Source organism: Oculina patagonica, chromosome 6 (assembly GCF_052425735.1).
Source record: "Oculina patagonica isolate OP01 chromosome 6, crgOcupat, whole genome shotgun sequence".
NCBI lineage: Eukaryota > Metazoa > Cnidaria > Anthozoa > Scleractinia > Oculinidae > Oculina > Oculina patagonica.
The window spans coordinates 19,198,263-19,328,112 of record NC_135763.1 but is presented as its reverse complement, the minus strand read 5'-3'; the positions used below and the strand labels follow the sequence as shown (position 1 = coordinate 19,328,112).

At 36.4% G+C, this 129,850-nt stretch overlaps 7 protein-coding genes, 4 long non-coding RNA genes and 1 pseudogene across 16 annotated transcripts in view; 6 read left to right on the top strand and 6 right to left on the bottom strand.

The window, feature by feature from the left end:
* LOC144657522 (riboflavin-binding protein pseudogene) overlaps positions 1–174 on the top strand; it is a 1,618-nt pseudogene extending 1,444 nt beyond the window's left edge.
* Positions 175–1,970: 1,796 nt separating this feature from the next.
* LOC144657521 (riboflavin-binding protein-like) lies at positions 1,971–3,013 on the bottom strand. Its single transcript, XM_078517882.1, has one exon. The coding sequence runs from the start codon at positions 2,997–2,999 to the stop codon at positions 2,274–2,276; it is 726 nt and encodes a 241-aa protein (XP_078374008.1). The 5' UTR covers positions 3,000–3,013; the 3' UTR covers positions 1,971–2,273.
* A 5,321-nt stretch (positions 3,014–8,334) lies between these two features.
* On the bottom strand, positions 8,335–36,703 carry LOC144657469 (uncharacterized). 2 transcript variants are annotated; one of them, XM_078517806.1, is made up of 3 exons: positions 36,621–36,694; positions 15,377–15,452; positions 8,335–13,023 (listed from the first exon to the last, which is right to left on the bottom strand). In XM_078517806.1, the coding sequence occupies exon 3, from the start codon at positions 12,947–12,949 to the stop codon at positions 9,158–9,160; it is 3,792 nt and encodes a 1,263-aa protein (XP_078373932.1). In that variant the 5' UTR covers positions 12,950–13,023; positions 15,377–15,452; positions 36,621–36,694; the 3' UTR covers positions 8,335–9,157. The 2 variants fall into 2 exon arrangements, with proteins under 2 accessions (XP_078373932.1, XP_078373930.1); XM_078517804.1 differs by lacking the exon at positions 15,377–15,452 and having other exon boundaries at positions 36,621–36,703.
* On the bottom strand, positions 19,531–19,977 carry LOC144657914 (paired box protein Pax-8-like). Its single transcript, XM_078518255.1, has one exon. The coding sequence runs from the start codon at positions 19,975–19,977 to the stop codon at positions 19,531–19,533; it is 447 nt and encodes a 148-aa protein (XP_078374381.1).
* Positions 27,648–29,977, top strand: LOC144657563 (uncharacterized). The gene is made up of 3 exons (XR_013571577.1): positions 27,648–27,736; positions 28,178–28,261; positions 28,554–29,977. It is a non-coding gene; the product is annotated as an uncharacterized LOC144657563 (long non-coding RNA).
* A 3,301-nt stretch (positions 36,704–40,004) lies between the features above and the next one.
* Positions 40,005–41,975, bottom strand: LOC144657543 (uncharacterized). The gene is made up of 2 exons (XM_078517905.1): positions 41,586–41,975; positions 40,005–40,138 (listed from the first exon to the last, which is right to left on the bottom strand). The coding sequence occupies exons 1-2, from the start codon at positions 41,812–41,814 to the stop codon at positions 40,005–40,007; spliced, it is 363 nt and encodes a 120-aa protein (XP_078374031.1). The 5' UTR covers positions 41,815–41,975.
* Positions 41,976–47,011: 5,036 nt separating this feature from the next.
* On the bottom strand, positions 47,012–48,098 carry LOC144657551 (uncharacterized). 3 transcript variants are annotated; one of them, XR_013571555.1, is made up of 3 exons: positions 47,973–48,098; positions 47,736–47,896; positions 47,012–47,346 (listed from the first exon to the last, which is right to left on the bottom strand). It is a non-coding gene; the product is annotated as an uncharacterized LOC144657551 (long non-coding RNA). The 3 variants fall into 3 exon arrangements; XR_013571554.1 differs by having other exon boundaries at positions 47,981–48,047; XR_013571556.1 differs by having other exon boundaries at positions 47,736–47,880; positions 47,973–48,043.
* Positions 48,099–49,874: 1,776 nt separating this feature from the next.
* On the top strand, positions 49,875–52,823 carry LOC144657550 (uncharacterized). Its single transcript, XR_013571553.1, has 3 exons — positions 49,875–49,930; positions 51,951–52,103; positions 52,500–52,823. It is a non-coding gene; the product is annotated as an uncharacterized LOC144657550 (long non-coding RNA).
* A 2,319-nt stretch (positions 52,824–55,142) lies between these two features.
* LOC144657478 (uncharacterized) lies at positions 55,143–64,201 on the bottom strand. Its single transcript, XM_078517820.1, has 2 exons — positions 64,122–64,201; positions 55,143–58,087 (listed from the first exon to the last, which is right to left on the bottom strand). Exon 2 carries the CDS (start codon positions 58,068–58,070, stop codon positions 56,406–56,408), a length of 1,665 nt encoding a protein of 554 aa, XP_078373946.1. The 5' UTR covers positions 58,071–58,087; positions 64,122–64,201; the 3' UTR covers positions 55,143–56,405.
* Positions 64,202–78,994: 14,793 nt separating this feature from the next.
* Positions 78,995–108,066, top strand: LOC144657558 (uncharacterized). Of its 2 annotated transcripts, XR_013571572.1 has the most exons (6): positions 78,995–79,052; positions 103,788–103,900; positions 105,006–105,095; positions 105,277–105,372; positions 106,935–106,978; positions 107,975–108,066. It is a non-coding gene; the product is annotated as an uncharacterized LOC144657558 (long non-coding RNA). The 2 variants fall into 2 exon arrangements; XR_013571571.1 differs by lacking the exon at positions 78,995–79,052 and having other exon boundaries at positions 103,636–103,900.
* A 3,275-nt stretch (positions 108,067–111,341) lies between these two features.
* Positions 111,342–118,326, top strand: LOC144657507 (uncharacterized). 2 transcript variants are annotated; one of them, XM_078517862.1, is made up of 2 exons: positions 111,342–111,416; positions 117,213–118,326. In XM_078517862.1, the coding sequence occupies exon 2, from the start codon at positions 117,239–117,241 to the stop codon at positions 118,253–118,255; it is 1,017 nt and encodes a 338-aa protein (XP_078373988.1). In that variant the 5' UTR covers positions 111,342–111,416; positions 117,213–117,238; the 3' UTR covers positions 118,256–118,326. The 2 variants fall into 2 exon arrangements, with proteins under 2 accessions (XP_078373988.1, XP_078373987.1); XM_078517861.1 differs by having other exon boundaries at positions 111,363–111,590.
* A 7,716-nt stretch (positions 118,327–126,042) lies between these two features.
* The window catches only part of LOC144657494 (uncharacterized), a 5,858-nt gene continuing 2,050 nt past the window's right edge, over positions 126,043–129,850 (top strand). Inside the window, exon 1 of the mRNA XM_078517837.1 lies at positions 126,043–126,140. The gene's annotated coding sequence lies outside the window, so the exon portion shown is untranslated. The remainder of the gene's footprint in view (positions 126,141–129,850) is intronic.

The following is a 129,850-nucleotide window of genomic DNA, read 5'->3' as shown; positions in this document are numbered from 1 at the left end:
CAGGTATGTTTTTGGGTCTAAATTTTCAGGCTTGTGTATTTTTTTGTGGGTTTGCAATATGAAAGCTCCTTCGGACCCCCCCCCCCGTCATGTATACTTCGAGTACCCCCCCACCCCGGTATTTAGGAGTATTGGAGCTTTACTTCATACCAACCAGTCTGTCAGCGCTTTGTTTTCCCCGTGAGTATCTTTTTAGAGATAAGAAATATATGCATTTATTACAGCAGTTTTCCTGTTTTGGTTTTCATCGCAGATTATCGTGATTATATAACTGTTTTGTTTTGAAAATTAAACGAATAAATTGCACGATCGGCTGTCCTGAGTAGCTACCTACTGAGTGTTGCCAACGCATCTATTTTACATCACCAACGGCCAAATGGGCTTTTAAGCATTTTGATGTAACTGCACTGATAAGATTCGTTTAACCCTTAATATGCTGAAATTATTCCTAAAACGCGTTTTTTATAACCGTTAATCGATTTTCTTGGCGCTACGGTCCAAAAGTTCTCTAAATTCGCTAAAAATGCACTTTCTGACAATGCAGGAAGATTTTGATGAAATTTCCATGGAAAAATTTACAATATTTTACTTTGGCGCATGCGCATAAGCCAATTTTTTTTTTTTTTTTTTTTTTTTTTTTTGGCTGAACCTTTCCGATTTTTTTCCTTGCTCCTTTCCTTTTCGTTTTTCTCTGCTTTCTTATTCTCTCTATCTTTTACTCTGTGCACTTCTTCTACTGGCCTGAAAAGTTTTGATCTGAATCAATGGAAAACCCTGGAAAGGAGATCATGATCAAGTACGGGTATTTTGGCCTGTTTTAGCACCAATTTTACACCAAAAACTGATCGTGTTTTTTTCGATTAACTCTGTCGGAATGCAGTCAATATTGAAGATGGATAGTCCTGTGGAAAGATCTATCCTAGCTCTATAAGATGCAAATCACAAAAATCTGCTGACGTGTAAATTGGTGACGTCATAAGTGGCAGAATGGCCATTCCTCCAAATCCCGGAATAATCCGCGCTTAGCATGTTAAGGGTTAATTCCCCCTTTGGGCCGAGATCAAATTGCAACTTCCTAGCTAGGCCATGGCCGCACGCGAGGGGGACGGGGGGGAGTTGCGGTATCGTGGGTGAGAATGGACACGAAATGTTGGAATCGACTCGCAATTTGGAAAGAGATCTAGACGAACTGGGAAAATTAAAAGGAACGAAGAGATTTTTTCGATTTCCGCTCTTCCTGGACTGTATCGGGACAGCCGTAGTTGCCCGATTGTAGCCGATAGAGTAGGGGAGGATTCCGCGGTACAGGGATGGACAATTATTAATATAGTTTTTTTGTTTAAATATCTCCGTTATTGCGTCCTTCTTTGTTTTATTTCACAACACCTTTTAGATTTAGCCAATGTCTGCAATAAGTCAATAAAACTGTTTTTGCAAAACCTTTCACAGCGTAACCTACAATTGCTAGCCAAAACGTTGCTTTTGTTTACATAAACGAATCTTATCAGTGCAGTTACATCAAAATGCTTAAAAGTCCATTTGGCCGTTGGTGATGTAAAATAGATGCGTTGGCAACACTCAGTAGGTAGCTACTCAGGACAGCCGATCGTGCAATTTATTCGTTTAATTTTCAAACTACAAAAAAGTTGTATAATCACGATAATCTGCGATGAAAACCAAAACAGGAAAACTGCTGTAATAAATACATATATTTCTTATCTCTAAAAAGATACTCACGGGGAAAACAAAGTGAATATTTTTCTGATCCACTGATCGCAACGAAATCCCGAAACAAAAAGTTCGCTCGGAGATAACACCCATAAAAATACGCGTATTTTTTACACATCTCAAAAAATACATGACAGATCCCTTGACCCAAAAAAAAACCGAGCGTGTAAATTTTCAACCCCCCAAAAAATACGTCGGAGCCCCCCGTCATGTATACTTCGAGTACCCCCCCCTGGGCTAATTACTTCATTTTGGGGGTGCATACTTTATTATTACACTTTATTTAACGCTACATCCGGAACTACATCTGATTAAAATAACGGGAAAAAGCATTCCTTTCCTCTTTGCTGAAAAAATGTTTGGAAACAAAGTACAAAAAATATTCAATACCCCCTGCAATTCTCCAGTACACTCTGAAGCAACTTTTTCTTGAAATCACCCCCACCTCTTGAACAACCTAAACTTAGTCCGCAAATGTCGATCACAAGTTCATTTCAATGCATAGGAAAAGATAAAAGCGACATAAGTCTCAAATCTGGAGTCCTTTAACACAGAAGAACTGACAACACTGCAACAAAATAAACGAGGAACAGATCAACAGTCAAGGCAGACAACCCGTTCTTGGGTTTGGTTCCTTTTTCTCCGAACAGTTTTTCCACCAGCTTGTCATTTGGGTTGGATTTGGCATCTGTTAAATTCAACTGCAAGCAATCGGTTTCCTTGTAGACAAAGGTCGTTCCCCATATACTCTCGCAAAGATCTTTGCCACTGGTGTAATAATCGCTGAAATTCCCACATGGCTGTTTGCACGTGTTAATACCACTGGTCCAGTTGAACCCGGTCGCCCAGTTCTTAGCACAAGTCAGGTCCTCTTTGCAAGCTTCGAACCAACCATCACAGAAACTCGCACAAATCGGGGCTTTCAACATTGCCGATTGATACTGGGGATTCTTCCAGAAGATCGCGTTGTGTGAACAGCGGTAGAAACACTCTACGTCGACCATGAACGCCTGACATTTGCGACTCAATGTTTTGTTGCACGGAGTCCACGAGAAATTGCCGATTTTTCTGATCGGGTAGCTAGCCAGCTGTTTGGTGAAATCACTTGTGCAACAGGAATCGCTTTTGTACGCTTGACACGCGGACATGGACTCCTCAGCGGACGGTGCTTCCTTGTGCTTTTCACCAGGCAGGCATTTGTCTTGTCGTTCAAGGCACTCGGTGCTCACAACCAAGGCCGAAGTAAAAATTAACACTGCTGCAATCTTCATGATCTCTCAGAGATTTAAACCTCCCTCTTACCAGCTGGATTTTACAGATAGATATTGTAGATATTGATTTCGCAACAAGACTATTGTCACGCTGTGACCATGGGACGTTTGCCAAAAAAACGTCACATGGGAAAGGAAAAAATCAATCAAGCAATCTTATAACACAGGTACCCCAAGCTCTATGGGAGATATAGACTGTGTGACCTTTGTTCAGCGTTGTGTGAGTGTTGTTAATTGAGCGTCACGGCGGCCGTTGGGTAACAGCGAAATTATAAGGATTTGTATGGGAAATAACGATTCCTGCTTTAATTTAAAAATGCGAACTAGTTTTCAATAAAAAAAAACCCTACCTAAAGTCCTCTGTCTGTTTTTCTTTCTCCTATATATATAGAGAGGAAGGCAATGGAACTATAACTCACTGGAATCCTGCTAAATCGCTCCAAAAACCACATTATTGGGTAGTTTTTTTTTTATTGAAAACTAGTTCGCATTTTTAAATTAAAGCAGGAATCGTTATTTCCCATACAAATCCTTATAATTTCGCTGTTACGCAACGGCCGCCGTGACGCTCAAATAACAACACTCACACAACGCTGAACAAAGGTCACACAGTCTATATCTCCCATAGAGCTTGGGGTACCTGTGCTTATAATTTACGAAATACGCATGGACAGCGGAGCATTTTTCCAACTGGGGGGGCTGACTAGTGACTTACAGTGGGGGGCTTAAGAGACTCTTCTCTTGTTAATTCTTTACTTTTCTGTAAAAGTGGGGGGGGGGGGCTAAAGCCCCCCAGCCTCCCCCCCGGCTCCGCCGTCCCTGATACGAGGAGATAAAAAGCAGTGAGCATGTACAGATGTAAGTCACTTTCTATCAAAACAGTGCCTTCAGACTCTGTCACTCTTGCTCGGGCTCTTGCTGAACCCTTAAACAACATTGCTCTCTTTTTTTCCTAACATCCGATAGATCCCAGTTACGCAGTGATACCACACGTAGAAACAAAACAGAGCTGACTGTTTGAACAACATTTGTGATATTTTTCTTCCGAATTGTGACATACTACGCTATAATAATAAATAAAATTCCTTATCAAGAATAACCGGAACAGAAAAGCTCAGGGCAGGATATCTCCCTGCAATGTTGATAAATAGCATTCAAAACTATATTCACGGTATACCGTGATCTACACCCTTTATATAAATGTCCAAAACTTTGCAGCCGGTGACGCCAACTCGCCTGTGGCTCATGGCTCCACCTAAGGTTTGAACATTTTATGAATTTGGTCGATTTGAAGCCTACTCTTTTGGTTCTCGAATCCCAATCACCAACATTTACGCTCACCGAAAGCGAAAAATAACAACCTTGTTGTTATGTACGACAGAAAACATAAACATAAGCGCCGAAGCACAGGCTCAAGGGTGTCTGCACATGAATACGATAAGGGTAAGCGAACGGAAAATCGAACGGCGAAGCCACGTGCTGCGAATAGCGTGGGTGCAAGAAGGAGAACTGTTTTTCCGGTGTCTGCGACACTCGCTACACGTCACGTTACACGCTTTACTCGCTACTCGCTACACGCGGCTCGAGGCCTAGCCGCACCTATATACACCTAATTGAAGAAATGTTGACCGTGTACTGAAAAAGCATAAACCATGAACGATAAGATCGAATGGCATTCTGGGTAGACAGCCTTGGTAAGCTTAGTAATATTTATCTTATTGATGATCAAGATATTTTCTTCTTTTGCGGCCTTAAGAGCATAATAAATGCAACCTGTCATATCATAAGGTTTATTTTGTCTCAGATGAGGATTATTTTTCCCCGGCTTCCAAGTAAACATTTGGGGCGCATCGTTCATTGCTTATGCTATTCACAGGGCAACGTTTCGTCAATCAGGTATATTGCCTGCTTGCTATTTGTGCGTTCGACTCCACGAATATTTAGAGTAAAAGAGAGACTCGGTGTCTATCCGAATATTGGCACAACTACTGACAGACCCACTGGCAGACATACTTGTGTCCTGCGGCTTTTGATTTTCTAGTCTGTTTAATTGTCTGACTCCTCTCAGCTTTCGTATGCACGACATAAAAAGTAATACAGTATTTGGGTTCGACGTAGGAGAACGCAGGCCTAATCAGAAGTCTATACCTCTAGACCAAGTAAATTTAAAATTTTTAGGTAGTGCACTATCATTGCCCCTCCCCTCCTTGACTTTGGCGAGGGCCATGCAACCACATTGCAATTGTGTAGATGTCATGCACTTCAGCTGCTGTTGTTTTCATATTGTTTGTTTTCAGCTTTTGGACATTCGTACGCGCAAACGCAACCTGTTTAGTGTGTCATTGTAAGAAAACTAAGACTACTATACCCTCAAGCGCAAGGGTAACTTTGGGACTAAGGTCACCCTCCTGCTTGTAATCAGAGCCTAAGAGTTACCCTAAACGAAAATAAAGTTAATTAAGCTTTTGTCACGATTAATAGGAAAAATAATAAAAAATGCGTACCGTTTACTACTAAAGGCGCTACTGACTGAGCCTTCCCAGGATGTTTTTTTTATTGAACAACGATACACGCACAAGTTAAACAGATGTTTCGGACGGTCCTCTTTTACAATTGTATTTTTCTTGAATTGAAGCAATAATTATTAGAAACGTTAATTGCAAAAATGCAAAAATGGCACCGAGCTCAAGGAGTAATCTGCATAAAAAATGTGAATACCCCACGTTGTTAGTAACAGAAACACTTTCTAGTTGGGACAGCAGACTGATTGGTTTCTATTCCTTGGTTGGTTACAAGTGATTTTTACGGGGAAGCTCATTGTTTGTCGTGAGAATTCAATTGAAATTCGCAAGACAGGAAATATACTAAAAAACTCAACAGCGCTCGTCATAATTACGTCAGCTGTCACAAACTGTGGTAAACTGTTACTCTATGGTTGGCCGACTGATCTTTGTTTTTTCTGACATAGTAGAAAAGCGGTACTTTTCAGAACGAGGTCTCCTGCGTTTGGCCAAACTGTTTACGGTATTTATGTGCAGAAACTTATCACTTTTCTCCAAATTGGGAGTATTTCCTTGCCGAAAACAAACTTCAGAATAGTGCCCTTGTGCGTTCACTCTGCCAGTAGTAATAAGGATATTTTCTTTTGCACGGAAGAACAGCTACATTTAGTTTAACGTATATTTGGATTTAAAGTTACAAGCATCTGCTATTCGACATTACGTTTACAATTGTTTACACTTATTTCCACACATCCCGTTATGTCAGGTAGAAGTCAATATGTCTAACAATGGTTGGAATGGATCATTTGTAACGTAAGTACTCTACGTTGGGCCGTATTTTAGTAACCTTTTTAAAGATAATTGCGTGCAAAAGTTGTTCTGGGTGTAAGGTGGATATGCCGTATCAAAGGACCATTTTGTAAAGCTATATGATGCCTGCAATTCAATATAACACTACTGTCATCAGAAAACTGAGACAAGAATCTCAAATAGCAGTTTTAAGTATTGAGACTTGTCGCTTTTAGTCTATAACAGGCATATGGTACAATCATTTTAATCTTTGTTCTTCTCCATATGTTGTCGTACTTCTCACTATCCTTTGTTAGAATGAGTTAAGGCAATTAAATTTTAAATAAATCAAATTGGCTCTTAAGTTGAGCGAGATAAATTGTTTTCTCAGCCCAAGAGCTATAAAACGTATCACATGATCTAATTATGTGTAAAAGATGTTCTGGGTGTAAGGAGGATATGCCGTATTAAAGAAGGACCGGTTTGTAAAGCTTTATATTATAGCTACAATTCAATATAACACGGATATAAGCCGGATAACTGAGGCAAGAATCTCTATAGGCACTTTTCAGTATTGAGGTTTGTCACTTTCAGTTCTGCTACAACAGGTGTTTGGCATAATCATTTTAATCTCTTCTTAGTATTCATATCTTGTCGTACTTCACGTCCCAGTATCCTTCGTTAGAGTTATTTTAGTTAAGATGATCAAGTCGAATAGCTTGTAAAATTTAAGTTGAGCAAGAAAAATTGTTTGGCTTCAAATATACCATTTTTTTTAAAGTTTATTAGCCTAAGTGTTACAAAATGTATCAAATGATTTCAAGTTGAAACACTGGGTTTACAAATGACGTCACAGGAGATTGTCGTGAAAATGGTGTTATAAGTTTGGTCCGTTGAAGAGATGTGACATTTGTCAACGGACCAGACATATATTATCATAGACTAACAACAACTTTTCACCTGACTCTGAAGATGGCTTCTGCTCAAGTTGTCGAAATTAATTATAACGTCAATTGAATTGTCGAATTCGTGTTACATCCCCTCTAAAGTGGTCTGTATTCCGAGAAATTGTGACAAACGAAAAAGGTTCCATGGAAGAAGAAAAATCACTGCTTTGTTAAAAGTTAAATTTCTTGTGCGAAATGAATGAGCTCCGCTTTTAGGTTTGCCTAAATCTTTATGTTATTTATTGATGGAGGAAACCCCAGTTCAGCTGCGGATTTGTCGTTTTGTCGTTAATTTTCCATGGAAACTATGATTTGGACAGGCAAGTTATTAATTTTGCTGCTTTTTAATTTAAATTCTTCTCTTTACAGGAATAATTGTCACAGAAGCGTGGATCAGCCTTTCGTGTTGTAAACAGAGTATACTTGCTCACCATGATACTGCTTCTATTGCTGATAATGTCAATGAGGAATCATGCTGCCTGCACCACAGAACAATGTCTCACAAAACCCAATTTTACTTGTTTGATTTATTCCCAACCCTAAGAATCAGGACCGCTGGAAATGGGTAGTTCAATCGTTTATAATTTCGGGTTAATAACCCGCTGGGTGTTACTAAGGGCGTTTTTCGATTGACTCAGGCACGGGGGAGCCGGGGGGGGGGGGGCTGGCGGGCTTTAGCCCCCCCCCACTTTTACAAAAAAAATAAAGAATTAATAAGAGAAGAGTCCCTTAACCAACCCCCCCCCCCCCGCACCCCACCCCCCTTTAAATCACTATTTAGCCCTCCCAGTTGGAAAAATGCTCCGCCGTCCATGTGACTGTATCCGGAATATAAATAACAATTAAAATGTAGTTCCGAAAATCATTGATTTCGGCATGTTTGCCTCTGCCAAAACGTGCTAACAACTAAATAACACGTGATGTGTTTTGTGTTCTAGTGACTTTAAAACATTCTCATACGACGCAGTGGAGACAAAACGCTTCGAATATTTTTCCGACGTTCATATCAGGATCGTGTGTTGATTTGATCATGCAAATGAAAATTCTGCCATGTTCAATTTTAAAATGCCTTCACCTTTGTCTAAAATCTAATGCATGCAAGTTGCAGTCTGATAACATTAAATTTATATGAAAGCTTCTGTTAAAGTTCTGTTTGGCTGTTTAGTTATTGAGTTTATACAACAGTGTTTTACGGTTATTTTACAATTTAATAGGTGCATCAACATTTTCGGTAACTGATTAATTTTATTACAGCTTATGTGTTCATTTGTTCTGGTGTTACTTTTTCTTTTAACTGCGCTGTACCATATGCGTGCAATCAACGATGAACGTTTGCTCACGCAAACATAATTTTTTAAGGAAACAAATGCAACTTTGTGTAGAGTCACCCAAGAAGATTATAGAAATAAAACTATATGAAATGAAAGGGTAGCTACACCGTCCTTACATAAAAAAAGTTATAAAACACGAAAATGTATCTACACCGCCCTTACAGGAAGAAACTCTATAGAATGAGAAAGGGTATTATCTGTGTGTTTTTTTGGTTGGCCAGGGATCACTTTTTGGTTGTGGATTTACGACACTCAATTGGATACCGTTCTAGTTCGCCAATATCTCCTGTTCGGATAAAACACTTTTACGCTGTAAGCATATAGAAACGGTGCACGTGATGAGTAAAGTATAAGGACAGAAACAATTGTTCGTTTATAAAAGAGGTTTACATATTAAGAAAACCTCAAGATACAGGGGGATTTCATCCCACAAAAAATGAGAACAACAGTGGGAAAATTGCGCGAAAACTATTAAAACAAAACATTATAGTTCACACGGTGGGAATTTTAACGTTTTATGTCCCTGAGACTTGCCCCCTTTGATGAGAACCCACACTCATGAGGATGAAGATTCCTTGCCTTAAAACGTCCTATGTTATCTGTTCTGCCTTAATATTGCTTAAAAGGTCACGGATGCTGAAGCAAATATCTTCCTCGTCATATTCACAAGGCATTTCTGGAGTGTCTGTTTGTTTACATGTACCGACATGTTCAGATAACTCCTTGCATTCATAATTGTTCTCCTCACTGTGCCCAATTTCGTGTTGCTTTAGTGCCCTTGATCGACTAAAGCACTTGCCACACTGACGACACGCAAACGGTTTCTGTCCTATGTGTATCTCTTTGTGTTCCTTTAGATGCCCTGACTGAGTAAACGACTTGCCACATTGGGTGCATTCAAAAGGCCGTTCCCCTGTGTGAGTCCTTTTGTGTTGTTTTAGACTCCCTAACTGGGTAAATGCCTTGTCACACTGGTCGCATTGATAAAGATTCTCTCCCGTGTGTATCCGTTTATGACGCTTAAGAGTCATGGCGTGTTTGAAAGACTTGCCACACTGGTCACATTCATAGGCCTTGTTATTAGTATGTACTGTTCCATGTTCCTTAAGTTTTGCTGCCGAACGAAAACACTTGCCACAATGGGTACATTCAAAAGGCCGTACCCCAGTGTGTATCATTTCATGTTGCCTCAAATGTGCTGCCTGACTAAATGACTTTTGACACTGGTTACATCCAAAAGGCTTTTCACCAGCATTTTTTTCGGTAGGTTGCTGTACATTTTTTATGTGATCAGAGGTCGTCTTGCACTGATTGCCTTCAAACTGCGCCTCTTCCTTGTGTTGTCGTTCATGCAACCGAAGATTCTGTTCCTGGTTGAAACCCTTCTCACACTGGCTGCATTTAAATGGCTTCTCTTTTGAATGTGTCTCTTCATGTTGCTTTAGATTCTTTGCCTGACGGAAACACTTAACACACTGGTTACACTCGAACGGTTTTTCTCCCGTGTGTGTTAGTTTATGTCGCTTTAGATGCCCTGCCTGAGTAAACGACTTGCCACACTGGGAGCATTCAAAAGGCTTCTCTCCTGTGTGTATTCTTGTATGTTTCTTAAGACGTCTCGGTGTACTAAAACACTTATCACACTGGTTGCACGCAAACTGTTTCTCTCCTATGTGTAACTCTTTGTGTTCCTTTAGATGACCTGCCTGCATAAACGACTTGCCACACTGACTGCATTCAAAAGGCCTTTCTCCTGTGTGCGTTCTTTGGTGATGTTTTAGACTCCCTAACTGGGTAAAAGTTTTGTCACACTGGTCGCATTGATAAAGATTCTCTCCCGTGTGTATCCGTTTATGACACTTAAGAGTCGTGGCGTGTTTAAACAATTTCCCACACTGGTCGCATTCAATCGGCTTGTTGTTAGTATGCACTTTCCCATGTTCCCTTAGTTTCCCAACCGAGCGAAAACCCTTGCCACACTGGGCACATTTAAAAGGCCTTTCCCCGGTGTGTATCATTTCATGTTCCTTTAAATGTGCTGCTTGACTAAACAACTTTTGACATTGGTTACATTCGAAAGGTTTTTCACCAGCATGTTTCGCTGTAGGTTGCTGTACATTTTCTATTTGATCGGATGTCTGGCACTGGTTGTCTTCTACGTGAGTCTTTTCCTTGTGATCCCTTTCATGCAATTGAAGATTCTGTTCGTGTTTAAAACACTTGCCACACTGGCTGCATTTAAAAGGCTTCTCTTTTGAATGGGTCATTTCATGCTTCTTTAGATTGTTTGCCCGACGGAAACACTTGCCACATTGGTTACACTCGAAAGGTTTTTCTCCTGTGTGTATCTCTTTGTGTTCCTTTAGATGCCCCGCCTGCGTAAACGACTTGCCACATTGGGTACATTCAAAAGGCCTTTCGCCTGTGTGAGTTCTTTTGTGATGTTTTAGACCTCCCGACTGGGTAAATGCCTTGTCACACTGGTTGCACTGATATAGATTCGCTCCCGTGTGTATCCGTTTATGACACTTGAGAGTCATGGCGTGTTTAAAAAACTTGCCACACTGGTCGCATTCAATGGGCTCGTTCTTAGTATGTACTCTTCCATGTTCCTTTAGCTTTCCTGCCGAACGAAAACACTTACCACACTGGTTACATTCAAAAGGCTTATCTGCGGAGTGAATCATTTCATGTTCTTTTAAATGTGCTGCCTGACTAAATGACTTTTGACACTGATTACATTCAAAACACTTTTCACCAGCGTGTTTCTCTGCAGGTTGCTGTACATTTTCCATGTGATCAGACGACGTTTCGCGCTCATTTCTTTCTAATTGCGTCTTTTCTTTATGTTGTCTTTCATGCAACTGAAGATGTTGTTCATGATTGAAACACGTACCACACTGGCTACATTCAAAAGAAGTCTCTTTTGAATGAGTCATTTCATGTTGCTTTAAAGTGTTTGCCCGAAGAAAACACTTGCCACACTGGTTACACTTGAAAGGTTTTTCTCCTGTGTGCATCTCTTTGTGTTCCTTTAGATGCCCCGCCTGCGTAAACGACTTGCCACATTGGGTACATTCAAAAGGCCTTTCTCCTCTGTGAGTTCGTTTGTGTTGCTTTAGACCTCCCGACTGGGTAAATACCTTGTCACACTGGTCGCATTGATATAGGTTCTCCCCCGTATGTATTCGTTTATGTGACTTCAAAGTCTTGGCGTGCTTAAAAAATTTGCCACACTGGTCGCATTCAATGGGCTTGTTCACAGCATGTACTCTGCCATGTTCCTTTAGATTTCCTGCCGAACGAAAACATTTGCCACACTGGGCACATTCGAAAGGCCTTTCCCCAGTGTGTATAATTTTATGCTTCTTTAAAAGTGCTGCTTGACTAAATGACTTTTGGCACTGGTTACATTCAAAAGGCGTTTCACCAGCGTGTTTCTCCGTAGGTTGCTGTACATTATCTATCTGATCAGACGACTTCTCGTACTTATTGCTTTCTAAATGAGCTTTTTCCTTGTGTTGCCTTTCATGTAACACAAGGTCCTGTTCATGTTTGTAACTCTTGCCGCATTGGCTGCATTTGTAAGGCTTGTCCTTTGAATGTGTCTTTTCATCTCTTGTGTGTATTGCTCTGTGCTCCTTTAGATGTCCTGCCTGGGTAAACGACTTTCCACACTGGGTACATTCAAAAGGCCTCTCGCCTGTATGAGTTCTTTTGTGTTGCTTTAGACCTCCTGACTGGGTAAACGCCTTGTCACACTGGTCGCACTGATATAGATTCTCTCCGGTGTGTACTCTATTATGAAGTCTCAGAGTCGCTGCATGTTTGAACCACTTGCCGCACTGGTTGCATTGATACGGCTTAACACTTGCGGATTGCTTTAGGTACGCTACTTCAGGAATCGTTTCTTCACACTGACTGCATAGATAGAGTTGCTCTCCCGTGCCTTCTCGTTTGTGCAAACTTAGCGATAAAGCATTTTCAAAGCTTTTACCACATTGGTTGCATTCAATAGGGATAGAAGTCTCCCCAGAGTGTATTTTTTTGTGCTGCTTTAGAGTCTTTACCCAACGAAAACACTTGCCACAGTGCTGACACTTAAACGGTTTCTCTCCTGTGTGTACTCTTTTGTGCTCCTTTAGATGTCCCGCCTGACTAAATGACTTGTTACACTGGTTGCATTTGAAAGGCCTTTCTCCTGTGTGTGTTCTTTTATGTTGCTCTAGACTGCCTGCCTGCGTAAACAACTTGTCACACTCGTTACACTGGTATAGCTTCTCTCCTGTATGTAATCTTTGATGTATCTTTAGGCTTTTTGCATTCTTAAAACTCTTGTCACACTGTTCGCATTTGAAGTTTTTGCATTCTTGTTGCATCATTTTCTATTTTTTCAAATATGTTGCCTCACTAAGCCAGATTTTACGGTCCTCGCTTTAATTTCGAAACCAGATTCCTACGGAAATAATAAAACAACTTGTTAGTTTGGTTGCATAAAATGCTCCTCTGAACTGTCTAAGTGTTCGCCTTTCTGGCTACTCTATTGACTGAATCTCTAAAGGTCGGTTTACACGTTGCGATTTGTTGGCCAGGCGGACCCGATTTGTTTCAAGCAAATTTACACGCTGCGATTCGTCAGCCGGCTTTTCTTTGCTTTGGTAAAAGCAAAAAATGGAAATGAAAAAATGGGAATGAATATTTTTCTGCACCTGCAATCATGGTTATTTGCTAGAATTTTTTTTAGAAAAATCTGGAAAACTGCATATGTACCCCGGGTATCCAATCCAACAAAATCGAACATCTATTTTGCTGTGAGTTCGATTTTCGAACCAATCGGACCAATCAAACATAATCGAACATAATCGAACTCAATCCGAATCGGGTTCGATTTTGTTCGGAATCTTGCTCTTGATAAGGGACTGGTCAATAAGTACCAGGGGGGGGGGGGGGGGGGGGTGGGCCGGAGCAATTGGAAAAGTGATGGTTCGAAAATTTGTGACCCACCCCTTCCTCCTGGCTCAAAACTGATTGACCCACCCCTGGTAGGGGGTTAAAAATTACATGACCCACCCCCTTTGCTAAGGAACCAATCTTTTCTTTATTATCCGTTAGGGGTTGGAGGTTTTTGATTTGGCATAAGTTTTTAAAGTGCAATTCCCTACATATAACACCCTGATTTTCCCTGATGGACACTGCTGTTCCATGTACGTCTTTACCCTTTTCTTAACACAGCAAAGAAGAATGAATTTATCACTTCTTATACTAGTCTGTTGTAAGTTTTCCACATATTTCTGTATAAAGTCCATGGGAAAATTTAGACACAAACATGCGAAACCTGAAACAGTATGTTATATTATTTCATAAACAACTATTGAAGAGTTCATATTTTTACACAGAAACTGATAACAGAAACTACAACCACTGTCCATCATTCATATTTGCAAAGTGTTTGAGTTTACTAGTATTAAAAGGCTTAAAGCCCAGCGTGAATCTATGCAGGTTGAAGAGAGACAGGCAAACCTGATGTTATGATCACAAACCATCTAGGGGGGTCAGGGGGCATGCTCCCCCGGGAAATTTTTATATTTGAGCCTTCTGAAACCGCTAAAAATTTATTAAAAAATGCTCACACAGAAAACTTTATCAATTTTATATACTGATGAATACAGCTGTTCTTGGAACTATAACAGTTTAAAGTTAGTGTATAAATAAGATGACCCACCCCCTATGTGTAGATCAAAATTTCATAACCCACCCCTTTTCGAGGGCTCAAAAACTGATGACCCACCCCCTTTCTGCTCCGGCCCACCCCCCTGTACTTTTTGACCAGTCCCTAAGTAAATCACGCAGGACTAATCAAAATCAACTTTTATTGAATGGAATAAATATAAAAACGTCCAAATATCGAACTGAATGTCAATGTTTGGTAAAATATATTTGGTAGAAGAGAACAAAACGATGGTAAAATAACTGAAATGCACTATTGTTCACATTTCTATATTAGAAGGAAGGATATGGTTTCTGCCCTGCTTTTCACCATTTATACACTCAAACAGAACCATTTCATTCACTGCAACACAGGCAGTTGTGTTCAATATGTGAAGAACACACATTTGGCAAAATTTTTCCCAACCACATGGCAGACTGGTGTGCCCGTGGCTATTGTGCAGACAATCGTCCTATTCCGGGGTATGGCGAATCGGCAAAAAATGATTAGGGGAACGGTGCACCGTACAATATGTACGCAGTATAAACAAACAGGAGTTCGGTAATCGAACATTTGATTGAGTTCGATTGTTGGTTGTTCGGTAATCGAATGTTCGATTGAGTTCGATTGACCAAATTTTATTGAGAGTTTGATTATGTTAGATTACCGAACCCAATCGAACGATTGGTGTTCGATTGAGTTCGATTACCGAACATTCGATTGGATACCCCGGGTATGTAATAAGCTGAAAAGCTGGGAAAAAAATGATTTCACGATAAATTAAGATTTCTGGTAAAAGATGGCAAATTCTGGCCTAATTGGCATGTTTCAATAACATTCTAGAATTTTCTAGAATTTTCCAGGAAATAAAACTGGTTAATTCTTGAAATTTCAATTTTTTTCCAGGATATTTCTAGAAAAATTCTAGGAAATTCCTACAATTTTCCAGATTTGTTTTGCAAGGGATCGGCCCAATTTCTAAAATCATATTCTGTGACCCTGCAACAGATTTTTAAGAAATCGGGCAGATGTTAATAGCACACTCATTGTCTTATCAAATCTGGGCCAAATTGGGCCAACAAATCGTAACGAGTAAACCGACCTTAATGCTTTGCTTGTTTGAATATCTTGTAAAATACCACTTTGTACACTGCCAGGAGGAAAATGGAGGTACATCCCTGGAATTTAAAACAAACATTAACATACATACTGTACAGCTGATTTTAGACTTTTTAAAAGTCATTCGCTTCTCGTTTCCGCTCTCGCGCTTCGTGCTCGCTTTCGCGCTCCACGCTCTGGGTGCTCTCTTAGCGCTCTCTGCGCTCGACTTGTAGGCAAGTCTAAGCTGATTTCAGACTCACTTTATTTGGTTAGCTAGAATTGAGCGAGGATGCAGCCAGTTATCAGCCATTCAAAAAGCTATATTAATATGACTGTAACACGTCCAAACAGTTACTCTTCATCTCGTTTGTCTCTTGTAACGAACATGCGTGACGCCCAATTGCACGATGCAAAACGCTGAGAGAGCGTGAGCCCATTTCCTGCTGTCCCTTTTTAATCCCACTCACAATTTCTACGCTCGTTCCATAACGTTTTCAGGAGCAGTATTTTGCCCAACTTATTCGGGAAAAAGAGGGACTGTTTTGCAGTCAACCTGGATATCAGGGAATCATACTGTTATTCACAGATTATATTGCCCAAGATCATCCAAAGCCTTTTGAAAGTTACCGAACATGACCCAAGGTTCTCGTTGCACTGATAGTTATTGCAAACCACCAAAAGGCTACTAAAGATTAGCAAGTAACACCCGAGGTATTTTAAGGATTATTTTGCTACACTTCAACCCAAGGTTTTCAGGATTTTCAAAGACAACCCGAAGACTTCTGAATGTTACCAAATTTCATCCAAAATATTGTCAACATTCTACGCAATCTGGGACTATCCACTTAATACCCCAATATGGGTTGACTCCTGTAATGTACCGAAACGGCTGGGAAATTGGTGCATACCAGCATTCGCTGTGACATAACTGATAACTGATCTGAATTGCTCTTCTTTAATTTTTGTGTTTTGCTGCAGCCGCAATGGCTGCAAGCAAAACACATTGAGAGCTGAAGTTTGTGCCGTAAGGTGGTAAGTGCCGTAAGGTGTAAGTGCCGTAACAGAGGAGAAATCTGAACTACCGATGTCAATCAAATCCATGAACAAACAAAATCGAAACCAATGAACCGTAGCGCTGATCGCATTCGAAGTTACGGGCCAAAGTATTCGAACGCAAACCACGTTGGACATGTTGGAAAACAGAAAACCGATTTAAAAGTATATCGCATTGGGAAAGAAAACAAACTGTGGCGCGACCACTCCAGTTTTATGAGAAAATTATTCTGCAGTTTTCATCATTTACGAAAAGAGCGAAGACTTGGAACCTCGCCGAAGGTCATAAATATTTTCTCCAAAGGACCGGTTAGTGCACAGTTTGTAAACTTTCGCTTTGAAAATAAACTTACCCTCACCTTGTCTACACTGTCTACAGCATACTAGTACTGTATTAACTCTGAACTTCATATTTTAAAATAAAATGTATGAACGTGTAACTTGTCACGCAAAGACAGCTGGAAAGGAATATACCATGCTGGTAGGCTGCACCGCTAATTGTAGCTGTATTCGAGCTATATAAAAGACAGCTAGAAACGAATTAATACTAGTAACATCACAATGGGAAAGAAACTTATTCAGTGGTTCACACCGTCGAAAACAAAGAAATATTAAAGGAAGTTCTCATTCACCAGATTCACTGCATCAGATGCAACATTCGTCAGTTCGTGTTTAACTGTCATGGTCAGAAAAAATCAAAGAAATTTTGGCCACAGCCAAAAACTCATACTTTGTCAGTTTGAGGGCCTAGGTATGTAACTGAAAGATATGAAGTTAGTTTTTCGAAATATTCAAATTTACGGCAGAAAACCACGAATAACGGTAATCGTACCGGAAGCTCAAATTTCACTTCTCGACAATCCGAAATTTCACGCTTTACAGCTTCTCACTACCCAGACGTTTCAACCGCTGTAAACCTTTCCTTACCTTAGTTGCATAGATTGACTCTTTCTTTATTGAAATATAGTTAGTATTTTTATCTCTGATTATTTCTGAGCCAGCTGAGCCTCGATTAAGTAGACACATTTTTCTCATTTAGGAAAAAGGCTAAAATAATCCAAATTCAGTGAGGAAAAAAGCTGACCGGTAGTGCTTCAAATCTTCTGATATTTTAGCCAAAGAGAGTCCAGTCGTTGAATTTTAGGTTTATGGTTTCAAAAGTGTAGGATCTAGTAGCAGTTTTTAACAAAGGTCGATCAAAGGTCGACAAAATTACAATTCCGCGGCTTTGAAAAGAACAACTGAAACACGTGACACGAAACACGCAATAGAGTAATTTGTATATTTTTTGGGCAAAGACAACACGGTAAAATTAGCTTTGAAGTTTTATACGTTTGAGACTTAAGAAAAATAGTATTTATCCTAAAGATTGCCTACAATAGAAGAAATACCAAAAATAACAGCACTTGAACTCTCCCTGATGTTCGTCACGCACGAGCGACTTGGAGCGGCGAATGACAAAAATATTTTCCATTGATTCAAAGTAAGTCATATTCTGAAATAAGAAAAATCTATTTTCTTTAAACTTTGCCCACCAATCTGTCTTAACTAAAAAACGAAACAGCTTTCATATTTGCAAATATCGCAAGAAATATTTTTTTAAGAATTACATTCAATTGGACCACGACCGGCGGCCTATTTTTAGCAATGGCGACAACTAAAAATAGGAAAAAACGTCGAGTCACCGCTTCGAAAATTTATGCTCCAATTTTAGGAATTGTCTTACAGTGCGGACACTCAAACCGTGAACACCAAGGCCTTTTTTCCCGCTTTTTTGCCATCATCCAATCACGAAGTGACTTCATAACGAGGCTGGTACATTTATTGAGAGTGAAACATACCGATCATGGCTGACAAGAGTGAAATTTATATGTGGCTCAAATCATTATCTCCAAGCATGAAATTAGAAAGACTTTCGCTCCAGTTCGAAAACAGAGGGTTCCGCTCACGAAGGTCACTGGCTTTAATACATGAAATTTGAGGATTTGGACTCGTTCTTTCCGTCTCCTGATAAGCTGTTACTTGCGGAAAGATGCGTATTAGAGGCCGAACTCAACAACATCAAAAAGAAAAGCCCTTGTAATGATGTCAACTCTTGTAAGCTAAAGGAAAAACACCCAGAATTGATTATCGATATTCGCACCGTACAGCGTGAACTAAAGGAAGTTGAATAATAGTATACAAAAGCAAAGAGCGACTACGACGTATTTAGCGCTTCCCGCCAACGAACTAAATCAAGGTTCTTTGCTATTTATGCGACCACGTCGATCTAAAGAAACAGAACCCAGCGAAATATTTAGATCGTTCTGCCTTGGATAGAGACTTGATGATTCTTCAGCAACGGGTTCAGCGAGCGCTGCGAAATAAACTTCTATTAGAGGAAAGTTATGACTGGAGATTGCCAAGTGTTATCGAAGAGTATAAACATGGAATTGTTGACTCTCTCCGAGTGCAGTGAGCGGAAAAAAGGAATGCATGCAAATGGTAAAATTGTACTTTACTCATGTTATGCTGCACTAAACTGCGTTTGATCTGTTCCCTGTTGTGTTTTTATTTTTGCGTGTTTTCATTTCGGCTTCAAATAATGTGCCGGTACACTGTAATTAGTTCAGACATTAGTTCATGCATTTCTGGTTGTGATTGTGCTGTACAAAAATAAAGTTTGACTTTTAGACTACTAGAACGTGACAATAAGGTTGAATCAGAACAGAATATATTTAATAAAGTTTAGTTTTTAACATACATTCTGTGTCTTATTGCGCTTGAAGGAAACTTACATTTGTCTAGCAACAAGAGCGAGTTTATTTGTTTCCACGGATAAGATAAAAATAGCAACAGAATCAGACATATCCGTGTTTTCTAAAGTATGCTATTTGCTGGACTTATTTTGAATCAGAACAATTTCTATTCTATTCAATAAAGTTTTGTTCTATCTTGTCTAATCTGCGCCTGCATTTGAAGAAAATCTACGTTGTGTAGCCATGTTAGCGGCAAGCGTGAGTTGTAAGATGTGTAAGATAAAAATCTGAGTTGTCAGTCACGTAGCCGCATTTTCTAAAGTATGTGATTGAATTTGCTGGACTTACTTTGGACACAGCTTCGCTAATCTAACAACAACCGCTGTTGAATCTCACTTGTATACACGCTAGGTTTACATAATTTCTCTGATACCACATATTCGACAACATCTGTTGACATTTTATTTCGAACCGGTGTTTTTCGCGGCCCAGCCAGAGATGAGTTGCTCTCTTCGTAAGATTGAACAACTTTATTTACACATCCGACGCTAACTCGCATATTTTGTGAAATTTGTCTTTGCGAAAACCCTTGATGATGTAGATCAAGCATTCTTTCCCGATAAACTTCAGGCAGAGCTTTACCATTGTCGTAGCGGTAGATCCCTTGCTGTCGATGAACACCGAGTTTGCATTCACCTTTGCCGAACAGGAATAAAAAAGACTCCGACGGTGGCGATAAAATCTTGAAAGATAACTTGATTCTAGCGAAAAATATGTACTTTCCAGCGTAGTTAGCAGGCGCGTAGGCCATTTCACATTCGAAATATTGCCAAGTCGCTGACACAAAGAAACTCACATTATATTTTCCCGCAACCGCTGTGATTGGACGGCGCTTAAAAAATGTTATTCCTTTTGTTTATAAGAAGAGCTCTCATTGGCTAACCGTCAAAAAAGGCCCAAAAAAATGTCCAAGTGTTCATGGTTCGAGTGTCTGCACTGTAACTCTCCTGGAATAAATTGGACCTTTATCTGTATAAAGCACGCAATTTTGGTTCGTTAAAAAGAAACAAACAATACGGAATATTTTTGATTTGAAGTGTACTTGGCCATCTGACGCCAACGGCTCAAAAAAATTGCACATTTTCAACGGGTCATTGCGCAAAAGTCCAACTACTTCCGCATTACATTTGTTTCCATACCAACTAAGAAGAAGTCAAAGAGTATGGAAATGGAAAAATATGTTGTGGTTTAAGCGAGCTTTTAGTGCAACCAGGCGGCAACTTGGCTTATGTTGCGAACATGTTTTGTTTACATTGCAACAGCGGGCAGTTGCTCACGCGAAACCAATTTAGCATAAACAACACAATATTTCGTAAACATTGTAACCTTACAAAACTTTATATCCGCTCACATAATAAAACATCATTTAAAACTCGAAAACCTTAGCAGCTAGCGAGTCAGCAAAAAAAATACTGTCGCCTACCTGCAAGCCGGTGAGACAACAAAATTCATTGTCAGGTCCGCCATGGCCATGTTATTGGATTCCACATTTCTTTCTGGTTTTCGTCAACCATAGTATCCGCAAAAAGATTCAAACGGTAAACATAACACACATAACATAACATTGAACATACCACATGATTGTGATAACTGAAACAAATGAAAGAAAGTTGCGGGCAACACATCCCAAGAAATCAATCGATCACAACAGATCGGCTTGAACAGTTGATTGAAAGTTGCGTCACGCAATCTAACCTGAATCCAACTGCCTTATGGGCGAACTGAATAATTATTGTCCAAGAATCGGACTGTCCAAAATATCGGCTCTAAATATTTTTAACAGATGTATATGTCCTCGTGTGCACCATTTTGGTATGTTTATTAGAAACGAAGCTTACGTATTAAGCTGAAAACGTATTTAGCTGAAAGAAAACCCAAACAGTCCTATTCGCGGACGGGTTTTTTCATTTCCCGGTTGGGCGGGTTCGTTAAGGGGGGGGTGGGGGGGGGGGGGTGTAATAGAGCTCAATTTGACCTCATCATCTATTCCTTCTTACGGAGAAAGAAGTAGGGTGGAAATTATCAGAAGGATAGAAAAACCCTGCACATTTTCTGGCCACACTAAAAATATAGCCAACGAAAAAGTGAACAAGACATTTTTGCCTAGAAAAATTTTCCACTCAGCCATTAAAGGAAATCTATAAGCTTATACTACCGTAATGTGAGATACGTTTACAAACCTGATCTTGTCGGCCATGTGCACATTTAGCACATCTCTGCTTCTAATGGCTTTTTTATCACCACGGTGAGTGGGATATTAGAAAGGCCCGTGCTGTTTTGAATATTTCCTATGAAAAACTAGAATGGCGATGCTTGGGACTTATATAATTTCGCCTTTCTTTGATGAAGACAATCCAAATACACCTGCTCTTGCAAAAACTAGTTCGTGCTCTAACAGAAATGCCACGAAATTAAATGGTTTGCTATAAGATCATTGCAGTCTCCAAGACGAACGAGCTCGGTTATCCCCCTCGATTGCCGCAACTTCCTCTATACTTTGAAGTGTGAAACAAAAAGCGCATCTCCTCCATTTGTTTTGTAAGTTGATAATGCTTCGCGAGAACAACAACGAAGTATGAATGACAAGTGCGTGGCGGCGTGGTTTGTAAAGACTTATTTGTGTTCCACTTTTTATTTCTTTCTTACTTACCTTTATCGTTTACTAGAACAATTTATTATTTTGAAAAAGCGGGTTTTTTTGTATTTGAAAAGCGAGCCTAAAATTTCAAATTTGGAAGCATCCAGATGTAGATGTACAGGAAGTGGTCGAAAACAAGAAATCAAACAAATACGTCGGTCAAAAATATTTACAGCCCATATTTTGGACAGTCCGATTCTTGGACAATAATTATTCAGTTCGCCCATAAGGCAGTTGGATTCAGGTTAGATTGCGTGACGCAACTTTCAATCAACTGTTCAAGCCGATCTGTTGTGATCGCTTGATTTCTTGGGATGTGTTGCCCGCAACTTTCTTTCATTTGTTTCAGTTATCACAATCATGTGGTATGTTCAATGTTATGTTATGTGTGTTATGTTTACCGTTTGAAACTTTCTGCGGATACTATGGTTGACGAAAACCAGAAAGAAATGTGGAATCCAATAACATGGCCATGGCGGACCTGACAATGAATTTTGTTGTCTCACCGGCTTGCAGGTAGGCGACAGTATTTTTTTTTTTTGCTGACTCGCTAGCTGCTAAGGTTTTCGAGTTTTAAATGATGTTTTATTGTGTGAGCTGATATAAAGTTTTGTAAAGTTACAATGTTTACGAAATATTGTGTTGTTTATGCTAAATTCTTTTCGCTTGAGCAACTGCCCGCTGTTGCAATGTAAACAAAACATGTTCGCAACATAAGCCAAGTTGCCGCCTGGTTGCACTAAAAGCTCGCTTAAACCACAACATATTTTTCCATTTCCATACTCTTTGACTTCTTCTTAGTTGGTATGGAAACAAATGTAATGCGGAAGTAGTTGGACTTTTGCGCAGTGATCCGTTGAAAATGTGCCATTTTTTCGAACCGTTCGCGTCAATGGCCAAGTAGACTTCAAATCAAAAATATTTCGTATTAATAGTTTCTTTTAAACGAATCAAAATTGTGTGCTTTATACAGATAAAGGTCCCCAATTTATTCCAGGAGAGTTAAGACAATTTCTAAAGTTAGCGCATAAATTTTTGAAGCGGTGACTCGATTTTCACTTGTCGCCATTGCTAAAAATAGGCCGGTTGTGGTCTAAATGAATAAAATATTAAAACATATATCTTACGATACTTGCAAATATGAAAGCTGTTTCGTTTTTTAGTTAAGACAGATTTGTGGGCAAAGTTTAAAGAAAATAGATTTTTCTTTTTTCAGAATATAGCTTACTTTGAATCAATGGAAAATATTTTTGTCATTCGCCGCTCCAAGTCGCTCGTGCGTGACGAACATCAGGGAGAGTTCAAGTGCTGTTATTTTTGGTATTTCTTCTATTGTAGGCAATCTTTAGGATAAATACTATTTTTCTTAAGTCTCAAACGTATAAAACTTCAAAGCTAATTTTACCGTGTTGTCTTTGCCCAAAAAATATACAAATTACTCTATTGCGTGTTTCGTGTCACGTGTTTCAGTTGTTCTTTTCAAAGCCGCGGAATTGTAATTTTGTCGACCTTTGACCGACCTTTGTTAAAAACTGCTACTAGATCCTACACTTTTGAAACCATAAACCTAAAAGTCAACGACTGGACTCTCTTTGGCTAAAATATCAGAAGATTTGAAGCACTACCGGTCAGCTTTTTTCCTCACTGAATTTGGATTATTTTAGCCTTTTTCCTAAATGAGAAAAATGTGTCTACTTAATCGAGGCTCAGCTGGCTCAGAAATAATCAGAGATAAAAATACTAACTATATTTCAATAAAGGAAGAGTCAATCTATGCAACTAAGGTAAGGAATGGTTTACAGCGGTTGAAACGTCTGGGTAGTAAGAAGCTGAAAAGCGTGAAATTTCGGATTGTCGAGAAGTGAAATTTGAGCTTCCGGTACGATTACCGTTATTCGTGGTTTTCTGCCGTAAATTTGAATATTTCGAAAAACTAACTTCATATCTTTCAGTTACATACCTAGGCCCTCAAACTGACAAAGTATGAGTTTTTGGCTGTGGCCAAAATTTCTTTGATTTCTTTGATTTTTTCTGACCATGACACTTAAATGCGTGGCGACCAGTTTGTTTACTAGTTATTAAAAAATAATACGGTCTTCATTTAATAAACAGTTCATCCTTAAATTTCAGCTTTTCTACGACTGACAGGTAGGTACTATAGTATAAGCCCCGCTAAAATAGCTGGAAAGGGAAAGTTTTTTGAAAAATGAATTTTTGACTGACGCGCTGGCGCCACATGTTTATTTTGTGAAGATTAATTAAACGCCGTGAAAAATAGAATTTGATGTCCAGCGAGCCACTGCATCTTCGGCTACGCAGTCCTCAGTGAATCCTCCAACTTCACAAATTTCTAAAACTTTAAGAAAACGAACTTTCGCAGAATCAAAAATTGGTCCTTATCGATCTTCCGATCTTGTTGTGAAGACACTGAAATTCGACGAGTGTTCATGCGTGAAGGGATGACTGACGAATGATAATAATTATTTGTAAACTTTCGCTTTCAAAATGAACTTTGCGTTACGTTCAACGCCGTCTTTCTGTTGTTGTACGCCGGTGCGCGTGCGATTATTTATAATTTCTGAATTTTGATCAGTAAAATTATCAGGATTGAATTAACACAAAGTGACTACAATATAGTGCAATTATTAACCTGCACACAAGTGACAGACAATAAAAGACGTTGGATTTCAATCTCGACTCACTTGTCTTTCATCAACATGTTCCCTAAGACTTTGCTCTAGCAGCAAAACACATGGACCCATTGGGGCCCTATTTTTTTGTTAAAGATATCAGGTCTTGGCAATGTGATGTTTTTCTCCCAGTCCATTCATGCTACTGAAACCGAGATTGGTTTCGACCTGATGGGCCAATAGGTTCAAGCGTAGACTTAACCATCAGGATTTTCACAACTGATTCTTTTTTTTATAGTAACAGTAAAACCACTTTGGCGCGTTGTCTGGTCCAAAATGTAAATATAGTTTTTAAGACAGCCCTGGAAAGATTTATCATGAGTTCAAATATGTGGCAGGTTTGACAGGCAATTTTGATGAAATAAAGAGAGTTTAAAAAAAACTATATAGTACATTTGGAAATGAATGGATGATCGAAAGCAAATAAATAATTGAATACATAAAGAAATGAATGAATAAATAAATAAATAAATAAATAAATAAATAACAAATCACTTAATTTAAAATTTTGTCAAGGTACTAATTGCTAATTGGGACACTATATGTGTCAGACATCATCAAAAAATTTTACCACAGGCTAACATCTGTACTACAGCAGGACCATTGTTGTAAAGGTCAGTTTTGAAACAAATTTGCAGTATTCATTAAGGTGGACTGGTATAATTATGCTTTGATCCAGTGAAATTTATTCAAAAAAATTAAAGATTCAGCTTTTTTGTGCCTAATTAATAAAAATTAGAAGTACATGAAAATTAAAAGTGTGTTATTTTGGTTACATTTCTTGATGGACAAGTTCTCGAACTTCTTTTTTTTTCTTATGCTTTACATGACTAAAAAAAATGAATAAAGGGTTAAAATGATTTTCTTGTTATAATCTACCTTTCAATCTCAGACAAGAAGCTTGAACAGGCTACAAACCGTGCACTTACATGAAATGTATAACTCCCTTATTGCCAAAAAAAAAAAAACACAAAAGTCTGACTCCTTTTTTGCCAAAAAAAAAACACGCAAGCAGACATCAAAGGCATTTGGAAAGTAGTCAAGTGAGTCATACAAACACTTGTGGTTTGCACGATTCACAACTTGGCTATGGCCTTTAAAGTCCTGGAGTAGTGGGAATAACCTTGTACCCCAAAATGTCTTTTAAAACCCAATGACTGGCAAACATACATATAGGCCAGGGGTTCCGACTCACAAAGGCCTCTTTGAGATGGAAACTCCACAATGAAATTCTGATTTCTTGAACCTCCAAGGAAAACCACAAATTGGTAAGAGAAATTGGGAGAGGGTTAAATTGCAGTGTTCATCTAAATGAAAGCAAACGACTTCTTGGAGGTAATTGGAAGGTTTGAGAAAACTGGATTTTATTGTACTTCCTTTCTCAGGGTTGTGAACTAACTTCAGGATTAAACCTCTCCTCACTGATTCACATAAAATTGGTTCTTTGCTAGGTAGGAAAGTTACTTCAATTTAACCAGGGGGAAATACTGGTATTTATCCACTTCTCCTCCTCTTAGTCTTTCACCATACTGACCCTTCCCCTCACACTCCCCTTCCTCCCCTCCCCCCTGTAGAGGACTCCCCTATTAAAATGAGAAGGGTGCTCGTTGTACCTTTTAGCGGGTAACATTTGTGGTTTGGTACCCCTAAAGGTACTAAAACCTAAAATGACTGCCATTAGGGTTGTTGTGGTACCTTTTAGGGGCTTTTAAAGCTATCAATCTAAAAATTAACCCTGGTGAAAATCTTTTGAAGATCCTCAAGGATCTTCAAAGATCTTTAAAGATCTGCAAAGGTCCTGTAAAGATCCTCTCACACAAGGATCTTTTAAGGATCTTTAAGGATCCCAAAGGATTTTATGAGGATCTTGTGAAAATCTTATAAGGTTCCTGACAATAATCCATTCAAAGATCTTTGCAAGGATCCTCTAGGATCCTCAAAGATTTCAATAGGATCTTAAAAGGATCCTTTGAAGGATCCTTTGAAGGATCTTTCTTAAGGATCCTCAAAGATTTAATGAGGATCTTACAAGGTTTTTATTAAGATCTTTCCAAGGATCTTACAAAGTTCTTGGTCAGGATCCTTTATATAATCCTCAAGGATCTTAGAAGGATCTTAATAAGTTCTTGAAAGGATCCTTTAAACTGATCTTCATCAAGATCTTTAAAGATCCTCAAGGATTTAATGAGGACCTTTAAAGGAACTTAAGAGGATCCTATTAAGGATCCTTCAAAGATCCTTCTAAGTATCCTCAAGGATTTGACAAGGACCTTTCAAGGTTCTTAGAAGGATCCTTTTAATGATCTTTGTCAGGATCTTTAAAGATCCTCAAGGATTTAATAAGGACCTTTAAGTCACTTAAGAGGATTCTATAACAGATCCTTCAGATCCTACAAGGACCTTCCAAGGTTTTAAGAAGGATTCTTTTAATGATCCTTCGAAGATCTTTTTCACGATCCTCAAGAATCCTCAAGAAGGAGGACCTTTTACAAGAATCATAAGAGAATCCCATCAAGGATCTCACTTGGTTATCGGTCAAACAACAAAATGTTATCTGATTATCTTGTAGTTTGAGTTTGATCTTTATAGAAACAAACCAACAGTATGTGAGAAGCTCGGATCTGCATCTATTATTGACTCTTGCTTATTCAGTTTTTCTTATAAAAGCAATACACTTTCCAAAGCAGTCATGTTACCTCTTGCAATGCTGAAGGCTGAATGAAGCGGCGATTACAGTTTCATTCCACGTATCTGACTTTATTTTATATTTAATTTAAGTTTACTTTCTTACACAGACTGAGATAGACGTGACTTCTCAAGTTCCAGCTTGAATAATTCACCTCATCTTTCTCGCAATATAAAGTCAATAATTTCCCGATTGTGTGAGAGTAAAATTGCTTGGAATCACCATGCACTTCTTTAAATGATTTCTTAATAATTTCCAGTCTATTTCAGACCGCTAAATGGAGTTAAAATCCAAGTTTGTTTCGTGAAAATCGAACAAAGACTGAGACACGAGCCGCCATCTTGGATTACTGGGCCCTGGGAACGAGTGGATATGTCCCATGATGCAACGCTTTTTGAAAGGCGCCTGAATCTAAGAACAGTTTACAGCGAAATGCCTCAGGATTATGATGCCCAAAAAGCAACAAAATCCGGATCTTTTGCCTCTAAGAAAGAATGTAAGTAGACAGAGAATCTTAAGGCTTCTGGAAGTAATAGCTTAGACAAAGCGTTTCGGTTTTGTTTAAAGAATCTGCTCGGTGATCAGATCAGTAACTTAACTGTTCATACCAGTTCATACACTGTTCTTTCGCTCTTTAACAGTATTAACTATTATTTATACTAATAGTGATACACCTCTCGAGATAGAAAATCATTTTTCTGTTTATATACATAAATGAATAACTTGATATCTGTTAAACAACATACATACAAAACAACATACATGTATGTATGTATGTATGTATGTATGCAGCTTAGCAATCTTCGATTCTAGAATAATTGGCGATGCAGAAGAGACAAATACATCTAGTACGCGCGATTGTTGTCAGTATTATTTAAATATGAAATAAGCTTCAGCTTCTAAAGGTTTATAATTGTTGTTTTGTGCTTTCTTGTAGGTTTTGAAGCGAAAGGGCTAGAAAAAGACATTCACTAACAAAGCAATATGTTTAAAAAACTAAGTGAAAGCCATTCACAAACATGTGATTGTTAATGCATGCGGCAGGAATTGTAGTTTAAAACTCTCAACTGTTAGTTGTCTATAAACAGTCAATATGTGGTACAAGAAAGAATTCCTGATAAATATCTCAATCTGAATGAGAGAAAACAAATTTCCTGATTACTGAATCTTTCAATTTTTGTTGTTGTTGTTGTTGTTGTTTCTCCATATTTGTACATTTCTCATTGTATGATTTAAAATATTATTGTTTAGTATTGGTAATTTGTTTGCAGTGGTATATTTTAATAACTTCATTCTTTAGTTTTAAATTTAAGCAGTGTTTTATGACACGTTTCTGTAATAGTATTTCAATAACTAATTATCCCTGGACAGTGGAGACATTTTCTCATCCTACCCAGACTACAGTACCACTTATGAATCCATTTAACATATCATCCCACGTGTAAACTTTTCCTCTTCACTTGTCTTGCAACATCATTGAAAAGAATTGCTGCAGACCACCTGTGTTACAATTCGCGGTGACATATTGCGCAAACATCAAGGCTGTGCTCCAAGAAAAATTACAAGGAGCCCAAAGGTTCCAAATTATAAGATCCAGGGTGCCCAGTTTATATATAAAGCCAATATTTGAAAGAAATAAGATTATCTGGTCACCTAAAGACAAAAGTTAGTCGCCTGAGGCACCTGGGTGCCCCAAAAGCACAGCCCTGAACATAAATAGAGATCAACTTTGTGTGACTTGTTTCTGCAACTTGCAACACAGTTTGTAATATGTAATAATCAACAATGTTAATCTTAAAGGACCGTAGTCAGTCATGCCTTTGTTTTTGTTTACATACCAGAGTTACGGTATTATATTGTACACGTACAGTGTTTTAACAAAAGAGATCACTCACACTGTAAAACTGTTAAAGGTAGTTAAACAGACTTCCAGTAACACAATTTACAGCAATGTAATAAGATTTCCCTGCACCATATAGTTTTCTTAATTTCGATAGCATAGAAAATGGCAGAGGCTGACTAGGGTCCTTTAAGGCTGCAATTTGTATATTTGTTGTTGTTGCTGAAAGGACATAAGTCCAAAATCACCACTTTGGTCGTACAAGATAAAAAATTAAGTTCAATATGGCATTATGTTGAAGCTTTTTTGAATTGAAAATTGTCCCAGCATAAAGTAAATTAATTTTGATTGTATGTTGCTTCTCTTAAATTTTAAGAGAAGCAACATACAATCAAAATTGTGTTAGTGCATAAAATTAATTCATTTTCAGAATGAAATTTAAAGTCACTAATGATTTGAAAAAGTAGGGCAGACAAGGTCCAGCTACAGTTGGGATTTTGCCTGACATGGACCAAATTTAGACAGCCATTGTCTGATGATTGACTGTTATTTGCAGTCTCCAGTGTTTAAAATGTTCTGTGACAAACTGGAAGAAAACATTGCCTATATTACATGTACTTTAATGAAAGCTTAAAAAATGGCTTATTGCAAAAGCAAGAAATGACAAAAGGTACCTTTGTCAGGCTGCAAATATAAAGATATTAACATTTTGCAGAACTTTACTGTATTTTGCATTAATTTTAAATCAATGAGATGCTTAATGTAAGACCAGTAACATTTCTTAAAAAATGAGAACAATTTATCTGAGAAATTAAATGCATTTGGAATTATATAAACAGAGGTTAGTAATGTTTATTGTTTTTGATAATCATTTAAATACTAGTATTGTTTTGCAGTATGTGATTGCAGGGATTTAATCAGCTTGCCCCGCTGTCAGATCCTTTCTAAGTCCCTGCAGGGACCCAGTAGGATCCTACCAATCAAGATCCTTCATGTTCCTGCTAAGATCCTTCAGGTTCTTGTAAAGATCCTTCACATTCCTGTTAAGATCTTCCAGGTTCCTGCAAAATTCCTTAAGGATCTTTTAAAATCTTGCAGGATCATGCAAAGATCCTCAAAGTCCCTGCAAAAAATCCTTAAGGATCTTTTAAAATTCTTGCCTGACCATGCAAAGATCCTCAAAGTCCCTGCAAAAATCCTTAAGGATCTTTGAAAATTCTTGCAATACCCTGCAAAGATCCTCAAAGTCCCTGCAAAAATCTTTAAGGATCTTTTAAAATTTTTGCAGAACCCTGCAAGGTCCCTGCAAAGATCCTCAAGGATCCTTCAAGATCCTTAAGGATCCTTTAAGATCCTTAAGGATCTTGAAGGATCCTTGAGGATCTTTAAAGATCCTGAAGGATCTTTGCAGGGACCCTGCAGGGTCCTGCAAGAATTTTAAAAGATCCTTTAAGATCTTTGAGGATATGGATGAAGATCCTTGCAGATCCTTGTCAAGATCCACAAAGATCTTTGCGCAGATCTTTAAAGATCCTCGAGGATCTTAAAAAGATTTTCACCAGGGAATGATACAGTAATGCTTTTTTACACAAATAACTTGACAACAGCCATTTAGTCATCAAATTGCAAGTGTCAGTGAAAGGGACTGTGTCACGAATTTCAGCCAAACTTAGGCATAGGAAATGACCATCAAATTCGTTTAAATAAATTATATAAAATAACCTCAGTCTTAAAACAGTAAAGGAATATTAAAAGAAAAGCAAAAGAAGGTACAGATAGCCAGAAGTGACAAAGATTGAAATGGATTGCGACATGTGTATTTAAAAAAATGTATGATCCAGCAGAACAGTTTTCAAAGTTAAACTTGTCTGCTTGTAACTTTACATTATTATGCCCAGGAGACAAATTTGGCTGCAAAGAAGCTATGGTTTTGTCATTCAGAATCATAGAATAAATTTCTTTGCAAACATTCAGTTTCATAGCGAATATTTGACAAAATTTAATAAAATAAAATTACATGTAACTTAGCCATGACACAGTCCCTTTAGCATGTTATTTTAGAATTGGTACCTCTTAAGGTCGATTTACACGGTACGATTTTGTCGCATGCGACTTGCCTGCGACATGCTTACGACAGGATTACGACACGAATTGTTTCGTGTAAATCACACCTACAACTCCTAAGTCATGTCGAAGGCCTGTCGTAAGCATGTCGCATGCGACAAAATCGTACCGTGTAAATCGGCCTTTAGGGATGAAAATTAATTTGGGCCACACCCACAAGATGGGATTCATTCAGGTATTTACAGCAAGCAGCCTACTAACATGAAGTAACACTAACAGTGCCAAATTAAAGAACAAAGTTATCAGTTTCGAAACTGTTGTGCTGCATCAGTGGGAAATCCCAACAATGGCATCCTGTTTTTCAAACCCTTAATTTCTCAAACCTCCCCATAACTCACCATTTCTTTTCCTTCAGTCAAACACTACAATTTTTCCTGTGATTTTTCAAACACCCTATTTCTCGAAACCAACTCATTTCCTTTGGAGTTTTGAGAAATCCGAATTCTACTGTACATAGTTTATTATCAAATGGAAGTTAATAAAGGTAAACAAACCCTTAATAGTAGTGAATTTTGGAAAGCTGACATTTCAAGCAGTGGCACTTCACTGGAGAACTTCCCTATGTGAAAGAGCATAATGCACTAAAGGTCAGCAGCTTATTAAAATTCACCGCAATAGTTTATTTTCATGTGCCTTTATCAGCATCCAGTTGATAATGAATCAAATTAAAGAAGGACTGTCAGTGGTCATGTGCCAACTTGTTATGCCAGTATACTGAAATGCACAATCAATGTAAAAGCCATGATGAAAAATAATATATTAAAAACCCTTAGGTCAATTTGAAATAAAAATATGAGTTAAAAATAAACGATTTGAAATAAGTAATTTTGGATTGAAAAAAAAAATGTTGGGCAAAGAAGGTAGATAACAAATAAATGATGGCTGCAAGGCACAGGTTAATGAACTCAAAACACACGCTCATGTTCTGCAATTTCTTGTCTTTCTGAATGTTTTATTACCAGGCAGAGCTCAATCACATCAACATTGCCAGCCATATCAGGCTGCAGAACAACCTTACTTAATACTACTGGGACATTATAAGCTTGCAGATGAAAATGCAAAAAATACTGGGTAACCTGGTAGTGAAAATGTTATCCAGGCAAAGAAAAGCAGAAAATATAATTATAGAAATTACTAAATATTAATAAACCAAAGAATTCAATGCAAATGGCAAAACATTCAGCTTGATTCACACCAAGACATTAGGCCATTAATTCCAGATGGCAATGAAGAAACTTAATATCTACACTCACTTGACAACAAAATTAAAATCTCAAATCTGTTTTGTCAAACTTGAGAATATATTCAACATCCTATATTTGGAAGAACAGTCAATAGCTACGAATTTTTTCGAAATCTTGTTCTTCACTGTATTTTTGATTGGCAGATAATTGAAAATGTCATCAGCGTATTTTTCTGATGGCACTACTTTCCCACAAATAGGATTTTCGATCACACAGAAGAATCAAAGTCTCTTCAAGATATCGACGTTTTTGCATGAAGTATGTGTCGAAGGTTTATCCTGTGCATTGTTCTTCGAACTTATCATTACAGTTTCTTTGTAGTTTAGTTTAACAATTTCCTATCTTCGCGGAGGAAATGCAGCCATATATGTAATTTTGTCAAAAATGGCTCGTCCACGCCGGGTATTTATACACATATTCCTTAACATTACACAAATAAACAGTGCAAATTCCGAGATCTACAATTCTATACTTTAAAATTGCAAGGACCTTTCGAGGCAGTCGATTACGGCAGCGAAATTAGCAAATGAAACAGCAAAATATGCGTTCGACGCTTTGTTTTTGCGATTTGAATTGTTATAGGTATACCGCTGTTCAATGTGTTCAAGGCCGTATCGTAATGATTGCTCCACGAGAAAGCACGAAAAAAATATCGATATTTCCGACTACTGTCGGAGAAAACATTGCGCATATAATTGCGGCGTAAACAAATTGTTACACTCAAGCTGCGTTTTGTCTAGGCTCTAGGCTCTTAAGTCTCAGGATTAAACAAAAGCCATATATACAGTGAATGCTTTCGAATTATATTTGAAGATGAAATACGAAAGAATTTTGCTGTCTTTGACTGAAATTCCACTCGAACTGCGTAGATACGATCGCATGTTGTAAAGCCGATTCATGCAACATTTCTGTCAACGTGATGTAGCGACCAAATTTGGCCTAATTGTTAACCGCTCCTAAGCTAGAGGAAGCCCCCATCTCTTGCATTTGTTTTAACTTCAATAATATCTTTGAAAAGAGCGAGTTTTTTGGTATGGTTTATTTTTGACGTTTGTAATTTTTAAACGATGTAAGCGCAGTGATTATTTATTCGTATTTTAGTTACGCAATCCATTGTTTGTGCGACGCTTTTTATAGATCGCCTTTCAGACACACGTGCGTTGGGATAAGAAAGCTGACATGTCACTTTTAAAATTGTTATATAACGTTTGTAAATGTGACAAGTCACGTTTTTTCCATGAGATCGCAAGTGATCACCAACAGCGGAAAGTAATCCCTTGAGAAATTAAAACAGTCCCTTGAGAAATTAAAAAAGTCCATTGAGAGTTTACAAATATGTGGTTCCAAATTTTGACCACATAACCCCTATTCTACGTTTTTAGCTTGTAAACAAGCAAAAACGTTGAAAAAAGGAAAAATTAGTAATAGTAATTGGACCGAGTGGAGTACAATTCAGGGAGTAATCTGAGCAAGTCATTTCTAATTGAAATTACGAGCGCGATTACTCTCTGAATTGTACAACACGAGGTCCAATTACTAATTAATTGTATCAATAACAAAATTCGAGGTTAGGAAGTCTTTGAGAACCCTTTTTGTAAGAAAAAGTCAAAGGTAAATTTAATTGGTTGTACAAAAAGTAGGAAAACAGCACGAAAAAACCCATGCAAATGCATGTGATTGACACGTGAATGGCGCAGGTGTCCAATTACAGGTATCCAATTTGAAGTTGCTCAAATTGGATACCTGTAATTCGACATCCACGTGATCGCGCGCCGATTACGCGACAAAAAGGCACGCGCAAACCCAATCAAAATCTAGAATTTTGTTATAGATACGATTAAAGCTAAAATGGTGTCCCATTTGTAGCTAATTTGTTTTGGGCACTAATGACTAGTACAGTAATTGGTTTACTAATGCACCAGAATCCAATATTTACTGACAATTTACCAATCCTTTGAACTCATAATAAAGAATCCTGTTAACAGGGTTCAAAATAGCAGCTGGCTGCCGGCGAAACCTCTGATGTCTCTGATGTGGTTTCCAAACAAACAACATTACTTCAACTTCCTTTTTCAGTTTCAACTTAGTCATAACAACATTCACACAAATAAATTTGCTTTCTATCTTTGCTTTCTTGTTTGGTACTGAAGTTTACAAGGCAAAATGGCTGAATTAAGAATGTTTAAATCCTTCCATGAAGTAAAAAACATAGTAGATTGTTCGATCGTTCGACATACGTTTACTTGTGCGCCTTCATTAATTCAGTCAGCGGTATCTTGTCACTTCATATATTATGTCACCAAAAGTCTCCAACATTCTACTACGTCATGTAGTGTACACGGAATGCCATTTGACATTGGAATAAACGCAAATTAGGTAATAATAATATATTTCATTCTAATTCAGATATTTATCCTTTCTTTATGCTCTTATTATTTTTTGAAATGTGCAAAATGGATTTTCATCTCCTAAACCTTGTAAAACGAGCTTAAAATCGCTCAGATAAAATCGCATAATTTGCCGTATAATAGTACTTTCTTGCCGCATAATCTGCCCTAAAAATGCCGCATAATTTCTGCTTTTTTGCCGCACCCTATCAGAAGGCCTGTTTAAAATTATTTGAAGAGTACAGTAATAAAATTACTTTCGAAATTAGTCATTTTGAATGTACAGTGGAACCCCGATATAACGATATGCCAAGGGGGCAGTAAAATTATATCGTTATATCGAGAAATCATTATATCGGGGTTCCGTCCCATACATTTTACTTTTGCCGGGACATAAAACATTCATCCTTATATCGGGAATATTGTTATATCGAAGATCGTTATATCGGGGTTCCACTGTAAATATAAATGGCAATGATGACAAAGTGCTCACGAAAAAGCCCAGCACTTGATTGTTGCCTGAAACAGACATCACACATGCACGCGGTGCTGGTTTTCGATCGAAATTTCAGTCATCTTTGATCGCTGAGAAAGACATTAAAATGTGGGTACTTCTCGGTACTTCTTTGCAAGCACAATAATACGGTCTTCATTATGCTATCGTGAGACCCATATTTAGTAGAAACCTGCATATTATCTGAAGAATCGTGAATATTTATGACCTCGTCGCGGGTTGTGAAAGAAAGCTAAACAAAATAATCAAAATAAAGGACGTTCTTAACAAACCACGGTCATAGGACAATTGACACAGACCAGGATAAATTATTTGGAAGAAGTCTTCATATCCAAGCTTTCCGCCATTTCGAACAGAATCTGTTTCGGCGCGAAAGTTACGGTCTGCTAAACTTCAACGTTTGATGACGTAATTAGATGGGTTGTCCTAAAACCCGGAATGCCGGAAACCCGGAAAACCTGAATACCGGAAATCCGGATAAGAAAGCCCGGAATCCGAATATGATTCGCTAACTCGCAACGTAATTGGAAACTCGTAACAAACTTCCAATTTCCCAAAAAAATAACATATTTCCAGGTATTTATCTTGAAAAGACGTACACAAAAAAGGTCATTCTGGGTTTTAGGATTCCGGGCTTTCTTATCCGGATTTCCGGCATTCCGGTTTTTCGGGTCTCCGGCATTCCGGGTTTTAGGACAACCCTAATTAGATCATGTTTCGGCGGCGAGTGTTCACGCTTAGATGCAAGCGGCGGTATGGTATTTGGTGTTTTCTTATGGGTACTTTGGCGTTTTCTTGTGATTGTGTGATCGATTTTTATCCTAAAAGTAAAATCCTAAAAGTGCACTTGTCGCATACCACCATAAGGAAAAACTATTCTCGCTCCGAATTACCGGTTTGATTCGGTTTGTGTCAATGTTGTTTGAAGCAAAACTTAACAGGACTGGTAAACTTTCGGTTTCGACACGCAGTACTCCTCTAACCTCGCAAAAGAATAAGAGCCTTTTTTCTAAAATACCTTAAGTTTAGCAATTTCAGACCATTAAAGGCTCAATTCTATAAAAGAAAATCGACAAGAACATTGCAAAATAAATAAAAAAAGTTAATTTACATGTAGACCTTACGGTTTCATACGCAGTGCATGATGTAGCGTTATTTGCCTTTCTAATTTGCTTTCCGATTTTTCGCTGTAACTGGGCAAACAGGAGATAGAAATATCGACTTAAGTTGTTGTATTATATTTAAAATATGCACAATCAATGTTTCCTTACCTTAACTGAAGCAAATAAACCAACAAAGCGAGCAATGTAGAACTCTCAAACCACAATGACTCGAATGAAGGCGGCCATTGAAGACAACACTAGTGCCCAGTCCTTTCTCGGGAATGAGATTTGAGAAGTAGCCAACTCTTTAGTGGACTGGACTTTTTTCCTTTGTCTGAGGATTGCTTTCTCGTCCAAAATTAAAGTACCGCAGTCAACCACAATGAACAAATAAAAAAATAAGTGTAAATAAATAAACAGTGTAAATTTCAGCGAGATCTGACAATTCTATACTTTAAAACTGCAAGGACCTTTCGAGGCAGTCGATTACGGCAGCGAAATTAGCAAATGAAACAGCAAAATATGCGTTCGACGCTTTGTTTTTGCGACGCTATATTTGAATTGTTATAGGCCGGTAGACCGCCGTTCAATGTGTTCAAGGCCGTATCGTTACGATTGCTCCATGAAAAAGCACGAAAAAAAATACGGATATTTCCGACTACTGTCGGAGAAAACATTGCGTAAACAAATCGTTACACTCAAGCTGCGTTTTGTCTAGGCTCGGCGAGGGTCGGATATCAAGACCCAGGATTACCGTATTTACTCGAATAAGCGCCGCGGCGCTTATTAAATTTTTGGCGCCTCAAGTGCGGCGCTTATTCGAGGGCGGCGCTTATTTGAGGGCGGCGCTTATTTAAAATTTGAACGCCACAAAGAGTAAAATCTTTTACAGTAATCAAAAAATAGCGTCTTTTGATCGTCAGTATTCGTCTCTTGCAAGAGTGGCACTAGCTGTCCTGGCAAAGTTCGCGGCCTTTACAACATTTTCAGAACTACGTATTGTAAGAATGTTGGATGGAAAACTAATGGGCGAACGGTAAAATAATCACTTTGAACTGCAAAACATCGCTTTTGATGGAAAAAATGTCCAAGTTTGTTTAAGAGTTGCTCCGTAGTGCTGTTTTTAGTTGAAAGAAATTCCTCAAATACGCGCTGCATCGGGACTGCGGCGCTTATTCGGGGGCGGCGCTTATTAACTTTTTTGTCCAAAATGCGGCGCTTATTTGAGGGCGGCGCTTATTCGGGGGCGGCGCTTATTCGAGTAAATACGGTAAACAAAAGCCACATATACAGTGAATGCTTTCGAATTATATTTGAAGATGAAATACGAAAGAATTTTGCTGTCTTTGACTGAAATTCCACTCGAACTGCGTAGATACGATCGCATGTTGTAAAGCCGATTCATGCAACATTGCTCTCAACGCGATGTAAGTGCTAGTGATTATTTATTCGTGTTTTAGTTACGCAATCCATTGTTTGTGCGGCTCTTTTAATAGATCGCCTTTCAGACACACGTGCGTTGAGATAAGAAAGCTGACATGTCACTTTTAAAATTGTTATATAACGTTTGTAAATGTGACAAGTCACGTTTTTTCCACGAAATCGCAAGTGATCACCCACAGCGGAAAGTAATCCCTTGAGAAATTAAAACAGTCCCTTGAGAAATTAAAAAAGTCCCTTGAGAGTTTACAAATATGTGGTTCCAAATTTTGTCTACTAACCCCTATTCTACCATCGAAAAAATGCCACTTGAATTCCAAAGAATGCTTTGTTTTATTTCAAACAAAACGTACGAACTCTTACATTATATGCTCATATTAACAACAGGTGATACTTAATAATTGTTTGTTTATAAAAATAAGAAATAAATAAAAAATATTTAAAAAAAAATTAAAAAAAAAAATAAAAAAAAACACACGTAAGTAACACAACACAAGTAAACACAACGCACAAACAGTCGAAACAGACAGAAAACAATCAAATTAAGTAATCAAAACTGTGAAACTTTAGGATTATTTATCCTTCTGAGTTCTGAGTTCTGAAATCTGGATCACAGTCATGAAAAATGACAGAAAATGTTAGCAATTCTTTTTCAAGAAAAAACGAAAAAAATGCTCGTTTTCCCAAAAAATGCCGAAAAAAATGCTAGCATAATCGAGAAAGGCCTAAAAGCACCTATATCATTCACCTTTCACGACCCTTGCGTTACCGGTGCATACTCTACCACTGAGCTATCAAAGCCACATGCATGAGAGCGGTCGTATCTGGGCCTAAGCCCTTCATGTGCGGTGGACATGGCCGCACTCGCATTTATCACATATATTCCACTGCTACTGCTGGGCACACATTCATTTATTTCACATGTGCTTGGGCCGAGTATCATGTCCACCGCACATAAAGGGCTTACCCAGATACGGTCGTGGGTTAGCTAGCCTGGAAAATTTTTTCAGGTTTCAGTTCAGTAGTATGGCCGCACTCGCCTTTATCATAAATATAAATTAAATTATTGCATGCTATTCGAAAAGTACTACCTTTACTGGAACTTAATCAAATGGAGACTGAGGTAGATAAATTCAATAGGAAACATAACTTTAAATACCACGTCAAGAAAGTGATATAAGAATTGTTCTAGTTAAAAGTTTTGTTAGTTAGGCTTTTATTTCAGTTACGTCTTTTAATTTTCCAAGTGTGCTTTCCCTTTAATCTCGTCCCCAGATCCCGTGTCACCCTTTGCCTATAGGGGCAGCTTTTAAATTGCATTTATAACTTACAGGACAACGTTGAACAACAAACTTTTACAAAGAGTGCAAAATGATTGATAACTGGTAATTATAAAACTAGTAACAAAGTTTGAAATATATCTTTGACTTTGTAAGTTATTTAAGCCTTCCTGGTTTTTTCATTTTCCTTGGTAAATATACCGAATTAAAAGTTCAAGATGATTTACATTTCAATATACGACTGGAAAAAGCCACCAGCCTTTATTGTTTAAGCGTGTGGTTGTTTTTAATGCCGGGAGAAGGATGCTAGTCTTAAAATTTGAATTAAAGCCAATCAATCTGGGCGAGGCTTTCTTGACACCTGAAAGATACTGCTGATCGATGTCGATCGCCAGCAAAGTTTAACGGCTTTTTTTATTATTATTTACGTGCGACACTGAACGAGGCTAAAAATATTGGCGTTCTTTCCTTTACACCAAAGTGAGACCAGGATCGATGACTTACAACCCCCTAAGTGAGACGACGAAAATTCTCGTCCCTTTCATATGGAAGGTCCCCCCCCCCCACCGGGACCAGCCTATTTTTGTTTCAGCGTGGTTACTTTTAATACGAGAAATCATAAACTACTACTACTACTACTACTACTACTACTACTACTACTACTACTACTACTACTACTACTACTACTACTACTACTACTACTACCCCCCCCTACTACTACTACTACTACTACTACTACTACTACTACTACTACTATTACTACTACTACTAGCTCGAGGGCTTCGATTGTAATTCCAAAAAGTTAATTTATAGCGGCCCAAGGATCAATGCTTTAGCAATGAAATGTTTTTACGTGTCCTTTGTGTTTTATAGCAGCATATTTTCCATCCAGGTCATGTTTGTCACCCAACACTTTCTCAAACCTCAGTTTCTGGCCATGGCTACTCGGATGTGTATTTGCTATTTCTGCCAGAGAAAAAAAGATTTTGCTCAGTCAAGGGAAGATAACTTTCTTTTAAGAAAATTATCGCTGAAGTGTTCGACAGAGTCCCAAAGGGAAGCAAACGATTTCTGTGGAGACTAGAACCCTTTTTTTTAAGGAGACCGAGAGCCATTTAGTTTCAGGCGACCTCCAACGATTGACATTTTTTCGCTCTTTCCCGAGAGAGAGCGGCGAAAGTCGACCCTATTTTTACGTGTCACGTGCTAGTTCTAGCTCAATTCTCGCGTCACACGTAACCCTTTATCACCCTGTTAGAAGATAACAATGCGCATCATCTTGAGCCGTGATATGTATTGTTTGGGCGTGAAATCGTGAAATGCAAAATTACTTTTTTCCCGCGTGAAAGGTGATGTACTAAACAGCCGTGATTTACCGTTGAAATTTTCCGTGAAACAAAAATCGAATTTTTGTTTTAAATTGAAATGTGATGTTGTTGCCGTTGCCGGCAGTTTCGTAAAGAGGCAAAATATGATCAAGACTCCTTATAAATTAAATTGTCTTAATGCAGTTTTTTCTGGAGGCCGTTCAGTAGTCTTCCCATACTTGGATCGATATGAAACTTTCACCACGTATTGATCTTGGATTGAAGATTTATGTAATAGATATTTTAGGGCAATCAACATTTCCATGGCAACGATAAACAAAAATCTTATTCGCGTTAAATTCAAGTTTTGCTAATTTCGTGGTTTTCTGTTTATCGTTGCCATGGAAATTTTGATTATTTTTAAAAAATTAACGGGAATCGAACTTTCATCTAAAAACAATAAATGGTGTAATTTTCATATCCAACCGAGTCAGGGAGGACTGCTTAAAGGCCGACTGCAAACTTTGTAGGTATGGCCCAGAATAAACTGTATCGAGACACCTTAACAGACACATTTATTGACTTGGTAAGATAATCAATAAATAAAATAATAAATGGGAGTGGCTCTTCGTCCACTGCTCCCGATCGAATTGGAATTTAGCAGTGTTGCTTTTTGAGGAGGGAGGAAGACCGGAGAACCCAGAAAAAAACCCTCGGAGCAAGGACGAGAACCAACAACAAACTCAACCAACATATGACGCCGAGTCCGGGAATTGAACCCGGGCCACATTGGTGGGAGGCAAGCGCTCTCTCCACTGCGCCATCCCTGCTATTTATACACGTTGAATTTTCACAATATTTTATGCAAGTTTCTTGATGTGCATAATTACTTTCAAACGAAAATAACACTGAGTTTTCTAAGGAAGAAGTACGCCAGAAAAGTAACAATAAACGAAAAATAATTAATGATAGTTTTAACCGAGGAGGATAAAGACAGATTAGAAAGGACGAGCTTAAAAAATTTGGCCCAGTGTTTTCAAGATGCAACAAAGCTCCTTTAGTTAAACTATGAAGGAAGCAAAGACCCTGGAGAATTTTTAACTTACGATTTGGTAGAGGACACTGCGGGAGATCTGTTCCAAAACGCAGCTTCTTTACTGGCACTCGATCCATTTCCCAGCTTGAATCAGCTATTTCGCGAAGTTCTGCTTTCAATCTTGAAGCTTCTTCGGTCAAGCTCTGAAGTCGAGCTTTGAGTCGTGCGTTATCTTTTTTGATCTCGGTCACTATTTTATTTTTGCGCCGATTAGCGGGTAAACTGATCGAAGTACCCATATTGAGTTGTTACCGCGTTATCAGCAGGCAACTTTTAAATAACATTTTTCCAAGGTATGAATTAAAGACATTAAACTCCTTTACTTTCTTTTGGTGTTTCGCTGATGAAAGAACTATACCTTTTACGCACATGTTCGCGGAAATAATTATCGAAATTTTAGTGCCTGTATTATTCTCTCTTGCTCGCGAAAAATCTACCAATTAGTGCTTTTGTTCAATCTAAAACCACCTTTTCCTGTTTATTCTGTGTCATTTTTGAACCATTCGATTTTTCCTGTAATTTTCTCACGGCAGTAAGTAAGAAAAAATGGTTTGAATAACAGCTATTTGTAATCAGTGATGAAATTTTAACAAAAAATATTAAATTTTAGTCCTGTAGCAGTGATTTCTATAAAAGGTAAAACAAAAAATTGTTATTAGCGTGCGCAAAGATAAAGTAGAAAATGTAGGGACTACTTCCATTTCGTTTCTGTTGCTATTTTGTCCTTATATATATTTCAAACATTTTTAGGTAAAATTATTTTCACTTCGTTTTACCCCAGACCCCTAGCAGATATATTAGAACGTGAGCAATGTCAAAGTCTTAAGACCATGCTGGTTGAGGTACATCCTCAACTGTTTCAAAGTCAAAGATTCAACTTCAATCTCCTCTTTCCAGCAAATATCTGGATTTTTGAGTCTAATGCTTGCGTGCGCTTTGCGCATGCGCATTAGACTCTTTGTTATATGAAAAAAGCTGTTAGCAATCCCAAGGGAATGGTTCGGGATCGATAATCGTTCGCTGTAATGTAGAAAACAATGATCAGCTGCAAGAACGGACTCCGTACGGACACGCACGATTAGTTTCAATTAAAAACAGCCAATCAGCGACACGTCCACGCATAATTAAAAGTTCTTTCTCAAGTCACGATTATTCAACACTTGAGCAGGACGAAATAATTTTCCAGTTAAGACATTTGTAAGCTTTTTGTGAAAATAAATCTTCGTTTTCAGTTCAGTTAAGCACTTGTGTTTTCGTCTTGCTTAAAAAGCAAGACGTCTTTGAGAAAAAATATTTCGACGGCGACTCGCGTTTATTTACACAATGCGACCAAATATTTATTTTGTTTTAAAAAATAGAAAACTTTACCTCGGTTTTTGTATTTAAGTCATTCGAATTTTGACCAACTTTTTCTTTACAGTGCAAACAAAAACCTTCAAAAATAAAAGATGTACATGGATAAATGTAAATCAAGTTACGCGACTAATTCAAAATGCGTTTGTTTGGCCGCTTTGCAGTATTACACTGTCCCGGCCTTTGCCATACACTGAAATCGAATTTCATGCTTTTACGACTCTCAGAGATCTTAAGTTCTTCTTACAGCTAGAAAAATCATAAAATGGTTACATTGATATGGAAGTGATGATTCGCGAAATTTGTACATCATGATAAACAGTCTTCGCTCCTGTGTATGGTAGCTCGATAATAATTGCCTAGTTTCCAGCGTTCAAAAGGTCATCATTATATTGACGTGAGCATTTACACCCGTTTTTAGGAAAATCTGTCACTAAGTGCTTACAGTACAATGGAGTAACAGTCACTATTTCAAGTGCTATTATTGCAAAATCTGTTTCAAGAGTCATCATCAAAATGGTGAAAAATCTGAAAGAAAACGATGTGAAGTTCTTCAACCCTTGTTGTAATGAACATGCTTTTTGTAAATCGTCACGCAATCTTGTCCAAATGTTTAATCGTTTCTGCTTTTACGGACAATACGGAAGAAGTAACATCAACTCCTGTTCATACTTTAAATTTTGTGAAGCATATAACATTTATGACTGTTTCGTTTTCATCCATAATCATCCACGATGCCCCTAGCTTGCTATAAGCATTTTAAATTAAACTCCCGAACACAAACCTCTAACCAATTTTAACCGACTTACGAAAACCGCGCAATCTGTATCACTATGCCATACGGCATTAGACTCATGTCACCCTTGGTGACCTATTTTTTTTTTTTTTTCACTAGCCCGTGCGTGCGTTTATAACAAGAAACTCAAGGTGCTGGAGAAAGCAATTGCAAGGTCCCTTCACGACATTGAGTTCTTGGCATACCTTCTGTACTTCATTTTCGCTACAGGATGTCAATTTCCCAGAGTCAAACATTTTCTATGCTTGCACACTCGGAAGAAGCCTGTCTATGTCATCATCTCTACTGTTACTCGTCACATCAGTAGATGAAACATAGTTTTGTGGTAATGCTACGCTTTCGCTGATCGAGGGCGTGAACAGGAAATCATTCATTCAGAAGGATGTCGATCACTTCATTGAAGATCTGGATAGGGCACCGCCAAGTTACTGGGCAACATATCAAATTGGCTCAAAATCTTCTCATCCTTGAAAGAAGAAGGAGCAGAGAAAAAAAAGGACAAAAGAGAAGGGTTGAAGCTGCGGATAGCAGAAGAACAAGGACCTGTGTCATTTTCAGGTCACTGGGAGAGACAACTCATGAAAATGGATATGACCCAGAGATTTTTGGTGTATGACAACATCAAAACGGACAACGCTTGTTGGCGCCATTTGCTGCAGTCAAATTGGAGAAGCTGTACAGCTTGTTAGGGACTTTTGGAACTAAAGCCGGTCGATAACAGAGCTTTTCAAAATTCTCTCAAACGTGCAAGTCTTTAGAACTTTGTGTTACATCAAGTTAATATTTTCAGCAGTTTTTTATTCACATCACCTGCAGTTTCTCTGTCTGTCTGGCTGTTGTTTGTTCAGTTGATTGGTCTATACAGCGTCTATCTGTGTATTTTTGACATTAAAGTTTAGTTTTTATTAATCATTCTATGGTCCTGCCATCTGATTTTAGAGCTTAATTATTAATTATGTATTTAAAATACGGACCGTAGCTTGAGCCATGCACATTGTATATCAGTAACCAGGTTGCATCAAGTCTTTCAGTGAGAACTATAAACAAATTTGTGAGAAATCGGGTACTGGGAGCGAACGCTTGCGCTTATTTGTCACTAGGAACTGAACATTTTAATAGTCAGGAGATTGAATTTCCGAGGCTGATTTAGCACTGTTTAGATTGAGTTATACCCTACTTGTTGTTTTTGTTGTTGTGTTTTTTTTTTTCAGTTTGACTCCTCAAACACTTTACTCTGATGATGCTTTGATTCATCCATAATGATATTTACCTATTTGCTCCCAAACTGCAAAATTACATTAGTCCTAAAAATGGCCTACTGTGTGCCTCTCGTGGCCTGTTTGACGCCCACCTGCGCTAACTATTGTTCGATTTTGGAAATTAATTTGTCCCTGAAGTTATTTTACACAATAAATTGCCATTCTCGTGGCCAAATTATTCCATCATGGGTTTCTTACTTTTATTTGCGGTTATCTTTTAGTAAATGACAGCTAGCAAATTTTAAGTTCACGCTGACATCTACATATAGGTGACTTTTAGTAAGAAAAAGATTCACGTCGCTGTCAACAAAACGTTGGACCTATCGTGGCATACCGGTAAACTGGTTAACAGGAACCAAAACAAAAGATCAAACAACAGAATACAAAAAACAAAAGAAGCAAGAAAGCTCAACGCTTAGTCTCTTGTGGACCCATCGGAATATCAAGGTAGGAAAATGTCTACTGTCATTTAAATCAGTTCGTGAAATGAAATTTATAAGCAGCATTGTTTTTGGCCGCTTCTCGCTGCATCAAGGTATTTCACAACAGCTTCTCATAGTCCTGTGAAAATCTCGAACTTTCGATCCAACGAAAGGTGTGAGCGTACTTACTATCCGGCGTTTGTCCTCTTGAACGAAAGATTTTTATCACAGGCAGCCCAAACTAACGATAAGAGCCAAAGTACTCTTTTGCTGGATTTCCACTGACAGACGCGTAATTTTTTATGTCGGTGAAAAAATTTAGAGACAATCTATGAACCATTTGCGTAACGTGTTCGCAAGTCGTTCATACATTCTCTCTATTTTTTCACACACGTTAGCTCGCGTAAAAAAATACGCGTCAGTAGAAATGCACTTTAAGACTCAATTTATAAGGGTTTGTATGGGAATGAAACAATTTTGTTTTACGATATATAAAGTCGAACTTTTGTGTGAATAAAATTGGCTTATACCGGCTGTTGCTGTGTATATATCGTAAAACAAAGTTGTTTCATTTCAAGTTCTATATTAATACAAACCCTTATAAATTGAGTGCTAGAGTACTGTGGCTCTTATCGTTAGCTTGGGCTGTCTGTGATTAAAACCCATCATAAATTATATCATGAAAAAAGTCAGATAAATAAACGCCGTTTCAGTGTGGACGTTTGGCCTATCCGGAGAAAAAAAAAGATGCGTTTTCAAATTTACCCGGGTGTGGACATGGCCTTAGTGTTGTATAACTTAATATCTTACACCACTTAGTCTTGCTTGAAACAGGAACTTACAAGCGGACCGGCCGTGTAGGTAGTAAACCCTTTTTCAGTTCGCTTGACCTACGCTTTTAATCTACGTGTGCGTGCGTCTCACTTTTTTTATTAACAGAGAAACTTCTCTCACATGCACGAATGACCTAAAATCATGTTCAATTTTGATTTTATCTTTGAAGGGTAATTGAAACATCCACTTTGTTATCATGAAAAAAAAATTGGTTTCCGTCCATAGTAAACCTCCCAATTGCTGTAAATTCTCAAACTGATTTTACACGATAGAATGAAAAGTGCATACATGCGGTTTTCATGAAAAAAAAAAACTCAATGGGGAAAATAATGTACCTATGCCAATTCTTTAAATTTAGCCGTGCCTTCTGACTGGTTGTGTTCCTGTTCCTACTCCGCTGCTAATTGGGAGTCCTGATACTGCTCCTGCTCCTTCTCAATTAGGCAGAACTCAACTTTGAAGATTATTTGATTGGGTTTTTGCGCATCATATAATGTTTAGTGAACTAGCAAGTACTTTGTGATGGTTCGCATAATAGGAAAAGTTGTCATGTGTAACTGAGTTCTAATTATGCTTATTATTTTTATATGCTTTAATTTATCAGGAAAATAAAGTTTCCTGTTAATAATTTACTTGACTTGTGTCAACAATCAGCTAATTTAATAAGCTAACGTCGTAGCATCTTGATATAAGTGCATCATTACCATAAATTTGCATAGGAAAAAATTGAATTTGAAGGGGTTTCCAATAAAGCCCAAGAAAACAAACACCATTGTTACTAAGCTTTTATTTAATAATCTGCTCGCAAACAACTATCAGTTGACTGTTTAAAACTACACTCACTTTAAAACTATTCGTTATATGTAAATGTCTAGTCTATTCGTAACCACATACAAGAAATTACATGAAATTGATAAATGAAGCATAACCGATCGCAATCCGTCGCTGATAGCTTGATGTAGTTTTTCATCACTATTCACTCTCATTCTATCCTAGTTAGCATTCAGCCCCTGAGGGGGTCCGCGACGTTTCTCCAGCATCGAAAACAGAGACCTTTTATCCCTGGTGTTGCGCTGATCTGCTTCCTTTTCAACTCCTCTTTTTAATCTGCGGAATAAAGATGGCCGTTTTCATCACCAAACCAGATAAACTACAAACGTTGCATAATCAAACGTTCAATATCCATTCACAGAGGGGCTTAACTTTATATTCGCTCTTATTCTTTAAATGAGAAACAATAATTTATCACGGTCACTTTCAGGGCGAAGAGAATGAAAACCGTCTATGCCAAACAATCGGCCTTGGCGGACAAGTCTCATGCCAGATCGACGGTACCTTTCCAGTTGTACCTTGCAGTCATAACACCTCAATTACTTGCAACACTCTTGGAGCAAGAGAAGCGAAATACGTGGAAGAGCCAGTAACGAAATATAATGCGTATACTACTGGAACCCTCCGAGACATCTATGACAAAAAGCAATGAAACGTCTACATACCTTATGCCGCCTGTTAGTCCAAGGCCTCCTCCTCCTCCTCGTTGTGCTTCCACAAAGCACGGTTCCATCAAACAAAACAGCAAGGCACACACAACAAATAACTTGAACCAACTCATGACAATAATAATCGTAGGAGTCTTGCTTGCTTGCTTGAAGTTGTTCTGAAATAAGACTTGAGTTAGTTATAGTCCAGGTCAAAGCTCTAAAATCTATTTTAAAAAATCATGACATACTTACTGCGCGTGTGCGAGCGATTTTATTCCGCGTCTCTAAAACCACCTTGAATGCTCTAAAAGATACATAAAGAACTGAGCGACATGACAGACGAGATTTTGTTTTACAATATGCTGTCACACGTTAGCTGAGTGCGGAAACCAATCATATGCCCTCCCGTAAAATTCAATTGCAAAATGGGCGTTCTAATTACACTACAAAATAAACCTATGAATTGAAAATGATGAAAGGTTATTCATGTACATTTATGAGCAGAAGTTTCCTCCGAAAATGTCAGCTGATGCTCTTGATGTTGGTCACGTTCTTTTGTTTTTTTTTTTTCAAAATGAAGTGAAAATAATTTTACCTGACTATGTTTGAAATAAAAAAAAGACTAAAGTTTTAGTATTAAAAGCTGGTTTAATTGGTTACATATTGAAAACGATGTAATATTAACGAATTGTAAAGCTGTTGTGTTGTTGTCTTGATGAAAGAATGTAGTATGTACTAGTAAGTGATTTCTTAAGCTGTGTTCACACTAGGCCGAAACATGATTACAGTGGAACCCCGCTTTACGGACACCCGCTTAATACGGACACCCCGGTATTACGGACAGTTTCGTTGGTCCCGACGAAAACCTCATACATTTTCTATTAAATTAACCCGCTTAATACGGACACCCGTTAATACGGACAACGGACACTTTTCCGTGTCCCGAGTAACAAACTCTTATACATTTTAAACCCCGCTTTACGGACACTGTTTATCTGTGCACCGACAATTTTCATTGTCGCGATTATTTGCTAACTTGAAGACACTGGACCATAGACCGTGAAAAATGACAGAATTCGAAGAGTTAAACCCATTTTATTTCAAAGAGTAGCTTAATAGCGTGACTTACGGTGTTTGAACCTTGTACTGTTTTCCGGCTGACTCCTCAGTATTCCTATTTAAAAGTTTCACTTTCTTTGCTTAAAGCTTCCGTGCAAAGTAAAGTTAGGGACTCTTTCAAACGAGTTGGTAGAGTTTGAGAACGGTTAGGGTCAGAGTTTTAGTTACAAAGGAAACTTTATAGAAAACGTTCTGTTGTTGCTGAAATACGTATTATTTCTTGTATATAGTAAAGTTGCGACATTTTCAAATTATTTCGCTGTTGAGTTTATTAATAGCTCGAGTGTATCACTAGATTGTAGGTTTTTTGTAAAAACTATAAATTTTAGTCAGAGTTCACAGTTTGCATTTGTTACAGTTACAGTACAATTAAATAACGTTTTGTTGCCGATAAAACATGTATCAGTGACTTTTTTCAGAGACCCCGCTTAATACGGACACCCCGTTAATACGGACAATTTGGCCTGTCCCCTTGGTGTCCGTATTAACGGGGTTCCACTGTAGTCTGATCACGAATGAAACATGTTTCGTTGTGAAAAGTGTTCACACCAGGCAATGCATTGTGTGAATCATGATTGAAACATGATTATTCTGATCATGATTGAAACTACCTCACAAGGTAGTTTCAATCGTGATCGGACTAAACACTTTAAAAGTTGCGGACATGCGGTGAGGAGGCGAGTGCCCAAAAGCTTCAAAATTGAGCCTTCTATTAGCTTCTATGAGACCAAATGTTTATTTAAAATATGGGCTAATGAAGCGATGCAACAGGAGTTATCGAAGATGGGTAGAAAGTTAATTATTTGGCAGAACATCGCCATGAAAGTTAGCAACGGCGGATATAAGCGCACAGCATTGCAATGAATACAAACTTCACATAAAATTCTTCTTTCCGATGATAACGCAAATACTGACAATACTGTCTCCTTGCTAAACGCTTGAAAGCCCTGCTCCATTCAAGGGCTTAAAAAAAGACAGAAAGACAAAGATTTAATGGAAACTTTATTGTAATTTCCACCTATATTTTTCAGTTAAAGTGAACAAGACTTATTAAAGAACCGTAAAACCACATCAGATAAATTACACACCAGGTATGAAACGTGTTTATGTGAACTGAATACAATAACAAGCATGTTTAGGTGAAACAAGTTTCGTTGAAACATGTTTATTCTAAACATGATTCGGGTTAAATGTGAACAAAACTTAAGTCCATTCCTCGCTAGGGAAAGATAACTTAAACTTAGTATTTTCATGTTATTGTGCGGTGGTACTAGTTAGTTACAAATCGGGAAGAAAGTTATCTGAAGGCCTAACACCCTGTAGCTGGAACTGTAGAAACAACTAGCTTGTAATAAAGAAGTAAAAGGCTTATGAGTAAACCAGTATGGCAAACCGAAAAATATATTTACAGAGCTTATATGTATTACTCCACAGGTTTTTATTATTCAATCAGAAAAAAAATCACTGTTCAGAACACATGAAGACTTCTCATCATTTTCAATATATATCAGAACGTCCACTTTGCACTTAAATTAATTGGGAAAGCGTATAGTTGGTTTACGCACTTAGCTCACGTGTGACAGTTCATTTTAAGCCTGTCTCTCCTATTCCTCAGATGTTAACTACATGTATGTATCTTTTAGAACATCCAAAGTGTTTTTTGAGACTGATTGAAATCGCTCGCAGTATATAGCTCATATACATCCCGAGAGCCTCCCGAGGGCCTGCTTATCTTTTACAAACAATTGAACCACTTAGTTTTGCTTGTAACAGGAACTTACAAGCGGACCGGCCGTGTAGGTGTAGTCACTGAAGTATTTCTTGTAAGTTAAGACTACGGAATTTGTAAACCTTTGTTTTTCGCTTTACGTACACTATAAATCTACGTGTGCGTGCGTCTCACTCCGATGGTTTTAATTATTATACCAGAGGAAACTTCTGCTCAGAATACATCAGGGACCTTTCATCATTTTCAATTTATATGTTAATTTTGTAGCGTTATCAGAACGGGTACTTTGCAATTGGATTATTCGGGAGATTCCGCACTCAGTTAACGTATGACAGCATTTTAAAACAAAAACCTGCCCTTCTATTGTGCACTTATTTTAAGTATGTGTCTTTTAGAGCATTCAAAGTGGTTTTAGAGATACAGATTGAAATCGCAATGGATATAATTAAAAGCCTTTTACACAACACAACTTAACCGTTCGTTGATGTTACAACGTAGTCAACATGCAACAATTTGATGCACCTTTTAATATTTTTAACTTTAGTCTTTTTATGTTTCAAACATCACCTCATTTTGCCCCAGACCCGAAAAAAAAACCAATTTAAGGCGACAAGCAGACATTTTGTTATTAGAAACTTTGGCTACGTTGTTTAGCCTTTTGCAACCAAAAGACATTTGCAGTAGACCGAAAATTTATTATAAGACAGGCGGTTTAGGCCCGGATTATGTTTTTCCATTTGTTTTGTGGCTGCAGGTGCATGTGCAAAAGCTTTATTGAGCCCCCGGGGGCTTATTTCCTTTCAGTCCTGCCAGCTGAAACAGTTTTTGTTTTTGTAAGAATTTTATCACTTACTGACAATTAAAACATCCGAAGAAGTTTTAAATGGGCGATATCAATCAAACCAGTTAGAATTGCATGGAACAGGGAACTTTCAAGCGGAACGGCCGGGGAGCTACAGTCAGTGAGAAGTGTTTCCTTTTAGTTAGAACTACGGAATTAGTAAGTTAAACCCTCTCACTTCGCTTTATGCACTTAATCTTTGTGTACGTACATCACAAGGTGTTCATTGCGAAAGGAAACTTCTGCTCAGAATACATGAATGACCTTTTGTCATTTTAATATATGTCAGTTATGTATTGTAATCAGAAATTTAATTATATGGGAAGGATTATGATTGGTTTCTGCACTCAGCTAACGTGTGACAGCATATTGTAAAACAAAAACCCGCCCTTCTGTTGCTCAGTTGCTTATGTATCTTTTAGAGCATTCAAAGTGGTTTTAGTGGCCATTAAAATCGCTCGCAGTAAGTATGTCACGCTTTTTTAAAAATAGTTTTTCAGAGCTTTGATCTGGATTATAACGAACTCAGGTCTTCTTTCAGAACAACTTCAAGCAAGCAGACTACTACGACTATTGCCATGAGTTGGTTCAAGTTCTTCGTTGTGTGTGTCTTGCTGGTATGTTTGATGGAACCGTGCTTCGTGGTGGCACAGCGTCGACGAGTAGGAGGCAAAAGACTAAGAGGTGGAGAAAGGTTTGTAGACATTTCATTCCTTTTTGTCATGATGTCCCGAAGGGTTCTTTAGCAAGTCCGCATTATATTTCGTCGCAGACTCTCCCACTCAATTTACTCCTCCCGCTTTAAGAGTAATGCAAGTAGTTGAGGTGTAGATAGCAGCAGCTACAATTGGAAAGGTTCCGCTGTTCTAGCTTGTATGAAACTTGCCCCACTGAGGCCGATTGTTTGGCATACACGGTTTTAATTCTCTTCGCCCTGAAAGTGGCCGTAATTAATAATTGTCTTTCTCATTTGGAGAATAAGAGCCAATATAAAGCTTAGCCCCTCTGTGAATGGATATTGAACGTGTGATTATGCAACGTTTGTAGTTAATTTGATTTGGTGATGAAAAGGGCCATCTTTATTCCACAGATTCAAGAGAGAAGTTGGAAAGGAAGCCGCCGATAAGCTCAACACCAGGGATAAAAGGTCTCTGTTAATGCTAGAGAAACGTCGAGCACATAAAGGGCTGAATGCTAACATAGGACAGAATTAGAGTGAAAAACGATAAAAAAAACTGCATCAAGCTATGATCTGAGCGATTGCGATCGGTTATGCTTCACTTATCAATTTCATGTGATTTCTTGTATGTGGAACGAATAGACTAGACATTTACATATAACGAATAGCTTTCAGAGTCAGTCAACTGATAGTTGTTTGTGAGCAGATTATTAAATAAAAGGTTAGTAGCAATGGCGTTTGTTTTCTAAGGCTTTTTTGGAAACCCTCAAATCCAATTTTTTCTATGCAAACTTATGGCAATGGTGCGCCTATATCAATAACTCTCTGCTTAATTAAATCGTATATAAATAAAAGGTATAATTAGGATTCAGTTACACAAGACAAGTTTGCCGATCATGCGAACAGTCATAAAGTATTTGCTAGTTCTCTAAATACTATAAGATGCTTAAAAACCCAATCAAATATTCAAACATCAGCACTTACATTAGTAGCGGAGTAGGAGTAGGAACACAACCAATCAGAAGGCACGGCCAAGTTAAAGAATTTGCATAGGTACATTATTTTACCAAGTGAGGTATTAAGTAGTTATGGAAACCGCATTTTCGTACGGATAAATTCGTCAGCTAATTACAAAAAAACAAAATTACGTTTAAGTTAACAATTATTTACCGAAGTGGAGGTAAATATCCTCCACATTCACCGACACTGAGGTGAATAATTGTTTGAGTATATACCACACAAGTCGAATAACTAGCGGAACAAAACATCATATTCGGTAAACAAAGCGACACGCGAAGGCAATTTGTTTCTCTTTAGCTACTCGGAGGTAAATAGTACTTTGCTAATCACCTCCGATCGCGAGTTAACCAATCAGCGCGCGCGAAAAGCACTATTCACTTGTTTATACTAAAGTAAGATATTTCTATAAAATAAATAGCTGCTTTCCACAAATGCCTTAGTGCTTGCTTGATCAAGTCTTTCAAAGAATTCGAAACCTTTCTAAACTTTTTATCCACACTTCCAAGAAGACGTAAACCCACGCACTAAACTCAAACTTTTGTTTAACTTTTTATTCACACTTGCAAAGACACGAACCGACGCTTAGAACTCGAAACCTTGCTAAACTTTTATTCACACTTGAAAAGAAAGAAACGCGCTTTTAACTCGAAACAATCCTTAACCTTTTTTCACTCTTTCTCACCTTTATGCAACCGTCGCCCCAACCCGTCCCCCGCGCCGTCGCTATTTGCACAGAACAAAACCCAGCTACTAGTATCACCCTCCCGGGGAGAATTTGTCTTTCCTTCAATCTTTCCGAGCGTTTAAATTTCCCGCTCGTATGCTAATCGAAAACTTCGACAAATCCGTCGTGTATTCTGAAGCTGTTGCGCTATTGTTCCAAAATGGCTATATAGGGTCATTTTTTGATTTTATAACAAAGCCTTTTGTTATCAATGTTGAAACGCATTTCTTGATACGTTAAATTGCCTAAGGGACTCTGCTTGCATGTCTTACTTTATGAGGAAGACTGTTTATTAAATGGCGCCACTGTAGCTAAAGCTATCTTTGTAATAGTAAGTGCTCGGTAATGAACATTGAGATTATTTTTAGAGCCCATTAGGTTGTTTGCGTTTTTTCGTTTTTTTTAGATCTAAAACATAAATAGCCTGGAGCCAACCCGTGTAGAGAGTCACCTGGTCACACTTTCATTTGGTTCTTTTTTTGCTGTAAAATAAAGATTCAAGCCTTTTTTTTCTAGTTGTGGCAATAAACTTTACCCACTCACTATCACTTTTCACTTGGTTAGTTTTCCTTTCTTTTCCAGGGGACACATGACCGTGTATAAGCGTTCAATGGTTATTTATCAGCATGACCTTATTGTCAGCAGTTTTCATAACCCTGAACCAATGACTTCTTCTTGCAATTGGGTGCTCTTTAATATGTGATTCGGTGCTACAAACACCGCTACGGCTAGCTTCAACTGAGATAATTGATTGGAATCCTGTTGGGTTAATATCAGTTCTTATTTCAATACCGATAAAGGCATGAATTGCCTCAAGTGCTAATTAGGGACAGGAACTTTAGCTACTTCCTTTCTGAATGGGATTGTAGTCACATCACACGTCACCCCTCTGTACACGGGTTACACTATGGTAACCTGTAGGATATGGTATTAGGGTAGGGTAAAAAGTCGCATGTGACTCATGTTCATTCTGAGATGATGAAAAGAAACTCTGAGCTAGCAGCAGCCAGCCATAGTCTCAATAAGGTGATGTTATAGTAGACGATTTCTAAAAGATGATCATTACCTCAGTGATTACCTTGAACAATCCTATGCAATAAACGCGTACACAGAGTTTTCCGATTTAGCGGAAAATTCACTTTTACCGCCTATTTAAAGTGAATAAATTGTAACGGTCTCACTTTAATTGCCTTGGTTTTTTTTTTGTTCAATTTCGCTTCAAATTAAATAAAGCAGTCTTAATGACAGCCGTGGAGCCGTAAACAAGTACAATGTAAGCCCTTGCTTCGTTCGACCACAAGCCGTGTAGTCTCCAGAAATGCTTTTGCTTCGGATCATCCCGTAAATCTTAACTGTTGTCACAATTTCCAGGATATATAGACGACTTTAGAGGAGATTATTCGAGGAAAATCTTGGAAAGAAAACTCTCTCGCTCGCTTTCCTCGTGTGTTTCATTCAACTCAAGAAGTGAACACCGCGCCACAAATTTTCCCGCCTCCTTATACTATCACTTCGTTTACTTCAAAATAAAATGTCCAGTCGATTTAAACTTAAAGAAGTATTTAATAAAAACAATTATTCCATTCGCCCTTGTTGGATACGAGTCGTTATAGCCAACTCGGCGCTTCGCGCGTCGTTGGCTATTGACTACCTCGTATCCAACGCGGGCTCATAGAATAATTGTTAAATAACCTTTGATCTGCTCTCCCATTTAGGAAAGAGGGACCCTGGAAATGAGGTTGGAGAATAATTTATTCCTGATTGACATGTGCTGAATGCATTTATAGGACCTTTTTGTCAGCACCGTTAAATACACTAAATTAATTGTTTAATATCAGAATGGAGTGAGTGAGCAAGTGAGTGCAGTCGAGAGGCATTTAATATAATACCTCATTACCATGAGGTAAAACGGGGAACCACTTTTCATTTTGGCTTATGTTCGCGGGAGGTATGAGAAATCAGGATTTAACTGTATAATAAAACCGTTTACTTTAACGACAAAAAAATAAGCGCTGGTTCCTCCCAAAAGACGCGAGGAAAATGCCCCTGGTATCAGAAGAGCTTACTAGAAAAGAAAACCTTTTGCTAGCTGACAAGTGGAGAGCGAAATCAATGGTCATCAGACAACTTGCAATATTAGTTGCTCCTGTTTAACAAAAAGTAGGAAGTACTGGACTTAATTGCCTGTCCTGCCAAACAAGCAACAAATAAGCTGTGGGTGAGATATGAACGTCTAGAGATTAACCAATAACTTAACATAAAATGGTTACCAATACCCTTGCAAATAAACTATCGTTTCTAGGGAGCAACCATTTTCAGTAAAGAGATTTTCCACGGCGAAATATTGGCACTCCCAAACAATAAAAATGTTTTCAATAGAACAGAAATTGTCCCCCATACCGGCGAGAGAAACTGAATTTATTATTTGGGTACTGCAAATTAGAAAAATTAAATAAGCACTTTGATGTCACATGTATTATATATATTAGGTATTATAGTCTTTACTATTGTCAAAATCTTTGACACTTTGTGTTGCTTTCCGAATACTTTATCCCAGAATGCACAACTGTTTATCAGCAAATTTCTTGTTTGATTTCTTTAAGATTACCTAAAAGTTCAGAGATACTGAAAGCATCGTTGGTATCTTCCTCGTTCTTACAAATCTCCTCCCTGCCGTGTGATATTCTGACATGTCGTTTTAGTGTAACTGCGCATGTAAAGCACTTGCAACATTGGTTGCATTTGAAAGGCTGCTCTCCTGGCTCGGTTACTACTTTATGTTTCATTTGACTTTCTGCCAGACTCAAGCACTTGCCGCAATGGATGCATTCAAAGGATCTTTTATCCCGATTGAAATCATTATGTCGCTTACGTTTCTCAGATCCACTAAAACAGCTTCCAGTGTGTATTGTATAATGTACTTCTAGCCGTCTTGACTCTTTGAAAGACATGCCACACTGGTCGCATTCAAAGCCCTTCTCTTCTTTCTGAGCTACATTTTCGCCACTATGCTGCTGTAGACTGTTTGTGCGATTAGCGGACTGATTGCTTTCGAAAGACTTTTCTTCTCTCTTAATTTTTTCTTGTCGCTTTAGGGTCCCTGTCCCACAAAAACTTTTTCCACCTTGCGTGATTTTAGAAAGGTTATCTCCTGGGTGTCTTTTCAGTTTATGTAGCTTTAGATAACTTGACAGCCTAAAACACTTGCCACACTGGTTGCACTCAAAATGCTTCTCTCCTGTGTGTGTTCTTTTATGCTCCGTTAGATGATGTGCCTGATTAAAACGTTTGCCACACTGGCTGCATTCAAAAGGCTTCTCTCCTGTGTGTGTACGTTTATGCTGCTTTAGATTTCCTGAATGACTGAAATGTTTGCCACACTGGTCGCATTCAAAAGGCCACTCTCCTGTGTGTGTTGCTGTATGTTGCTTTAGCTGTCGTTGCGTACCGAAACACTTATCACACTGGTTGCACTCATAAGGCTTCTCTCCTGTGTGTGTTCTTTTATGATACCTTAGATTTTCTGCCTGACTAAAACGTTTCCCACACTGGTTGCACTCAAAAGGCTTCTCTCCGGTGTGTGTTCTTTTGTGCTCCGTTAGATGATGTGCCTGATTAAAACGTTTGCCACACTGGCTGCATTCAAAAGGCTTCTCTCCTGTGTGTGTACGTTTATGCCTCTTTAGATTTCCTGAATGACTGAAATGTTTCTCACACTGGTCGCATTTAAAAGGCCACTCTCCTGTGTGCGTTGCTGTATGTTGCTTTAGCTGTTGTTGCGTACCAAAACACTTATCACACTGGTTGCACTCATAAGGCTTCTCTCCTGTGTGTGTTCTTTTATGATACCTTAGATGTTCTGCCTGACTAAAACGTTTCCCCGCTTGGCGCCCTTCACACTGGTTGCACTCAAAAGGCTTCTCTCCTGTGTGTGTTCTTTTATGTCGCTTTAAAAGGCTCGGCGCACTGAAACACTTGCCACACTGCTTGCATTTAAAAGGCTTTTCTCCCGAGTGTGTTGTTTTATGCTCCTTAAAATGTTTCCCATACTGGTCACATTCTAAACGTTTTTCTCCTCTGTGTTTTTTCACATGATTCTGTAGTTGTTCAATTTTGCCAAACACCTCAAAACACTGTTCACATTTAAAAGAATTAGCCTCTGAAGAAGTATTTGTCTTCTTTTCCAGACTGTCAGTTTGACTGTGTGACGTATCGTGCGTCTTGTGATTACCATCCATATAGCTAACTTTGAACTCTGCAAAGGAAATGAAAAAAGTGAGTTTTACGGGGGAATATAACTGATACAGGAAACCATTACACTCAACGAAAAGATAAGTAATGAACGACATAAATGCTCGTTGAAAGTGTCATTAAAACCCCTATAAGATCTTGAAGTGGCCCACCACAAAAGGGTATATTTACATGTAAAAACAAACACACAAATATAAGCTAGACTTTAAAGAAGATAAAAACATTACAAGAGAGTATACTTTCACTATGAATAATATTTTAAAGATAACATGCCTAAAATGATCTAAACTATCAGCATAGTATGAGCTCACAAGTTAACGAGACAATAACACTCGCGTAATTTTAGTTAGGGGACCCGGCTAAATAGGGATGACCTCATGGTGCTCCTTTTCAAATAATGTTTGAATAAAGTATTATTATTGCACAAGCAAGTTTCTCGCGTACTCGTGTGCTTGCCCACTCAACTGAGCATGAGGGACAGTTCATATTCTACTGTATCGTACACGTGCTTTCAGTGGCATGAAACAATAAGGAGTATTTCTTCTTCCCCCTGCCTGGATGGGTTGCCATCGCAGCCAGGATTACCTCTCTTTTAATTCAACAAGTACCACCCGAAGTGGAGAGAGGCAATGTGTGAGTGAAGTGTCTAGCACAAGAACACAACACAGTGATTCTAACCTGGGCTAGAATCTAGACTGTTTGATAAAGACTCTCTTACCATTTTTTTTTTTATTTTCATTTTTTTTGGGGGGGAGGGGGTGGGCACCATGCCTTTCTATTAATTACCTTATTATAGGAAATTAACGCTCGTGTTAATTAAGGTATTGGAAATTAACGCGACTCAAATTAACGCGAAGCGAAGGAAAAATTACTTTCAAATAAAGGAAATTAACGCCACAAAAGGGGCTTAAATTTCAAAATGAAGGAAATTAACGCGACCAAACAAAGAAACGGAACTTGTAGAGACAACAGGAACAAATTTATTGAAACGCACTATTAAAAAGTTAAACGAGTCTCACTAAGTAACTTCGAGCGTTCTTTTCAGCGCCAACGATACTTTTCAAAACGTAAACTGTTAATAAGTGAACACAAATGTTTGTGAAAATGTTGTCCCTAAACGTAGGGATTCAGCGAAGAAAGTTCGCCATCGCGGGCGTTGTTGTCGACACTATGAGCGTGGTTGTCCAGTGGAGTGATGCAAAAGAGAACAGAGGAAGTCTCGTATAAATCCACCAAGAAAGATTACGTTGATTGTGAACACTCTGTCAAAAACCATCTTGGTCGAAATCCAAGAAGCAGATGGGTATGTTTCTGACAGCGACAGTCACGAAAAAGCCGAAATATTGTAAACGATTTACAAAACGATTCGCGAAATAAAAATCTACTGTTTCCTAGTTGTCAAAAATGTTTGGAGTGTATTAAAATTCGGGACAAAAATAATGGAAATTAACGTCGTGGAAATTAACGCTCCACTAAATTTAAGGGCGCGGAAATTAACGTTCACAGAAATTAACGCGACTTTAATAGAAAATTCGCGTTAATTTCATGATGCGTTAATTTCCTATAATAAGGTAGTAGTTTTCACCTTTGGCCCTTAATTGATTGTTGATAAGTCTTCAAATTACAGCTATAATGACAGCTATCAGGTCAACCAATGATGCAACTAAATCTTAGAATACTCGGTATAAACATATTTCGAATTTGCATCTAATTGTATCTTTTACAACATTTTTTGACTCTGATTGGTTCTGAACTTACCTATTTGTCATGTAATTGGTGCGCGATCATGTGGATGTCCAATTATAGGTATGCGGTTTGAACAACTTCAAATTGGATAGTTGTTATTGGACACAACAATAACAACTTTATTCAAACCCAAAAAATTTGCAAAAATGCGTTATAATAAAATGCCATTCACACATCAATCACATGCATTCAATGTCGGTTCAGTTTCTGCTGTTATCATATGGCTTGTACAACCAATTGAATTTTATAACTTTGACTTTCAGTAATAAATTAGTCATAGTCCATATTCGTATTCTCGGTATTGGACTGGAACTAGCTTGCAATGGAGGCTACATGGTTCACATGACTTTCTGAGGTTTCGTTTCAAGTATCAGTCAAATCCAAATGAACAAACATTACCGAAAGAGACAAAACAGTTTATGCTTGATCCAATTGATGAAGAAAGATGCTTAACGACACAGTGCCTCTAACACACACAGCAGTAAAGCACTGTCTGGCGAACCCAGACAAAGATATTTAAATATGCCATCTGTGATGATACAAAGTACACAGCATCAAGCAGGGCTCAGCATCACAAATATTACTCGCAGTCATCAAGTAATCAACATATCTCTTAATGTTTCAGACCTTGACTTAAAGCATATCTTGCAAATGGAAATGATTCAAATCAAACCCCACAAACCAAACATTAAGCAGACAAACTGCAGGAAACTGTGCAGAACCCATGACCTGTACACATTTGCTATGCCGTAATATAACACAGTAAAATAAACATTTTCGAAAGTCTCCAATGATATCTTAAAAGAAGGGCAAATCACTAACGTGCTTGCCAGAGCAAAACTTTGAAATCCACACACATGTTGCAAATAAAAGCTTGACAGTAGGGAGTCACGGTATGTAAAACGATTCTCATTAGCTTACATGTACGTCATTTGCACTTTGCTGGTATAAGGGAAGTATGTGATTGGTCTGTTCAGTTGAACTTAAACAAACCACAAACACAATGGGAAAGAAATGTTGTTTAGATGTCAGCAGCCATTTCTCTGGGGGGGGGGGGAGCATTACCTGACAATCCAAATAATGGCTGCGAAGGAGACTAGTCATTCCCATACTACTATCCCCATTTCCAGTCAGAATATTGAACAAACAAACTGAATGGAAGTTGCTTTTGTTAATTTTATTACTTAACAAGTTCACAAGTTATTCCGTCAGCTGCCATTCCTTAATCGCTTATTTCTTTGGTTTCTGTTAACATGTTCTGTTCTCCAATTTGATTTAAAGTTCTCTTTAACTTTCTGCTTTCATCCTTGTTTATTCTTTCATTTGTAAAATCAATTTATTTTCTATGCCCAAAAGTTAATTTCATAAAGGTATTGCTAGTCAATTGTTAATTCATAGCTGTTACTATGACAGACTGTTCCTGAAATATCTGAATTTTAGATTTTTCAATTGTGTTTGATTTAGTTCATCACACTCTCTCACACAAAGTTTTGGGTTCGATTGTGTTTGTTTGATTATCAAACTAACTGTACTCAATCATTTGATTAAGTTTGATTGAGTTTGATTAAGTTTGATTACTGAACAGCTCGATTAGTAACGTCGGCATTTAAAAAAATATTTTAGGTACAGACCGTAATTTTACAATCAAATTGTAAGTGCATGCCAGAACATTTAAGAACCAGTGAATGCAGGAAGCAATTTTATTTATACCATAACCGAGAGAATTTTTGCACGCTGATTGGTCCAAAGTTATGGTCCATGAGAGTATAGACCATGAAAGTGATGCATATGTCAGATCACGCCACGCACATGCACATGCACGGGCTAGAAATGTGGAAGTTTGGTTTTCATGAATGAAAGCGAATTTTATCTTGTTTTGATTGAATCAAGTATGCATTTGTTTTTGGAATTCAGGATTGGACTTCTACTCAGGTGATTTTTTGAAAGAAAATTTACTAGGCATTTGAATTTTTTGTTTAACTGAGAAGAACAGTGTTAGCGAACCAGAAGCGGACTCAGCGAACTGTTGACATTCAGTGAACGAGCGATAACAAGATCTTCAGAAGGAGAAATCATCTTGCTAGCTTCTAGCGATAGGCACACACTCGACGAGAGAATAAAAGGTAACTAAAATTGTTATTGTTTGAATTCTTGTTCATCTTCTTTTGTATCATTGTCGTTTTTAAGTGTCGGGAATCATTACGTTTCCCCAGCAAAGTTTCTTCACGGTCAGGCATCGCTTTTGATAAATACTTGTTCGAGCTTGTTATGGGATAAAACAAATCGACCACATTTTTTCATGGTCTACACTCTTATAGATCCAGATATTTCCAGGATTGAACGCTAATGAGATGCATGTTCCTCATGACAGGCATTACAAAGTGTCCTTATTAATAAAAATTCACCAAAACACACCAAATTTTGTCAAATATGAAGTAATATGGAAGTGTCAAATAACACAGTCAAACATGAAGTATAGTTAAATCCCGATAACTCGAACCCTCAGTAACTCGAACTCCCGATATCTCGAACCTTTTTCGATTTCCCTTGAAGGTTCGAGTAATCGGGATTCGACTGTACTCATTAAACAATACCTGCGTTCAATCCTGGACATACCGTATTTATTCGGCTATAAGGCGAGCGATTTTTTTCACCAAATCTTACAGAAAACTGGTCAAAACTCAACCAAATTGGGGGTTCGGCTTATAGCCGAGTATTTCCGCCGAAAAAAAATTCCGTAGTACTAGAAAAGAGTTGAATTTGAATAAATTATTCATCTATAAGCCGAGCGATCATCGGTAAAGAAAATTAACAAGCATTTGTAATTAATTCTTGTTCATTACCTTTTATTTAAGTGGCAGCTCCTAAAAAGCCATTTGGTTTAGTGAAGAAACGTTAAGAATGAAGTTTTTATTCGTCTTTTCTTCGCTATTTACTAGTAGGCTGGAACTGCGGTCGTCCATCGGCTCGCTCTGGAATATTATTTTGTCGGTGTGCGTGATCGTCTTTTGAACGGTTGAGATCATTCGAAATCTTGCATGTATTGAACAATTTCCTCGCAATCTCTTCCACAAGTAAATTTGCCTGAGAATGTTTCTTTTCCTTCAGCTTTTTAAAAGTTTTATGCAGAATCACCGCTTCAAAAGAAGAAAGAAAGAATCGATTGTTTTGACTTGCTTTGGCGACGTCAGAAACTGACCAATCAGAAGCGGCTTTTCCCACGCGCTTGGCAAACATTGTAACACGATCTATCAGAAAGCGGCTGGCTGGATGTAATATTTTTGTTCAAAACTACAAACTTTTAATACCACGACTTCTCTGCTAAAAGAAACCACTTCAAAAAAGTTTGATTGGATTCAGAATACTCAACAAATACCGACAACAGCACGGCGTTTCGTGTTGATAACATCTAAAGTTCATCCGCTTGATCTGCTCGCTGGCGACTTGTGAATATTTTGCAACGAACTGAACAGTATTCATCCCGTATTCTCTGGCGATTTTGCAATTGTTTTGAACGGTCTCTACCTCAGGAACAACTTTCATCGGAAGGTTTAGTTGTTTGAAAACTAGTAGCTTTTGGTATGATGATCGATAACCACATTCAGAAGAATGCGTGATTGTTTGAGATGGGATTCTAAACTCAGGTGAATTTTTTGTCACGCGTATGTACGGTTCTAAATAAATTCACCTTTTATTAGTAATTTCTTTTGTTGTTTTTTCAATTGCACACATGTAGTTGTGATTTAACAAATTTATATGTTGATTTGCTGCACGTGGATTGTTTTGTATCTTGAAGGAAAACTGGGTCTCGGCTTATAGCCGAGTGTTTTGGGTTTATTTTTTGTCAGACTCGAACTGGTTCTGAAAACCGAAAGTTTAGGGTCTCGGCTTATAGCCGGGGTCGGCTTATAGCCGAATAAATACGGTAAGTGTATAGATCATAGAAATGACGCCATAAAATGTCCAAAACTTTGCAGTGAAACAACTAGCCTAACGGCTTGTGGTTCCACTTGAGTTTTGAACATTTTCTGACGTCATTTCTATGGTCTATAAGAGTGCAGACCATAAAAAATATGGTCGATTTGTTAATTCTATGCATTATATATAAAAGTGACAGTTTTCTCGACTGAGATAATGGGTGATAAGATGTTGCATCTTTGCAACCAAGACACTCTAGATCTTCTCTGCAATAATTATCAGAAATGCTTTCAATCATATGCCTCGATTTTCGTCGACTTGCATCATTAAAAGAAAGTTAAGTCTAGTTCTGAACATAACTATGTATTTCTTACCTTAACTGTAGCAATCCAGTCAATAAAACGAGAAGCAAAGACTTCAAACCACGATCGGACGTACGACGATGGGAGCCGCCATTGAAAACACTAGTGCCCAGTCTACTCTCCATAAGAAATAAATTTTCCATCAGACTAGTCCTGGACTCGAGACCAAGGATTATTATCAAAAATACAGTGGAGCCCCGTTAATACGGACACCAAGGGGACAGGCCAAATTGTCCGTATTAACGGGGTGTCCGTATTAAGCGAGGTCTCAGCAAAAGTCACGGATACATGTTTTATCGACACAAAGAGGAAAGCAAACGTTTTTACGGCATCAAAACGTTGTTCAATTGTACTGTAACTGTAACACATGCAAACTGTGAACTCTCTGACTAAAAGTAATAGTTTCTACGAAAACCTTACGATCTAGTCAGACACTCGAACTAAACTTTAATAAACTCAACAGCGGAATTATCTGAAAATGTCGCCACTTTAATTTACTATATACAAGAAATAAAACGCATTTTAACAGCAACAGAACGTTTTCTATAAAGTTTCCTTTGTAACTAAAACTCTGACCGTAACCGTTCTTAAACTCTAAACTCGTTTAAAAAAGACGGTAACTTTACTTTGCAGTGAAGCTTTTAGCTTGTGACACAACCAGGCGGACTGAAGATTCGACAAAACCTTTGCAAGTCACGCTATTAAGCTACTATTTGTAATAAAATCGTTTTAGCTCATCGAATTCTGTCATTATTTGACCAAGCAGACTAAGGTCTAATGTCTTCAAGTTACCAAATAATCGCGACAATGAAAATTGACAGTGCACAGATAAACATTGTCCGTAAAGCAGGGTTGACAATGTATGACAGTTTGTTACTCGGGACACGGAAAAGTGTCCGTTTTCCGTATTAACGAGTGTCCGTATTAAGCGGGTTAATTTAAGAAAAACTGTATGAGGTTTTCGTCGGCACCAACGAAACTGTCCGTTATATCGGGGTGTCCGTATTAAGCGGGTGTCCGTAAAGCGGGGTTCCACTGTAACAAATCAGACACGAAGTTAAAAAGATCACCCAAAAACGGTTTCGTTCGAACAAGACATAGTCCCTTTCGCAGCCATTGTTTGAGTTTGCCACGCAACACTCGATCCCCGAGTGGGGAGATGTGTTGCGTGACTACCGAAAACAACAGCTACGAACACCGGCTTTCTGCTACCGGAAGGAAATTATTTTAAACCGAGCTGTCGTACCATTTGTTTCTCATTGTTTTCCGCGCCCTTCTCCTTCTCTTCCCCAGCTTTTTAAACATGGTTAGTAATTAACAGGGTTAGTATATATCAGTTAGCTCGGAGCCAGTCGGAGGTGATTAGTAAAGTACTATTCAACTCCACTTCGGTGAATAATTGTTAATTATTAAATGCTATATACCTATCCTGACCAAATAAGTGGTGAAAGCAAGAAGCCCGGTCGCTGTATGCACCTATCAATGTTAAGCCGCAGGATGGGGAGGCCGGATACAGGCCGGGCATTTGAACTTAGCTGGGGCTTTCTGTTCAAATGCCTAGCCCCAGCGCATTTGTGGATTAAAAATATAACACAAACAGCGGTGATAAACATTTTGAAAAATCGCATTTTTATAAACTTGAAGTTTCGTATGCTAAGCTACCTGATACATTTTCAAAAGTATGACCGTTAAAATTTTGGCAACTATTTATACATTGTTATGAAAGGGGTCTGGAACCGAGACTGAGACAATTGATCGTCAGCAGTAACTTAATATTTACATAAGGTTAATAAAGTAACAACCTCCCACTGCCGACATTGTAGTTCATGAATGTATAAGGTCTCTTTAATCTTGCAGTGGAGGTAAGTTTTGCCTGACGCAAGGATTTCAAAATGATCCCATTTGATGTTATGGCCTGTGGTTTTTATGTGATCAGCAATAGCTGATGGATGGTCGCTTTTAGTGTGCGCGCTGCCTCGTATCAGCAATGAAGACTGTAGAGCGCGCACAAATCTGTGTTAGCCACCTTAAGTTAAATCTATTGAAACAGAACCTGTACAGAGATTTTTGTCAATTTTCTGTTAAATTAGATCACTGGACAAAGTTCAAAGCTCAAACAAGAGTTGTTGATTAACTGAATTTATTTCTGATGATAAAAATTGTGATTTGCTATTTTGTGTATTGCATAGGCGAGAAGATCTCGTGTTAACTCTGTGGCGCGTTAGCAGTTTCGCGGTCTAAACAATGAAAACGCTCAGCGTCGGGGACGGTGTCCTGACTGAGTATCGAAAGTCCTTTTACTTCATTTTAAATTATTTTGTCAAATACCAGGGTCTTAACCAGGTATATGGGATCAGGGATCACAGCCTTGGGATCGGGATCACAGCCTCGGGATCGGGATCATGGACCCGGGATCTCGAGTCACAAGTCATGGGATCCGGATCGGCCAATTAGATGGGATCATAATGGAATCAGGGATCAAATGTTGCCACATTTTGGGGATCAGGAATCAAAATTTAGATCTAAAATTTGGGATCAGCAATGCAAAAATATACCTGGTTACGACCCTGAAATACCACGAGTATATAAATAAACTGTTTAAAAAGACCCTACAGAGCAACAGTGGAACATTTATTTTGGGGAAGAAGTACAGGATTACAAGGATGGAAGTGGATTAGAGTTCATCAAATTTGATTTTGTGAGAGGATGTCAAAAAAAAAAGATTTTTTTTCTTTTTCTTTTTCCGCCACGAAAAAAGAGGACGCAGGTTAATGCGAATTTGGTCCCCCTTGAAAAACTCATATAACGAGTGAAAAAGTAATTATATATAATCAATTTGTTCTACACTAGGGTTCATCAACGAATAAAACCAGGACTAATGTTTAAGTAAAAGGAAGGGACATAATTTCAATGCGAATATAGATGAGTTGAAACGGTACATCTCAGTGTATACCAAAGTTTATCTTAAAGTATGCCATGGGCCGATGGGCGGATTTAGAGGGGGTCTGACGGGGCCGCGGCCTTACCCACTTTTTCCTTAGATTTGTTTTAAAAAATGTAACCAATCGTCTTTCGAGAGTTTGTTGTGGACGTGGGGCAAGGTTGCTGCCTCACCAAAATGGTTTTGGATCTACCCTTGTAAGGGCATCGAATTTGTGTTTTGCTCAACATCCTGTCGCAACGTTTCCCAGACTTAATCAATTGTGATTTTTTTTTTACATGAGCCGAAAGTGTAAAACCAAATTCACAATTGCGTTTTTGTTAGTTTGTTGTGTACCTGATAAAAATCTTAATTAATGATTCCTTAGGTGTTTTTGGTTGAGTGAATTTAACACACGAAAACCCAATAGATACTGGACAATAAGATTTCGATTGGACTCTAATTACATTGTTTTCTTACTGTGATAACTGTTTTAAAACATCGGTGACGATAGACCAAAAAGACCAAGATTTTCAGAAGGTTGAATAGCGCTTTCCACTAAAAAAAAGCACTATCCACTACGCTATCCGCTGCAAAGTGACGGATAGCCTATAACTCCAGTACTCAGAAATAATTTCTGCAAGCCGCTTTCACACATGGCGTTGAGAAGATAAATGATTAAATTAAAATGGCGGTAAATTCCATGCGGAGAGTTCGATTAAAAATATCAAAATGAGCGTGCTTGTTATAATGAATGCTTCATCTCCATCTTGCCAATTTTTCTCGTGCGTTGCTATAGGCACGGTCACTGGATTGAAGCAGACATGCTAGTTTATGCTAATTATTTTTAACAGTTTTTTTCTTCTATTCGATTGATAACTTGTTGCCTGAAGTGGGCGTCCATCTTGGTGACAAAGAAGCGGCAAGCTGACTTCATGAGTGATTGAAATGAGACTGGCGGTTTTGGAAGGCAGCAGTCTGAAACAGGTACAACGAAGTTAAAGACGTTTTAAGCTTAAACTGTTTCGGCAACTGTAGTTATTTAATGGCTGTGTCTTTATTTCTCAGGTTAAGCGTACTTGAGAAGAAAGGAACACGAAGGGAGAAAACAAACTGAAGGCGCCAGAATTTTCGACGTGAGTTTCATATTTTCGTTTGAGTTTCCAGTGTACGGTTCGTCTTGTAAGATTTCTCGTTTATTTCTTCCTTATGTCGCTCGCTGTTGGTTATTTTATCCTCACTTCTGTGTTTGTAATTTTGTTATTTTTAGTTATACCGTGTTGCGTGTGATAAGAGTTTGCGACAACACAAACAGGCTACGAATAATGCGGAACAAAACCACAGGCAGCAAGGTAGGCCCATAAATTTTTCAGAGCTCGTTGGTTTTTTCAGCTTCTCTGATATTCGTTTGCGTGTCCTATGTAGAGTATTCGTTTAACAACAAGATGTAGAAACACCCATTAGCTAAGATTCTTTCACAAAAGTGAACTGCTAGCAAGCTTAATCTTATTCTGCGGAACAAACCTGATACAAATTAGGCAAGCCTAAAAGCGAAGTAAGTTTTTTTCGAAATTTTGAAAAGAAGATTTACTATACAATGCTGAAACTTTCAGTAGCTGTTGATTCATTACTTGCGGAAATTTTGATATATCAATCATGTGTCCCTGATATTTGACGTTGCCACGACAACGTCATAAACACAAGCAGGTCTTGCAAAAAAACTCTTTATTTTTCCAGTTATTTTTAGTCAAAATTGTACGATTTGTTTAATTTTTGCATTCCATAAGCATTCTGGCTTTATTTTGCGTCAATTTCCGTTGTTTTCTAATTTTCTAAGAAAATGGTGAAATCCAAGTTGGCGGAGCCAAGATGGCGGCTATAATGACGTCATAAGACTTCTTTTGTCGTCGCAGCCAACAAAAAAATCTGTCATCTTATAGAGTACGCCACAGGCTTTCTACTTAGTGCAAAAATATTTCGCTGCGCCTTAATTGGACGAAAACTTTTGGGAGGGGGGTATGAGTTTGCTTGTACGTCCGAAGGTTAAGGCCTGTATTAGGGACGGACCATTAGAAAAGTGATGAGGGGGGGGGGGGGGGGGTGGGAAAAAAGCCAAAAAAAAATTCATGCAAGGCGAAATGCCAAGAAAAGTAATTCGTGCAAAGGGGAAGGCAAAAAAAAAAATCATGCAGAGGGAAAGTTCCTATAAGCACTAAAAACACCTGAAATTTTATACTTTATGAGATAGACTTTTCGACAAAATATATCAGGGAAAATGCCGAAAATAGCATTTCCGAGCCTAGAAATTTCAAAATTTTCTGGGGGAGTATGCCCCAAACCCCCTACAAACCGGCGTCTCCAGCGCTCATCTTCTAGTTTCATTAAAGCGCATTACATTAAGCCTTGTTCCCCGTCAAGCACAACATTTCTTCCCATACGCCGATCATTATAGAAAAAATCACCAACATTTGTAAGACATTCGGTATAAATTGCCGTTAACAAGTGCATAGTGTGAAGAAAATAATCAGTATATCATGGTATTTTACAAATATAATGATCAAAGATGGCCTTTAAGGGAGTGGTCAATAAGTGTGTGGGGGAGGGGGTGTTGGCCGGAGTAGAAAGGGGATAGGTCATGTTGTTTTGGTCTTTAACACAGGGGGTGAGTCATTTTAGCGACTTTTTTAAGTCTCTAAATGACTCACAGTTTAAAAACGGTTATAGTTACAAGAAAAAACCCCAGTGGTATTCATCAGTATAAATTGATAAATTTTTTTGACGTGAGCAGTTTCAGATGTATTTCTAGCGATTTCAGACCGCCCAAATAAATAAATTTTCCAGGGAAGCATTCCCCCGGACCCCGCTAGATGACTTGTGATTATAGCATCGCTTTTGATGGGCTCTCTCAAGCCGCCACTTTTACCATTGCACGGATCCAGCCCCCACCAGTCCCTGAAGGATTAAATCATGAATAACATTTTTTTGGGAAATATTTAAACTATTTAGCAAATGATCAACAAAGCAACATTTGTCAAAAGCACGGTATAAATAAACAATACATGACATCCGGTCTAAAAAAACTATTTGTCTAAAAAACGTTTGTCTAAAAAATATACGAGCAGAGGATTACACCCGCCAATAAAATTTCTGCACAAGCAATGCGCGCAAAAAAAAAAATCGTGCAAGCCGAAAATTCCCCCCCCCCCCCCTATCACTTTTCTATTGGTCCGTCCATAAACGAAGCCACGTCTTAAAACTGAAAGCCGTTAATTTAAAGTGCTACTATGATGAATTTTGCATGTTTCCTTTCGTAGCCGTTCAGTACAATATTAACAAGTACTCTATATGAAATGCCATTACCTGTTTTACGACATTTGTTTTCTTTCCAGAGATATTCAAGTTGTTAAAATTTTGTAATTAGCAAAGTAATGACGTCATAGACTCAACCAAATTCTGATCAAATATGAAAAAAGTGATATCTCTGCCAATTTTTATCGGAAGTCTCTGATTCTTTGCAGAAACACCTCAACCTCGTTTCCAGGGTCTATCAAGGGGTGAGGAGAGAGACCTTGGGAACAAGGTTGTCTTTTTTGAAATTTGCCAATGATGCTTAACATGCGTGATCTGGCAAGCATATAGATCAGGCACGTCTTGCCCGGGTTCAATTTTTTCGAGCTGGAAAATTCTATTATATTGAAAACATATTGGTGGGAACTGGAAAAGAGTAAGTTGCCATGGTAACTTAATTTTATTTAAACTATAAGTATGCCCGTCCGGCCCTTTGCCCCTTTGGGCTTTGGCCAAAGGATAAGTATGCCACGTGAAGAAATATAAGTCTGACAAGTTTTATTAGTCTCTGCAGAAAAAAAAAACGAGATAACTCAATTGAAATTGAGTTGAGTTGAGTAGATGACGTCATCAGTCAACTCACTTGCATATTTTACGAATTTTTAAAGCTTAAATATCTCCGGAATTAAAATAGATATTTGGAATCGGAAAACGTCATTTTGAATCTTTTGTTAAACACTCTTTGAAACACCTAAAATTGCAAGAGGTGAAAATTTAATGATAGTAGCACTTTAAGGAAATTTTCGAAAACCTCGTTCATGAAGTACAAATTAGATTTTCCCACTTAAACTTTGCTAAGCAAATTAAATTGTGCTACTGAACAAATTTTGTTACCTCATACGTTTTTTTAAAGAATAATTGTCAATATGGCAGGGAAAAGCTTGCGATGAAATTAGTTAAAAAAAATAAATGTGTCGGAGAAGAAACGAAAATTCTTCTAGTGGCAGTGTACTCCAAAACCACCGAGATGGGAAGTACAAGTATCCACGAAGATCAGTCTCTTTCTCTACATCCAAATAACCGTCCTTCCCTTCAGTTTCATTTGTCCTTCGCTAGATTTTTTTAACTTTCCATGAAGCTGAAAGAGCAAGCAATATTTACGAAAAAATACGATTTAAGTGCCAAGAAAACGCGTCTCCCCCTAATTACGTTATGTTTACTAAACAGATGTATGATGAGTTATTAATCTTGTTACGTTTTGATCACTTCAAAGGAGTGTGATGAGATACTAATGTTATAATCGTATGTTTACTACACAGGTGGATCATGCGACAAGAGTATTCAGCCCACAAGAATAAGACACAATTATGGTAAGTAAAAACGGTGATGTATAATGGTTTTGATGGTACGTTAATGGTTATGTATAATGGTTTTGATGGTACGTTATCTTCTTATGTTATTGTTTGCTCTGCAGATCTATGATGCGTTACTTATCTTCATATTTTATTGTATACTCTACCGATGTATGATGCATTACTAATCTTCTTATGTAATTGTTTGCTCTACTAATCTTTCATGGTAAGTTATCTTCCTATAATATTGTTTACTCTACTGATGAATGATGCGTTACTTATCTTCCTATGTTATTGTTTACTTGCCTGATGAATGATGCGTTACTTATCTTCCTATGTTATTGTTTACTCTACAGATCTATGATGCGTTACTTATCTTCTTATGTCATTGTTAACTCTACCGATCTTTGATGGTAAGTTATCTTCTTATATTATTGTTTACTTGACTGATGAATAAATTGCGTTACTTATCTTCCTATGTTATTGTTTACTTAACTGATGAATGATGCGTTACTTATCTTCCTAAGTTATTGTTTACTCTACTGATGAATGATGCGTTACTTATCTTACTATGTTATTGTTTACTTGCCTGATGAATGATGCGTTACTTATCTTCCTATGTTATTGTTTACTCTGCAGGTCTATGATGCGTTACTAATCTTCTTATGTCATTGTTAACTCTACCGATCTTTGATCGTAAGTTATCTTCTTATATTATTGTTTCATTGACTGATGAATGATGCGTTATCTATCTTCCTATGTTATTGTTTACTTAACTGATGAATGATGCGTTACTTATCTTCCTATGTTATTGTTTACTCCACTGATGAATGATGCGTTACTTATCTCCTTATGTAATTGTTTACTCTACAGATCTATGATGCGCTACTTATCTTTTTATGTTATTGTTTACTCTAAAGATCTATGATGCGTTACTTATCTTCTTATTTCATTGTTAACTCTACAGATCTTTGATGGTAAGTTATGTTCCTTTGTTATTGTTTACTTGATTCATGAATGATGCGTTATCTATCTTCCTATGTTATTGTGTACTTGACTGATGAATGATGCGTTACTTATCTTCCTATGTTATTGATTACTCTACAGATCTATGATGCATTACTTATCTTCTTATAACATTGTTAACTCTACACATCTTTGATGGTAAGTTATGTTCCTATGTTATTGTTTACTTGACTGATAAAAAATGCGTTATTTATCTTCCTATGTTATTGTTTACTCTACTGATGAATGATGCGTTACTTATCTTCCTATGTAATTGTTTACTCTACTGATAAATGATGCGTTACTTATCTTCCTATGTTATTGTTTACTCTACAGATCTATGATGCGTGACTTATCTTCTTATGTCATTGTTAATTCTACAGATCTTTAATGGTAAGTTATCTTCTTTTGCTATTGTTTACTTGACTGATGAATAATGCGTTACTTATCTCGCTATGTTATTGTTTGCTCTACTGATGAATGATGCGTTACTTATCTTCTGTTATTGTTTACTTGACTGATGAATGATGCGTTATCTATCTTCCTATGTTATTGTTTACTTAACTGATGAATGATGCGTTACTTATCTTCCTATGTTATTGATTACTCTACAGATCTATGATGCGTTACTTATCTTCTTATAACATTGTTAACTCTACACATCTTTGATGGTAAGTTATGTTCCTATGTTATTGTTTACTCTACTGATGAATAATGCGTTACTTATCTCCTTATGTAATTGTTTACTCTACAGATCTATGATGCGCTACTTATCTTCTTATGTTATTGTTTACTCTAAAGATCTATGATGCGTTAATTATCTTCTTAATTCATTGTTAACTCTACAGATCTTTGATGGTAAGTTATGTTCCTTTGTTATTGTTTACTTGACTGATGAATGATGCGTTATCTATCTTCCTATGTTATTGTGTACTTGACTGATGAATGATGCGTTACTTATCTTCCTATGTTATTGATTACTCTACAGATCTATGATACGTTACTTATCTTCTTATAACATTGTTAACTCTACACATCTTTGATGGTAAGTTATGTTCCTATGTTATTGTTTACTTGACTGATAAATAATGCGTTATTTATCTTCCTATGTTATTGTTTACTCTACTGATGAACGGTGCGTTACTTATCTTCCTATGTAATTGTTTACTCTACTGATAAATGATGCGTTACTTATCTTCCTATGTTATTGTTTACTCTACACATCTATGATGCGTGACTTATCTTCTTATGTCATTGTTAATTCTACAGATCTTTGATGGTAAGTTATCTTCTTATGTTATTGTTTGCTGTACTGATCTTTGATGGTAAGTTATCTTCTTATGTTATTGTTTACTTGACTGATGAATGATGCGTTACTTATCTTCTTATATTATTGTTTGCTCTACTGATCTTGATGGTAATTTTTCTTCCTATGTTATTGTTTGCTGTACTGATCTTTGATGGTAAGTTATCTTCTTATGTTATTGTTTACTTGACTGATAAATGATGCGTTACTTATCTTCTTATGTTCTTGTTTACATGACTGATGAATTATGCGTTACTTATCTTCTTATGTTATTGTTTACTTGACTGATGAATGATGCGTTATCTATCTTCCTATGTTATTGTTTACTTAACTGATAAATATGATGCGTTACTTCTCTTCCTATGTTATTGTTTGAATGATGCGTTACTTATCTTGTTATGTTCTTGTTTACTCTACAGATCTATGATGCGTTCCTTAACTTCTTATGTTATTGTTTGCCGTACTGATCTTTGATGGTAAGTTATCTTCTTATGTTATTGTATACTTGACTGATGAATGATGCGTTACTTATCTTGTTATGTTATTGTTTGCTCTACTGATCTTGATGATAATTTATCTTCCTATTTATTGTTTTCTTGACTGATGAATAATACGTTACTTATCTCCTTATGTAATTGTTTACTCTACAGATCTATGATGCGCTACTTATCTTCTTATGTTATTGTTTACTCTACAGATCTATGATGCGTTACTTATCTTCTTATTTCATTGTTAACTCTACAGATCTTTGATGGTAAGTTATGTTCCTTTGTTATTTTTTACTTGACTGATGAATAATGCGTTACTTATCTTCCTATGTTATTGTTTACTCTACTGATGAATGATGCGTTACTTATCTTGCTATGTTATTGTTTGAATGATGCGTTACTTATCTTGTTATGTTCTTGTTTACTCAACAGATCTATGATGCGTTACTTAACTTCTTATGTCATTGTTTGCTGTACTGATCTTTGATGGTAATTCATCTTCTTATGTTATTGTTTACTTGACTGATGAATGATGCGTTACTTATCTTCTTATATTATTGTTTGCTCTACTGATCTTGATGGTAATTTATCTTCCTATGTTATTGTTTGCTGTACTGATCTTTGATGGTAAGTTATCTTCTTATGTTATTGTTTACTTGACTGATGAATGATGCGTTACTTATCTTCTTATGTTATTGTTTACTTAACTGATGAATGATGCGTTACTTCTCCCTGTGCGTTACTTATCTTCTTATTTCTTGTTTACATGACTGATGAATTATGCGTTACTTATCTTCTTATGTTATTGTTTACTTGACTGATGAATGATGCGTTATCTATCTTCCTATGTTATTGTTTACTTAACTGATGAATGATGCGTTACTTATCTTCCTATGTTATTGTTTGAATGATGCGTTACTTATCTTGTTATGTTCTTGTTTACTCTACAGGATCTATGATGCGTTACTTAACTTCTTATGTTATTGTTTACTGTACTGATCTTTGATGGTAAGTTATCTTCTTATGTTATTGTATACTTGACTGATGAATGATGCGTTACTTATCTTTTATGTTATTGTTTGCTCTACTGATCTTAGAATTTTCTTCCTATGTTATGTTTTCTTGACTGATGAATAATACGTTACTTATCTCCTTATGTAATTGTTTACTCTACAGATCTATGATGCGCTACTTATCTTCTTATGTTATTGTTTACTCTACAGATCTATGATGCGTTACTTATCTTCTTATTTCATTGTTAACTCTACAGATCTTTGATGGTAAGTTATGTTCCTTTGTTATTTTTTACTTGACTGATGAATTATGCGTTACTTATCTTCCTATGTTATTGTTTACTCTACTGATGAATAATGCGTTACTTATCTTGCTATGTTATTGTTTACTCTACTGATGAATGATGCGTTACTTATCTTCTTATGTTCTTGTTTACTCAACAGATGTATGATGCGTTACTTAACTTCTTATGTTATTGTTTGCTGTACTGATCTTTGATGCGTTATTCATCTTCTTATGTCATTGTTTACTTGACTCGATGAATGATGCGTTACTTATCTTCTTATATTATTGTTTGCTCGACTGATCTTGATGCGTAATTTATCTTCCTATGTTATTGTTTGCTCTACTGATCTATGATGGTAAGTTATCTTCTTATGTTATTGTTTACTTGACTGATGAATGATGCGTTACTTATCTTCTTATGTTATTGTTTACTTAACTGATGAATGATGCGTTACTTCTCTTCCTATGTTATTGTTTGAATGATGCGTTACTTATCTTCTTATGTTCTTGTTTACATGACTGATGAATTATGCGTTACTTATCTTCCTATGTTATTGTTTACTTGACTGATGAATGATGCGTTATCTATCTTCCTATGTTATTGTTTACTTAACTGATGAATGATGCGTTACTTCTCTTCCTATGTTATTGTTTGAATGATGCGTTACTTATCTTGTTATGTTCTTGTTTACTCTACAGGTCTATGATGCGTTACTTAACTTCTTATGTTATTGTTTACCGTACTGATCTTTGATGGTAAGTTATCTTCTTATGTTATTGCATACTTGACTGATGAATGATGCGTTACTTATCTTCCTATGTTATTGTTTACTCTACTGATCTTGATGATAATTTATCTTCCTATGTTATTGTTTTCTTACTGATGAATAATGCGTTACTTATCTCCTTATGTAATTGTTTACTCTACAGATCTATGATGCGTTACTTATCTTCTTATGTTATTGTTTACTCTACAGATCTATGATGCGTTACTTATCTTCTTATTTCATTGTTAACTCTACAGATCTTTGATGGTAAGTTATGTTCCTTTGTTATTTTTTACTTGACTGATGAATGATGCGTTACTTATCTTCCTATGTTATTGTTTACTCTACTGATGAATGATGCGTTACTTATCTTCCTATGTTATTGTTTGAATGATGCGTTACTTATCTTGTTATGTTCTTGTTTACTCAACAGATCTATGATGCGTTACTTAACTTCTTATGTCATTGTTTGCTGTACTGATCTTTGATGGTAATTATCTTCTTATGTTATTGTTTACTTGACTGATGAATGATGCGTTACTTATCTTCTTATATTATTGTTTGCTCTACAGATCTTGACGCGTAACTTATCTTCCTATGTTATTGTTTGCTGTACTGATCTTTGATGGTAAGTTATCTTCTTATGTTATTGTTTACTTGACTGATGAATGATGCGTTACTTATCTTCTTATGTTATTGTTTACTTGACTGATGAATGATGCGTTCTCTATCTTCCTATGTTATTGTTTACTTAACTGTGTGTCGTACTTATCTTCCTTTTTTATATGCGTTACTTATCTTCTTATGTTCTTGTTTACTCTACAGATCTATGACGCGTTACTTAACTTCTTATGTTATTGTTTGCTGTACTGATCTTTGATGGTAAGTGATCGTTCTTATGTTATTGCATACTTCACTGATGAATGATGCGTTACTTATCTTCCTATGTTATTGTTTACTCGACTGATGAATAATGCGTTACTTATCTTCTTATGTAATTGTTTACTCTACAGATCTATGATGCGCTACTTATCTTCTTATGTTATTGTTTACTCTACAGATCTATGATGCGTTACTTATCTTCTTATGTCATTGTTAACTCTACAGATCTTTGATGGTAAGTTATCTTCCTTTGTTATTGTTTACTTGACTGATGAATGATGCGTTATCTATCTTCCTATGTTATTGTTTACTTGACTGATGAATAATGCGTTACTTATCTTCCTATGTTATTGTTTCCTACTTTTCCTTTTTACTCGACTGATGAATGATGCGTTACTTATCTTCCTATGTAATTGTTTACTCTACTGATGAATGATGCGTTACTTATCTTCCTATGTGATTGTTTACTCTACAGATCTATGATGCGTTACTTATCTTCTTATGTCATTGTTTATTAACTCTACAGATCTTTGATGGTAAGTTATCTTCTTATGCTATTGTTTTCTTGACTGATGAATAATGCGTTACTTATCTTCCTATGTTATTGTTTACTCTACTGATGAATGATGCGTTACATATCTTCCTATGTTATTGTTTACTTGACTGATGAATGATGCGTTATCTATCTTCCTATATTATTGTTTACTTAACTAATGAATGATGCGTTACTTATCTTCCTATGTTATTGCTTGAAGATTGATGCGTTACATATCTTCTTATGTTATTGTTTACTTGACTGATAAATGATACATTATCTATTTTCCTATGTTATTGTTTACTCTAACTGATGAATGATGAGTTACTTATCTTCCTATGTTATTTTTTTATGATCGTTACTTATTTTCCTGAACTGTTTTGATGCGTAACTTATCTTCTTATGTTCTCGTTTACTCTACAGATGTATGATGCGTTACTTATCTTCTTATGTTATTGTTTGCTCTACTGATCTTTGATGGTAAGTTATCTTCTTATGTTATTGTTTACTTGACTGATCAATGATGCGTTACTTATCTTCTTATGTTATGTTTACTTACTGATGAATGATGAGTTAGTTATCTTCCTATGTTATTGTTTATTACTGATGAATGATGCGTTACCTATCTTTCTATGTTATTGTTTATTCTACTGATGAATGATGCGTTACTTATCTTCCTATGTTATTGTTTACTCTACAGATCAATGATGCGTTACTTATCTCTTATGTTTTGTTTACTGGATACTGATGATTGATGGTAAGCTATCTTTCTATGTTATTGTTTACTTGACTGATGAATGATGCGTTAATTATCTTCCTATGTTATTGTTTGAATGATGCGTTACTTATCTTCTTATGTTATTGTTTGATGATCGTACTATTTCTTTTTTTTGTAACTCTACAGATCTTTGATGGTAAGTTATCTTCCTTATGTTATTGTTTACTGGACTGATGAATGATTCGTTATCTATCTTCTATGTTATTGTTTACTTGACTGATGAATGATGCGTTACTTATCTTCCTATGTTATTGATTACTCTAAAGATATATGATGCGTTACTTATCTTCTTATGTCATTGTTAACTCTACTGATCTTTGATGGTAAGTTATCTTGCTATGTTATTATTTTCTTGACTGATGAATGATGCGTTACTTATCTTCTTATGTTATTGTTTACTCTACTGATGAATGATGCGTTACTTAACTTCTTATATTATTGTTTGCTGTACTGATCTTTGATGGTAAGTTATCTTTCGATGTTATTGTTTACTTGACTGATGAATGATGCGTTAGTTATCTTCTTATGTTATTGTTTACTTGACTGATGAATGATGCGTTATCTATCTTCCTATGTTATTGTTTACTTAACTGATGAATGTTGCGTTACTTATCATCCTATGCTATTGTTTGAATGATGCGTTACTTATCTTCGTATGTTCTTGTTTACTCTACAGATCTATGATGCGTTACTTAATTTCTTATGTTATTGTTTGCTCTACTGATCTTGATGGTAAGTTATCTACCTATGTTATTGTTTACTTGACTGATGAATGATGCGTTACTTATCTTCTTATGGTATTGTTTACTTAACTGATGAATGATGCGTTACTTATCTTCCTATGTTATTGCTTGAATGATGCGTTTTATTTTATTGTTTTCTCTACGATCTTTAATGGTAAGTTATCCTATGTTATTGTATATTGACATGAATATGGTTACTTATCTTCCTATGTTATTGTTTGCTCTACTGATGAATGATGCGTTACTTATCTTGTTATGTTATTGATTACTCTACAGATCTTAATAAATGATGCGTTACTTATCTTCTTATATCATTTGTAACTCTACAGATCTTTGATGGTAAGTTATGTTCCTTTGTTATTGTTTATTTGACTGATGAATGATGCGTTATCTATCTTCCTATGTTATTGTTTACTTGACTGATGAATGATGCGTTAGTTATCTTCCTATGGTATTTTACTCTATTGTATGAATGATGAGTTACTTATCGTCTTATGTTCTTGTTTACTCTACAGATCAATGATGCGTTACTTAACTTCTTATGTTATTGTTTGCTCTACTGATCTTTGATGGTAAGTTATCTTTCTATGTTATTATTTACTTGACTGATGAATGATGCGTTACTATTTTCCTATGTTATTGTTTACTCGACTGATGAATGATGCGTTACTTATCTTCCTATGTTATTGTTTGAATGATTGTTACTTATCTTCTTATGTTCTTGTTTACTCTACTGATCTATGATGCGTTGCTTAACTTCTTATGTTATTTTTTGCTCAACTGATCTTTGATGGTAAGTTATCTTCTTATGTTATTGTATACTTGACTGATGAATGATGCGTTACTTATCTTCTTATGTTATTGTTTGCTCTACTGATGAATGATGAGTTACTTATCTTCTTATGTTATTGTTTACTTGACTGATGAATGATGTGTTATCTATCTTCCTATGTTATTGTTTACTTAACTTATGATGAATGATGCGTTACTTATCTTCTTATGTTCTTGTTTACTCTACAGATCTATGATGCGTTACTTAATTTCTTATGTTTTGTTTGCTGGACGTACTGATCTTTGATGGTAAGCTATCTTTCTATGTTATTGTTTACTTGACTGATGAATGATGCGTTAATTATCTTCCTATGTTATTGTTTGAATGATGCGTTACTTATCTTCTTGTTATTGTTTGAATGATGCGTTACTTATCTTCTTATTTCATTTGTAACTCTACAGATCTTTGATGGTAAGTTATGTTCCTTTGTTATTGTTTACTTGACTGATGAATGATTCGTTATCTATCTTCCTATGTTATTGTTTACTTGACTGATGAATGATGCGTTACTTATCTTCCTATGTTATAGATTACTCTAAAGATATATGATGCGTTACTTATCTTCTTATGACATTGTTAACTCTACACATCTTTGATGGTAAGTTATGTTGCTATGTTATTATTTTCTTGACTGATGAATAATGCGTTATTTATCTTCCTATGTTATTTTTTACTCTACTGATGAAGGATGCGTTACTTAACTTCTTATATTATTGTTTGCTGTACTCATCTTTGATGGTAAGTTATCTTTCGATGTTATTGTTTACTTGACTGATGAATGATGCGTTATTTATCTTCTTATGTTTTGTTTACTTGACTGATGAATGATGCGTTATCTATCTTCCTATGTTATTGTTTACTTAACTGCTGAATGATTCGTTACTTATCATCCTATGCTATTGTTTGAATGATGCGTTACTTATCTTCGTATGTTCTTGTTTACTCTACAGATCTATGATGCGTTACTTAATTTCTTATGTTATTGTTTGCTCTACTGATCTTGATGGTAATTTATCTACCTATGTTATTGTTTACTTGACTGATGAATGATGCGTTACTTATCTTCTTATGGTATTGTTTACTTAACTGATGAATGATGTGTTACTTATCTTTCTATGTTATTGCTTGAATGATGCGTTACTTATCTTCCTATGTTATTGTTTGAATGATGCGTTACTTATCTTGTTATGTTCTTGTTTACTCTACAGATCTTTTATGATGCGTTACTTATCTTCTTATTTATTGTTACTCTACAGATCTTTGATGGTAAGTTATCTTCCTATGTTATTGTTTATTTGACTGATGAATGATGCGTTATTATCTTCCTATGTTATTGTTTACTTGACTGATGAATGATGCGTTACTTATCTTCCTATGGTATTTATTGTTATGAATGATGAGTTACTTATCGTCTTATGTTCTTGTTTACTCTACAGATCTATGATGCGTTACTTAACTTCTTATGTTATTGTTTGCTTCTACTGATCTTGATGGTAAGTTATCTTTCTATGTTATTGTTTACTTGACTGATGAATGATGCGTTATCTATCTTCCTATGTTATTGTTTACTTGACTGATGAATGATGCGTTACTTATCTTCCTATGTTATTGTTTGAATGATGTGTTACTTATCTCTTATTTCTTTTTACTCTAAATCTTATGCGTTGCTTAACTTCTTATGTTATTTTTTGCTGTACTGATCTTTGATGGTAAGTTATCTTCTTATGTTATTGTTTACTTGACTGATGAATGATGCGTTACTTATCTTCTTATGTTATTGTTTGCTCTACTGATCTTGATGGTTACTTATCTTCTTATGTTATTGTTTACTTGACTGTGTTGATGGTTATTATCTTCTTATGTTATTGTTTACTTAACTTATGATGAATGATGCGTTACTTATCTTCTTATGTTCTTGTTTACTCTACAGATCTATGATGCGTTACTTATTTCTTATGTTTTGTTTGCTACGTACTGATCTTTGATGGTTACTATCTTTCTATGTTATTGTTTACTTGACTGATGTATGATGCGTGATTATCTTCTTATGTTATTGTTTTGATTTGATGCGTTACTTATCTTCTTTTTATTTTTGATGATGCGTTACTTATCTTCTTATTTCATTTTTACTCTACTGATGTTTGATGGTTAGTTATCTTCCTTTGTTATTGTTTACTTGACTGATAATGATTCGTTATCTATCTTCCTATGTTATTGTTTACTTGACTGATGAATGATGCGTTACTTATCTTCCTATGTTATTGATTACTCTACAGATATATGATGCGTTACTTATTTTCTTATGACATTGTTAACTCTACACATCTTTGATGGTAAGTTATGTTGCTATGTTATTATTTTCTTACTGATGAATAATGCGTTACTTATCTTCTTATGTTATTTTTACTCTACTGATGTATGATGCGTTACTTATCTTCTTATATTATTGTTTGCTGTACTCATCTTTGATGGTAAGTTATCTTTTGATTTATTGTTTACTTGACTGATAATGATGCGTTAGTTATCTTCTTATGTTTTGTTTACTTGACTGATGAATGATGCGTTATCTATCTTCCTATGTTATTGTTTACTTAACTGCTGAATGATTCGTTACTTATCTTCCTATGCTATTGTTTGAATGATGCGTTACTTATCTTCGTATGTTCTTGTTTACTCTACAGATCTATGATGCGTTACTTAACTTCTTATGTTATTGTTTGCTCTACTGATCTTGATGGTAATTTATCTTCCTATGTTATTGTTTACTTGACTGATGAATGATGCGTTACTTATCTTCTTATGGTATTGTTTACTTAACTGATGAATGATGTGTTACTTATCTTCTTATGTTCTTGCTTACTCTACAGATCTATGATGCGTTACTTAACTTCTTATGTTATTGTTTGCTGTACTGATCTTTGATGGTAAGTTATCTTCTTATGTTATTGTTGACTTGATTGATGAATGATGCGTTACTTATCTTCTTATGTTATTGTTTACTTACTGATGAATGATGCGTTAATTATCTTCCTATGTTATTGTTTGAATGATGCGTTACCTATCTTGTTATGTTCTTGTTTACTCTACAGATCTATGATGCGTTCCTTAACTTCTTATGTTATTGCTTGCTGTACTGATCTTTGATGGTAAGCTATCTTTCTATGTTATTGTTTACTTGACTGATGAATGATGCGTTACTTATCTTCCTATGTTATTGCTTACTTCACTGATGAATGATGCGTTACTTATCTTCCTATGTTATTGCTTGAATGATGCGTTACTTACACTTCTTATGTTATTGTTTGCTGTACTGATCTTTGATGGTAAGTTATATTCTTATGTTATTGTATACTTGACTCATGATTAATGCGTTACTTATCTTCTAAGGTTATTGTTTGCTCTACTGATCTTGATGGTAATTTATCTTCCTATGTTATTGTTTACTTAACTGATGAATGATGCGTTACTTATCTTCTTATATTATTTTTTACTCTACAGATCTATGATGCGTTACTTAATTTCTTATGTTGTTGTTTGCTCTACGCTACTGATCTTTTATGGTAAGCTATCTTTCTATGTTATTGTTTACTTGACTGATGAATGATGCGTTATCTATCTTGATATGTTATTGTTTACTTAACTGATGAATGATGCGTTACTTATCTTCCTATATTATCGTTTGAATGATGCGTTACTCATCGTCTTATGTTCTCGTTTACTCTACAGATTTATGATGCGTTACTTAACTTCTTATATTATTGTTTGCTTTACTGATCTTTGCTGGTAAGTTATCTTCTTATGTTATTGTTTACTTGACTGATGAATGATGCGTTACTTATCTTCTTATGTTATTGTTTGCTCTACTGATCTTGATGGTAATTTATCTTCCTATGTTATTGTTTGCTGTACTGATCTTTGATGGTAAGTTATCTTCTTATGTTATTGTTTACTTGACTGATGAATGATGCGTTACTTATCTTCTTATGTTATTGTTTACTTGACTGATGAATGATGCGTTGTCTATCTTCCTATGTTATTGTTTACTTAACTGATGAATGATGCGTTACTTATCTTCCTATGTTATTGTTTGAATGATGCGTTACTTATCTTCTTATGTTCTTGTTTACTCTACAGATCTATGACGCGTTACTTAACTTCTTATGTTATTGTTTGCTGTACTGATCTTTGATGGTAAGTGATGTTCTTATGTTATTGTATACTTGACTGATGAATGATGGGTTACTTATCTTCCTATGTTATTGTTTACTCTACTGATGAATAATGCGTTACTTATCTCCTTATGTAATTGTTTACTCTACAGATCTATGATGCGCTACTTATCTTCTTATGTTATTGTTTACTCTACAGATCTATGATGCGTTACTTATCTTCTTATTTCATTGTTAACTCTACAGATCTTTGATGGTAAGTTATGTTCCTTTGTTATTTTTTACTTGACCGATGAATAATGCGTTACTTATCTTCCTATGTTATTGTTTACTCTACTGATGAATGATGCGTTACTTATCTTGCTATGTTATTGTTTGAATGATGCGTTACTTATCTTGTTATGTTCTTGTTTACTCAACAGATCTATGATGCGTTACTTAACTTCTTATGTCATTGTTTGCTGTACTGATCTTTGATGGTAATTCATCTTCTTATGTTATTGTTTACTTGACTGATGAATGATGCGTTACTTATCTTCTTATATTATTGTTTGCTCTACTGATCTTGATGGTAATTTATCTTCCTATGTTATTGTTTGCTGTACTGATCTTTGATGGTAAGTTATCTTCTTATGTTATTGTTTACTTGACTGATGAATGATGCGTTACTTATCTTCTTATGTTATTGTTTACTTGACTGATGAATGATGCGTTCTCTATCTTCCTATGTTATTGTTTACTTAACTGATGAATGATGCGTTACTTATCTTCCTATGTTATTGTTTGAATGATGCGTTACTTATCTTCTTATGTTCTTGTTTACTCTACAGATCTATGACGCGTTACTTAACTTCTTATGTTATTGTTTGCTGTACTGATCTTTGATGGTAAGTGATGTTCTTATGTTATTGTATACTTGACTGATGAATGATGCGTTACTTATCTTCCTATGTTATTGTTTACTCTACTGATGAATAATGCGTTACTTATCTCCTTATGTAATTGTTTACTCTACAGATCTATGATGCGCTACTTATCTTCTTATGTTATTGTTTACTCTACAGATCTATGATGCGTTACTTATCTTCTTATTTCATTGTTAACTCTACAGATCTTTGATGGTAAGTTATGTTCCTTTGTTATTGTTTACTTGACTGATGAATTATGCGTTATCTATCTTCCTATGTTATTGTTTACTTGACTGATGAATAATGCGTTATTTATCTCCCTATGTTATTGTTTACTCTACTGATGAATGATGCGTTACTTATCTTCCTATGTAATTGTTTACTCTACTGATGAATTATGCGTTACTTATCTTCCTATGTGATTGTTTACTCTACAGATCTATGATGCGTTACTTATCTTCTTATGTCATTGTTTACTTAACTCTACAGATCTTTGATGGTAAGTTATCTTCTTTTGCTATTGTTTTCTTGACTGATGAATAATGCGTTACTTATTTTCTTATGTTATTGTTTACTCTACTGATGAATGATGCGTTACATATCTTCTTATGTTATTGTTTACTTGACTGATGAATGATGCGTTATCTATCTTCCTATATTTATTGTTTACTTAACTAATGAATGATGCGTTACTTATCTTCCTATGTTATTGCTTGAATGATGCGTTACATATCTTCTTATGTTATTGTTTACTTGACTGATAAATGATACATTATCTATTTTCCTATGTTATTGTTTACTTAACTGATGAATGATGCGTTACTTATCTTCCTATGTTATTGTTTTAATGATGCGTTACTTATTTTCCTATGTTATTGTTTGAATGATGCGTTACTTATCGTCTTATTTTCTCGTTTACTCTACAGATTTATGATGCGTTACTTAACTTCTTATGTTATTGTTTGCTGTACTGATCTTTGATGGTAAGTTATCTTCTTATGTTATTGTTTACTTGACTGATCATTGATGCGTTACTTATCTCCTTATGTTATAGTTTACTTGACTGATGAATGATGCGTTAATTATCTTCCTATGTTATTGTTTAAATGATGCGTTACTTACCTTTCAATGTTATTGTTTATTCTACTGATGAATGATGCGTTACTTATCTTCCTATGTTATTGTTTACGCTACTGATGAATGATGCGTTACTTATCTACTTATGTTATTGTTTACTTGACTGATGAATGATGCGTTATCTATCTTCCTATGTTATTGTTTACTTAACTGATGAATAATGCGTTACTTATCTTCCTATGTTATTGTTTGAATGATGCGTTACTTATCTTCTTATGTTCTTGTTTACTCTACAGATCTATGATGCGTTACTTAACTTCTTATGTTATTGTTTGCTGTACTGATCTTTAATGGTAAGTTATCTTCTTATGTTATTGTTTACTGGACTGATGAATGATGCGTTACTTATCTTCTTATGTTATTGTTTACTCTACAGATCTATGACGCGTTACTTAATTTCTTATGTTGTTGTTTGCTTTACTGATCTTTGATGGTAAGCTATCTTTCTATGTTATTGTTTACTTTACTGATGAATGATGCGTTACTTATCTTCTTATGTTCTTGTTTACTTGACTGATGAATGATGCGTTACTTATCTTCTTATGTTATTGTTTACTCTACAGATCTATGACGCGTTACTTAATTTCTTATGTTGTTGTTTGCTGTACTGATCTTTGATGGTAAGCTATCTTTCTATGTTATTGCTTACTTGACTGATGAATGATGCGTTACTTATCTTCCTATGTTATTGTTTACTTGACTGATGAATGATGTGTTACTTATCTTCCTATGCTATTGTTTGAATGATGCGTTACTTATCTTCTTATGTTCTTGTTTACTCTACAGATCTATGATGCGTTACTTAACTTCTTATGTTATTGTTTGCTCTACTGATCTTTAATGGTAAGTTATCTTCTTATGTTATTGTTTACTTGACTGATGAATGATGCGTTACTTATCTTCCTATGTTATTGTTTACTTGACTGATGAATGATGCGTTACTTATCTTCCTATGCTATTGTTTGCATGATGCGTTCCTTAACTTCTTATGTTATTGTTTGCTCTACTGATCTTTAATGGTAAGTTATCTTCTTATGTTATTGTATACTTGACTGATGAATCATGCGTTACTTATCTTCTTATGTTATTGTTTGCTCTACTGATGAATGATGCGTTACTTATCTTCCTATGTTATTGATTACTCTACAGATCTATGACGCGTTACTTATCTTTTTATAACATTGTTAACTCCACACATCTTTGATGGTAAGTTATGTTCCTATGTTATGGTTTACTTGACTGATGAATAATGCGTTATTTATCTTCTATGTTATTGATTACTCTACTGATGAATGATGTGTTACTTATCTTCCTATGTTATTGTTTACTCTACTGATGAATGATGCGTTACTTATCTTCCTATGTTATTGTTTACTCCACAGATCAATAATGCGTTACTTATCTTCTTATGTCATTGTTAACTCTACAGATCTTTGATGGTAAGTTATCTCCTTATGTTATTGTTTACTTGACTGATGAATGATGCGTTACTGATTTTCCCATGTTAATGTTTACTCTACTGATGAATGATGAGTTACTTACTGCGTTGCTTAACTTCTTATGTTATTTTTTGCTGAACTGATCTTTGATGGTAAGTTATCTTCTTATGTTATTGTATACTTGACTGATGAATGATGCGTTACTTATCTTCTTATGTTATTGTTTGCTCTACTGATCTTGATGGTAAGTTATCTTCTTATGTTATTGTTTACTTGACTGATGAATGATGCGTTACTGATTTTCCCATGTTAATGTTTACTCTACTGATGAATGATGAGTTAGTTATCTTCTTATGTTATTGTTTACTTGACTGATGAATGATGTGTTATCTATCTTCCTATGTTATTGTTTACTTAACTTATGATGAATGATGCGTTACTTATCATCTTATGTTCTTGTTTACTCTACAGATCTATGATGCGTTACTTAATTTCTTATGTTTTGTTTGCTGGACGTACTGATCTTTGATGGTAAGCTATCTTTCTATGTTATTGTTTACTTGACTGATGCATGATGCGTTAATTATCTTCCTATGTTATTGTTTGAATGATGCGTTACTTATCTTCTTATGTTATTGTTTGAATGATGCGTTACTTATCGTCTTATTTCATTTGTAACTCTACAGATCTTTGATGGTAAGTTATGTTCCTTTGTTATTGTTTACTTGACTGATGAATGATTCGTTATCTATCTTCCTATGTTATTGTTTACTTGACTGATGAATGATGCGTTACTTATCTTCCTATGTTATAGATTACTCTAAAGATATATGATGCGTTACTTAAGTCTTCTTATGACATTGTTAACTGTACACATCTTTGATGGTAAGTTATGTTGCTATGTTATTATTTTCTTGACTGATGAATAATGCGTTATTTATCTTCCTATGTTATTTTTTACTCTACTGATGAATGATGCGTTACTTATTTTTAAGACTTCTTATATTATTGTTTGCTGTACTCATCTTTGATGGTAAGTTATCTTTCGATGTTATTGTTTACTTGACTGATGAATGATGCGTTATTTATCTTCTTATGTTATTGTTTACTTGACTGATGAATGATGCGTTATCTATCTTCCTATGTTATTGTTTACTTAACTGATGAATGTTTCGTTACTTATCATCCTATGCTATTGTTTGAATGATGCGTTACTTATCTTCGTATGTTCTTGTTTACTCTACAGATCTATGATGCGTTACTTAATTTCTTATGTTATTGTTTGCTCTACTGATCTTGATGGTAATTTATCTACCTATGTTATTGTTTACTTGACTGATGAATGATGCGTTACTTATCTTCTTATGGTATTGTTTACTTAACTGATGAATGATGTGTTACTTATCTTTCTATGTTATTGCTTGAATGATGCGTTACTTATCTTCCTATGTTATTGTTTGAAAGATGCGTTACTTATCTTGTTATGTTCTTGTTTACTCTACAGATCTTAATATAATGATGCGTTACTTATCTTCTTATTTCATTTGTAACTCTACAGATCTTTGATGGTAAGTTATGTTCCTTTGTTATTGTTTATTTGACTGATGAATGATGCGTTATCTATCTTCCTATGTTATTGTTTACTTGACTGATGAATGATGCGTTAGTTATCTTCCTATGGTATATATTGTATGAATGATGAGTTACTTATCGTCTTATGTTCTTGTTTACTCTACAGATCTATGATGCGTTACTTAACTTCTTATGTTATTGTTTGCTCTACTGATCTTGATGGTAAGTTATCTTTCTATGTTATTATTTACTTGACTGATGAATGATGCGTTATCTATATTCCTATTTTATTGTTTACTTGACTGATGAATGATGCGTTACTTATCTTCCTATGTTATTGTTTGAATGATGTGTTACTTATCTTCTTATGTTCTTGTTTACTCTACAGATCTATGATGCGTTACTTAACTTCTTATGTTATTTTTTGCTGAACTGATCTTTGATGGTAAGTCTTCTTTGTTTTTCTCCTTTCTCTCTCTGTCTTTTTTCTTGCTGGTCTTCCTTTTTCTCTGCGCTCTTTTCTTTTCTCAGTCTTGTGCTCTTTTTTTTGCTGGCTCTGTCTGGGCTTTTTTTTTTTTACTTCTGTGCGCTTCTCTTTTTTTTGTGCTTCTTCTTTTGGTGCTCTTCTTTTTTTCTTGTCTTTGTTCTGTTTTGGGTTTTTTTTTGTTTGTGGTGGGTTTGTTTTGGTTGTGTTTTTTGTTTTGGGGTGTTTTGTTTGTGGGTTTTTGTGTTTTTTTGTTGGTTTTTTTTGTTTTTTTTTTTTGATGGTGGTTTTGGGTTTTTTTGTTTGTGTTTTTTTTGTGTGTGGGTTTTGTGTGTGGTTTTTTTTTTTTATGGTTGTTTTTGGGTTTTTTTTGTTGTGTATGTTGGGTTCTTTCTATGTTATTGTTTACTTGACTGTGTGATGCGTTATTTTATTTATTGTTTATCATGTATGATGTTACTTTTTCTTTTGGGTTTTGTTTTTTTTTTTTTTTTGTTTGTTTTTTTTTTTTTTGAGTTTGGGTATTTTTTTTTGTTACTTTCTCCTTATGTTATAGTTTACTTGACTGATGAATGATGCGTTAATTATCTTCCTATGTTACTGTTTAAATGATGCGTTACTTAACTTTTAATGTTATTGTTTATTCTACTGATGAATGATGCGTTACTTATCTTCCTATGTTATTGTTTACGCTACTGATGAATGATGCGTTACTTATCTACTTATGTTATTGTTTACTTGACTGATGAATGATGCGTTATCTATCTTCCTATGTTATTGTTTACTTAACTGATGAATAATGCGTTACTTATCTTCCTATGTTATTGTTTGAATGATGCGTTACTTATCTTCTTATGTTCTTGTTTACTCTACAGATCTATGATGCGTTACTTAACTTCTTATGTTATTGTTTGCTGTACTGATCTTTAATGGTAAGTTATCTTCTTATGTTATTGTTTATTTGTTTGCTGTACTGGTCTTTGATGGTAAGCTATCTTTCTATGTTATTGTTTACTTTACTGATGAATGATGCGTTACATATCTTCTTATGTTCTTGTTTACTTGACTGATGAATGATGCGTTACTTATCTTCTTATGTTATTGTTTACTCTACAGATCTATGACGCGTTACTTAATTTCTTATGTTGTTGTTTGCTGTACTGATCTTTGATGGTAAGCTATCTTTCTATGTTATTGCTTACTTGACTGATGAATGATGCGTTACTTATCTTCCTATGTTATTGTTTACTTGACTGATGAATGATGTGTTACTCATCTTCCTATGCTATTGTTTGAATCATGCGTTACTTATCTTCTTATGTTCTTGTTTACTCTACAGATCTATGATGCGTTACTTAACTTCTTATGTTATTGTTTGCTGTATAGATCTTTAATGGTAAGTTATCTTCTCATGTTATTGTTTACTTTACTGATGAATGATGCGTTTCTTATCTTCCTATGTTATTGTTTACTTGACTGATGAATGATGCGTTACTTATCTTCCTATGCTATTGTTTGCATGATGCGTTCCTTAACTTCTTATGTTATTGTTTGCTCTACTGATGAATGATGCGTTACTTATCTTCCTATGTTATTGTTTACTTCACTGATGAATGATGCGTTACTTATCTTCCTATGTTATTGCTTGAATGAATGCGTTACTTAACTTCTTATGTTATTGTTTGCTGTACTGATCTTTGATGGTAAGTTATATTCTTATGTTATTGTATACTTGACTCATGATTAATGCGTTACTTATCTTCTAATGTTATTGTTTGCTCTACTGATCTTGATGGTAATTTATCTTCCTATGTTATTGTTTACTTAACTGAAGAATGATGCGTTACTTATCTTCTTATATTCTTTTTTACTCTACAGATCTATGATGCGTAACTTAATTTCTTATGTTGTTGTATGCTGTACGTACTGATCTTTGATGGTAAGCTATCTTTCTATGTTATTGTTTACTTGACTGATGAATGATGCGTTATCTATCTTGATATGTTATTGCTTACTTAACTGATGAATGATGCGTTACTTATCTTCCTATATTATTGTTTGAATGATGCGTTACTCATCGTCTTATGTTCTCGTTTACTCTACAGATTTATGATGCGTTACTTAACTTCTTATATTATTGTTTGCTTTACTGATCTTTGCTGGTAAGTTATCTTCTTATGTTATTGTTTACTTGACTGATGAATGATGCGTTTTTTATCTTCTTATGTTATTGTTTGCTCTACTGATCTTGATGGTAATTTATCTTCCTATGTTATTGTTTATTTGACTGATGAATGATTTGTTATCTATCTTCCTATGTAATTGTTTACTTAACTGATGAATAATGCGTTACTTATCTTCATATGTTATTGTTTACTCTACTGATGAATGATGCGTTACTTATCTTCCTATGTTATTGTTTGAATGATGCGTTACTTATCTTCTTATCTTTTTGTTTACTCTACAGATATATGATGCGTTACTTAACTTCTTATGTTATTGTTTGCTGTACTGATCTTTGAAGGTAAGTTATCTTCTTATGTTATTGTATACTTGATTGATGAATGATGAGTTACTTATCTTCTTATGTTATTGTTTGCTCTACTTATGTTGATGGTAATTTATCTTCCTATGTTATTGTTTGCTGTACTGATCTTTGATGGTAAGTTATCTTCTTATGTTATTGTTTATTTGACTGATGAATGATGCGTTACTTATCTTCTTATGTTATTGTTTACTGGACTGATGAATGATGCGTTACTTATCTTCCTATGTTATTGTTTGAATGATGCGTTACGTATCTTCTTATGTTCTTGTTTATACAGATCTATGATGCGCTACTTATCTTCTTAAGTCATTGTTTACTTAACTCTACAGATCTTTGATGGTAAGTTATCTTCTTTTGCTATTGTTTTCTTGACTGATGAATAATGCGTTACTTATCTTCCTATGTTATTGTTTACTCTACTGATGAATGATGCGTTACATATCTTCTTATGTTATTGTTTACTTGACTGATGTTATTGAATGATGCGTTATCTATCTTCCTATGTTATTGTTTACTTAACTGATGAATGATGGGTTACTTATCTTCCTATAATATTGCTTGAATGATGCGTTACTTATCTTCTTATGTTCTTGATTACTCTACAGATCTATGATGCGTTACTTAACTTCTTATGTTATTGTTTGCTGTACAGATCTTTGATGGTAAGTTATCTTCTTATGTTATTGTTTACTTGATTGATGTATGATGCGTTACTTATCTTCTTATGTTATTGTTTACTTGACTGATGAATAATGCGTTAATTATCTTCCTATGTTATTGTTTGAATGATGCGTTACTTATCTTCCTATGTTATTGTTTGAATGATGCGTTACTTATCTTGTTATGTTCTTGTTTACTCTACAGATCTTAATATAATGATGCGTTACTTATCTTCTTATTTCATTTGTAACTCTAAAGATCTTTGATGGTAAGTTATGTTCCTTTGTTATTGTTTACTTGACTGATGAATGATGCGTTATCTATCTTCCTATGTTATTGTTTACTTGACTGACGAATGATGCGTTGCTTGTCTTCCTATCTTATAGATTACTCTAAAGATCTATGATGCGTTACTTATCTTCTTATCTCATTGTTTACTGAACTCTACAGATCTTTGATGGTAAGTTATCTTCTTTTGCTATTGTTTTCTTGACTGATGAATAATGCGTTATTAATCTTCTTATGTTATTGTTTACTTTACTGATGAATGATGCGTTACTTAACTTCTTATGTTATTGTTTGCTGTACTGATCTTTGATGGTAAGTTATGTTTCGATGTTATTGTTTACTTGACTGATGAATGATGCGTTATTTATCTTCTTATGTTATTCTTTACTTGACTGATGAATGATGCGTGACTTATCTTATGTTATTGTTTACTCTACTGATGAATGATGCGTTACTTATCTTCTTATGTTCTTGTTTACTCTACAGATCTATGATGCGTTACTTAACTTATGTTATTGTTTGCTGTACTGATCTTTGATGGTAAGTTATCTTTCTATGTTATTATTTACTTGACTGATGAATGATGCGTTATCTATATTCCTATTTTATTGTTTACTTGACTGATGAATGATTCGTTATCTATCTTCCTATGTTATTGTTTGAATGATGCGTTACTTATCTTCTTATGTTCTTGTTTTTTCTACAGATCTATGATGCGTTCCTTAACTTCTTATGTTTTTGTTTGCTGTACTCATCTTTTATGGTAAGTTATCTTCTTATGTTATTGTATACTTGACTGATGAATGATGCGTTACTTATCTTCCTATGTTATTGTTTACTTGACTGATGAATAATGCGTTACTTATCTTCCTATGTTATTGTTTGAATGATGCGTTATTTATCTCCTTATGTTATTGTTTACTTGACTGATGAATGATGCGTTACTTATCTTCTTATGTTATTGTTTGAATGATGCGTTATTTTTCTTCTTATGTTATTGTTTACTTGACTGATGAATGATTCGTTACTTATCTTCCTATGTTATTGTTTGAATGATGCGTTATTTATCTTGTTATGTTATTGTTTACTCTACTGATGAATGATGCGTTACTTGTCTTCTTATGTTCTTGTTACACTTACTCTTCAGATCTATGATGCGTTACTTAATTTCTTATGTTGTTGTTTGCTGTACTGATCTTTGATGGTAAGCTATCTTTCTATGTTATTGTTTACTTGACTGATGAATGATGCGTTACTTATCTTCCTATGTTATTGTTTACTTGACTGATGAATGATGCGTTACTTATCTTCCTATGTTATTGTTTACTTGACTGATGAATGATGCGTTATCTATATTCCTATTTTATTGTTTACTTGACTGATGAATGATTCGTTAGTTATCTTCCTATGCTATTGTTTGAATGATGCGTTACTTATCTTCTTATGTTCTTTTTTACTCTACAGATCTATGATGCGTTCCTAAACTTCTTATGTTATTGTTTGCTGTACTGATCTTTAATGGTAAGTTATCTTCTTATGTTATTGTATACGTGACTGATGAATGATGCGTTACTTATCTTCTTATGTTATTGTTTGCTCTACTGATGAATGATGCGTTATTTATCTTCCTATGTTATTGATTACTCTACAGATCTATGACGCGTTACTTATCTTTTTATAACATTGTTAACACTACACATCTTTGATGGTAAGTTATGTTCCTATGTTATGGTTTACTTGACTGATGAATAATGGGTTATTCATCTTCCTATGTTATTGATTACTCTACTGATGAATGATGCGTTACTTATCTTCCTATGTTATTGTTTACTCCACAGATAAATAATGCGTTACTTATCTTCTTATGTCATTGTTAACTCTACAGATCTTTGATGGTAAGTTATCTTCTTATGTTATTGTTTACTCTACTGATGAATGATGCGTTACTTATCTTCTTATGTTAATGTTTACTTGGCTGATGAATGATGCGTTATCTATCTTCCAATGTTATTGGTTACTTAACTGATGAATGATGCGTTAGTTATCTTCCTATGGTATTGTATGACTGATGAGTTACTTATCTTCTTATGTTCTTGTTTACTCTACAGATTTATGACGCGTTACTTAACTTCTTATGTTATTGTTTGCTGTACTGATCTTTGATTGTAAGTTATCTTTCTATGTTATTATTTACTTGACTGATGAATGATGCGTTATCTATATTCCTATTTTATTGTTTACTTGACTGATGAATGATGCGTTACTTATCTTCCTATGTTATTGTTTGAATAATTCGTTACTTATCTTCTTATGTTCTTGTTTACTCTACAGATCTATGATGCGTTGCTTAACTTCTTATGTTATTGTTTGCTCAACTGATCTTGATGGTAAGTTATCTTCTTATGTTATTGTATACGTGACTGATGAATGATGCGTTACTTATCTTCTTATGTTATTGTTTGCTCTACTGATCTTGATGGTAATTTATCTTCCTATGTTATTGTTTACTTGACTGATGAATGATGCGTAACTTATCTTCCCATGTTATTGTTTACTCTACTGATGAATGATGCGTTACTTATCTTCTTATGTTATTGTTTACTTGACTGATGAATGATGTGTTATCTATCTTCCTATGTTATTGTTTCCTTAACTTATGATGAATGATGCGTTACTTATCTTCTTATGTTCTTGTTTACTCTACAGATCTATGATGCGTTACTTAATTTCTTATGTTTTGTTTGCTGTACTGATCTTTGATGGTAAGTTATCTTCTTATGTTATTGTTTACTTGACTGATGAATGATGCGTTACTTATTTTCTTATATTATTGTTTACTTGACTGATGAATGATGCGTTAATTATCTTCCTATGTTATTGTTTGAATGATGCGTTACTTATCTTCTTATGTTATTGTTTACTCTACAGATCTATGATGCGTTACTTATCTTGTTATATTCTTGTTTACTCTACAGATCTTAATATAATGATGTGTAACTTATCTTCTTATTTCATTTTTAACTCTACAGATCTTTGATGGTAAGTTATGTACCTTTGTTATTGTTTGCTTGACTGATGAATGATTCGTTATCTATCTTCCCATGTTATTGTTTACTTGACTGATGAATGATGCGTTACTTATCTTCCTATGTTATAGATTACTCTACAGATCTATGATGCGTTACTTAACTTCTTATGTTATTGTTTGCTGTACTGATCTTTGATGGTAAATTATCTTTCTATGTTATTATTCACTTGACTGATGAATGATGCGTTATCTATATTCCTATTTTATTGTTTACTTGACTGATGAATGATGCGTTACTTATCTTCCTATGTTATTGTTTGAATGATGCGTTACTTATCTTCTTATGTTCTTGTTTACTCTACAGATCTATGACGCGTTACTTAGCTTCTTATGTTATTGTTTGCTGTACTGATCTTTGATGGTAAGTTATCTTCTTATGTTATTGTATTCTTGACTCATGATTAATGCGTTACTTATCTTCTTATGTTATTGTTTGCTCTACTGATCTTGATGTTAATTTATCTTCTTATGTTATTGTTTACTTGAGTGATGAATGATGCGTTACTTATCTTCCTATGTTATAGTTTACTCTACTGATGAATGATGCGTTACTTATCTTCTTATGTTATTGTTTACTTGACTGATAAATGTGTTAACTATCTTCCTATGTTATTGTTTACTTAACTGATGAATGATGCGTTACTTATCTTCTTATATTTTTTTTTACTCTACAGATCTCTGATGCGTTACTTAATTTCTAATATGTTGTTGTTTGCTGTACGTACTGATCTTTGATGGTAAGCTGTCTTTCTATGTTATTGTTTACTTGACTGATGAAAGATGCGTTACTTATCTTCCTATGTTATAGATTACTCTACAGATCTATGATGCGTTACTTAACTTCTTATGTTATTGTTTGCTGTACTGATCTTTGATGGTAAATTATCTTTCTATGTTATTATTCACTTGACTGATGAATGATGCGTTATCTATATTCTTATTTTATTGTTTACTTGACTGATGAATGATGCGTTACTTATCTTCCTATGTTATTGTTTGAATGATGCGTTACTTATCTTCTTATGTTCTTGTTTACTCTACAGATCTATGACGCGTTACTTAACTTCTTATGTTATTGTTTGCTGTACTGATCTTTGATGGTAAGTTATCTTCTTATGTTATTGTATACTTGACTCATGATTAATGCGTTACTTATCTTCTTATGTTATGGTTTGCTCTACTGATCTTGATGGTAATTTATCTTTTTATGTTATTGTTTACTTGAGTGATGAATGATGCGTTACTTATCTTCCTATGTTATTGTTTACTCTACTGATGAATGATGCGTTACTTATCTTCTTATTTTATTGTTCACTTGACTGATGAATGTGTTAACTATCTTCCTATGTTATTGTTTACTTAACTGATGAATGATGCGTTACTTATCTTCTTATATTCTTTTTTACTCTACAGATCTCTGATGCGTTACTTAATTTCTTATGTTGGTGTTTGCTGTACGTACTGATCTTTGATGGTAAGCTATCTTTCTATGTTCTTGTTTACTTGACTGATGAAAGATGCGTTACATATCTTCCTATGTTATTGTTTACTTGACTGATGAATGATGCGTTACTTATCTTCCTATGTTATTGTTTGAATGATGTCTTACTTATCTTCTTATGTTCTGGTTTACTCTACAGATCTATGATGCGTTACTTAACTTCTTATGTTATTGTTTGCTGTACTGATCTTTGATGGTAAGTTATCTTCTTATGTTATTGTATACTTGACTGATGAATGATGTGTTACTTATCTTCTTATGTTATTGTTTGTACTACTGATCTTGATGGTAATTTATCTTCCTATGTTATTGTTTACTTGACTGATCAATGATGCGTTACTTATCTTCCTATGTTATTGTTTACTCTACTGATGAATGATGCGTTACTTATCTTCTTATGTTATTGTTTACTTGAACTGATGAATGATGTGTTATCTATCTTAATTCCTATGTTATTGCTTCCACTTAACTGATGAATGATGCATTACTTATCTTCCTATGTTATTGTTTGAATGATGTGTTACTTATCTTCTTGTTATAGATTACTCTACAGATCTATGATGCGCTTCTTCTTATTTTTGTTTCTCTGTCTTTGTGGTTTTCTTTCTGTTCACTACTGTGCCTTATTTATCGTTTATTCTACAGATGAATGATTCGCGTTACTTAACTTCTTATGTTATTGTTTGCTGTACTGATTTTTGATGGTAAGTTATCTTCTTATGTTATTGTTTACTTGACTGATGAATGATGCGTTACTTATCTTCTTATATTATTTTTTTCTCCACTGATCTTGATGGTAATTTATCTTTCTATGTTGTTGTTTACTTGACTGATGAATGATGCGTTACTTATCTTCTTATGTTATTGATTGCTGTACCGATATTTGATGCTAATTTATCTTCCTATTTTATTCTTTATTTGACTGATGAATGATGCGTTATTTATCTTCTTATGTTATTGTTTGCTGTACCGATATTTGATGCTAAGTTATCTTCCTATGTTATTGTTTACTTGACTGATGAATGATGCGTTACTTATCTTCCTACGTTATTATTTACTCTACTGATGAATGATGCGTTACATATCTTCTTCTGTTATTGTTTACTTGACTGATGAATGATGCTTTATCTATCTTCCTATGATATTGTTTACTTAACTAATGAATGATGCGTTACTTATCTTCCTATGTTATTGTTTGAATGATGCGTTACTTATGTTCTTATGTTCTTGTTTACTCTACAGATGTATGATTCGTTACTTAACTTCTTATGTTATTGTTTGCTGTACTGATCTTTGATGGTAAGTTATATTTCTATGTTATTATTTATCTGACTGATGAATGATGCGTTATCTATGTTCCTACTTTATTGTTTACTTGACTTATGAATGATGCGTTACTTATCTTCTTATGTTCTTGTTTACTCTACTGATCTATGATGCGTTATCTCACTTCTTATGTTATTGTTTGCTTTACTGATCTTTGATGGTAAGTTATCTTCTTATGTTATTGTTTACTTGATTGATGAATGATGCGTTACTTATCTTCTTATATTATTGTTTACTAATGACTGATAAATGATGCGTTGCTTATCTTCTTATTTTATTGTTTACTTGACTGATGAATGATGCGTTAATTATCTTCCTATGTTATTGTTTGAATGATGCGTTACTTATCTTCCTATGTTATTGTTTGAATGATGAGTTACTTATCTTCTTATGTTCTTGTTTACTCTACAGATCTATGATGCGTTACTTATCTTGTTATATTCTTGTTTACTCTACAGATCTTAATATAATGATGCGTTACTTATCTTCTTATTTCATTTTTAACTCTAAAGATCCTTTGATGGTTAGTTATGTTCCTTTGTTATTGTTTACTTGACTGATGAATGATTCGTTATCTATCTTCCTATGTTATTGTTTACTTAACTGATGAATGATGTGTTACCTATCTTCCTATGTTATTGCTTGAATGATGCGTTACTTATCTTCTTATGTTCTTGCTTACTCTACAGATCTATGATGCGTTACTTAACTTCTTAAGTTATTGTTTGCTGTACTGATCTTTGATAGTAAGTTATCTTCTTATGTTAATGTTTACTTGACTGATGAATAACGCATTACTTATCTTTTTATATTATTGTTTGCTTTACTGATCATGATGGTAATTTATCTTCCTATGTTATTGTTTATTTGAGTGATGAATGATGCGTTACTTATCTTCTTATGTTATTGTTTGCTCTACTGATCTTGATGGTAATTTATCTTCCTATGTTATTGTTTTCTTGACTGACGAATGATGCGTTACTTATCTTCCTATGTTATTGTTTACTCTACTGATGAATGATGCGTTACTTATCTTCTTATGTTCTTGTTTACTCTACAGATCTATGACGCGTTACTTAACTTCTTATGTTATTGTTTGCTGTACTGATCTTTGATGGTAAGTTATCTTCTTAAGTTATTGTATACTTGACTGATGAATGATGTGTTACTTATCTTCTTATGTTATTTTTTGCTCTACTGATCTTGATGGTAATTTATCTTCCTATGTTATTGTTTACTTGACCGATGAATGATGCGTTACTTATCTTCCTATGTTATTGTTTACTCTACTGATGAATGATGCGTTACTTATCTTCTTATGTTATTGTTTACTTGACTGATGAATGATGTGTTATCTATCTTCCTACGTTATTGTTTACTTGACTGATGAATGATGCGTTACTTATCTTCCTAGGTTATTGTTTACTTGACTGATGAATGATGCGTTACTTATCTTCCTATGTTATTGTTTGAATGATGCGTTACTTATCTTCTTATATTCTTGTTTACTCTAAAGATCTATGATTCGTTACTTAACTTCTTATGTTATTGTTTGCTGTACTGATCTTTTATGGTAAGTTATATTTCTATGTTATTATTTACCTGACTGATGAATGATGCGTTATCTATGTTCCTATTTTATTGTTTACTTGACTTATGAATGATGCGTTACTTATCTTCTTATGTTCTTGTTTACTCTACTGATCTATGATGCGTTATCTAACTTCTTATGTTATTGTTTGCTGTACTGATCTTTGATGGTAAGTTATCTTCTTATGTTATTGTTTACTTGATTGATGAATGATGCGTTACTTATCTTCTTATATTATTGTTTACTTGACTGATGAATGATGCGTTACTTATCTTCTTATGTTATTGTTTACTTGACTGATGAATGATGCGTTAATTATCTTGCTATGTTATTGTTTGAATGATGCGTTACTTATCTTCCTATGTTCTTGTTTACTCTACAGATCTTAATATAATGATGTGTTACTTATCTTCTTATTTTATTTTTAACTCTAAAGATCTTTGATGGTTAGTTATGTTCCTTTGTTATTGTTTACTTGACTGATGAATGATTCGTTATTTAGCTTCCTATGTTATTGTTTACTTAACTGATGAATGATGTGTTACTTATCTTCCTATGTTATTGCTTGAATGATGAGTTACTTATCTTCTTATGTTCTTGGTTACTCTACAGATCTATGATGCGTTACTTATCTTCTTATGTTCTTGTTTACTCTACAGATCTATGACGCGTTACTTAACTTCTTATGTTATTGTTTGCTGTACTGATCTTTGATGGTAAGTTATCTTCTTAAGTTAATGTTTACTTGACTGATGAATAATGTGTTACTTATCTTCTTATGTTATTTTTTGCTCTACTGATCATGATGGTAATTTATCTTGCTATGTTATTGTTTATTTGAGTGATGAATGATGCGTTACTTATCTTCTTATGTTATTGTTTACTTGACTGATGAATGATGCGTTAATTATCGTCCTATGTTATTGTTTGAATGATTCGTTACTTATCTATGTTATTGTTTGCTCTACTGATTTTTGATGGTAAGTTATCTTTCTATGTTATTGTTTACTTGACTGATGAATGATGCGTTTCTTATCTCCATATGTTATTGTTTGAATGATGTGTTACTTATCTTGTTATGTTCTTCTTTACTCTACAGATCTATGATGGTAAGTGATGTTCGTATGTTATTGTTTACTTGACTGATGAATGATGCGTTACTTATCTTCCTATGTCATTGTTTACTCTAGTGATGAATGATGCGTTACTTAACTTCTTATGTTATTGTTTGCTGTACTGATCTTTGATGGTAAGTTATCTTTTTATGTTATTATTTACTCTACTGATGAATGATGCGTTTATTATCTTCTTATGTTATTATTCGCCCTACTGATTTTTCATGGTAAGTAATCGTCTTATGTTCTTGTTTACTCTACAGATCTATGATGCGTTACTTAACTTCTTATGTTATTGTTTGCTGTACTGATCTTTGATGGTAAGCTTATCTTTCTATGTTATTGTTTATTTGACTGATGAATGATTCGTTACTTATCTTCTTATATTATTGTGTGCACTACTGATCTTGATGGTAATTTATCTTCCTATGTTATTGTTTACTTGACTGATGAATGATGCGTTACTTGTCTTCTTATGTTATTGTTTACTTGACTGATGAATGATGCGTTACTTATCTTCCTTAATGTTATTGTTTGAATGATGCGTTACTTATCTTCCTATGTTATTGTTTGAATGATGCGTTACTTATCTTGTTATGTTCATGTTTACTCTACAGATCTATGATGCGTTACTTAACTTCTTATGTTATTGTTTGCTGTACTGATCTTTGATGGTAAGTTATCTTCTTATGTTATTGTATACTTGACTGATGAATGATGCGTTACTTATCTTGTTATGTTCTTGTTTACTCTACAGATCTATGATGCGTTACTTAACTTCTTATGTTATTGTTTGCTGTACTGATCTTTGATGGTAAGTTATCTTCTTATGTTATTGTTTACTTGACTGATGAATGATGGGTTTCTAACTTCTTATGTTATTGTTTTTTGTACTGATCTTTGATGGTAAGTTATCTTCTTATGTTATTGTTTACTTGACTGATGAATGATGCGTTATCTATCTTCCTATGTTATTGTTTACTTCACTGATGAATGATGCGTTAATTATCTTCCTATGTTATTGTTTACTTAACTGATGAATGATGCGTTACTTATCTTCCTATGTTATTGTTTACTTAACTGATGAATGATGCGTTACTTATCTTCTTAAGTCATTGCTTGCTCTACTGATGAATGATGCGTTACTTATCTTCTTATGTTATTTTTTACTTGACTGATGAATGATGCGTTATTTATCTTCCTATGTTATTGTTTACTTAACTGATGAATAATGCGTTACTTATCTTCTTATGTTATTGTTTGCTCTACTGATGAAATAGAGGATATTACATGGTTGCGCGGGGATATGAAATTTATCTTCGAGTGTTCAAATCGATATCGTGTGAGCCGTACGTGATACAAGGCCGTCATGCGATACTTGTTTGCATCGATCGTCTGGTGATATCGTATTCTGACAATGGGCGCCTGGGGCGAAAATTGATGTCTGCGGATGTCGCATAAGGGTATGAATACGATATCACCAGACCAGACAATCTGTAAACAAGTATCGCATGACGGCGTTGTATCACGTACGGCTCACACGATCGCTTTGAAAAGCTTTTGAAAGTCGTTTTGCACGGTAGAGGTTTTGAATTGCGGACAAACTTGACTCCTCTGTGCCCTGTGATTGAATTTGTGGTTTTGTGCGTTCACACAGCTCATCACAGCTTGTAAACCTAAAAAGAAGAGAGGACCCGGGCCCGACTAGAGTCTCTTGAGGCCACAGTACAAATGGTAGCTGACCAGCAGTCATATTCAAGATGGCGGACGGTAAGTTACGAAAATTCCAATATTCTTTGATCGTCGGAGACCCAGGGGCAGTTAGTGGGGGCGGGGAAAAGTCTATACGGGCGAAAAAAAAAATCGGCGAAGAAAAGTCAAGAACGTTCTTGACTTTTCTTCGCCGATTTTTTTTTTCGCCCGTATTAAATAGACTTTTCCCCGCCCCCACTATAACTGCCCCTGGGTCTCCGAGGATGATATTCTTTTTTAAGTTTACTACATACATGTTCAGTTTGCTTACCCGCTTTTTTGAAAATAACACCGAATTGAATTAGTTATCCTTTCTTGTCAGTTTTTTTAAAATTAATTCAAGTTTTCTCTCCGGGAATAAGGTTGATAAATGCCCATATATCTGCGTATATGTTGCATTTCCTCTTTGCCTGAGAATTTCAATTCAAAACAAAACAGTAAACAAACCGTTGAGACTGCGCAGTACGGACTGGAATTCATCTTTAAGGGCCCATTTACATGGAAAGAGGATGATCCTAGCACAAGGATCATCCTCCTTTCATGTAAAATGGAATGATCCTAGTGCTAGGATCATCCTAGTACTAGGATCATCTGACCGCCATATGTTTTCAGCTTTCAGTTTACATGTGAAGGGTTGCATTTGGCCCTAACGCTAGGATCATCCTAGCGCTAGGACCATCCTATCTGAGATGAGGGATGATCCTACCGCTAGGATGATCCTAGCGTTAGGGCCAAATGGAGGATGATCCATGTGCTAGGATCATCCTCTTTCCATGTAAATGGGCCCTCAGATAGGATGGTCCTAGTGCTAGGATGATCCTAGCGTTAGGGCCAAATACAACCATTCACATGTAAACTGAAAGCTGAAATCCTAGTACTAGGATGATCCTAGCACTAGGATCATTCCATTTTACATGAAAGGAGGATCATCCTCTTTCCATGTAAATGGGCCCCTAGACTATAAGGACTAAAGAAATAGGGATATTTGCTTGAATTTAAAGTTGTAAAATCGATTTGTGTCTAATTTTTGTCTACGAATAGCGCATGTGTTGTTTCAGCAAAACAACATGGATCTGGATCCGGATAGGTTAAGACCTGCTTTGTGTTTTCTTTGTTCTTTTAGATTAAGATACTGGAAGTTGACTTGTGCCGGCCAAGTATTTGAAGAATGATGAATGTGGAGGGAAAAGACATAACAGCAGTGTTCTTCTGGGTGAGTCATAATTTAAAATTAAAATAGAATTATAGTATTGAGAGTAACGGGTGTATTTGATTTTACAACTTATGGCAAGCTGTGGTTTATGTTTTTAGAGCTTGCCTATTGTATTGCCTAAGTTTGCTTTTTATAATGATACATTTCTACTGATAGTTTAACTTTTTTATTTGGGTTTCAGTGTACACAGGCAAGGACTTGCTGTTATATCAACTGATTCCTTGCTAAATAGCGGAGAAGATACTGTGGTGTGAAGATAAAGGTCCTAAGAAAAATGGTATTTACCCAAATCTGTGTTATTTTTCAAATTTATGGGTGAGAGAGCGCCCATTTGGAGCCACGAAGTCGCGACTTACTAGGGGGGCTGGGGGCATGCCCCCCCCCCCCCCCGAAAAATTTTGAAAATTTAAGTACTCTGAAATGCAATCTGGTGCAATCTGGACGCTTAAATGTGGCAAATGCCAGGATTCCATATTGAACAAGAAATATTGAATATTAAACAAAATGCAGCTGTGGTCAAAGAAGTAACGAGAACGTCATAAAACAATAGGTTTAATTAGCAAATCTGCACGTGCATCATGCATTTTCGTACATTTCTTTGCCGTTCTCTGCAAAACAAAAACGTCAAATGACCAAATTCAAGGTTTAAAAGAGAACGGTTTTGGGTCTCGAGAGCGAGTTGTGATATTTATTGCTCTTGTAAATACGCCTTTCAACAAGTCTACACTAAGTCGTGAATCGTTCAAATACAACTTAAAAAAAATTATTATACCGTCCGAACGACTTGTAAGCCCGTGCTTATTTGCTTAAAGGCAGGTACACGCCTGCTTGTTTTTACAGGAAAAGTACTTGGGAGCTTGTTATCAGACTTTTTACTGTACTGTAGTGGCGAAGTGATCACATGATGTATGATCTGAACAAAACTTTTAGTCCTATCAGGCCAGTTTGAAAGAGCTCTCTGAATGCTGCCTCCTGCTTGGGCAGAAAAAGTCCCTTTTACTCCCTTAGTATTATTTTGTCCAATGCCTAATCTGCCTTATATTATACCCTACACATGAAATTCAATATTGCAGCAAAACAACCTAGAGCATTTAGCAATGGCCAACTGCAAAGCCAAAGCAAAGGATTCACTTTTCATATTCCGAAGATAATAATTGTCATCCCTTTAGCAAAACACCCGCAGCGTATGAGCTTTTATACTTACTGTAAGATTTTCGCTCATCGATTACGTCATCAGCGTGCTCCATCGGGATTTTAAGCACGCTAATACGTATACTGAATTTGATTGCGCGGCTCTGCTAGCTATGTTATAATGGCCTTTGGATGTTTTTGACAAAACAATTTTATATTTAATACTGGTATTATTTACAAGTAGTATGTTGTTATCAGTGCTTGCCTATACCGTAACATTCCGGTTAAAGGCCCTCCCCCCCCCCCATCCCCTCCCGCTTAGAAGCCCCGCCGGTTATATAAGGTCCATCTACCTGGTAAAAAAATACATCCGATTATAACCCCCCCCCCCCCCCCCTAGATAAAAGCCCCCCTCCATCAGATGGCAGTACTGAACAAGGCTAAATGTTGCTTTATTATATATTTCTATCAACACTCCCATGGCTGATTTTAAAACGTTTTTTTATTCCGCTTATTAGCCCTCTTGGATATAAGCCCCTTCCGCTTATAAGCCCACACATAACCCCTTGCAAAGTTGTATAATCTGACCAGGGCATATAACCGGAATTTTATGGTATTGCCTAAGTTTGTATTTTCTAATATGCTTCATCTTTACTGACCAAATGACTTGCTGTGTCAATACATTAAAGTAAGTTCCTTGCGAAATAGCAGAGATAATGCTGTGGTGTGAAGATGAGGACCTAAGAAATATGGTATTTATTACAATCTGTTACTTCTAAAGTTATTCTACTTGTTTTTAAGATCAAGGACCTGGGAGCTTATTTTGGGAATTTAAAGAGTATTAGAGTAGGGAAGTGATCACATGATGTTTGGTCTGTCAGACCAAACATCATGTGATCACTCCGAGAGACCTAACGCAACATTAATTTTTGTCTTATCTTACACCTGGGGTGGGGACTACTATATGAAAGGGGTGGGGATTATTGTGGGAACTTTTGAAAAGAACCCCTAAAGGGAGATCAATCTGGGTTTGGCTCAAGCTTTTTTGACCCCTAAAAGATACCAAAAAACTAAGAACACAATATATAAAAAATACCAAAATTCCGAAATTTACACCCCTTAGTTAAAAAAAATAAAAAACAGTCTTAGTCACATTTTTTCAATGAAAGTGAATCTGTTGTTCAAATAATTCCAGTGTTGCCATCTTTTTTGTAAGGCTTAACCCTGAAAAAAGGTATTTAAAACCCTCATACAGCAAAATGAAAAGCACAAAAAGCGGAATTCGAACGTGCCTGCATGGGACAAAAAAGTCAAACTTTTAATCTATAGATTTTTTCATTTTCTTGCAAAATTCAGATGATCATAAACAAAAATGATCTAGCTGTTAGAAAAAAAGTAGGGGTTACTGACCATATAGGATAAAAAAAACTGCAAGGCAATATTTAGTGAAGTATGTTACACGTACTGCAACTGCTACTCACCCAATATGTGCTAAGAAACTTTCCTCAGCATGTGCATTCGATGCATGGCATGTCATGGCATTCAGTTGTGACATGAATTATGTGCGCAGTAAGGAATGTGCATAAAAAGTAGCCTGCAAACGTCCTTTAAGGGATGAACTTTTGTAATTAAATTTAATTAATTTACTGATAGTCACAACCATCTGTAAGTCAGTCTATTTCCACAGCCAAAGTTCTTCTTGCTGTGTTTTGCTTGCAGATCTTCAGTTCTTTTGTCTTTCTTTGCAGGCTCTATTTCACAGAATCCAAGCCTAACACAGTCCTTGACTTGCTACCTTCATGTAACTCTTATGGTGGATTTCCACTGACGCGTAAATTTTCGTGCGTGGGAAATGTAGCGGCCTGCGTAAACGTGTACGCAAGCCGTTCATACATTGTCTCATTTTTTACGCACGTAAATCGCGTCAGTGGAAATCCACCATTAGAGAGGCTAACGGTATGTTACAAATGGAAAGCAACAAAGATCAGTGACTTAAATGCACGGAGTTAGTGGAATATGCTGTATCTGCAGTCCAGACAAGATTCCTGTCATAACTGAGAAGATCAAGTGATCACTAACTGGTTTCTCCTTACATTGTTAGTCCACTGTTCATCAGTCAAGTAGTGAGAACAAAGACAATCATCAACTGTGATGTTCTACCAAAATCTCACAACAAACATTTAAAGAAATGTATGGGAAATAGTGATAAGAATTGATGTAAAAAAAAAAAGAAAGCATAGCGAAATAACATCTTGATTTGGAAAGATCTCAGTTGCATTTACTTTCAACACACATTTATGTAAATTTTATAGCAAACCTGAGTTTCATCTATGACCTCTTCAGTTGGTTGTGATAATAGAGTTTAATCAGGGATGACGCCATGTAGCCATGCATTGAAAGTAACCCTAATTGTTATTAGCTTCCGAATTACAAAAACTAAGTTCATTTAAAGTAACCAAAAGAAACATTGATAACTGTCATAAAAAATTATTAAATTAACAAATACTTTAAGAGAAAGATGAGCATTCACATAACATAATGTTGCAATGACCCCAGGCCATACACATTTACATTTAAAAATTTCACAAATGTAAATGTACAGGGTTAAATGTCATTGAAATCTTATGTAGTTTAATCGCTCATCTTAATCTTGATGTATTAATTCAAAATCTTTAATTGTTAAAAATAATAACTAAATTTACCATTAATAAAATTTAAAAATAAAAGTAAATAAAACAGGAACTAGATATTAGGGGACATTTTTCATATGTGGTACATAAGGTCATTCCAGATTCAACTCTTTCATGACAACTTACTGAAGAAGTCACAGACTAAACTATGTATGTTGAAATTAAATGTAAGTAGGTCGCTCCTGGTTGAGGTATTTATAAATTACGGTTTTTTCTATGATGTTTACATCATAGTAAACAATAAATCTAGGTTCCCTTTTTCAGGAAACTCAGAAATGTTGTAACAGATGAAAGATCACCATTAAATGGAAACAAATTTAAGTTTTACCTAAGGCTGTCTTATTGTATGATTGTGATTAGTGGAATTGCACATAAAAGAGTATTTCTAAAGGACTCATTCTTATTGGTTACTGTTCAAAAATAGTGGACTGGGGATGGGCTAATAATGTACAGGATTCATTGCCAATCAAAGTGCCCTTGGAGCTAACTCGTATAATCTTTATTACGAAGCACACCAGCAGAGCATCCTGGGTAAGGAAAATTGGCAAACCCATGAAGCCGAAAAAATTTGGTTATGATGTCAGCGTACGTGCTCCCTTTTCCCGTACAGACTCTCGGGGAGGGAAATGGGAGTCCCAAAGCAACCCATGCGGGGGAGGAGACAATTTTGTGTCTCCTTGGTTAACCAGAAATGTGAGGTAAATGACTAAGATCTTTCATATTGGACATCCATTTTATGGTCAGTTGACAGCTGACAAAACAAAGTATCCGCTGACCAGTATCACATGACCATATCGCGGGCTCAGATGTGGAACTGGTCAAGGTCACGTGTCCATTGGACCACGGGCGCCAACCTCGTCCCCAGGGCTTTTCCCTTGCCCCTGGGAACGAGGTTGCACGGGCGCAAGTGCCTTTCTATGGTCAGTCAGTGGTTAGTCGATTTAGATCTATATGAAGGACAAAGTGTACAACAACTGGGACAGTTTGTAAGCTAAAAGAAACATGGAGAAGGTCGAGAAATCGGGCAGGAGAAAATGTCCTTGTTAATATCTCTCGCTCTACCTCGACTTAAGTTTTTAGCAGAGCTCCCGCGCAGGCCGAGCATCCATGAGTAGACAAATGGTAATCAATTCGCCTACGCATTCATAAGGCCTGGGGAAAGTAAGGAGATTACTAACAGCAAATGAGGCTTGCAGGGCAAGAAAAAATGTAGATAACGGGTAAATTACACAGCGACACTACACAGCAAAACATCTGAGAAGTTTATCATCCAACTGCTCTATTTTGTTTGTCTTTTTTCATGTGTGAGTGTATCGAAGCCTCGATGCGCCTTAACGCAAAAAAAAAAAATGTTGCTTTCGGGCTCTCGTTCCATCGCTACACGGTTAAATTTTAATTTTATTAGTCTCTGCTCGCATTTTTCGTAACCGTAAAGCGAGCGATTGGCTGGTTTTCTTCTATCGACAGGATGAAAGGTTGCAGGGTGACAGAGTTACAGGCTTGCAAACTAAAGGCTTAATGCTCTTCCCTCCAAACCATATGCATATATTCAATAATGCCTGTAAATTACTGTTTAAAAAGCTGGTGATTGTTTGATTGTAGCAGGGGACAGTAGGCCTTTCTCGATTATGCTAGCATTTTTTCGGCATTTTTTGGGAAAATGAGCATTTTTTTTTCGGTTTTTTTTTAAAAGAATTGCTAGCATTTTCTGTCATTTTTCATGACTGTGATCCAGATTTCAGCACTCAGAACTCAGAAGGATAAATAATCCTAAAGTTTCACAATTTTGATTGATTTGATTGTTTTCTGTCTGTTTCGACTGTTTGTGCGTTGTGTTACTTGTTTACTTGTGTTGTGTTACTTGTGTGTGTGTTTTTTTTAAATATTTTTTTATTTCTTTTAATTATTTTTTTAAGTTATTTTTTTATATTTTTTTTATAAACAAACAATTATTAAGTATCACCTGTTGTTGATATGAGCATATAATGTAAGAGTTTGTACGTTTTGTTTGAAATAAAACAAAGCATTCTTTGGAATTCAAGTGGCATTTTTTAAAGAAATCAGGCATTATTTTAGCATTTTTTTGGCTTTATGCGAGAATTTCTAGTAGCATTAAATGCCAGTTTTACTAGCATAATCGAGAAAGGCCTATGGGAGAGGGAAGCTGAAAAGAAAGTTAAGGCTTGTTAAACAATGGAAAAACAATGGTACGACAGCTTGGTTTCAAACGCAGGCTTGAATATCTCAAAATAAACAGTGAAGTAACCTTCTTTCAACCGAAATCCTATAGAAGAGATTTGTTGCCTATGTGTTTCATCAGTGTTATTTTTGATAATGATCCTTGGACCTTAGTCCCCAAGTCCAGTACAACAGAAAAAATAATATTTTGGGAAAATAGACTGGGCACTAGTGTTTTTCAATGGCGGCTCCATTGTCGAACGTCCGATCGTGGTTTGAAGTCTTTGCTGCTCGTTTTATTGACTGATGTGCTGCAGTTAAGGTAAGAAGAACATAGTAAAGACAAACGCAAACAACAGCTCGGTCCTATCGAATATAGGAATCTTTCTTTTGCTGGATTGTGTGGATACAAATGGCCCAACGCCGAAGATCTTGGCTTACCGGCGTACGATCGTTGTCGGTACCTTTTAACTGGCGTACAGATGACTTATTTTAGGTATGAATAACAAAGCATCTTGGCGTAGCGGGGGCACCCAACGATAACATTTTACTATAAGTGTCAGAACACCGTTTTTACGTTATAAGTGCGGGTTTACCTCGGTGTAAGAACCTGTGATATTTTTCTTTGCATTGTTTTGGAGCTTTTGTTTTCCTACTCTGTATTGTTTTTGACGCTCTTTGTTGCTTTGTTCATTCTTTGTTTTACGGACCGGTCAGTTCCACAGGTTCTTACACCGAAGATGAGCCATAAGTGTATACTTTTTGTCCGATTTAAAACCGTACTTTTAAACGCTATACTAAGAAAAGTATATCTTTTCGGATACTCCGCTAGTACTAAGGGCCTGTTTACATGATTCCGGAATGACTTTCATTCCGGAACGAAACTCGTTCCGGAATGAGTTCGTTCTGCATTTACATGACAGAGTCGATCGGTTCAACCAAAGGCATTTTCACGTGCGTGGTTTTCGCGCGAGGTCAAAACAGATGGCGCATGTTTCGCGCAACATGTTTTTGTGCCCATTAGGCCGTATCTGCATTTTACGAGTATTTGACGTGGCTGCTTCTTTGGGCTAAACAGTAAATGCTATTACGTTTTTCGCTCTGTTCTAACTGTGGGTCCTGCGGTTTCGCGGGCGGCTTCATCTCGGACGAATTCTGTGACATGATACAGAATGAAATGTCATTCCAGAACGAAACTTTCTCCGATGAAACCGGAATGAACTCATTCCGAATGACTTGACTCCGGTATCATGTACAGATACAGAGAAATGTATGGGGATGGAATGACTCGTTCCGGATGAAAGTCATTCCGGAATCATGTAAACAGGCCCTAAGTAGCTGGACATTCAAACTTCAGAAAATGTTAGTGAACGAAATATTATTAACAGAATTTATGAGCCGCTGCTGCCTTTTCGAAAATCGTAGCTGGCCTTTTTCATATCCAAAACGATATTTTTCTCTGCCCAAAAACAACAGGCATTACTTTTTCCATGACACAAAAGATTTAGCTAAAGAAATCTCCAGTTTTTAGACACACTTTAATTTGAAATCACACGGCGATTATAGGGCTTCCGAACAGATATTCACCTAAACGGTCTGTTTTGTGCCCCTGGCGTAGGCCTCTGAGTTGATTGGAATCGTCAGGGAGGGTCTGGGGGCCTGGGGGGATGCTCCATTGGACAAATTTAAATTATTAGAACCTGAGAAATGCTGTTATATGCATTCTGATAGAATGTTTGCCGATGCCGTTTTAAATTAATAATTTAACCGTGACCCACCCCTAATTTTTTTTTTTTTTTTTTTTTAAATTTTATACAGCATATGACACAACAATTACAAAAATACTAAAATAACTAAAGTATCGACAATTCACATAGCGCGTCAACATAGTCCATTATCGTATCTGACAATACTAAGACTAGAATATCGGTACTAAAAAGACAATGAAATGCTGCTTACAAAGTTACTAGAAGAATTCCACACGATCATAGTTAGCACAATAAACTCTACATGATGATGAAAACACTAAATAAAAGACGAAAATCTAAGAAACGGAACAACGCGAACATTGCACAAAATATATTCAATATCTAAAGAGAAAGAGGAAAAAGACAGTACAGTTGTCATGCGTTCAACCCTAATGCAGTGCATTATTTTTCCTGGCCCACCCTTTTTGACATGTTGAAAAATAGTTGACCCACCCAATTTTGTACCTAATAGCCAAGCCCCCCACTTCAAATACTTAGTTTATGGCTGGTCCCTAAGAAAGAAAGTTCCGGCATAATGCCCCCTTCAGAAATAACCAGATTGCAAAAACAAGCTCATCAAGCTCAAGCTCATTCAGAAACAAGCTCATCTATTGGGGGGGGGGAGGTGGATATATAGGTAGATTACTTCATAGAAAGTGCGACGTACGGATTTTTATTCACGAGTTGGGCAAAACTTTGGAAAACGAACGGGTGAGCATAGCGAGAATAGTAAATCAGAGCTCCCAGAATGGTAGATACCAGCATTGGACAGAAAAATAATACTCAACATTCGAATTGATTCTTGGTTGCTTTAATGCCTTTATAAAATTAAGTATAAGTCAAGTTCATCCATGCAGCCACAGTGTGATTGTTTTACTGGTTTACTGGAAGCCATTCAAGCCAAATTAACTTCAGAAATAACCAGATTGCAGAAAGAAAACTTTTCCCTAACCCTTCAAGAGAAAGTTCAAAGAATGCAACAGGGCTACTCCCTCAGAAATGACTTTCAAAGCCCCTTTAGAAACAAACTCATCTATTGGGGGGTGGATATATAGATAGATTACTTCATAGAAAGTGCCACGTACAGATTTTAATTCACGAGTTTCAAAACTTTGGAAAACGAGCAAGTGAGCATAGCAAACGAGTGAGTTTTACGAGTGAATAAAATCTTATAACCGTTATTGTTTTAGTGGAAGCCATTCAAGCCAAATTAACTTGAGCCAGTGCATTGGGTGATGTACAAGTGAACCGTGTCTGACAATACCAATTTTCTGAAAGATAGAGAGGGTCTGAGTGTTTCAGGTCTGAATTTTCGAGACATCCATAGAGTCTAAGTTTTTTGGTCTTAGGTCTGAGTTTCCCAGATTTTTTTGAGTTTTGAATTTTTAAGGCACCCTTTATTTATTTGCAGGATATGTGTTTACCAGAAAGCGACACAATGTATTTATTTGTGTTGCATTTCTGGTTTGGCATGAAGGATATACGATTAATCTCCAAAGTTTGGTGAACTAATTACTAGGCATTATTGTTCTCAGTATTATTGTTTTTGTTTGTTTTTTATTTATAACCTCAAAGGAGAGACTGATTGTTGAGGTATTGTTATCTCTTGACAAAAGAATCACATTTTTGCCAAATTAAAGATGTATCGGAGCTGTGTGATTTCCCCCTTCACTTAGTTAAAAAATATTGCCGTAAAATTTGAGTGAAGAAAATTACACCCCCTTTCAGTGAGCACTAATGTGCATAGCGGCTTTCTATCGACATCCATCTTTCGATACATGTGCTTAACAAACAACACGGACCGAAATCCACCAATCACAGCCCACTAGCATGACCTTCTGTCCTTGTGTGCTCATTTGCATGAATTCAACAACTGTAATTGCATCGGCTTTGATTGGCTCATTTCAAACAGCACATCGAAAGACGCTAGCGCTGTTGAAAGATGATGTCGAAAGATGGATGTAGAAAGATAGCTATGAATGTAACACTGAAAGCGGGTGTAAGTGAATCTAAAGCAAATTTACCCTAATGAACTTTGGACTGCCAATGAGGCTGCACCCCCCCCCCCCTTTTTTTTCCCTATATTTTTAAAAAAAAAATGTAACCACCCATCTTTTGAGAGTTTGTTGTGGAAATGGTATGAGGTTGCTATGCTGAAATGTTTTCAGCCCCCCTTTCTGAATTTTCTAGGTCTACCACTGGTTGTGTGTAAATTTGTAACCACAATATTAAAATGTACTGACTTGAATGTGATTAATTGATATGCTTTTGATAAATCACATTCTTGAATTTGGTTCTTGAATTTTCTTGAATTTTCCCTTTTTATAATAAATTCACAGCAAAGCGAATTGCATTTTGTGTGCACATTAGTCATTCACCAAGAAATTTTTGATACTCAATTATTTTGAAATTTCATATTCCTCTCAGAAGTTTGACTCATAGAATTTTAACATTCACTCTTGTTTATTTCTTGTTGTTACTTTTCATGGGCCTCTCATTTTAGTGAACACCTTTCTGTGACCATTGAAAAGTTCCTGCTCGGCAAAAATTCTTATAAGAATTCAAGAAAAAAAGAAATAAAGAATTTTTTTCAGCATTATTGATTCTTATCACCCTATACTTTCATATCCATATTTTGTGTTTTATCATACTAATCCAGGATGTATTTAAATTATTGTGAATAATTTGCAACCACAGGTGTGCAATTCTTTGAGGCTACAAGCCATCGTCTCTTTATTAGCCTTGTCAATGACTTCTTCCACATTAGGATCACTGGTCATAGCAGTGATTAGTCATATTCTGACAAGCTACTTTTCAATCACTGCTCAATAAAACTTTTTCTGTAGCATTTTGTGCCAAAAAAGGTCAATAAAAAAAGGTCTTTAGGTCCATTGCCTTGCCGTTTTTTTACCAAGGGGATTTGTGGGTTATTGATGCATTTATTTGAAACTGGGTATGCATAAGAAATGAAATAAGTTTATCTGTATGTTGCAATCAATACGCCCAAACTTGGAATGACCCTTATGCTTTGGTTGTAATTTAAGGATCTGTATCTACAGCAAGAAGGGTTTTACAGTATTTCTATGTAGATTTGCCTATTTTACAAAGGCAATACCTACCAATTTCATGTATTTTGATGCCCCCTTCACTATGTCTTAAGCTCCCAATTTCTTAGACTGATTTTTGTTTCCCTTGGATATTTGAGACATAGGGAATCCATTATACTGTGGGAGTAGATGGTAGGGACAATTGTACAGATGGATTGGAGTTCCTCAAGAGATATTTACTTATTTTGTTTTGAACCAAAATAAATCTACCCAATGTTGTTGTTTTTTTTTCAAACTTTGCATTAAATTTATCACAACATATTTCTTATGCATAGATATTCCTATGTTTTCAATTTATTGAAAATTCAGTCAGCAGTGGGAAGGAGGGGTTCCATATTGGTGAGATCGCTCACCTCCCAACATTGTGGTGAGGTTCAATACCGCTGAAGTCCGATCCAGAATCATCTGTGGGTCGAGTTTGTTGTTGGCCAGTTCTTGCCCTTGCTCTGATGGTTTTTCTCCCTCTACAAATCACCACTCTGTAAAAATGCTGGCCACTGAAAATTCCCATTTATTTTATTTTATAAAACATTTTCGAACATCATCTGGAAATGCAGTCAAACCCTATAAGGCAGCCAGCAGGGGCGGATCCAGAATATTCAGAAAGAGTGGGCCAACGAAATTGCGGTGAAAGTGCAAGTCCCCTCCCCCCAATTCCTTCTCCGGCTCCTATCCTCCAATGACAAATTCAAAACTTACATGTACGATTACAGTACACTAGGAGTTGTCCGTGATTTTTCTTTGCGAGAACAGCAAGCAAATGAGAACTCGAAAAAACTACTTGAGCATTGCATCTCCTGATGAGAAGAAATTTTCTTGTGACGTTGTGAGCTTGGCCACTCCACTGACTCTGAGAAAAATAAATAGAAACTGTCGAAACACTCCTTCAAAAATTAGAAATGCTCTCTATCCCCTAAAACCCATTTTTTATTTAAAACCTGGCAGATCAGACCTGTCGTGTAGAGGTTAAAGCCGTCTGGCATATTATGCAGACAGACGTAATGTGCTTTAGTTTAGATCGATCTGGCATGGTTTCATTTAAATATCTACATAGCCGAAAGTAGTCCGTGACAATGGCTTTGCCTTCCTTAAGGTCACTAGCTTAGACTAGCACTAGACCAATCTGGCCACGCCCAGATTGGTCTCTGTTAGGGAATTCCTTCCCCTTCAACATATTCATCTTAATTGCGGGGAGTACAGTTTTCCTTTATAAGGAATATTTCCCCATAAACAACGTGACACATCTTTTTCATATCTTTGAAGGTTACACCAGTTTTCAAGACAGCAATATGGATGGTAATCACAGGACACGGAAAACGGCATTCAGTGAACCTGACAGTCTGGAAGATAAGGCAATTACAATCCCAGAGGTTAAGCCTCTCAAATGTGAAAAGTGTTACAAGCTGTTTCGCAGTATAGAACAGCTACAAAGTCATACGAAAAAACATACCAGAGAAAAGCCTTTAGAATGTGACCAGTGTGGGAAACGTTTTAATCACAAAGGAAAGCTAAGGGAACATAAAAGAATACACACAGGAGAAAAGCCTTTTGAATGCAATCAGTGTGGCAAACGTTTTATTCGTTCATGGGACCTAACGCAACATAAAAGAACACACACAGGAGAAAAACCTTATGAGTGCAACCAGTGTGGCAAACGTTTTGTTCGTTCATGGTATCTAAAGCAGCATAAAAGAACACACACAGGAGAGAAGCCTTTTGAATGCAACCAGTGTGGCAAACGTTATACTCGTGCAGGACATTTAACACTGCATAAAAGAACACACAGAGGAGAGGAGCTTTTTGAATGCAATCAGTGTGGCAAACGTTTTATTCGTTCATGGGATCTAACGCAGCATACAAGAACACACACAGGAGAGAAGCCTTTTGAATGCAATCAGTGTGGAAAAAGTTTTACTTGTGCAGGACATCTAACACGACATAAAAGAACACACACAGGAGAGAAGCCTTTTAAATGCAACCAGTGTGGTAAACGTTTTACTCGCGCAGGACATCTAACGCAACATAAAAGAACACACACAGAAGAGAAACCTTTTGAGTGCGACCACTGTCAAAAACGTTTTAATCAGGCAGGACATCTAACGAAACATAAGAGAACACACACAGGAGAGAAGCCTTTTAAGTGCAATCAGTGTGGAAAATGTTATAGGCACTCAAGCAGACTAAGGCAACATTCATGTAGAACATTACACAGGAGGAAGAATGTATGTAGCAACGAAGAAGATAATAATACTTTCAGTATCTCTGAACTTTTAAGCAACCTTAAACAGATGAAACAAGAAAACTGATACTATCTGTAAGAGTGCACTCAGGAATGAAATATATTCCAAAAGGAGTACAGTGGCATATAAAGTAAAGCTGGTAAATCTCCATCCATAGAAAACAAGGAGGGATGGGACAGGTATAAACTATGTAAAGGTCTCCGCACACGTGGGGACATGTCGCAGGGACACGTCGCAGCGACATGTAGTGCTCAGCGACAGAATCATGTGTTGTTCACACTGAGGGGACGTGGAACGAGGACATGTTGCAGCAGCAAAATCACAATGTGTACACACGAAAGAAAATGTAGCAGGGACATGTCGCAGCGGCACGTCCCCTCGTGTGTGCTGATTATTTTTGGCACGCGCAACAGGAACTTTTAAAAGCTGTATTTGTGTGTGTACACATTTTAATTTTGTTGCTGCTGCATGTTCCTGCGACATGCCCCTCAGTGTGAACAACACATGATTTTGTCGCTGCAACATGTTGCTGCGACATGTCCCTGCGTCTTGTCCCCATATGTGCGGAGACCCAAAAGCCTCGTCTAAACGATCAAACATTTTCGTCCAACTTGATGTTAGAACAGCATGTTTTACCGTTTAGCCGCCTCTCTCAACATTGCATTTAACTGGTTTCCCATGTTTGATCTAGATGAAGCGTTTTCATCCAACAGTTTGCTTCACGAGCACATGTTTGATCGTTTAACCACCTCTGCAAACAAAGCAAGCCCAAGCGGGAAAAACAACCAATCAGAAACTGAATCTATGTAACGTTTCAGCGGCAATACGCACAGAGTGTTATGCGGTCTCACTTTGAATTGTTTGATCAAACATTGTTCGCTCGTTTTGCCACCCCATGTTGTGTGAGACAAACGCGATGTTGGACGAAAATGTTTGATCGTTTATCCGGGGCTTGAGAGGACAGTATTTTCACATCCCCCCTAAAAATGTCAGAAAATTACGCATCCCTTCTTGTCTGCTTGTGAAAATGCAGTCGCAATTTTCAGTGCGGCTACTCAAACCGGGCCACTTGGAAGAAAGGTGACTAATCAAAACCTTTTTCGTAAAGAGACTAATGTTGTTTAACAACGGCTCTACAACAATTCTTTTAATTTCTTTGTAACCACGTGAACTGTTTCTGTAACAATTATTTTTTTGCTGATAGGGTTGTTAGCCCTATGCAAACCCCCAAACCGGAGGACCCTTGCGCCGATGGCGTATAGGCAGTAGTAAGTAACCACGTGAAGGTAAATGCAAGACTGCTTAACCTGAATTTGCATACTATCCACTTCGCTTTCAGTTATTGTATACACTCTACAGATCTCCTCAGCATTTTATTTTACTCCAAAAATTTATCTTGAAAACTCGTTTTGTGTCTGCAAAATTGAAATCTCTGAAAACCGCTCAAAATTTAGGAAAGAAACTAACCAATCAGATGACAAAGTTTCCGGAGAGGTCCGCGTATTCCGGCAACTTTGATGAGTTTTCAAATTTTGTTGGTCAACTATTGTCGGTATTCTTCAACGTCATTGGTTCTTTTGCGAAAAATGTTACCATCCTTGGTTTTCAATTAACGTTTTGATTGGTCAACTTTCTTTCAAGTGGCCCAGTTCGACGACAAGAAGTCGCACTGTAATGTTATAAGCGTGCTTTGTTCTTTCCGTGTATAACAATAAACACTCTGTAGAGAGAAGCCTTGGTTGATTGTTGTTGTTTTGAACATTGGCTATGAGTATTTAGTAACAAGGGAAGTATTTCACAAGCTACGCTTGACAATTTCATTACTGAATCCTGTCTTCTCCATAATCGCTGTTCCAGGTTGTTGTACACTTTTCCCTGTTGTTGTTGCGAAAAGTCCAAAATTGTGTAGCTCATCATCGATTTTTTTTAAATGCGAGTCTTATATCACCATTGCTATTTTTATTCTTATCGTGAGAAGTGTCGCACGAACTGATGCTTTCTCACATAAATCATTGTTCGCAGTGTAAGACATTTGTTCAGGAATGATCCTCTACAGTTTGTGCGCTTAGATATGTACAGCCTCATCCTTTCCCCTGGCAACCTTAAAAAGGCCATGGTGGTCCAGATACTTCTCAAGCTGGGCCCGTTAATAATATTTTTCTTAAGAGTAATTTTGCTCCCAAGTCTAAAAGTAGGGAGCAAATTTATTTTGAGAAGAAGCAAAAAATAACAGTTACAAACTAGCTTCAATGTTGTGACACATGTTTTTCCATCCCCTGATCATGAACAGACATGGCCATGAAAGTTTCAGCGGTGTGTCGTCAGCCCTTTTTGCTTGATAACGCGCGCGGCTAAATGTTCTCGGCTCTTTGCATACTTTTTCACAGCCGAATCCATGGAGTGCTGTTTCCTGATCGAACACCAAATCGAATGAACATTTCTTTTGTCCCCCTCGAGGTCAAGCTACAAGCAGGTTTTTTTCCTGCTCTCAACTGTTGATAACGTTCCTTTTTTCCGTGATTGAAGCTGATCTTCATTCTTGTCCCCAGATTCCACGATCTATCTGGTCTTCGCCAGGAATCAAAACCTATGGCCGGTACCGATTTGTGAGCATGCGCAGGGTGCTTGCTCTGTATTTTTAGCAAATCAGATTTGACGATGAGTCCGTGAATCGCAGCCGGACAGCTAGAGGTCTCGATCCCTGGCGCATCGTGATCTCTGGGGACGAGAATGGCTGATCCTGAGGTAGATGGTTTTATTTGTTCCTCTGCTTTGATTCCTGGAGTCTTCCTGGAGTTCGTTTCAAACAAGAACAATTCTTAAACGCAAAGCAAAACACGAAGGTCATCGAATTTTGGCTAGCTAGTTCAAACAAATTTAAATAAATTTCAGCTAGGAGACACTACGAGGTTAGGTTTGTTTCTGTAGTGAAATTCTCTATTGCATCTATACCTTTCGACCGCGTTGGTTTGATAAAAATGGAACGCCTCACAAAAACAGCCTGAATTTGATTCGTTTTCGCGTGTTTGATCAAACTGTCGGTGCAACTGAGGAGTCATTAGTGTCTTTCTGCTCAAATTCACTGTTCATGAAAGTGGTTTACCGTAATGATTCGATTTAGCGCCCTCCTTCCAATAAGCGCCCCCTAACGAATAAGCGCCCCCGTTCGAATGTGTTCTTGTAAATAAGCGCCCCTATTCCAATAAGCGCCCCCATTCTAATAAGCGCCCCCATCCTTATAGGTGCCCGTATTCTAATAAGCGCCCGCTATTGCGGATAAATGCCCCTATTCAAGTCATCGACGTCGAATAGAGAAAAGCATGAACATTAACCGTACCGTACATGTATATATTTACTGCTTAAATGAACAATTCTTTTAAAAGAAGCTGAACTTGCAACAATTTGCTAATATTAATTAAAGTTTTGTTTTGAACATTTGGTTGTTTCTCGAAAAATTAAATAAGCGCCCTGTCCCGAATAAGCGCCCTGTCTCGAATAAGCGCCCTCCCTTGAGGTGCCAAAAGTAAATAAGCGCCCCAGGCGCTAAATCGAATCATTACGGTACGTAAGTTTCGTAAGACAATATAACTACCTTTGGTGTTTTCTTAGTACAGAATTCGCCAGTTCTTGTTTAATTTATCTTAGGTGCGAGGGTTAGGGTTAAAGTAAAGCATTTAGGGGATAATTACTTTTAGAACTGAAAAACCCCAGCTTTTCTACTGGTGGTACGTGGCTCGTTATTGCATTGTTATTGTACCCCTCATGTCTACCTTGCCATGAATTGCCCACCTTGCTGCCTACTGCTTCCGTCTGACTTTGTAGCTTAGAGCAATGGTGCTTAGCAATGGTCGCAGGTTCGAATCCACCGAAGGTCAGAGATTTTTCTTGACCTCGTACGGCCCAAATTTAACGCTCAGAAGGAAATGACTGCTTTTCTTTCTTTCAAAAGAAACCTTTATTAGAAGTCTTGGAGGGTTTTGCTGACTTGATGTTTTCATCTGTTATTTTTGATAATGATCCTAGAGCAGTCCAATAGTGTACTAGTATTTTTCGATGGTTGTTCCCATTCACTGTACGTCCGATCGTCGTTTAAAATATTTCCTGCTCGTTTTATTGACTGGTTTTCTACATTTAAAGTAAGGAAACATTTTTGATCCTACTTACTTGCTTAATCCTCTTCGTTCCTAAGTGGAAAATAGGTCCTCGACTAACGCCCGCCACCTGATCCGTGTGGCTGAAAAATTTAATTGACGTCGAACCTCTCCGTTTTATTGTTGCTCGATACAGTAAAAACCCGCGTATAAGAACACCTATTTTGGCGGTTCAGGCTGATTTGGTTCTTATATAAAGATTTATAATCTGCAAAATCAGCCTGTAAGTGTTCTTAAAAAAAGTTTCTTAAAATAATATAAGGAACATACTAGGCTACCAATAGATGAAATCAATATATATGCACACACAATTGTATTTTAATTTTAATAAAATTGATAAAATAAAATCAAGGCAATACTGTACTGTAATTGGGGTGGAACTATTATGTGTGCAATGAAAAGTAGTGTTGATCTTTGATATTTTTCCATATAAGAACAACTTTTTTCAGGCTGAATGTGTTCTTATATAAATGGTACTTTATTTCCTACAGTCAGGCCTGGGTGTTCTTAATCCACTTGTTCTTATACGCGGGTTTTTACTGTACTTATCGTTTGCAGTACTTTATGTTTTTGTATGCAATATATGGTATCTTGCAACAAAACCGGAAATGTTTTACGTAAATATTCGTGTATTAGTGTAAGTATTAACCAAGCCTAAAGGCGAAACTCGCGTTCGCTTTGGTTTGCATTACTACGCTTAGTGATTAATTTAGAACACTCGCGGGTATTTCTTAACCAATCACTGAAAAGTAAACCTAGAACTGCCAGTCGAGATAATCTAATCGGCGCGTGTCGCGTGTCGCGGGTACACAAAATTGTCGCGGGTCCGAAGAAAAGGTATATTTTTATTTTATAGTTTTTCTTAAGTTCAATACCTCATTAAATATAATAGAATAACGATAACAAGTAGCTACAAGTGCTTGAAAGTAGGTGGACGAAAAATTGAACTTTACTTTTGCTTTCTAGTTTTTGAACAGCAAATACTACACCAACGTTCAAGATAATAAAATAATAATACAATAGCAATAACTTGTTGACATTGTGTATGTGTCGTAGTTTGGTTTCCCATTGCCACTTCTATAACTCTTTTTTGACGAAAGACTTGCACACATTTCTGTCAAACTTAAGCTTAGTTACGCAGCGAAAAGCGGAAGTGATGCGGGATTTCTGCGTTTGACCGCTGTGAATCAGGGATCGCTTTCGACATTAGTCACTCCTCCACTTTGCGACAGATTGTTCGCTCGTGTTTACAGCTCTATACTTCGTGGTACAAGCTCTATATTTCGTGGTACCGCTCAGACTTTTTTGCTTTGATTACCGGACTCAAGAATCGTTCAGTGGAATTATTTCGAACCACGCGGAGAACCACCTTCAACCACGCGGAGTTGGCACTGTCTGGAATCTTTTTCATAACCTTGTTGCTGTATAAAACACCTGTCTGCTACTTCTACTTGGTCTAAGTTTATTTATTTCATTTTAGGAAGCAAATACATTTTAAAATCTATAGTTAACGTCAATTTATCATTTATAACATTCAACTATTTTTGGAAAAACAGAAAAGAAAATAACGTTAGAGTAGTATACTGTTCGAAAATTGCCCATAGAAAACTAGAAAACTAAAGTAAAGTTCAATTTACATTGAAGTACTTGTTATTGTTATTCGATTATCTTTGTTAAGGTAGTGAACTTTTTTAACTGAAAAAATATGAAACTTAAAAAAATAAGTTTTTCGGACCCGCGAAAATTTTGTGGACCCGCGACATTTTACCCGCGACAATTTTGTTGACCCGCGACACGCGACACGCGCCGATTAGATTATCTCCTGCTAGTCGTGACTCGCTTAGGCTCACGCACGTTTACTAGCGCTTCGTGCCGGCTACATGTATTTGCTTCGAGTTTTGATTGGTTCACTGGATTGTCCACTAGTGCAGCGTTGCTCGTTATTGCATTGTAATGGTACCCTTCATATCTACCTTGCTGCAAATTGACACCTAGCTTATTGATTACCCACGACCTTCTCCCGTCTAGCCTCGTAGCTCAGTCGGTAGAACAACGCGCACGGTGATCTAATTGGGAGGTCGAGAGTTCAAAACCAACTGAGGTCAAAAGAATTTTTTGCTTCGTGTAGCCCAGAAGTACATTATGTACTTCTGGTGTAGCCCCAACTTTCTATATCATTTATAAGGGTTAAATAACGCCCAGATTATTCTTTTTTACTTGGTTCGGTTTTCTTTGTTGTTTTCGGGTGAATATGTTATGGTTTAATTTTATATTTGATTGATTGTAGCAGGGGAGAGCGTGGCTGAAAACGATGGCTGATAACAATGGAAAAACAATGAAGGAGACTAAATAAAATAAGACATTCTACGTTGTATCAGTCTCTGCTTTTAAATTCCTTATTCTGTCTCTGATTTCCTTATTTTGATAAGATCACTACCATAAATGATTTAATATAATAAACGCCCACTCTCAAATAAACGCCTCCTATCTACTAAACGCCTACCCTGAGGGTATAAATGTCCCGTGTTTAGTAGACACCCCACCCCAAAGAAGTCAAAGAATCGACTCAAAACCAAAGAAACTCTCCATAAAGTAAAATCACGCATTTTATTTAGTTTCTTGCTTGACTCGGACATGGAAGAGGCAAACGATGCCATGGCCAACATGGTTGACCACTCAGGGCGATGAATACATCCTACTCACAAACTCTGTTTTAGCAAACTACGCGTCTTATTTGTATTGTTGACGTTTTTACAGTGAAGGTAAAATAAACACCTCTCTCTAGAACGCCTCAAATTTAATAGACGCCCCGGGCGTTTATTAGATCATTTACGAGTTGGGTTCACTATCCAACGTTTATTGCGGGCCCAAGAGAGGCCCGCAACCCTAATCTTGACAGTGACCAGCGGATTGCGTTTTACGCGTGCGCGCCACGTTTATAAACCGAATAGAGAAGCGGAAGTTGAAAATTTTTGTTCTTCCACTAAGCACGATCGGAATGCGAAAATGTGTCAATCACGACAGTTTGTCGTAACACCGGAAGAGAAAAATCTGTTCTCCAAGAACGAATGCGAAAAATAAGTTAATCTCTCAACAGCTTGTCACATAAGATCTAAACCTTCCGTCACATGGAAGGCGTTATGTGTTGCTTATTGTCGAGAAATTCGTAACACTGACAACATACCGAGTTTACCGACTGAGAAAAATTCACATCCGGATCAGTTCACACCGCGTGCTCGATTACAATTCCCAAATCGACAATCAAAAGATAACTTTGATCGGTTCGCGGCAATAAGCAAAATTATAAACATGCATTCCCGTTACTCGGAATAATCATTTATTTATAGACACAGATAAATTTAATACGGGAAAGCGAATGATTCCAACAACGGTTATTGTCGAGAAATTCGTAATAACACTTACAACATAGCGAGTTTACCGACTGAGAAAAATCACATCTCAATTCACACTGCACCGCAAAAATCCTTGCGTGACGCGTTACTCAGAATAATTGTCTTTTGTCCATTTTATCATTTCAGTCATTAATTTATCGGCACTGCCTACCAGTACCTTGTCTATGTGCGTCAAGGCCCGCACTTTTTAACCTGTGGTTACCACTAGTACTAGGATTATCCTCCGCGGTTGCTTGAACCGGCAAGCTAAGTCCAGTCCGCAAAACGTTACTTTAGGAGAATAGACTGGGCACTAGTATTTTTCAATGGCGGCTCCCATCGTCGTACGTTTGATCGTGGTTTGAAGTCTTTGCTGCTCGTTTTATTGAATGATTTGCTGCAGTTAAGGTAAGAAGAACATTGTAAGGACAAACTCTGTAAGAACATTTAGTGTATGCTCATGTTATTTCTCCTTAAGAAAAGAAATCGGCGCGGCTAAGTAGAGATTGAGCAGCCATCACTGGCTGCAGCCCAAGCGGCCACGTACAGTTCCTACTCGACTCGACGATATTTATAAGGATTTCTATGGGAACGTCTCTCCTCCGCAGAGCCCTTTTTTTTTTCGTACGAATGTTTTAAAAGATAAATTACCGGAGATTACGATGGAGGAAATTCTGTGGCATCAATATGTGGATTATATCGAGCTTGAAGACAATTAAGTGAGGTGCAGTCGATTTAACAAATTCAATTTTTTTATGCGTCTGTCCTGTTATTGGTGATAAATTGCGTCATAAAATTGTCAAAGTGTTGTAGATCTTCAACAAACTTTGACAATGTTGTGACGAAATTTATCACCAATAACAGGACAGATAATTCGAATTTTTCAACTAACATCTAATCCACTGAAAAGTGTTCACAAAATAATCTGCTAAAATGTGGTTCAGCTTCCTAATTTCATTGATAGCACACACTTCCACTCACGGCCGATTTTCAGTCTTAATCCTCAATAATTATAAACATCCTGATCTCTTCGCTTCCAGGTTGCACTGGTTTCTTAAGTTTTAACCAATAAATTTTAGATGATTTCCTCATTGAAGACTTCTAGTTTTGTGGTATAATTCTCGCCTCATCAAGAATACAGCGCTAAATCAGTGCTGAAAAGTTTGACAAAACCTTCACTGATTGCGTCAGCTACGAGTTTCATGCATCTGTACTCTTATTGACAATGAAAATAAGCCAATCAGCGTGCGAGAATTTGCTCAGTTATTGTTAAAAATAATATTGTTTACAGCCTTGGGAATAAAGGTGTTCGAAGCAAAGACGTTCCTATACATATCCTTGTAAATGAAGTCTTCTTAGGGTACTGTGGATCTTATTGTTAGCTTAGGCTGTCTGTGGAGCCATGTAGGAATAGAGAAAAATGCTTCCATACTAATGTGCAGTTCCAGAAAATATCCATACCCACCCCATGGAAGGTCATTGGAAATTCCGAGGGGGTGGGGGGTCTCAAAAGCCAAAATTTTTAAAGGAAAGTATGGGGCTTAACTGGAATTTCCAGAGGGGTGGGGGATTCAAACCAAATTACCTTCCGTGGGAGAAGTATGGATATTTTCTGGAACAACACAATACCCGATTCCCTCTATAGCGCGCGCCTGCAGGGAATCACGGTAGTTGTATTCATCAAACCCTGCGCGAGACTCAGCAACGATGCGCGTTGCTGAGTCTCGCGCAGGGTTTGATGAATACAACTACGGTAACCGTGATTCCCTGCAGGTGCGCGCTATAGAGAGAATCAGGTATTGCATCTCACTGAATAACAATAGAAGTTGTCTTTGCTTTGTTTTTTAATGTACTCACAGGTACCCCAAGCTCTACGAGAGAAGTAGACCGTGTAACCTTTGTTCAGCGTTGTGTGAGTGTTGTAATTTGAGTGTCATGGTTCTGTTGCATTACGTCAAAATTATAAGGATTTGTATGGGAAAAAATGATTCCTACTTCAGTTTTTTCAATATAAAGATCCCTACCTGACTTCCTCTGTCTGTTAAATTGTCTCCTATGGGGTTTTTTTGGGCGATTTAGCTTGATTCCAGTGAGTATTAGTTCCATTGCTTTTCTCTCTATATATCCTTTTGGCCTCACCAAGGTTGGACACTGAATGCTAGCTTGTTGCACAAGACATCTGAAAAACAGCATAGTGGTAAAATAATGCCAACAACAATACTAAATCAGGCGAACAAAGATTTGTCAACACTGTTCGCTATGCTGTTTTTTAGACGTATTCAGGTGTCTCGTGCAACAAGTACGAATTTAATCTTGGGAATGGACATCTGAAAAACCATTATCGATGGCTCTCAATTGAAAAGCTTGACTTTTATACTCTTATCAGCGACCATTCCGGGTGGCGGACCCCGTGAACATACGCAGGTATGGTGCGGGATTTGTTTACTTTGGTCACTCGCAGGCTAGCACGGGATGGGGGAAATGGATAGCTCTTGCACAAGTTTTTATAGCAGGGTCCCAGGGAAAGACCCATGGGATTCGCAGTGTTGGAAATGGAGCTTGAAATGAGTTCTGTTCCCGTCTGCAAAAGGACTGGGTATGTTGGCAAACACGTTCCAAAATGGCGGTGTCTGACATTTGCAGGCTGTAGACTAAGAGAATATATCGTGTTACCATTATCATTATTGAAAGCTAACCATACACAGGCTAACCAAACTGCTATTCAGGCTAACCGGAGTGTGTAGTAGGCTAACCGGAGTAAAAAGTCTGCAGTCACACTGCCAAAAATGGCAAAGGAAAGGACGGTAAGCAAAGAGCAAAAGCCAAGAAAATTAAAAATTCCATTTGTTTCAATTGCAAGTAAAATTGGTCATCAAATATGCTTTAATTTGAGAAAGGAGTCTTCATTCTTTCAAATTAATGCCCTTTACCTGATTTAAACCCAGGTATTTCTGTAGTATTTCAAAATATGCTTGCATACTGTTACTTTTTTGTAGATCAGATGTGTGTCAAACTGTAAACAATTCTGTTTTGTAAACGAACGCAGGAGCAGAGAAACAGAGGTTTAATTATTGTCTTTTCATTGCTGTGTTAGTTTCTTGCAAAAACCTATTTCAGAACTTTACTTTGTTTCTGATTATATATTTCGCCAATTGATACAAAACATTCCAAAAAAAATTAACGCGTGCTAGTTCTTTATTACCAGGAAACAAAGTATTCTCTTCTTTACCATTCCTAGTCTGAAATTCAGCTGTCCTCTTGACCTAACTCCCCAACGAAGAGGCGCGGGCGCCTCTTCGCTGGGGGGTTGGATCGAGAGGATGGCTGAATTTCAGACTTTCCCATTCCATGACTTATGAGGTAAGGTAAACCTCATCATGTGTAAAAAAACAAGTGGCATATCTTTCTTTGCTCTAGGTGTAATTATGGCAAATAATAAATTACTTATGGCAAATAGAAGTCTTTTGAAATAATGCACTTTTTGCCTTGGCAGAACACACTTCTTTACCCCCAGGGGAAGGATGTTTGAAGCTTTTTGTTAACAAAATCTTGCTTTTGGGTAGGGGGATTTGTATACCTCATTGTGCAAATGCCCGGGGGCTTGCCAGGGTCTGCCCCCGGTGTGGCCGCTAATAAGTGCATTAATGCTGTTTTTATGAAAATAGACTCTGATTAAAATGGCTCGGATGGAAAAAAAGAACTATCATGCATGGTCCCATGAAATTTCGAAGCGATCCAAGGTACTGAAAGGAATTTACAGCTGTTTCCCCTTAGCAGACCTGATTGGCTCAACCTTGGAAAAGGATAGAGAGAGAGAAAAGCAATGGAACTAAAAATCACTGTAATTGAGCTATATCGCCCAAAAAACACATAGGAGACAATTTAACAGACAGAGGAGGTCAGGTACAGGGATCTTTATATTGAAAACTGAAGTAGGAATCATTTTTTCTCATACAAATCCTTATAATTTTGACGTTACACAATGGTCGCCATGACGCTTAAATACAACACTCACGCAACGCTGAACAAAGGTCACATGATCTATTTCTCCCATAGAGTTTGGGGTACCTGTGTTGTACTGAATTAATTTTCTGTAATCCTGCACCTTACTCCAATAT

Bases quoted from the DNA above. Each gene is read 5' to 3' on its own strand.
- LOC144657914 (XM_078518255.1), bottom strand. From the start codon at position 19,977: ATGGCCTACGCGCCTGCTAACTACGCTGGAAAGTACATATTTTTCGCT.
- LOC144657478 (XM_078517820.1), bottom strand. From the start codon at position 58,070: ATGGATGGTAATCACAAGACGCACGATACGTCACACAGTCAAACTGAC.
- LOC144657521 (XM_078517882.1), bottom strand. From the start codon at position 2,999: ATGAAGATTGCAGCAGTGTTAATTTTTACTTCGGCCTTGGTTGTGAGC.
- LOC144657469 (XM_078517804.1), bottom strand. From the start codon at position 12,949: ATGATGCAACAAGAATGCAAAAACTTCAAATGCGAACAGTGTGACAAG.
- LOC144657507 (XM_078517862.1), top strand. From the start codon at position 117,239: ATGGATGGTAATCACAGGACACGGAAAACGGCATTCAGTGAACCTGAC.
- LOC144657543 (XM_078517905.1), bottom strand. From the start codon at position 41,814: ATGGGTACTTCGATCAGTTTACCCGCTAATCGGCGCAAAAATAAAATA. The intron at 40,139-41,585 runs GTAAGTTAAAAA...TTTCTCTGGCAG, and splicing joins GCAGTGTCCTCTACCAAATC to AAATAGCAAATACACATCCG.